This window comes from Clupea harengus, chromosome 7 (assembly GCF_900700415.2).
Source record: "Clupea harengus chromosome 7, Ch_v2.0.2, whole genome shotgun sequence".
Lineage (NCBI taxonomy): Eukaryota > Metazoa > Chordata > Actinopteri > Clupeiformes > Clupeidae > Clupea > Clupea harengus.
Genome location: NC_045158.1, coordinates 8,194,514 through 8,338,692, shown reverse-complemented (window position 1 = coordinate 8,338,692; position 144,179 = coordinate 8,194,514). Strand labels below are relative to the sequence as shown.

Genomic DNA, 144,179 nt, shown 5'->3' with positions numbered 1-144,179 from the left:
AGCTGTTAAAAATGGAGTTACTGTATTGTAAACACGACCCGGAAGAAACCTTACATTGCTGGAAGACCTGTGATCTTTGTGAAGTGCATAGAATAAAGGGGTTATGCCTTTGCTTATTTGGTTGGGCGCCACTCATCACACATTGTACGATAATTCAGTGCTCTGTCTGCAGTTTACTGCCGGACTCCACATAAACCTGCCTGAGGGCTGCAAGCAGGCAGGCTGTCTCTGGGGACCCCCAGTGAACCATAGGATGGCTCAAGGTTCAGATATTATTCTGACTTATGAAATATGGAACAACTCGGTACATTCAAAGTGTTGAAACTTTCGAGTGAGCTGCATAATTCAAAAGACTCAGACATACCCCCCACCCACGCACACACACACACACATATACGCAAGCACACGCGCATACACACACACATACACAAACACACACTCACTTACACAAACACAACTACTATAATTCTTACAAGAAGGTCATGTCTATCATCTTATTATTTGGTAATTCAGTTACCTTAAATTGGAGGATTGAAGTCATGTTTCTCAATTATGATCTGAGACATATTCAACATGTACAAGCATCCATGGAAAAACTTTTGGCTATATCAGTAGCATTTTTTGCTGACTATAAATATAATATTTGTTGGATGTGAAGTAAGTATTTAAAAACAAAATAAATCTTTGTTAAGCAACTCTATTTGTCCAACCCCCTGTCCAAACAATTGAGACAACAGCAATTCATGGCAGCTGAAGCAAACCTGTTGAGTGTTTATGGCAATCAGCCCTCACCTGAAAGAACTTGTCCAATTGGATATGTTAGACAGGCTACTGGACTTGAACTGCTACCTCCACAGTTTGGGAAATCCAGTCATAATAGACTATATTGATTTCAATATATTCAGAGAGAGAGAGAGAGAGAGAGAGAGAGAGAGAGATAGACAGACAGACAGAGCAAAATCCCATCAAGAGATGTTATATCTGCACAGCTTTTCATAAACGATATCTGAAGGGATCAATGGCAGCTACAGCATAGTGTATAGATTTACCACTGCCAGGGGATAAAGAAAGATCATCCTTTGTGCACCTGAGTGATCGTGTTAAACACATCAAGGGTGCTCACAGCACAAATGAGTACATGAGCCTCTGTGACAAATAAAGCGTATCGTTGCCATGCTACTGTGTGCATGCCCTATATCTCACGCCGCCAAGCAGCAGTCTGGGCCTTTAATGTCACAGTCATATAGAACTCCTTCTTTTCCCATGCTGATTCTGATGGCATGCAGACTCAATATTCCCCTTTGCCATCTAGTAATTAGCTGTGTGGCACTGAGGGGAAAAGCCCTGAATGACGGTATTAGACATTCAGGTCCCAATCCACAGAGATGGAGCGGAAACCACAACAGAGCGTGTTTTTCTTGCTCTGGTTGCCATGTGCGCCGATGCATGATTGGAGGGATGTGTTGACGCATCTCGTAATTGCTTGTAAGAGGCAGATTCTTCCGTTTCACACAGTATCAGCTAACTACACAGCGGTGAAGGGGATGTGCACACAAAAGCCATCCACTGACAGACAGCTTATGACAGACCTGTCACATTTTTTAACATCTCGTGGGGGCTTGACATTGTGTGTCATTATGAAAGAATGTGTGTGTGTGTGTGTGTGTGTGTGTGTGTGTGTGTGTGTGTGTGTGTGTGTGTGTGTGTGTGTGAGTGTGTGTGTGTGTGTGTGAATGTGTGCACTTGTGTTGTACATACGGCGTGAATTTACATACAGTGTTGTAGAGATGTGATCTTTGTGAATGTCAGCGATCTTTGAAAAAACGTCTGGCTATTTGGTGGGAGAGGGGGATTGTGTGAAAAGTAAAGAAAATAAACATTTCATCGGGGTGATGGTGTAGAAAGCATGTGTTTGGTTTTGCAGGTTTTGCGTGTCAGTCTGTGTCTAAAAATGTAGCACTCCCTGACTCATGCAGTCTGTTCTGAGAGCCATTATGTCCCCTACTTGGTCCCCCCCCCCCTATCTGTCTATGTGCCTCTGTCTGAGTCAAGGTCACATGAAGGTCATTCAGTGTGAGTGCTGAAGTACTGAGCATGAGGATCTGTCAGTGCTTATCGCAAACAGGACAGCTGTCAGTGGCAAATCCATGATACTCTTTACTGTCTTCACTCAGGAAGTCCTCTTTGAGTCTCTGGATCTTATAACACCCAGTCTGATACACAAAACAAAAACACTGCATGACAAACTGAAAATATTTAAACCACAGGAAATTTGAAGTTGAGTGATTTTTTGGAAGGAAAGCTCTTAAGGGCTTTCTTTTCAGTACAGCGTATAGGACTCCCAAAGGTGTCACTCATACCTTGAAGCAAATCTTGAAGCTTTGTTTAGACATTTCACAGTTGAGCACATTTATTTGATTTGCTCAGCATTGTGAATGCAATTACTGGAGAAGACAGAGAAAAAAAACCCGTAATAAATCATTGCACATATACAAAAACAGAAGCTGTCAATTGAGAGTTAAAGGCCTGTAAAATTAGTCTGCATTTAAATGGAGGGAATTAAGCAGGCGCATTATATTCTGTGTCTTATCATGGTCCCATGGCTTTCATGAGCCCTCGATTAGAAAACAGGAGCAAGGAGATAAATTGTTCCCCCAGCCAACACTGACTGTCGGATCTGCATGCCAACAAAACCAGACAATAGTGACAGAGATAGTAAACCTAATCCGGCTGACTCAACAAGTTCCACTCACTGTGCTGTGTTTCTTTTTTTTTTTAGTGGAGTGTGTCATGACATGGCTGCACTTTTTGTGTTAGAAAGTGGGGACATAGTCTTCCTTGTAGCATATGTTTTCAGGGGTCTTTGTCTTGCAGTTTTCACTCTCTCTCTCTCTCTCTCTCTCTCTCTCTCTCTCTCTCTCTCTCTCTCTCTCCATCTTGTCCCTTCTACATGCAGACACCATTGCTATCAAAATATGTCTGAGTAGCATTTTCATTGTTTTTTTTTTTTTTCAATGTCAGACGGCTTCTTAATGAAAGGGGGAAAAAAAACACATGTCAGCATCCTTGAACTTGTACCACTGCATTGTAAAATTCATTTTTGATTTCGGCTTGTCCTTTTGTCATCCCGTCAGTGAAAGTAGCCTTGTGTGCCGTTCACCTTGTCTCAGCTGTGTCACTCCGGGCCTCCCTGCCTAATAGCGTCCCTTGTGATTCACACGCACACACAGACAGGACACCGAGGTGGTCCAGGAGCGTTGCTTTCACCTTGGAGACAGGGAGGGAGATGAGATTAGTCTCCTGATCCACCTCCCCTTTTCCCTCCAACTCCCTTCCCACCCAACAGGCATTCATGTCCTGGCCTACCCAGAGGAGTAGGTTTTTTTTTTTTTTTTCCCAGACTTGCCCAAGATGACAGACTTCGACTTAAAGCGAGAGCCACATTCTTCCCCTCACTTCTTGTTCTTCTCCGGTGTACCCCACAGGCTTCTCTAAAGCTTTCAGTAAAGGGGAAAAAAAACACGCCGCTCTGTCGGATCAAACGCCTGCACTCCAGCTTGGCGGATCCTCGTGGCAGAGTGTTTGCTTTGATATTTCAGTCACACTCAGTCTTTTTTTTCTCTCTTTACATCACTCTGTACTGAATCGCTCCTTCCGATTCCTCCTCCTCTTTCCTCCTCCTCCTTCTCCCTTGCTCCCATGTCCTCATCCTCCTCCTCGTTTTTGTCCCCAGGTTTGACGTTCAGTATGAGCCCAATCTGCCGGTGCTGCCTAAAGGTGAAAAATGTATTATCCATTTTAATTATGGGCCCCAGTGGGTTGGAGTCAGATTGGTTTTCTATTGTGTCCCACTGCTCTCTCTCTCTCGCTCTCTCTCTCTCTCTCTCTCTCTCTCTCTCTCTTTCTCTCTCTCTCTCTCTCTCTCTCTCGCTCTCTCTCTCTTTCTCTTTCTGCCTCTAACTGGAGTAGCTGTGGCACATTTTATTACTTTGTGAGTCTACCCACGCAGGAGATTAACAAAAGTTCATCGGAGCTTCATCTGCACAGTCTGATCTCAATACGCTTTCCATTTATTTATTTAGCCAGGGCTTTTTATCAGACGTGACTTGCAGTACATGGAAATGTATGGGCTCCCCTGGGACACGCCACGGCCTGGGCATCTTTAGCACCACCAGTCGATGCACAGGAATGTAAGTGAGCTCTTTCCTACAGGATGTTCTTTGATGAAACAGACTGCTGCGATGCTGAGGTTGATAGGCGAGGCGAATACAGACGTATCATAGCTTACATGAAACAAATGCTTGAGCAGAAAAGGCAATTATGTACAGCATGTCTGCTTAATTAAGGCAAACCTCCCCCCCCCGCCCCCCCCCAGCTAATGCCTCCCCAGCTCATATAGATTAGTAAGAGGGAACCAGTGACTAATGACCCAGAGAACTGTGCCTTGTTTAGGCCCGGACTCTCAGCGAAACAGATTTCCTCCCCACCGCACGCCCTGTGACACACATTTCAGCCAAGGTTATCGAGCTCTCTGGCTGAAGCTTCTTTCTTTTTCCCTTTTTTTTTAAAGACGTGGCCTTCCCATCGACCTCTCTCATACCACTCGAAGTGGAGTTTATGCACTAAATTTAGTCCGGCTCTAAGGGGAACTCATTAATTACAGATCCATCAGCGAGGATGGGGTGGAGGTGGTGGAGGGAGGGGGGAGGCTCATTGATTTGGCTGCCTCATAGTGTGGGCTGGCAGTGCCAGATGAAGCCCACGCGTTCCCCTCGCTCAGCAGCTCTATTAGGGCTGTTATAGCAGGTGTTGATGGGCTTGTTCCACTGTCCTATCGCTGATGGAACTAGCCATTAACCTTTTTTCAGGCCCGAGAGTGTGGGTGATGGGTGATGGGGGAGGAACACAAAATGCCTGGGAAGGGGAAAGCCGTGAGAGGATACCATCGCTGGTGATCACAGGATAAAACAGAGTTATGAAACACCTAGGATAGAGCTTTTCAAATGGATTACACAAGCTTGTGGGGGAGAAAAAAACTCTTGGTAGGGATACAGAGGTCGAACATTTCAGTGTCAACCAGTACAATCACAGTGCAGAGGCCAGCACTGTTTTAAAGAGAGTAGCTGACATTTTTTTAGTAGCCCTTTTTTATTTGTTAGCCAGTCCTATACTGGTAATGTGCTGATCTTCTACGTGTTGCTTATTACCGTGCTTTTCCTATACAAATGTATCACATTGCGTGAACTGCATGTGACATGTCAGTAAAACAAATGTTAATGTGAATTATACTGAGCCCAACTGAATTGAAAGGAGCCGAATTTCATTCCTGCATGTCCTCTGAATGCCTCTGTGAGACTGAGGCTGCCCACAGGAAGCAGCCATAATGATAGGGCCCAGCCACCGAGAGTGCCGCACTGACTAAGGCTCATCACAAAAAAGCCGAGCTGCCGGGGAATTATGCGGACTGATCTGGCAGGCCCGCACTGCTATTTCCAGCCCACTGCTCCCTGCTTATTGCAGCAGTAAATGGGACTTGATTTTGAAGTGTGAGTCAGTCATTTCCTCAGTCATATTAAATGCCATGATGGGCGTTTGATGGTTTCTATTGTGCATCTCGCTGGGGTTGTTTTTCATTGTTTGTTTTCTTCAGTGTGTGTGTGTGAGAGAGAGAGAACAAGGATTGTGTGCAAGTGTGTGTGTGTGTTAGTCTGTGTGTTGGTGTGCCTGGGTGAAGTGTTTGTGTGCCTGTGTGTTTGTGTCTGTGTGGTGTGGTGTGTGTGAATCTCTGTGTTTGTTTGTCTCTTTGTGTGTGTGAGAGAGAGAGTGTGTGTGTGTGTGTGTGTGTGTGTGTGTGTATGTATGTTTTTGGGTGGAAGGTTTACATGTTTATGTGTATTGCGGGACTATGCCAAACAAGGTGCAAATAGGATTTTATGCAATCGCAAGAAATGAAAAAGTTGCACAATAAACTCAGAGTGCCTCTACCAAAAAAAAGAGAAAGAAAAAAAATCTGACTAAACACTATGCACAGCGGGAAAGCAGAGGTGATTATATAGCCTGAACAGTTGCTTCAGTCGAGCGGCGGCTTTGTTTTTTGTTTCATCCCCTTTCTTCCATTCGAGATAATACAACACTTGCAGTTGTGCTTCTTTAATTTACAATAATGGGCTGACTTGTCAGGATTATTAATCAAAAGCATTCCCCCGTGCTCAGCTTGCTCGGAGCTGCGCAGGGAGCCGCGCCGCTGAGAACATAATCTCCGTTTGAAATACTGCTGGCGGAACCCGAGCCCAAGCAGAATTGAGCAATTACAGCTCGTCGGCGAGCTCTCGCAGGCAAACGCGCTGTTTGCTTGGGTTGCAGTGGGGCCTGTCGGCCTCACGCCGTGAGCTGGCCATTGGTCATGTAAACCACAACCTTGCCTGGCTAACGTGCTATGTACCTGCTGTTCTGTGGCATCTGGCTCTGTCTATTATCATCAATCCTCTCCTCACTATGTGGAGATTCAAGATAAGGATACTGAGCCAGTGAGAGAGGGAGAGAGAGAGAGAGAGAGAGAGAGAGGGAGAGAATGTGTTTGTGGGGGGAGGGGTGCAGCATATTTCTATCAGCACTCCCAGTCTTGATTTAAGCTCAAGCCTGAGCTCAGGCAAGGTGTTTCAGATGGAATTTCACATTTAAACCCAAAGAGACATGGCACGTCAGTCATGGGCCTCCAATCTGCCTTACCAGTTAAAGGTGAGCCAGACAGTTTTATAGACAGCATTAGTCTTGTCGGGCTGAGTTTGGGGCATGAATCGCCCACACTGTGACAGACGGAGGACTCCGAGTGGGAGAATTTGTAGCAGCAAGGTAGGCGGCTGCTCCAGGAATGCATACGCCACTAGTCAGCGTGACTTAGAATGGTGCCATTGTAGCGATGTCTATCACTCCTACAAACAGGCCTGTCAACACAGAGCCAAACCTGCTCAGCAAAAAAACAAAGATATTGAAGGGTAAGCATACAGAGCCCATTGCCTACTGTACAATCTACGTTTTTCCAGAAGATTCTCTTGTATGCACCGGTTAAGGCACTGCCTGAAATGGATTAGCAGCCTAGGCCGCCCCCACACCCCCATAACAAAGAAATGAAAGGCATGAAGGAGTTCCCATCCACTCAGTTTTCGCTGTCGGTGTGCTGCTCTGCCCCAAGGAAAATTCTAAGCTTTCCCAGTGCCGCTGAGGTGAGTCCCCAACGCTTACAGCAGACCTGAACAGAACAGACTAGTGCCCATTAAACGCATTTAACAACAGCGATGTACAGTCCTCGACTAATTGGACTTCATTACTGATCTTCAGTATCTTTTTAGATTTTTTAGTCCGATACATTTTAACTGACAACTGACAAATTGTTGCATTTTGTATGTTACCTTAATTTTCTCTGCATAATTTATTTACTAATGTATACCTAATTTACTGTCACAATAACTATTTGGGGAAACAGACCATTTCTTTGATTGGGTGTGAACTACTCTTTAATACTCTTAACTCTTAACTCATAACATAACAGAAGGGTGCATGCCGTTGTAAAGTGTCCCTGGTCATAGCCATGATAATTGCTCAAGCAAGACCCATCAGGGAGTTCTTTTCAGTTTAGTTCAGTCAGTTCATAATGCAACTGACTGCATAAGATAAGATATATTGTCCCTACAAAGTTTATTGCACTGACTGATAAACAGAAAAAAAGCTTTGCAGATTGTTTGCATGAAGAGGAATTTAGAATATCTTTGCTGGAATGCAGGCAAACAGTTCAAGGTTGACTTTCACCATGGTAACAGCTTATCCAATTCATACATTATTGGTATGTGAATGACCTTTGAGAATATAGTGTCTACATCAGGATATTATCAGAGGCAGTATATGAGTGAAGTGATCCTGAAGTGGTTTTATGAAAACTTGGTGAGGGATCATACTTATTCCTATATATAATATTTTAGTAAATATTGAATACCCTTACATACTTTACTTTGTAAAAAATGTTTTGTCACACATTCAGATTGATCTTCAGTTGATCTTTCTAGCAGTCTTTTGCATGGATTAATTGTGCTTCATACATTTTTACGTGCTTTGAATGCCGTACATCATAAATAAGCCGGTGGCACTCTGTGGAGAGAGTGTGTGAGCTGTGTGGCATAGTGGCACCCTGCCCACTCCTCTGGTCCTCGTGGCTTGGATAGTGACAACTGGCCGCTGTCGGGGTGTCAGCCTCACTTTGACTATCAGGTTCCTTTTTTCCGTGCCACCATGTCCCTATTCCCCTTACTGTCATTCCTGCTAGGGAGTGCCCCAAAGGGGTGAAGGTAGGGACGTAGCTTTGTATTTTGGAGGGGGCGCTTTTGAAACGTATGTAATTGCATTCCTCAATTAGCTCCGCTGGTGCATCTAGAAAGTTTTCCGTGTGACCCTGAACGGAGCACAGACAGTCTGCTGCCATTCATATCGTAAATCATTTGTCTTTGGTCACACGGGACGCCCGAGGGGGGGGGGGGGCTCAAGAAATGCGTAGGTCACTGCGTCGCCAAGTCCTTAAATCCTCTCCACCTTATATGGTATCAACCTTTGGCTGCCAGAGACAGACAGGGAGAGGCATGCGACTGGTAATAAATCGGCAGATTTACAGAACCAGTGCATTTTCATTTATATTCATCCCATGGAAGAAGACACTGTGTCTTCTGCTCGGTCTAATAAATCAGAGAGTTCCTTAAGATGCTTCATAGGTCTTAAAAGAGGAAAACATAAAACACATGAGCTGTGCACTGTGAGGGTGTGTATTAAGATATGTGGTACACTGACACCATTGCTACGCGTTCAGGTGAAAAAAGAACTGCCATTTTTGTCAGTGACATGGATGAGGAAACTTGCTGTGATGTGCAGAGCCAAATGCCTATTTACACATACCTAATTGAGTTGCAAATCTGAAACGCAGTGATGACTGTGGAGTGTTTGTGTGTGACTCACTGTGTGTGTGTGTGTGTGTGTGTGTGTGTGTGTGTGTGTGTGTGTGTGTGTGTGTGTGTGTGTGTGTGTGTGTGTGTTTCTCTCACTGAAACTCACAGTGGAGCTGGACCAGTGCCCGGGAAAGCCTGCCAAAGACTGTAAATTGTGTCTTGCAGAGAGGATGGTGTGTGTGTGTGTGTGTTCTAGGTCTGTATGTGTGCCTTTGTGTGTACATACATCTGTGTGAGCATGTGTGAGTTTGTGTTTGTGTGTGTGTGTGTGTGTGTGTGTGTGTGTGTGTATGTGTGTGTGTGTGTGTGTGTGTGTGTGTGACTGCACATGCTGTGGAGCACTATTTAAATAAGACAAGTGGATATGCTTCGCAGAGCCATTTGTTGTGATTAACGGGTGTGCAGATGGTTTACAGCTGCCATTTACCCAGAGAATTAACTCCTAATATTTACAATGAACCGACTCTGAGGCCCGGCAGCTGTGTGCCACCCCATGGCCCCTGGTGCAGCCAGCAGGCCCCAGATCCCGGCGACAGGGTAGCCCAGGGCCACAAATCACAGCCTGCCCCCTCCTGCACCACTTCGCTCCACTCTGCAAAGAGTAATGGCAGCTGCGGAGGCAAATGTACACAAAGGCAGTCAAAGTCCCCTAGCGGGTGTCAGAGGACACGAGTGCTCTGGCGAAATCAACTGGCTTTCATCAGGCCTGGTGTACACAAACACTCACAGTTTGTTTTACAGACATGTTATTCTCCTGTGTTACGCCAGCAGAAGAAAGCCTACGTTTGTTTGTATGTCTGTGTGTATGTATACATGTGTATATGTACAATGTAGGGAACTGAGGCAGATAAAGATGTGTGTGTGTATGCATGCATGTACTGTATGTATGTAGTATGTATGGATGGATGGATGGATGGATGTATGTTTGGATGTATGGATGGATGGATGGATGTATGTATGTATGGATGGATGGATGTTTGCATGTATGCATGGACAGTATATACTGTATGTGCTCGTACACAAAGAGGGTGTTTCTTTTTGGATGATGGATCACAGAGGATGGATATCACAGAGCCTGTGTGCATTGCACCACTAATGTAAATGTATGCTCTTCATTTGGCCTTTTCTTCCCTTCGAGACTGAGCACGGATCTTCAATTGCTGGGTATAATCTCCATCAATCTGGACATCTCTGCCTTTCTGAACTGAGAGCAGGACATCAAAAATTGATGGTTTCAATGATTTAATTGCTGCTGTGAGAGGTTGAATTTAAAAAGAAATTACGCCAAGCAGGACCAGAATCAGCAGGGCTTACACTAGTTTGAGCAGTTAACATCTTCAGGGGGAAAAAAATAAATTACTGAAGTGTGTAATTTGGCTACAAGGGGACAAGTCTTCCGCTCTGACAGAAATGAACATATGCAAAAGGATATCCACTCCATGATTTTTTTTTTGTCCTTGTAATTGTATGGCTTTTTGCCTTCATCTACCAGATGCTAAATAGCTTTTCAGACGCCTCCACTAAGGCTTGGGCTTTTACATGCTCACTGTGGCTGATGAAAGTGTGTGCGGTTATAGTCTCTGTTATGGCCTCTCTCTCATACCAGGCCTGTTCTGCCTTCTGCACTGAGGAGAGGTCGGAGCAGCCGTGGCTGTCTCACACACAGGGGGAAAAAAAAGGGAAGAAGTCAGTCGTTCTTTTTCTTGTTCCATGCAGAGGGTGAGTGTGTGGGTGCAGGGGGATAGGAGGGCAGTGGTTGTGCAAATGGCTAGCAGAGCAGAACAAAAGCAGCTGAGCGCCGGGCAGAGGGGGGCTGTTTTATCTCTCCTGCTCGCCGCGCCGCCACACACCGCTTGTAATTAGATATGATGGGAGAGCAAGGGAGACAGCTCTCTCTCTCTCTCTCTCTCTCTCGCTCTCTCTCTCTCTCTCTCTCTCACCATTGTTCTCTCTTTCTCTCTCTCCCTCTTTCTCTCTTGGATTTTTTGCCACTCTGTCACACCTTCTTAGCTCGTTCTGTTACTCTCTCTCTCTCTCTCTTTCTCTCACTCTCTCAAGAACATGGTCTCTTGATGTGGCACTCTCTCACGCACAATAACACAATCCACAATATCCACAAGTTCACAATACTCCTCTCTTTCATTCAACTTTCATTTTCTGTCCCCCTCTCCTTTTCACAAACACACCCACTCACAGAAACACATTATTTAGTATGTCAATATTAGTATTCAAGGACATCAAACAGTTATTTTCAATACCTAATCAGCAAGGTAACATCAAAGAAGTTTTCGAACTGCCGTGGTGTAGACCAGGTTAAGTCTGTACTAGTGGCAGATAATTGGATGTAATCCTTCAGCAGCTGCTGTCGTCCAGACCAACTAAGGTCAAGGCTAAGGGGAAACACAACATCCCCCCCAGCTCATTCAGTCACCTCACTCTCATTTGCAAAGTCACTCTTAACTCACTAAGTTGAATGTGTATAGTGCAAACACTATGCAAACAGTTTGAGTATCTATAACAGTAACCCAATCCAGAACAACCAACCCCCTACAAGGTAAATCACCCATCTAAAACATCAGACATCTTAAACACTCTCTCTCACAGTAATGCTGTTCACCGGCATCTCTCAGGCCTCTCAGCGTTATCTGAGTGGAGAAGTGCTTTAGGTTACTGAGCCCTGAGCGGGTTCACTGGTTATGACTGCGGAGGTGAGCCTGTGTGATAGATAACAGAATGACAGTTGAATGCTGAGAGGCGGGAAAAGCAGGGGCGGGTGGGATCAAATGCCACCCAGTGCCGTCGTCAACGACAACGCATCCCCCCTAAAGAAAACCACACTTACCACCATGTCAGAATCAAAACAATAGCAGCACTGGGAATAACAATGACAACAACAAAAAAACAACAACAAAATCCCTGTGTTGCCATCCCCCTGAATTTTTCTCTCTCTCTATTTCTTTTTTATTCAGACCTCCCCCCCCCCCACCCCTACCCCTAATGGCAAAAACAAGAAAGATTTCCTGGCTGAGGGAACTAGGTCAGCATCGAAATCCAGCGAGATTGCAAAGAGAGGAGGGAAGGGGGCTGTTAATCTTGTCTCCTGCTCGCGCTCTCACCCAGATATTCAATTATCTGAGGAGGTCAGCATTCCCAGGGAGCACAGTCAGGAGCAATAAAGATAAACTCACACAGCGCCGCCGTTGTGTATGCACACGATTATTCAGCCTGGGCAAACAGGCAGGCCCCGCTGATGGCGCTGGCTGTATTTTTTTGCGAGCCACTGTAAAAACCAGATGACTTCATTTGATAGGCCTTCCGAGAGTCTGCGCTCTGCGTCCCGCCTTTGACTTATTGTATCCATCCGCATCCTGCATTTATATTTAGCTTATGTCATCACTTGCATATGTAGCAATGTCAGGGGCACTGATTATGCATGCCCTCCATGTCAGTCTCTCTGTGTGTGAGTGTGTGTGTGTGTGTGTGTGTGTGTGTGTGTGTGTGTGTGTGTCCTCGCACACCGCTGCGAGGTTATCGCTAATTAACATTGCTGCCACAAATGGATTGCAGGTTAGCGATTCTCAACGTGATGCCTTGGCATGGTGCAGTTTGTTTACAAAGTATCCCTGAAGGGATTCGGATGTGCTGCTGTAGTATGCTCGGAATCCCAGCAGCTTTCTCTCTCTCTCTCTCTCTCTCTCTCTCTCTCTCTTGCACAAGGCCGAGTCATCAGTCTAACGGGTCTGATGTCGGGATGAGCGGCGCAACAATGGATGCACTGCACTCCAGCGCCTGGGCCTGCTTTATAATAGCCTAAGTGGGTACTTATATCCTCTCTGCTAGAGCATGAGATGTTGATTAATTACTTTTATAGACTATTGCTGGTCGCTGGCAGTCTCATTCTGCCTCTTCCTCTTGCTGGACGTTCCAGCATATATTAGCAAGCCTTCATTTTTCCAGCATGTAGACATGCTAATGTGTAGGATTTGTTTGACAGTTTGTTGTTATGTATTTCTGTCAAGTGTGTATGCATGTAATCCGAATCAGTAGTATGTGTGCTATATATGAGAGGTGCTTACAGAATATGATTTTGAAGTACAGACTTGCAGACATACAGTTAGTGAGATGCTGTGGGTATTCCTCTACACAGTTCATATTTCACCATGGATTTGTAATGGATCTTGCTTCACGTGCGTGTCAAAATCTGACAGGGTGATTGAACAAGTAAATTGATCAATGCTCTTTTAATGGAGGTAATAGCGTGTTATTTTCTCACTGAAGGATCAATGAGCCGTCAGTATGGCTGAGTGGCCCGTCGATAGAACTACTGTCAAAACACAAGCACTATTGGCTCTGAATAGTTAAGATTGTTAACTTCTCAAAAGCCCATTAATTATATTAGTCAAGCGGTGAATTTTTCATTATGGATATCAAGGCTATGGATCCACAGCTAGCTTCTGTGCAGTGGGGTAAAAGACGGCCATTACATATCTGGCATTCATGGATTTTATTTCTGCTTTTAGGGGCTGTGAGGGGAACTAGTCCAAATTAAAAGATTGTATGGCCCCTACTGCATACAGCAGTGAGCACAGAGCCAAGATTCTTCATGGATGAATTCCCGGCTCTCCATAAAGCATGCGTCTCCAGAGACTTGTCTCTTGGTAATCCAGTGTGGAGAAGAAAAAAAAACACAATCTGGCAGTGACAATCAGTGTTGTCTCAATAACTGCAAAAAATGAATCGATGGAACCACTCAATGGGCAAAAAAATGTGTTCGGCTAACGCTTTCAACATTTTTTTTAACCCTGGAGACAGGTAAACTTGAGCACTCTCTGATCTTGGCCTCCGCTAACTTCCTTATCGTAAACAGGCCGGCGAAGCTCAAACAAATCCTCCGGGCCCAGGAGTGTGTTTGGCAAGGCGAAGGTGTGGATTTATGAAGTGTAATTAGCTCTAATGACCCTGTGGCTCGCTGGTTTCTGCCTCTCACCAGGTTATGTAAATGTTTTCCCACAGCCTCACATAAATTCAATAAGCTTATTTGTCTGTATTCTTATCACTGATTTAAATACAGGAAAGAGAATGATTTCAGTTTCAGGCAATGTATTATTTGTCTGGGGATATCTGGGGACTATCACAAACGAAGTACTCTCAGCAAGCAATATGAATATTTAAAGCTTTTTTTACACACTAAAATGTCTACTATCTTGTTGAACAAAGTCCTACTTAAGTGACTGAGGTGAAAAAACGTATTCATTGATGGTGTAATGAGGGCTTAATAACTCAATCATTTTAACTGTACCTGTAGCTGGCTGGAAGGGTGTGGCCACTGTGGTTCAGCGGTTGATATCTTCAATGACATATATTAATGAGGTAACAGGTGGGGATGTGAGTATGTGGTTCTACAGAAACAGAAACAAACAAACAACATTAGCACACTACACAAAGACTAAAAGAAAGCATTAATCAGTAGAAAACTGACAGTGGTAATAGCATACTTCATGGCTCTATGTGCCTTAACCTAGTAGGTATGCAGCTAGTTAGCGAGTGACTGAGATTTGCCAAAAACCACTGCCAGTAAAGTACTTCAATAATAGTCTTGATATCCATGTAACTCTTATTCCTAACAGTATAACATTCAGTGTTTACTTGCCCAACGGCAATTACAGTTACGATTCACAATTAGGTAGAAGATGTTAGCATGCGGATAACGGATTTTATGCTAACACAGTTTATGCCCCATTTAATGTATTTAAACCAATAATACACCCATAAAGCTAACAAATATACATAACACAATATTACTTACATGTGTTTGAACGCACACATTTATAGAAAAGTATGTGTGGTTTGAATAAAGATTAAATACAGTTGGTAGTGAGCTAGCTAATGTTTCTGTTATTGCTTTTGTAGTAGAATGATGCACACATCATAACCATATTATATTCCAAGATTATCAGCAGCTGCATGCCTTGTGTTAACAGTAAACATTTACAAACTGCTGCCAAGTTACTGGTGTGAAAAGTCTGACACATTTCAGACATTTCGCCACTGCAGGCTCATTGTTAGTGACTGGGCATTTAGCGTAGCTATGAAATCTAACCACTCAACTGAAAATATTTCTACAAATCATTTATTTCATAACTGACTTCTGATGTGAGTTAGAGTCTATATGGCTAGATATTAGCCAATGTTTCTTATTCTCAGTTTTGTTTAGTTTTGACAAAAACAAATGTACCCTTAATTAGATAGCTGTTGGCTAAATACAAGCTCTTACTGGTGTTTTCTGTGATTCAGAACAGTCGTAATCCTCCTGATTGCAAGTCTCCACTGTCACAGCTTACTATAAGGTGATAAGACAGGTGTTACAGAGTCAACAGGAAATACATATTTTTGTTTGGTTAATGTCTTGTTTCAGAGGATATTAGCCAAGGTTAGCAAAGTAACTCCCCTCACCATGGGAAGCTAACTATTATTGCCATGGTTTACAATAGGCCACATCACATACACTGCTTCAGGGCCAATGTTTTGGGGTGGGCTGTAGTTTGGGGACCACACTGTTATGTATAGTTGTCTGGATCAGTTTAAGGAGGAACTTTCACTGCCAAATATTAGCACTCAAAGTGAAGTATGCTACTGAAGCTGACTCACACACGTGTGGTTTTGACACATTTACACATTAAACGTTTTTTTTTTCTATTTTTGTATTGCAATGCCCACAATCTAGTGTTACATCAAGGCCAGTTTCTGATCATATCAGAATAGAAATATTTCCTCACTGGTTTGTTATGCACAAATTGCCATTGGGCAGGTAATGATTATTAAAATGAATCACAAGGCCGCGGCCAGAGAAGCTTATTGATTCTGATAAATCTTCCATGAGCGTTTTCCTTAAATATGCAGGGTCTGTTGCTTTTATTGACTCTTGCTGTTGGGCGATTTGGCAAACATGCAAGAATTTATAATCTCTCCCCACATGTCAGCACATGCATTTGGCTCTTAAATGTTTAACCTGACCTGGGCCCGTATTCACAAAGCATTTTATCTAACCGCACACTAAAAGTTAAACTGAAAGTTTTCTACTAGATCCTATACACAAAGCTGCTAAGACTTTACAACTTCTAAGGAAAAGCGAGAACTCCTTAGCCAAGAGAAAGACTTTGTAGCTATGGCTGATGCCAAGTCTCATGTACGAACTTGCTTTCAATGACCTCTGTGATAGGTTGATGAGTGACTAAGTACTTCTTAGTTCACCCAGATTTACGTGCTATTTTTAGTGCTAAGGGGCTCTGTGAATTGCTCTTCATAAAAATAAACAAAGTTAAGACTGACGCACCCATTATTTTCTCCTAAATCGGCAAATAAGGAGCCACTTTTAGCCTTAAGATGCTTTGTGAATATGGGTCTGACAAAAGAGTTCTCACATGCTAAAGCTGACACTGATCATTGATCCCATACATTTGGAATGACTTTGTTAAATCCTCAATCAATTCCTATTCTTCCACCTATTCTTCAGGAAGGTAATGTAGCTGATAGTTGCATGTATGTGTGAAATATTACTTTGATTAAACTGTTGAGTGTGATCTGATGGAACCACATATTGATGTTTTCCTGTTCTGATTGGTTGTTGCATGGTGGTTCTTGTGTGAGCATAGAAATGCTCATATGGGGGACTGATAGAACCGAATATTGCTATTCTACTGTTGTAAAAGTGTAGCATTATTTTGTATCTGTAACTCATAGCCCTGGATGTGTACTCTGTCTGTCTCACTGAGACCTGAACCGTCAGCATCTGAACCCCTTACCCTTAGATAGCCTTCTTCCTGCTATCACACTTTACCCTCTGTTCTCACCCCTTCCCCCCGCAGGTGAACCCCCTCATCCCACTGTCTCCCACTCCTGTCATCAACTATAGGGTGTGGTCTCACCTCCCCCCATTTGTATTCTATCTGACTGAATGGTATAAATGCCTTCTACAATCAGGTAGGCCATTCTCTGAGCAACATGCTTAGAGGGTGACTCCACGCTGAAATAAACTCCAGAAATCCTGACCATGTCTTCCGGTCCGTTCTTCAAGTTTGGCATGCTCATTAGATGTTATCTGTTTTGATCTTGTAATCTGTTCTGAGGGTGTTAACTATCATTCCCACTGACCTGTGTTTAGTTATGTGCATATTTTGAAAAAGCACACACCAAACACCCAAGGTTAGTGGCCCTGCTATTTCTCAGCCACTTCATCCATTCAGGCATTAATTGTAATGCATCAGCCTGGCTCATACGTCCTTGCTTGGAGAGCCAAGTCATGTGTCCCAGGGGTGAGACACAGCTGCTGCTGCTGCTACTGCCGCCTCTGCTGCTGCTGCTGCTGACATTCTGGCTGCTAATGATGGGAGGGCGTCAGTGAGAGGATGTCACAGCCACTAGCCTCCCCATCCAGAGCCAGCAGCATGGCCCCAGGCCTGAGCACTTCCCAGGCTGAGCTCCAACATCTAGGCAGGAAGCACTATGGACAAGGAGGAGAGAGAGTGATCCTTTAAAGGAGAGAAAGAGCCCCGGGTCCAGCAAAATTGTCCCAAGAGCGACCAAACAAAGCAGTGTAAACATTGGGGCAGGGGCGGCTTGTCCATAAGGGCGATTGGGGCGACGCAATGCCTAGGGGAAAAAAAAAAAAAACTCCTGATGTATAAACGCAATATCCTTCTAAATGACATGTAAATTTAAATGTAATATTTATTTTTTCTGTCGGATTCTACCACTAGACCGTCTGATCTGCCTCTGTATGTCATTGTCGAATCAGGTAACAGTCGTTCAGTCAGCCTAAAGTCGTGCTTTCAAATGGAGCCGCCGAAATGAAAATCGCCCCAGACCTCTCCCATTGACTCCCATGTTAAATCCATTTTTTTCACAAAACAGAGCTCTCAATGCATTCTCTATGGCTTCCGGGAGGGCTCGCCCCTCCATGTCGTGTCATAAGTAGTGGACGTAAAAGCCTATACGAACGTCATACAGCTTCGACGGAGGCATATTCTGTCAAGATGGCTGCCCTGTTCAGTGCCATAACTCCTTTTTAGTCGGCGTACTAATGAAGATAAATTGACAACAAAACAATTCGGACTTCCTAGACCAAATGTATCCATTCAACAGGTTTCTACAAAGGGAGGGAAATCCTACATCCAATAATTGGAACGAAAGAAAATCGCGGTCGTGAAGTGGCTAACGCGGTCTGTATTTCATATACCACTGTCACTTTTCATAGGTTTCACAGTGTGTTTCACAGTTCGCTTCTTGCACTAACACTGAATTATTTTTTATGCGATGACTTATTTTGCTTTTGTAAGCCAATACTTTCAAGATCAGTCAATAAATATTGTTGGTTTTTACTTATGTTACCCCTTCTTTATGATGTTACTGGACATCATGTGTCCTGTTAAGCTATGTTACATCATACAACATTTGAGACACGTGGATAATGAAAAAGTGGGATAATTTAATGTGGAGCCACATCATGTTTGCTTATGAAGGCTCCTGGATGCAACTTTCTTCCATAGCTTTCCACCTGTAACTTGCTACTCTAGCTATGTAGCAAGAGGGGACATATTACTGTTGTGTGCTGCCAATAGTGGACAAAAAGGTATTGCTGTATGAGTTAATCAGCTAACTTAATGTACCTACTGAATGGGTCGCCTTAATCATTATCAAAAAAATTTCCCCCCCTGAGAATTTTTTCAGGAGCCGCCACTGCATTGGGGAGATATTTGCTCGTGGAGTTCTGTTTTACTTTTCTCCAGGTGGATCGCAGAATGGAGACAGCCCTTTTGGAGACGGATGTGCTGAGCTTCTGACTGTAGGGGAAACATTTCTATAGGAATGCGCTTTGGCAAGACGAAAGAGAGCTTGACTTCCAAAATTCATGGATGGAGTTCATCTTCATGGCTGAGGGGTTATTCATTAGTTTGGCAATAGGTTTCCGTAAAAGAGGTGCAGATGTCAGTTAAAGGGGATTTTTATAACTGTACGCTTTGGCCCCTCAAAAGGAATGTTTGCATATGGGATACATTATACAGGTCTCCCCATGTTCTGCCCTCATCCACAGATAAGGGAAGTATTTCTATTAGAGTTTTTGGTATAATCACATAGATTCCTCAGCTCTTACACATATCACTTTATGAAATGAACATCAAATGAAAGACTACTGTTTCAATGTATTGTTAATGGTTTTTATTTCAGCACAAGTACCAGACCTCTGCATATAATATGATAGGTCAGGCCAGAGTAGGACATGATAGGATAGAAAGGATAAGCAGCCCTCCGGAATAGATAACATTCAAATCAGGCTTCAAATACTCTGCAACGTCCTCCTGATGTGTGGCAGCGTTTAATTAGTGTGTCCTTCACTGTGTGTTCCTTTGAGCCATTAAGGCCCTTAAGCCCTCTACAAATTAATTACGAGAGACCAGGCAATCACTGTGATTCAATTTGCCCCCTGGCAGCCCGTTTGCCCTTTCACCTTAACTGCGAGCATGCCGGTGCACACACAAAGGCTGCGTGTTCTCGCCCCAGTGCTGGTGTGTGTGTGTGTGTGTGTGTGTGTGTGTGTGTGTGTGTGTGTGTGTGTGTGTGTGTGTGAAGCAGAGGACATCCTGCTGCAGGGTGAAAATGAAGTATTCGTGAGGTCACGTTTCCTCGACGTAGAGCTGCTTGTTGACCCCGTTAGTGGTTGCCGTCGAAAAACAGAATCCTGCAGAGGAAATGGCGGAGATGTTTTTAAGTGGGGCAATTAGACCAGGCGAGCGATTAAGCTGACCAGAGCACCATGAGAAATTAGGCCAGTAGACGTGGAATCGTTATCCACCTCCTACCCCTTCCTGCAGCATGTGCCACAGGACCTCTCGTAGTCGCACGAAAAGTGACGTGTCCAGACGAGTCGGTTCAGCCCCCCCTGAACAGTCAGCATACTGTATTGCCTAATGCCATGAGTCAGGGTGCTCCTGTGCCCTTGACCCTCATTCTGAAAACAAACTCACAAAGGCACATTGCTGTGCTTGTTTCCCCCCCCCCCTCTAATTTAGAAACACAGGGTTTCTACAAACAACAGGGTTGTTCCACTAACTCATAAAATAGTGCTAAACTGAACACCAAAAAATTCACATCAGGACTGTCATGAACATGAGCACAAGCCGGAAAGGGATCAAAGGTTCTGCTAACAGAGCTTAAAATCCCCTCTGAAATACAGAACGAGGTCACCCTCTTGAGATTTCCTGAAGTGTGGGAGGCGAGACTAATTCATCATGTATTACGACGACGGCGTGTATTTAAAGTGAGACACCATGTCCACAATATGTAATGCATTCAGTGTCATGTTCTGAGGTTCCGTGACAGTTGTGGGCCCTCTGGACAGATCGCCTTGCACTTGGTGTGGATGTCATCAAAGGCCCCAGTGACACACAACCAATGTATTCCACAACCAGGAGGGAAACTTAATGCTTAGACTAGTACGCAGGGACGGGGTCAGACCACAGATCACAATAATGGGCAATGGTCCTCATAAGTCCTCATGTGTGTTTCTTGCGCCTGCCTCGCCTTTGATTTGTATGTTCGGAGAGAGAGGGTGGAAGAAAGGGGAGACAGTAAAGATATAAATAATTCAGCGAGGCATTAACATCAAAGCGTCTGAAACAAAGTGGCACAGAGAGCATTTCAGGTGAGGTGGTGTTTTTGCGATTAGTCAAACGCAGGGGTCATGGTATGAGATGAGAGGGTCTCTCAGCCGTTTTTTCTCTCTCTCTCTCTCTCTCTCTCTCTCTCTCTCTCTCTCTCTCTCTCTCTCTCTCTCTCTCTCTCGGTCTGCCAAAGGCCAGATGGATGCGCTCACACAAGCACCCAGCACATCACCTGCTCCATTTCACTGCCGAAGTGAAGCGTTTCACATCAAAACCTGGCTGGCTTGATTCATTCTGATTTATTTAGATGAGGTCACCAGGAGGCACTCTCCCAGGAGACGCGCACACGCCCACTCCTTTTCACTTTTTTATTTCTCCGTAACCTTCTCCTCCCTGGACACATAAAGAGCTGCTTATAATGAGAGGTTGTCTGCAGATGCCTTCGGGGGAACTGTTTTAACTCAGTTAGACTACACGCCGTGACAGCATTTCATCAGATTTATTTATTGCCTCGCGTCAACGTCTTAAACGATTACAAAATCCATTGAGCTTAATATAATCACCCACAGTGGAGACCTGTAAAAGAGTCCTGCATTTGTTATAATAAATTATATATTATTTCAGACATAACACTCATTTCAGTGCTAAATATTAAATTAGATGAATTAGTGAAAATGTATGAAAGGAATTGATTCAAGTAAAAACAACACATTTACAAGCAGACGGCTGGTTTTTAATTATTTGCCCTAGCACCTCAGATTTTGATGGATCAACGTGAAAAAATAAATCAATGGAACAGCTACATGTGGATACATCCATTTCCCCGCATGGATCAGGGAGCAGCCTATATATATGATGTGTCGGTTCATACATATGCAGTGGCAAATGAGCCAGACAAGTCCAATATTGTGAAATCCCGCTGAAATCCCTCCTCTCCTCCCCCAGCTCCCCAGGAAGGCCAGGGGATCAAATGAATGCTTAATAAGAGCGACGGCCGGCGATGGGGCAACACATTATTATCAAGCAGGATGAAACGGGGAGAGCTGTTCTTCCACTGGCAGGGCTTGATCCAGCGCTTGGCCTCGTGAAGGCAGAAGCAGCAGGTGCACTGCTCAACTGCCGTGCCATTGTCAGGGGCCCTTGCATCCTCTGCCAGACATGTTGGGATTTTCTTTTTCTCGGTTTAGTTGTTTGTGCAAAAGGGGTGAAATGTTCTATCTCTTGGATGTTGAACACGTAAATGAAGATGAGCCATTCCCAGTTGGGTAATATCAGTATTCTCGCTTGGAAAATTTTGATGTTAAAAAACGAACCATCTGTGTTTGCCTTCTGTATTATAAACCTGATCCAGTCTCTGAAAAGACTGTACTATGGAGCCATTTGATTATTTATTTCAATGAAACTCATTATTTTATTGCCTTTCAGGAGGGAACTAACAATTGAAAGAAAAGATGACTGAAAGTTATATGCAGGTGGTGGGGGGCCCCTTTATCAGTGCCAACAGTTGAGACTAGGGCCTCCATGAAACCTTCAAGGGAACTCTGTAATTGATTCAGCAGGAGATTGTTATGACATTTGTGTACAAATCAGAAATGTTCTTTGCTGACCGAGTGGACAGGAACTGCCATGCAGAGACAGAATATTCCTCGCCACTGTGCTTTTTTAATGGTGAAAATTACCACTTTGTTAAATGTTGGTCCCTTGGTCATGCATGTCTCACATTTCTACTCATGAAGAGCTACAGATTTTAACAGTCCATTAGAGCAAAGATGATCTTGTTTTAAGGCTGAATTATGCTTTCAGTTATTAATCACAAACCTCAACTTTGCTCTGCCAATGCATCAAGGGCAGTGTTGCTGCCAAAGCCGAGATTTGCTATCAAGCCACAAAGATTATGAACTTGGTGGTGATCACAAGCTGCTTTTCGGATTGCCATTGGAGACTTTAATGTGTAATAAGCAGCAGATACAAGTGATATGTGCAGACTATGTAAATGCACAGAAGAGAGTCTATCTGGGGTGACCTTTAGGGGAATGCACTGGGGATGCACTCAGATAAATCCTGCTTTCGCTTTCCCTTAAATGCCAAATCTCGTCCCATGCAGAGTAAGCATACTTTAATCCCCTTTCAATTGATCTGATAATAAAGATATTGCCATACTAGAGGAGCATGACAAAGGAGGCTGTAAAAGCCCAGAAATGACAGCCAGTGACAGGGATCTTTTCGCTTTTGCCCTCCCCCTCTCTCCATCAACCCCCCCCCCAAAATCCATCTGTGCGAGTCTGCCTCCAAACATTCCCATTTCATGCCAGCGTGCCGCGCTGAGCCGAGCCCACGAGACGCTTTGTTGGCCAGGGATCCGGCCCAGAAACAGTCCTCGCGCCCATCGCCATGACAACCTGAAAGACTGTAAGGCAAACCCAAATCCGCCCCATTCCCCCCAAAAGCTCTTTCTTCTCGTGGCCAGCCGAGCTCATCTTCCCTCAGACCACTCGCTTACAACAGGCTGAACCGTGAACAATGAGTACATTTTATCCCTCCATGAGGTCAGATGCTATTATTCCCCTCCCTTTTTCTCTCTTGCTGTTGTTTTGACCTTACTTGTTCAAGCAAAAATGGACACTTTGACAATAATAAACATGCAAATCGTGTTGAAACGAGGGTGAAATTAGGCGGCAGCATACCCTCTAGTTATTATTTTATCACTAATGCAACCAAATGATACTGTCATGCCTGCATCTGATTTGAAGGCTTTTTAGGATCTTTATCATGCATGGAGGTTTGGTAGCTGAACCAATGAAAAGGGCAATAGGAGGCCACTGAGGATCATCCCAGTCATCAGTGCATTAACAGCTGTCGGTACCCCTGTGTGTCAGCTTTAAGTATGCAGGAAAAGTACAGATAGATTATATCTGGGTCTCATGTTGTCCCACCGTGTTAATCCGGGTAGAGGAGTTGGGCCTCACGTGGAGACATGAGAAACAGATGTTTTCATCGCATTTCTTATCATATCCTCCGCAATCCTCCAAGCACATCACGGCAACACACTCTGCTTCACTGATTGTACTGCCGCTTAGGGAGAGCTGCTCTGTTTATAGACACTGCTAGAGGAGCACCTGTATTCTGGCTGAGGTGTCTTGTAAACTGTTGACACAAAGCATAGTTTTATTACATGAGACTTCATTACAGGTTAACTTGAAAGTGACTCTTCTTTTATTACCTTTTTGTAGTTAGTTATATTAGTGAGTGATGTATCTTACATATTACAGGCTGTAAGGAAACAAAGTGTAGGACTTGGCTGCCACTGTTGAGCAAAGGTTGTCCCCAAATATAAATATTACCTCTGGTGTGTTTGGGTGTGTGTGTGTACATGTGAGTGCCACTGTGGGTTGGCTTGTATGCCTGCTAGTCATATGTAAACAGTGAAGCTTTTAAAACCTTTCTAAGAATGACTTAACAGAAGGTGTATGGTGTAAGACATTTTCTCGTTTAGGAGGCCTGAAGGACAGCCATAATTAGTTGTGGTGATAAAATTGGAATGTCAACAAAAGTTTTGTTTGCTTTCATCAGATGCACAGTGGATACTTTTAACCCAGTTAAAGAGCTACTTTGAGATGTTGCTAAGGTGGAGGATGTCAGGGATATTTTCATTCGCAGCGCCTTGTCCTCTCAGCATTTCAGTTAAGTACACTTCAACTGTGTACACTTCACAGCTCTCTCACCCTCTTCTCTTTCCTCTTACAGCTCTCACTTACTTTCCCCCCTCTTGTCCTTGTCCTCTTGACCATTCAGAAGCACGCCTGTGTTTTTGTTTTTGTTGTTGTTGTGCAACTCTGAGTCTGAGGATGGACATTTTGTGTTTCTGAGGCTCATGGGAAACGCTTTTTTTTTTCCCTAGAGTGAGTCACACAGTACTTCTCAGACCTGAGAGGAGATGAATAGCAAGAAAAGACGAGACCTTTTTCTGTAGACAGACAGCATAGAGTGAGCGTCCTTCAAAGAGGTTTATTGTCCACCGATGTTTCACTCACCTGCAAGTGCTGTCAATTTGAATTTGGCACTCACGTATCCTCTGACCCTGGCTGAGTGACATTACATTGGGTGCATTTAACAGTGCATTCATAGAAAAGAGCACAGCGTCAACCTCTTAAGAGTTCTTTGAATTCCTCCTCTTAGAGCTCTTAAAGCCCTACAATAATATAATTTGTTTAAGGATTTGAGGACACAGGGTTTTTATAGCTGTGTGAAAGTTCTCTTTCTAAAGAATCTATGAAGTCCCATTTTGTCCCAAGAGAATAGGAATAGACATGGCAGATATACACCCTTTTGTATCAATTCCACGCAACCCAATTGATTGGTTTAATAATGAGGGTGGAGTGAAAGAGATAATTTATTTAGAGTCTTTGATGTCTGACCTAGCTGCTTGGGTCACGACAGATTCTTTATTGCAAGCAGAACATGATTTGACCTTTACTCAGGGGCCTTCATTCGATACCAGCAAGGCACACAACTGCAGGCCTGTGGCAGGAAATCAATTCTAATCAATTTGTGAGTCTGTTAGGTAATAACAAGCTAAGACACTGCTTGGGAAATATGGCCGCCAGACCTCTTTAATTTGTCATAATATGCGGGGGGGGAAAGGCCAAACAAGATTATGGTGGCCTCAAGGTATTAATTCCTCATCCCCAGCTGACAGCAGAGGCAGGAAGTTGTGGTAATTTAAAGAAGGAGAGCACTTCTTTGCTGGATGTCCAGTCAGGTGAAACCAATTTGGAAATTGCAGCGCTCGATGGAAGATTTGTTACTTGCCCACCTTGGATGTGTTTGTAGTCCTTCTTCACAGTGGAGGGGAGAGGGCTCCGGAAACATGAGTAGTTTGGCTAGTAGGGTTCTTTTTCTGGGTCTCTTCTCTGAAGTCAGATTTTTCCCTTTCTATTATTTTTGCTTTACTTTTAAACATTATTTGCCTTTGAAACAATTGCAAAAACCTATCCACATTTACATTTACATTTAGTCATGTGGCACACACTTTTGTCCAAAGCGACGAAGCGAATAGAGACCTAGTGTAACAATAAATACTATTTTACATACGAATTAGAAGAAAATCCCTACCTAATACCTACTCTATCTATCTCTAACTGGCTATTTTAAAATCTATTTAGTCTAAAACTTTGAGCACAGACTATCTTTTAGCAACATGGTCTCTTGGATCAATATGACAATAAGATAACTGTCAATATTACTTCTCATACACTGAAGCTGACTTTTGAACTGCATTTAAAGCAACTACAAAACACTACCAGACCTCATTATTTCACTGGGTCAATAACGCATTGTTATATTACTAGAGGTGACAATGTGTCATTAAGAGCAAATTAATGTCATTAATCAAAGTCTTTTGGCTGACATACCAAACAAACAGAATGCAAAGAAACACTATTTCTATACAAATCATGTTGCGAAGTGCCCTGCGCCCTTCATTTTTGTTCAAAGGTATTTTTTAAGCCAAGACCAACAAAAGCCTTTCAAGTATCATCAACTCCCCGGTGATTATTCATTATTCTATGGCAGAGCGAGCTCTCTGTCTGACACAGGGCAGATTCATGAAGACTCATGTTCTACCAGGGGTGGAATATGATAGCGCAGCCCACATTAATCAAAGCGCCGGCTCGGGAGCAAAATCATATTTACCAGAGTGCCCTCTCTGTCCCACCCCACGCAAAGTGAATAAATCTCTGCTGCCGCAAGCCCAAAGCTCAGGGAAGCTGAAGTCATGGAGATCTAAATAAAAATGTCAATACAGAATGCTTGTTCATTTCCAACAGATAGGCTGAGTGGATGGCTGAGGGTTTTGTCATTCGTTTGGAAGACAGTGTTGCGAGGCCGTGTTCTTGTAGCCCAGCTGGTGATGCATGGCAGTGCTGCTCATTGTGGTAGAATGTACACCTTCCCATGTGCTTTAAATTACGCAACATGAAACATTGATGAAATGGGTAAATGAGGATAAATGTTAGAAGCATTCAAATGCAGCACAAGTACTTTTGAAACCTAGCTGTGCAAGCAAATTGTTTCTGAGTCACTACACAACCCATATACACATGTGCATATGTATGTATATATGTTGTGTGTGTGTGTGTGTGTGTGTGTGTAGATAGAGATGTCTGACCTGTAGAGAGGTTTAGAGGGTACTCTACCCAAACGCGTGGTTCCTGTGGCGTGGCTGATGGACTATCAGGTAAAGGATACACTGTCACCTCCACCAGCTTCCTCTGAGTGCAACAAATCAGATCACTATCTCCTCATTTATAATTGAGAGGCTGAGGTGGGAGCCAGGAGAACTGCTATGAATTAGCTCAGGGTATTTTTGGCGCGCTAAAAATAAAGCTTTCAGTCTATTCTTAGGGGAGGAGGTGAGATGGAGAGTTCTAGAATATTGTGAGAGGTGGCTCTGTGGGCATGTTTTAAAGGACTTTATTTAATGTGAGTCATTTGGCTTCAAAATTTCAAAATTGGAAAAAAGATGCAAAATTGTCACAGCAGATTTTAAAGCAAATTGTACGTGTATTTTTTTTAAAGCATAGTGGGCCTATTGTCATTAAAATGACTGGAACTGGTAATATAACTCGGTGTTCTATTTTCTTGCCATTGACAAATGTGTCTCTCAGTTATGTGGCACTTAAAGCGATGTGAGTCAACAATGTTAATAATTGATTGTGATTCATTCCATAAAAAAAAAAGCATGTTCTGATGTTCACAGCAGGATTTTAAAAAAAAATATGGGATTACACTGATGTCTAAATTATTGAGATTCTCCCAGCTGCTGTCTGCCCAAGGACACCACACCGGGTCTTGTAGAGCCTGCAAACGTGTGCGTGCCCGTACTTTATCAATCTCGACGTAATTGCACCTTCCTAAATGAAGTTCCCTGTGAAGCGTGGCCCGAGCTCACCTACATGTCTAAAAGACAAGTAACAGCAGTAATCCAGATGACCCAGCGCCAAATGAGGAAGACACTTCTGTATTATCTTCTAAATGAGCCCATCATCCCCCCATTCAGTGTCTCTCTGCTTTTACTCGCCTGACATAATTGAGACTTTTATTAGCAATTAGGGAGAGCCTGTGAGTCTGATGGGCCACACACTGAGGTTGGAGATAAAGAGAGAAGTGGTGGGAGGCTCGCATACATTGGGCCAATTAACAGCCCTCAGGCAATGGTTTGGAATATGAATGCGTCTCCCCACGGGGTAGGAAGGTGACAGTTGAATTGAGCGGGGAGTTGAAACAAAGTCCAGGTGTTCTGGTCAAGAGAGCCGAAAGTCTATGAGTGAGCCGTTTGATGAATGGCAGTTTTCTCTCTTCTGCTACAAGGAAGGCATGCATAATTGATGTCTCTGCAGGGGTTGGTAACGTTACATTTAGGAGTCTGATCAAAGGGCAATACACACTAATACTTTTGTACTGTTCTTAGCTAATCCTTGATTTAAAAACACTCTATGGAATAAGGAGTTCCTTTCGGCATACCAAGAGCAGAAGAAAAACAATTGATATCTTATGAAGTATTACTCATCTCCTACAGAGACAGTAGTAATTGCCCATGATGCTATTTAAGGCATATCACACACATGTACATTTTCCTGTAGTTTCATGTGATCGTCTCCACAATGACATCAATTATTCGAAGGTAGCCCCAAGCTAACTTATTTGTATGATGAAAAACTGCTCAAGCGCTACTATGAAAAATAAAAGGAAACATGAAATTAGCATCTGAATTGGCCAATGAGTAATAATCTCTTAATAAAATCAATTTACAATAACACTCTTCCAAGGCTTGCCAAGGTCAGCCCAATGAATGCCAATGACCCCAGAGAAAATATGGTGATTAATATTGATTTCCTCCTGATGGGTGACTCTCAGACAACGCTACTTAGTCTCCTTTGTTTTTAATATAAGACCATTTATCTTTGGTTATGGACTTTTTTTGGGGGGCGGGGGGGGGGGGGGGTGTTGGAGCAATAAGTTACTGACGGAGGGCCAGAGTCAGAGACACTCCTCTGACCCAACAGTGACCCTCTCATCCACTGCACAGAGACCTTCTACACTGAGCTCTTAGCCCCAGGGTGGCAGCATATAGAAATATTTACAAGGACCCATTTGTTTCAAATGGGAGGTTTAACACTGTGTGTATGTGCCGCTGTGTGCATGAATCGTTAACACGGGTTCAAACTGGATACCGCACACATACCAATCTTCAAACAAGGCATATAGCTTATATCTTTCAAGTGAGCAAAATGACCTGTCTGGCCTGTTTTTGTACTCTGTTGCTTAATTTCTTGGTATTGCTATACATACAATTGCCATTACTTGTTCAGGCATTTTAACAATGGATCCGAAGACAAATGTGCACTCTGTGAACAGTAAAGATTTTTCTGCACATCTTCATTCATACCAGCCTGACACGGCCCCTCTCTGAGCCGTTGACTCATTTTAAGATTTGCTGACAGGAACCTGATTCAGTGATTTGGTTTGATTACCAATTTCCATTTGTGCTTCATATGGCACTGATATGTCCTGACTCGTTCTACATTTAAATCCACGGCCAGAGGCAGACATACATCACTGTCAGTCGTCTCTGAAAAAAAGATCAAACAGCCGACAGCTGTTGGTCGTTATGGATGAAATATGAGTTCTTTTACTTGCAAAATTAAAGGATGACGTGCTCCAAGTGACAGGCAAAGGAATGATGGAGCACTTTCCTTTAGATCCATTCATACTTTGCCTTGACAGACATTTGATTGTACGCGATGCCGGTGACAGGAAAAATGTAAATCTTGGGGGGAAAGCATGTAAGTTCACACCCTGACTGGTAAGTATGGCGGAAGAATCTCTCAGTGACTCACTTGCACCATGTATCACATTGTGAAGATTCACACGCGTGGCAAATATTTACAACTGAGTCTGAGTTTCCTGGAATGACTCTCATGACGGAAGATACTGGCCTCTTATCTCAGTGAGCTTTGTCCTAATTGACACGCTTGTTTCATTTTAAAGCCATTTGTGCCAGATCACTGACAAATTTTCTCTGATCGCCATTGTTTCCTCTTGACTGAACAATTTCAAGCATCCAAATTGAATGAGTAAACCCTCTGGGACCTAGCAAGCCCATGATGTCATTTTAAAAATGTATTTATCTAAATACAACTCATTGTGCCTCCTCACGCAATCTGGCTTAATGTCCAAAGTAATGTGCCTCACTTTACTTATTCATCTATTTACACAGCTTGAGTTTTCATTTACTTGTGTTGGGAGGATATTGATTGTATAGCGAGGAGGATGATCCAGAGGAGTACGATCTATCAGAGAGCACTGCTTTCCCCCTGGAGCTGCTTCAAGCCAGGGAGACTCTTGAGGAGAAGCTGCCTGGTTGAGGGAAAGAGGTCCTTATTTTGAAATTGGCCAAGACCCAAGGAATAGTCAATAAACTTTCAGCATGTGCTCTGCTATCTCAGATGAGCCTCCAATTCTGTCCTTTTTACAGGAGACAATTGGTGTCTATTAACTATTTGTTTTTTTTAAAGCCCTTTATTTAATCAAGAATTATTCTTCAAGAGAAGAGGAGTAGACAGAATTGTGAGTGATCTGTTAATAGACCAATTGTCGTTGTGATTTTGTTAGCTCATGATCTGCGCATCCAATAAAAAGGAACATAATGCAAACAGGTGATACCATCTCTGCCCTACCCTCCTCCATTGGTGTGGAGGTTTTTTTTCCCCCCCGGGATGACTGGAGAGGTTTGAGAGTTGTGTGATGAACACAGAAAGACACCATTTGTCACATGCATATATGTACAGAGGCTTAACAGAGATTTAAATAATTTAAAGTACTTGGCTTGCCAATGCTCCATAATCAGCCTGAAAACCCAAGGAAGCTGCTTGATAAACTGCACAGTGAAACTGATTGCATGGCCATGCATTTTAACATGAATAATTAAGGGGATGAGGGAGGATTTGGAGGGAGCACTTTTTAATGACAGATGTGCTCCGATTGAGGGGGACTTTCAATGCAGCCAGAGAGGACTGCTTAAGCACCGCATTAACAGGCGTAACAGGTGTGCTTTTGTGTGAGTTGTGTGTGTGTATGTTGTGTACGTAAGTGTGTTGTGTTTGTATTATTTTCTACATTGTAAAACATCAAAACTATGAAAAAACACATATGGAATTATGTAGTAAACAGACCAGAATATGGTTTATATTTAAGATTTTTTAAAGTAGCTTTGATGACAGCTTTGCACACTCTTGGCATTCTCTCAATCAGATTCATGAGGTAGTCACCTGGAATGGTTTTCAATTACCAGGTGTGCCTTGTCAAGAGTTAATTAATGGAATGTATTGCCTTCTTAATGTGTTTGGGACCATCAGCTGTGTTGTGCAGATGTAAGGTTGATATACAGTGAATAGCCCTATTACTACTACTGTACTAATCCATATTATGGCAAGAACCACTCAACTAAGTAAAGAGAAATGACATGAAGGTCAGTCAATCTGGAAAATTTCAAGAACTTTGAACGTATCCTCAAGTGCAGCCGTGAAAACCATCAAATGCTATGATGAAACAGGCTCTCATGAGAGCCGCCCCAGGAAAGGAAGACCAAGAGTTACCTCTGCTGCAGAGGATACGTTCATTACAGTTACCAACCTCCGAAACTGCCAATTAACAGCACCTCAGATTAGAGCCCACATAAATGCTTCACAGAGTTCAAATAGTAGACACATCTCAACTGTGCAGAGGAGACCGCGTGAATCAGGCCTTCATGGTCGAAATGCTGCAAAGAAGGCACTACTGAGGAAGAACAGCAACAAGAAGAGAATTGCTTGGGCCAAGAAATACAAGGAATGGACATTAGACCAGTGGAAATCCCACATCCCACATGTTTAATGAGTCCAAATTTGAGATTTTTGGTTCCAATGGCCGCGTCTTTGTGAGACGCAGAGAAGGTGAGCGGATGGGGGTCTGCGTGTGTGGTTCCCACCGTGAAGCATAGAGGAGAAGGTGTGATAGTGTGGGGGTGCTTTACTGGTGACACTGTTGGTGATTTATTCAAAATACAAGGCACACTTAACCAGCATGGCTACCACGGCATTCTGCAGGCCGACATGCCATCCCATCTGGTTTGCGCTTAGTGGGACCATCATTTGTTTAGACCCCAAACACACCTCCATGAATGTAATGACTATTTGACCAGACTATTTTGAGAGTGATGGAGTGCTGCGTCAGATGAACTGGCCTCCACAATCACCCAAACTAAATCCAATTGAGATGGTATGAGATGAGTTGGACTGCAGAGTGAAGCAAAAGCAGCCAACAAGTGCTCTGCACCTCTGGGAACTCCTTCAACACTGTTGGAAACTACTACCATGACTAATTACCTCATGAGGCTAATTCAGAGAATGCCAAGAGTGTGCAAAGCTGTCTTCAAAGCAAAAGGTGGCTACTTTGAAGAATGTAAAATACAAAACATATTCTGGTTTGTTTAACACTTTTTTTGTTTACTACATAAGTCCATATGTGTTCTTTCATAGTTATGATGTCTTCTTTAAAAATAAAGAAAAACCATTGAATGAGAAGGTGTGTCCAAACTTTTAATTGGTACTGCATGTGTGTGTATGTGAAAAAACATGTGTCTGTGTGTGAGAGTGTGTGTTTAAAAGTGTGTTTAAATGGTTTAGCCTTTCATATCATGAATACATCTGGGGAACACATCTCTCTTGTATTATCATTCAGGTATTTTTTCACAAAATTCTATCAAACTGGAAATTAACTATACATTTTCTAAATTACACAGTTTAGAGTATATTGAAATAAACTGTATACATAAGCTCTAAACTTAATAGCCTACATTACACTTATACATAAACTGTAACTTTACTTCAATCAAACAATGTCAGCCATGAACAATACACACAATGAAGGCCAGAAGAACTTTAAGCCTCTTTAACTTCTAGACCACTGCCTGGGTCTTAGCCTCCCCTGTGCTCTGTAGCCCTATCGAGTTGTCCAGCAATCACGCCTAATGGAGAGACAGACTTTCCCCTGGATGGAGTCACTGGGGCGTCCTGACCTCTGCTTCCCTCTTGTCTGTCTCCCTCTGAACCTCCACTCTCACTGGACTCTCACAGATGGCAGGGACCCCTTGACCAGTGGAGCCAGGGAGAGGAAGAGCTGTCAGTCAGCGGAGAGAGAGAGAGAGAGAGAGAGAAAGAGAGAGAGAGTTGGGGGGCCAGGGGCTCGGTCACAGAGGCCAGGCCAAGAGCTTGTTAGGAAAAAACAAAGGCACTGCACCGGGCCAATTTGGCTGCACCACACAGATGCGAGGAAGCGAGCTCCCGGCCCTCACACTCAGCACAGCTCAGCGGCCTTTACTCCAGCCTCCTGCTCTCCCCAGAGCTACCGTCTCATCTTAGGCTGTCTAAACCTTTACGGCGGGATCTTATGTCTCATGCTGTCCCGCTTGGCTAAACCAGACTGCTAGCGATGGTGCAATGGAAATTTGCAACATAAAAGCAACCGTAATTGCAATCTTGATCTAACTGATGAGGCTGAACAGAATATCTTTTCCTGTGTGTTGCTGTTGCTGTTGCCCCCACCCCTCCCCCACTACACAAACTCTCCCCAGTGTTGCATAACAACAGTTTACATAACTTTGTTTTCCTGCTTGTGTGCGTGGTGTAAGAGGAAATCATTCCGGCTTTTAAATGATTGCCAGGCTTCACTGATAAAAACGGAGCCTGAAGCTGCTCAATTATATCACTCTGAATTGCCACTGCTGTCTAGTCACTTTTTAATTATAACCCGCCCTGAAGTATGGGATGCGTGCAGAATTAAAATTAAGAGCGTAGTTCATCACATTATAAACCAGGCAACAGCGGATTTTACATGCTGTCGGTGTGCAGAGCAAGTTTGTTTTAAAGTATTTTAAGGAATTAGAGTATATCCTGCCTGAGCACATGGCCAACATGACAAAGCAGCTGCTGTGACTACCAAACATGTTGTCACCATAATCTTCCAAATGGTAATCTGATCATGGTAACACAGGGAAGGTCCACATCCTGGCATCACTCAGACACCTTGGGTCAGGAAGCAAACTGAGGGATGAGTGACAGCCACCAATTGTAGAATGGGATTGGTGGTAGGCCGTTGAAAACCATCTCAGGCAAAAGGTCAGAGAAACTTAATTATCATACAGAACAACAAAAGGTTGCCGGACCTGTTAATTACATTAGGAGCCCAGAAGGGACCTTAAACAGTATATATGGATAGAGTTGGAGATGCCTGTTGTACAAACCTACACTGCTGAATCAGGAGTATATTCCACGTGCTTCGTTACTGCTCTTTACTGAAATAACGACTGATTGCTGTATCAACCACATTGCTGCTTTCCCCCCCTACAGCATCATTAAACCCCCAAATCATAAATGAAGTGTCTATTTTTCAATAACACTTCTTATGGTAGATATTTAATTATTCTTGTTCTTGGTATTGGATTTTAATAAATGTAACGTGGAAATAAATCTATTCATCTATATTTAAAGTAACATGAAAATTAAGATAACGAGTAGTGACTAATGAAAATGGTAATTGATGTAACACAAAATCCTGTATACTTTGTTTCAAACCCTTTATGTTCAATAGTGGAACAAAGATGCTTCTTACAGAGCCAACAACATGTAAATTAACTGCCTTGTTGACTGGATGCCCCTGAAAGGCTCAAGCCAGATTGCCCGCCGTCTGGTGCCTATTGCACCAACTGTCCCCACCACTGAGATTACAGCGGTGACTTCCAGTTTGTACACGACCGCACAGCATCAACAGCCCCAGCCTCTGGAGTAGCTTGCAGAGCACTGTTAAATAAATAAAGTTCAAAATAACACACCCCACACACACACACACGTTTCACAGCCTCCGAGCAGCCCTCGCAGGGATACAGGGAGAGACAAGCCACAGCTGTGAGCCGGGGTCTGCAGTCGATCTGGCTCAGCATCAGAACCCCTGTTTTGATTGACAAGGCCTGAGGGCTGCCTCCTGCAGGATAACACATTACGATAATAATCATAATTGCAGTTAATAATAGCCTTCTGCTTGGGGTGGGGTTGGTGGGAGGGAGTGCAGAGAACGTCACTGAATGATAAGTGGACCAATGTATCTTCACACCTCTCTGTGAAGGCTTTGGGAGGACACTGAATGTCAAGCTGGTGGAAGAGCTGGAGGTGGGGGTGGAGAGGAGGGTTAGAGAGACGCCCCTGCTCACGGCTGCCCTCAGGCAATGAGGCCCGCCTCACCGCAACATGTTTCACATGATTTCCATCACTAAATGTCCCACTCCAATGGTAGCCTCCTGGAGCATATTCCTACATCGAAAACTCAAATCTGAGAGTAGCTGTTTCTTAAAAGAAACTGGACAAATTTGATGAATGAAACATCTGATGTGGAATGATAGTCGTGAAATAAGTGATTTGGCTACAGCGGTGGGAACTTCAGTAAAACTACAACATTTCCACAGTGTGTGAGAGAAAAAAATAAAACTTTCCATGTGCTGTATCTTAATTTGGGGCCCTGAGGGTCTCTTTTTTTCCACCAATGTGAATATGCTCCTTGTGAACACAGCTATATTCCACGCCAGGGCACTCATGTGTGCACTTCTTCTGGCAGCGCTGCCTCCATTATTCATGAATGAGAGAATTCATGGATCGCACATCGGAGTAAAAAAAAAAAAATCGAGGCAGGGGAAAGCTGGTCGGCGGGCAAGGAGCCCCTTAAGCCCTTACGTACCTCTCCGCTAAATGCTCCCCTCTTTCTCCCTCGACGTCTCTCTCTCTCTCTCTCTCTCTCTCACTCGTCTACGAACCTCCAATTCCGATTCTGAGTCAACATCAAGGCTCTCTCCTGGAACATGAAATATTCCTCCTGTCCGCATCATTAGGTTGTCCGAGGAGCTTGAAATACTGCTGTCTTCAGACCACCACTGTGCCCGACACCAAATAAGTGCCAGTGTTTGTGTTATGACTGGAGAAATTGGCATGCCGCGTCCCAGGAGGGCCTTCCCGAGGCGGTTCCTCTTCAGGCCGCCCACCCCGGGTTGCCGTTAGCGCGCGGCAGGACATATTTACACAGGGCTAGCACATGGACGCGTCCGCGCAGGGGTGGGGAGCTCTTTTAGCGTGCCGGGAAGAATGTTGTACTGATTGCTCTCCCGGTCAAATCTCTCTCTCTCTTTTTTTTCATTTGCAGAGGAAGCATACCTGGGAGTCGTACAAATAAATCGTGCCTGTGAGGTGAAGTCATAAGAGCACTTGCTCAACAAGGTACAGTGATGACAAATTTGCTCACAAATGATAAAAATGATCTAAATGCAGACAAAGACAAGCAGAAAGAAAGGAGCACAACACAATTTCTCTCTTCTCTCTCTCTGTCTTCTTCTCTGGCTTCTTCCCAAACCATGCATTTGAGAGCAAGGCAGAGAGTGAAAGAGAGAGACAGAGAGAAAGAGAGAGAGAGAGAGCGAGAGAGCGAGAGAGATATGATCTGTCTCATTTACCCTCCACTGTGAGCAGTATGCTTGAACCTTCTGGCCTTTGGAAAGATGGCTGAATGGGGTCATTGTGCAGGTGATGAGTGCGGTTGTCTGTGATGCTACAAGAGTGTAGAAGAATGCTTCCAAAATGTAATGATAAGTCACTCAATTTGAAACATAACACATACAAGTGTTAAAATGAAAAACAAGTGTGAAAAATGCGCATAACTTTGAGATGAGCACCATAATGTCAGTTCTACAGTGTTTTTACAGGTCTGTGCGCCAGATCAGTCAAAAGAGTAAACATTTGAGGATACCGAAATCAATGCACTCAAAGGCATGAGCCAAATCAATGTCTCACAATCTTGAGAAGATTACATGTGTTTGTTCATTCAACCTCTTGACCTGGTATAATACTGAACAGTCTGAAGATATCTGTGGAGGTTCACAGGAATTTTCACACATTAAATGAGACACTAGAGACATTACATAAGTTACTAAGGAAAGGGCCAATTACATGCCTTCATATACAGTACTGTACTGTGGTTCCCTGCCACAGAAGAAATGCCTCATCAAATGCCTCAAGAATGCATAATATGTATGCCAGTCCCAATCCAGGGCATTCATTATCACACTAACTGAAAACTACAGATCTGTCATCCTGACACTGACAGCATCAGAATGTTAAGAGTTTCAATGTCGTTTTTTTCTCTCAGCAGCATTTTATAACCTAGTTTAAGATAATACCTAACTGCAAATCAAATCTAGTTTCTCTCAGTGCTACATGCTCCCTGTGTGTGTAAGAGAGAAAGAAGAAGGGGAAGAGAAACAGAGAGAGAAAGAGAAAAGAGAGAACTGTAAATTTATTCCTGTTTTCCTCTGCCTCCCTGCCTGAGGTTTTGGCCTCTGGTGGAGAGGGGCCACGGAGGGGAAGTCTGGAACAACAATGGGGACATTCAGGCCCCTGACAGGGGCGGATAAAGCACGCTGGTGAGAAGTGCTTGACACATGTTGTTAGCGCGGCCCTTCCCTCCCCTCGTGGTCTCTCTCTCTCTCTCTGTCTCTCTCTCTCTATCTCTCTGGCCATTCTGCAGCCTTAACAGAGAGGTTATCTCCACAGTGTGCTCAGAAATGCAGGCGCTTGCTGACTTGTGACCTGTCGCGTCTCGCACAGACAACTCCCCATCAGCCACAGAGCTGACGCTCGCAGACACCCTGAGACCCATCAAAGCATAGTGTTGCTGGTGGAAGAAACATTTTGGTGCTGAGATTATGATGCCCCCCTGTGTGTTTAACTACGATGTTTCGTCAGAGTAAGTTTGGTCCAAACAAGTAGTGGCCATGCAAGTTCAATGCTGATATCATATACCATATCATAGCAAAGCCTTGTTAACATATTGAATGGATCTGTCTAACTCTGTGCATCTACAGAAATAGGGCTGAGCACATGGGGAGCCTCAGACCCAGCCACTATTGTTCCCCTGAGCCCAGGAAAATAACCATGAGGCTATCAGCTTGCATGTAATTAGCAAATAGGTTTAAATGACTCTATCCCACTCATAAGCTATTCTCAACCCCTCCTATTAAAAATGCCTAATTAGTCAAATATGATAAATCACCATTGAGGCATACCCAAGGCTGTCTGCTGGCCCTGAAAAGCCACCAAAGGAATTCAGGATGCTTGCTATTGATATCTGGATTATACCATGCCCCAAAATGTTTCCCCATGTACTGTTTCAACCATATTCAATACTGCCAACAATGCAGGACTGACTGTCTATAAATATTGACTTAAATACACACATATACTGAAATTAGGTATAAACACTATAAACATGGTTTACATGTTCTCTTACACAACCTACACTGCAACATGCACTGCCACACATAATAATGTTACAATAAGACCTTTAGCACAATTTCACAGTATGAGACCATCCATCATTAAATCTGTGTGGCCATTAAGTGACTGCTATGTCTTGGCTGCCCTCAAACAAACGGTGTCCCAAAATAACACTCTGCATCATTTGCTTGGAAGAACTGGCCAAAGCCCCCACAGATTGCCAGGGCAGATCTATCTAGGTCAATCTCTGCAGATCTTTTATGTAACACTACTTAGACCAGGAGGGCAGCCATTGGAGAGGGCCTGAAACATCTCTCTGAGGGAGTGCTATTCTCCCAGTTTTTAGCCAGTGTAACATTTTTTCCCCACCAAGCACTGGTGGTGAATATGCCCATGCAGTCCATGCTTGCAGTTTTAGGGCAGGTAATTTCTACTGTATGAAGCCTAACCAGTAGTTAACATAATTACCTTCATTATACATTCACTGTTGCTATGTAACCTTGGATAACGTACAGCTTCATTAGATCTGTGCTGTATTTGACACTAGTTCTGCCTCGGGGTGATAGCGTGTATAAATCAAAACAGTAGATGGTGACATTCCAAACAGCCATGCGGAGAGAGGACGTTCTGGGGCGACCAGAGGACACATCGGAAGAGCATCTTTCAAGCACATGAGCTCACGAGGAGTTCACGAGGACAGAGGATGAGCAACCGCAGGGTCCTCGCATTACGGCTGGACCCAGCTGTTGGCTGGCAGGCAGCAGTGAGGAGAGGAGAGAAAAGTGACGCGCGGGGGACGGCTGAAACGAATAAACACATCAGTGGGGCTGACAGTTTGATGAATGTGTTGGAGAGAAGGGCCGCTGCCGAGATGTCGGGTGAAAGGGAACCAAATTGCCATGGCAAATCACCGCCGCCGTGTCTGTCAGGAATTATTTACTCCTGCGCATAATGGAGAAAATGGGACAGGTTCGGCATGAGGCAGCAATGGCGGACGCTCCCAAAAGCCAACGACACAAAAATGCTGGGGCTTAATGACTTCCTCTTAAAAAGGGGCTGCTGAAATTAGTGCTCTTGTGGTTAACATGGTTTCCTCTTAACAGAAAAATAAGAGGTGGAGCCTTTGTGGTCAGGAAGTCAAACAAGGTCACTATGATTGGAATTGAAGTAGACAGTATGTCAACTCATCCCCACTAAAGCATTTTCAGATCTCTTCAAAAACACAATGTGTGATTTATGTTTTTACTCCACATTAACAAACACACACAAAAAAATGTAATCCTCCCACTGGCCATGAAGAGTGAAGCGCAGATTTGATGAGAAAAATTCTTTGAAGCCATCGAAAACCGTCCATACAGATAGCATGTTTGGTTGTTGCCTCCCTTGCCAAGCAATGCATTCACATCAGCCGACTGGGATTGGGCCAGATCGGGTCCAGAGTTAGCTTCCATCCTCCTGTCTTCAAGATATAATGAGATGGAAAACAAGAGTTGAACAACAGGGATAGGAAATTAATTTACAGTCAAGAAAATTTCAACAGGGACCCTCATTAGAGCACATTCGCGTTCCGCTTTTCTGCCAAAAAATCTGCTCGGTTACTGTTCTGCCAACCTCACTTGCCTTTGATGAGCTGTTGGAGCAGCATAGTGGATCATCATTAATAACAATGTTCTTTTATCTCTTCACAACGGAATCTCATGAACCCTTTAGGAGATACTCCTCAGGCGTTTTTAGTTTGGCAAATAGAGCAGTGCTCCACTGACAGACGATCAGACTTGCAGATGTTCACAGAAATCTGCCTGGCTGCTGTTCAATAGAAACACTGGAATCCTTTCTTTTGTCATTACTGCTGTCTCTCTCTCTCTCTTGGCCTGTAATTGTTAAGAAGGTGACAGTAAACAGAAATGGCTTTCTTTCACACAGTAAACAACGTAGCCCCCCAAAAATTCGAGTGAATTAAGTGAACGATCACACATTCATGTGTGACAGTCATCAGATAAAAGCCTCTTATATTTTACGCACACCATCATATTTGCTTATGATGTTTCATGTTGTGATAGGAAAGAAGATTTTCCTTATGAAAAAAAGCCTGTTGTTTGCCTCCTTGCATTAAATCACGCTCAAAAGCTTTATTTGAGCAGTTAAACTGCAGCTGGTTCCTCCAGAGGTGTGCATGCTACAGGCACCTGGCTCCAAGCACTGAAGCACCAGTAAAGGGTGGGCAATACTGGAGCTGGGGGTGGGCATTGTCAGGTGTTATACAAGTAACATCTTGATCATGCTGTTCAGGTGAATTAAACATTTTGGTTTTTATGAGGCCCTCTCTCCCTATGTCTCTCCTCCCTCCTCATCTCATTCACTCTCACCCCCCCCCCCCCCCCCCCCCCCCCCCTCCCCTCAATCACCTCTCCGCTCGCTCCCTCTCTCTACCTCCCTCCCTCTCCCTGTGCCTCGCTTCACCTCGCCTCACCACCCACACTCTCTCAGCTCATGTTTAATGAGCTCATTCTTAAGCTGTGTTTAAGCTCATTAACCTTTGCGGGTGGCAAACCATAGAGGGAACGCTGACTGAGAGAAGTGTCAACACGGCTCCACAGTGCTGCGCGTTTCAGAAACACGGCGATCTCCCTCTGATTGCTAGCGGAAAACAACAGCAAAACACTAGGCTGGGTTCAGAGCAAATCCATTTAGTATTCTGACAAATTACAGGATGTGGAAATCCTATTTAATATTGTGTACTGACATACTAATGATTGCAGAGAAATGGTATAGTGAAGGAATGTTACAGGGGCATGTAAATGGTACAGATTTGCTCTTACCACATACTTACCTACAGATCATATATATATATATATATATATATATATATAAAGAGAGAGAGAGATAGATAGATATAGATGTGTGTAATATACATAATACTGACATATCAACTATCAGCCCTCAGTTTAGACTATGGACTTTACTTTACATTGACATGACCTTCACTATGCCTCTGCACTATACCATATGTATTTTAACTTCATGCTTCCCAAAGGACAACACATCCATGCTCACACAAACCAGAGGTAAGCAGTGACACCCAGCAGAAAAGTCTGACCTATGACCCTCATTATGTGTGAGCTATCTGTTGCATGCCAGAGTTGTCCTTCAGACAACCCTTAAGAGACTGCATCGCGCTAGTCCCCTGCTATTGCTATTACCAATTACTGTCATTACCCCCACAATTATCTCCTTGACATGGACACATGCCCTTATAATTCTAGGTCATTCTCCTTGAACGATGACTCACTCTCACTCCTAATGATTTGCAGCAATTAAACAAGTCTCTCCAGACTACAGACTGTTCTGCTCTTCGTTTCAGAACATTTAAAGTGACTTCTCCGCGGTCTAATGCTAAATGAACGTCGTTTGTATTTGGGCGATAAGTTGCAAATTGTATACTGCAAAACATCTTATACCACATCTCCCAGGAGACCGCTGACTGTGATGGCTGTGCGTTTTTCCCTCGGTTGTGGCTTTTCCTCTTCAATTTTCTCTTCCTCGCATCTCTCCCCTGAGAGAGGTAGTCATATTGTTTCCCCTTTCAGCAGATGCTCTTCCTTCCGCGCGCCTGTCTGCTCAATATTCTCGCGCACAGGGGTGGTTTTAAAGACCTCTGTGAGTATATTATAGCACATTCACAGTCGCACAGACAGCAGCTAGATGCTCATTTATTCTGCTGTGAGGGGAGGTTAAAAAGCTACAAAGACCAAGGAGGATTAATGGCAATAGAATATCTTTTATTACTCAAAGGTCACACACATATTTATAATCCACAAGAGGCTGCTGTAAACCCCCACACAAGAGAGATAGAGAGGAAGCAATAGCTTGGTCTGCACTTCAGCACAAAAGTCTAACATATGCTACGAATTTTCATGCGTTGACGAGTGCTACATTGTATTGAATGCAAAGCCTTTCGTAATGACCTAATGAAATATATCACAGGATTTGTAAACAGAACAAATCACCAACTCGCTGTATATCAACATTAATTACACTGATTTTCAAATAATGTCTTATAGTTAGAAGTTGGCGGCTCTTAATACAGTATGCGTATACTGCCATCTGGTGGGTCACATCTAAACCTTCAATCACACGACAGGCATATAGACTGCAGTGAACCTATCATTTTGTGCATCACATCCTATGCAAATGAAACGTCTATGTAACACTACAGTCACATTATAAGACACAGGAATAAGAAATACGTTTTAAAGGAATCATAGAAGGAGACATTCCAACATAAAGAGATGTGTTAGATGAGGTAATCCAACATTTCTATACAGCCTAAATGTAATGCTACCTTCGCTACTCTCAGGGTTACCAGAACGAGAGGATGAGTTGCAGAACTGTGTCTCTGGCTGTGATTATAATGATTCTGAAGGTTATGCTGCCACCCTCCCCGAGTCTGTCATTAGCCAGGGATTAGGCCTCTTTTGAAGTCGCCCTGCTTTGAAGAGCCTGCTATTCAAATCCGCGCAAGACTGATGAAGCCTCGCCAGAAGAAAGCCGGCCGGTTGTGTTTTCAGTGTGCTGATTTGTGTTTGTTTGTTTGCCTTGTCTAAATCTCAAAGGGCCCCTTTAACAGTGCTTAGAAAGCTAATAGAAAAATGGCTTAAAAGCTCGCTGGCGCACAAGAGCAACTCATCAATCCCTGCCTGTGGGGTACAGTTTGTTATGCAGCGGGAGATTTATGCAGTAGGAACACCTTTCTTCTCTCTGCCTTAGCACTGCCTGGTTTTCCAATTTATCCAGGACATGATAAAAACTGAATCATCACGCAGACTCCAGAATGAGCACTTCCACAAAAATATCTGAGCATGATTAGAAAGGCTGTTATTGGCTGAATCCAAAGAAGCATCAATACATGAACATCGTTTGCATGAGCGAATCGTATAATAGCCCCCAGTAGGCCCAATTTCATGAATTAACAGTCTATCCACACGGATATGAAGTCATGGATTGCAGTTTTACGTGAAACAGCTGGTTTGTAATTGCTGTAGCCTACATTTAGGCTACTAATAAGCTCTTACAATGCTGTGTTAATATGAATCAGACACTGGATCATTTACTTAGCAGTTTGTATCTATTTAGAGATCCTCTATATTCATTATCCTACACTCTCTCTCCTGCTGTAATCACACATAAAGGCCTTTCAGAACACCACTGATCATGCAGTGATCCTTTATAATGTCACTAAGCCTGTACAATCACATGTGGCTTTCTGGAAATTGATCATTTGTTGCAGTGTTGTTGGTGTTTCTAAAAACGCGCAGTGCATTTATTAGAACAGCTATACACATGATGCCATTGGCATCCCAGATGCACTTTGATTAGGTTTCAGTTCCCAGCTCTTTCATGTTCCTTATAAAGTTGGCAGTCATGTAATCAGCACATAGCTCCAAATCAAAGACATTTAACATGAAGGATGAATTTAAGGACATATATATATATATATAGGGTGAATTACAATTTTAAACCAAAGGCTTCAAATGTGTTGAAAGTGACAATGATAGTGCCTGAGAGGGCTGTTTTAAAATGGATATGCACGGCATATATATGAACTGAAGCACTCCTTGTTACTGTATAGAGTCTGCATATGTAATAACTGAGCTAAAAGCTTGGTCACATTTGGATACTCATCAGTTTGATTATGTTACTGCTGACCTCACAGCGGCTGTCATGTGTCTCCATCCTAATTTCACTCCATTGTGCAAGACCAAGTGGAGTATGCTTTTTATGGATGCGAGTCTATCTGGACTTTTAAGAGTGTCTGAGGGCAGGGGTGATTTGATCAGCAGTCCATTCCCGGGGTGTTAATGTTCTCTGGATGGCCTTATAAAAGAAGGGCGCGCAGGCAGCGGCGTCTCCGTGGTTACCTGTTAAAAGTTGCCTCTCCGGGGGCAGTGATATGTCACCCAGTCCTGCGGCAGTTGCTAGTGCCAGCACGCAGAGCAACCTTTGGAAATGTCACTGTGTTAGAGCTGAATTAATTCAAAGCACCGGGCCTGCAGTGTCAAACGCCATTAGTTTTAATCCTGTTTGCCGTGGAACTCCACTTCAGTGAGGGAAAAAAAGAAATCTATATCTACCTCAGCCCTATGAGCTAGACCACTGTAAATCTTTCAGTGCGCACCTTTGCCAGGGTCAGGCGGTGGGTGACACCTATGCTGCCAGAGCTGACTGGAAATGATTTTTTACCCCCACAAGCTTTCAAGCACTGCCATTTGTTACATGAAAACCGGTAAGCATAGGGAAGCCAGTGGTCCACAGCAGAATTGGATCCTCCATTTGGCCTCAAACATTCTCACACAAGAGAATATTATAGTAGTCGGCTTGAGGAATATAGGCATAACGTTTGACTGGTTTTACAGGGTCTCTTAGCACATTTCGATCGAGAATATAAAAACCTATCCCACCTGACACTTCTGCCGCACCTGATGTCTTGTTTCTCTTCCATAATGTCTCCAGCATGTCTCTGACCTGAGGAGTGCCGATGCAACATTTTGTGAGAAAGGCACGGCTTCGCCACCCTGTTATTGACTTGTTGTTCTACATTTGTCGACGCTGGAGGAAATATTAAATATTGAATTTGTTCACTCAGTTGGTTTGATTCATGGAGGACGCTCCAACCTCGGGGAAGAGACATTGCTTGTTTCTATAGCAACCATATCCTTGGCTCTGTATGCCTGTGTCAAATAGGGAAATGGTTGGCACATGGCGAGAAGTACAAAAGGGACACAGGCTGCAGCCGAGAATGGCAGCAAAGTTTAAGTCAGTAGAACTGTCAAAGCATGTCATCACTGACAGGAGGATGTTTAAATGATGCTGTGTTCGCTGTAGTGTTGCTGGGCAAAGTACACTCACACAGCATTTCACCTGCAAGAAGAGAAGCTGCCTACACCTGTATCTGGTATTTCACATGTGCATACACACACACACACGCACGCACGCACGCACGCACGCACACACACACACACACACACACACACACACACACACACACACACACACACACACACACACACACACACACACACACACACACACACACACACACACTTTATGTGAAACAGCTAAATGCTTCTACCAAAAGCAAGAAAAGTGATAAGTGCCCTTCCTGCAAAACACATAGTGATGGCTGTTTAGCCTGGAGTCCCTAAGCAGTGATTTCCAATCTGTGGAGACTGCAGTCAGCCACTCCACACACTCTCTCTCTCTCTCTCTCTCTCCCTCCCGCTTTCTTTCTCTGCTTGGCCCTGCTCCCTTCTTTCTCTGCTCTCAGCAGGAATGTTTCTTTCCCACTCCACCCCTTTATGCAGGAGCTGTGTGTTTCATTTCCTCTGCTGCTGGTGGCGTGTGGCTTCCTCTGAAGCTTTCTGTCTGGGCTCTGGGGTCACCAGAGGCCAGGGAGGTTAAATGAATCTGCGCTGGTCTCCAGGTCGGTTTCTCTTTACCCCCCCCCCCCCCCCCCCCTCCTCCCTCTCACTTCCCCTTCACCCAAGGCATGTTCATGCACTGCTAATGGCGGCCCTACTCAGTGCAGCTTCCTGTTTCCATTAGGGCCATCTGCAGTTTGTCAACAGATGGATTTCAGGCAGGAGAGTGGGCCTGGCCATTAGCAGTTTCCACTGAGGTGACTGCATGAGACAGCCTGGCCTTCCTTTATCCAAGGCATGTTGATATAGCAGTATTCAGATACAGTATTCGTAATACTTGAGGTTCTTGGTTTGCCTTTCTGTTTCTATTGGAGGGATGTTGTAATAAGGTCAAGCGTGTGACCATATGAAGTGGTTTTAGACAGTGGACTATTTCAATATATTGAAAGGTGGTAGATTTTTACTTTCATTTCCTTGAGGACATGTGCATGTAGCTGTGGGATAGGAAATGAGTGCATTTTTTTGCTAGAATTTCAGAATGTAGAAAATGCTTATTCAACCACTGATGTCTTGGGCACTTGAGAGTATGGCTTTCAGGGAAGTTACACTTTAGTCTCGACAGTTTTGGAACCCGTTCGAACACTTTCTTCTCTGGAATTGTCCCTGCTTGTCTATTAGCACCATCAGTGTTTATGACTATGTCTAAGAACCAGTGTTTGTTGGAATCTTTTGTGTGTCAGTTAGAATATATACAGAGGTAAAAAGGTACAAATGAGTCAGAAAACACAGATTAAGCCATTATCAATCAAAATAAAATAAAAAAGTGTACAGTACACCTCCATCTACACATAAAAGACACAACTCATACAGTTTAGTCACACCATACATGATGCCCTAACCCATGGTACCTGTGCAGTTTGTTGCTGTTGGTTTCCTTGACGATCTAAATGCACAAGAGAATGTAGCAGCATGTAGGACCGCGGTGCTTCTGTTGGGTCTCTAGAATAAAGCCGTTTTCCTCAGCTGGGTGACAAAAGTAATTTCCACTTCATGGGAAACATTAGGCAGCACAAACACATTTCATCAGAAAGGTATTTGCAGTGATTGAATATAACTGGCATGCTTCCCCAGACTGCAAATCATGCATGCAATGATTCATAATAAATGCAATCTATTTGCACCTTTCTCCCTAGGTGAGAAGAAATATCATTAGCCACCACCACTTGATAAATTAAATGTGAAAATAACATATTTTCCAGTTAAATAAGCACTGATTTAAATCCAGCTCCCCTGAATGTTATGTATAACAAAGTAATCACATTTAAGTGCTTTTTTCGGGGCCAGAGGAATTCAGTTTTTTATTTCTCTGATGTGGAATTGATTGCTTGCCCTCATCCCACAACAAACTTAAATGTCTTTTACTCGGCACAGTGGTATGAAAAAGGTTAGCTGCTATTTCAAAAGAAGTATCCAGATACCAACACCATAAGGGGATGCAAATACAGTCCTGGATGGTACATCGGTATTAATTCACTTCTTTGCTACATTTTGTTATGATGTATACTGTATATGATCATAATTTGAAGACCTTTGGGAGTAGAGATATTAAGTAAGTAAATTGGACTAGTGGTGGCACAGCCTGGCACAGCTTCTTAATTGGCCTTTATATTTAGTAATAGTAGTCATATTATGGAGTTACAACAGAGACTTTAAGTTTGCCATTGGAAAAGTTGCACTTGAACACACCAGAGACTAGAGACTACTACAATATTTATTTACAGTTGGTTCTCAGTGTAAAGGCGAGTTACTCCTCTCCTTGGATACATGGGAGTCTGACAGACTTTGAGTATCTGCATTCACAAACGGGAACACCATGAACACTCTTAACTGAGAAAGCACTTTGTTTTTGAGATGTTCAGTATCAAGTTTTGTTAACCAGCCATGTTCTTGTAGAGTGTATTTTTTTACATGGAAATTATATTGAAAATCATTTAAATTATGAACCAAATGTTTACAAACAGGAGTTTTTTTCGTTTGAGGGATATAATACGACATTTCTACAATATTTATTCATCATACTCGTTAAACAGCCAATCAGAGTGATCTCTCTTTCTTCATCGTACTCGGTAAACAGTCAATAAGAGTTATCTCTCTCACCGACAGGCTCCCAGCGCTGATTCAACATGCTCAATCGGCCTAGAAGCCGCTGATAGGGGTCCGACTAGTGTCAACGGTGTGGGACACACCTCAAAAACCAAAGGGCCACAGACATCAACCAACGACCTGACATTGCTCCACAGCCAACTGTTGGCCTGTTGTGTCGCAGGCTTAAAAAAATAAATAAAAAAAACAACTTTTCAGTGCTCAGAGTGTACAACTGTTCTATTTTTCCAATGACAGACTTAAAGTCTCTGTTTTAACTCCATACTAGATGTACTACTGGTTCTCTCTAATAGCTCATGCCTCTCAGCACAACATCCTGATATAAATGCTGCTGTAATGTTAGTACATATGCTACTACGTACAGTATATAAATATCATTTTAATAATAACAAAGTTGCTTGAACAGGATTGGAGCACAGTGCCCTCTGCTGGTTGACATGAGATTATGCATTATTTTGGTCAATTACAGTTTATGGTGTATTTTTGTTTAAAATAATTGCTGTGTCATGGTTCAAATCCGCAACTTTACTCAACCACTGGCATACATCCAGGTTGATCAATCATATATACAGACCTGACCAGTGAAGAGACTTTTTCTTTACATCTTTATTTTCTTTGTCAAGTGATGGCAAGTTTAAACTTTCAAGCCTATGAATTACTGTTTAGTATGATCACAATTAGGGTTTAAGTCATAAAATATTACACAATTAATCTGTTTTTCTGGTTGTAGTTGTCTCCATGGTTGTAGTCTTCCACCAATCCATCCTCCTCTTGCATTAAGGCCAATAGCAAGAATAGTTTTTCCCTACAAATAAACTGATCACTTTTCATGTATATTTGTAATTAAAAACAGATTGTAATTCTGCTCTCTATCCTTACCAGTTTAAAATAGGTTTCATTCTGTGTTTATGCTCTCTAAACAGCAGGGGGCAGCAGACAACCATGCTGCAAATTCCGACACCTGTCTGCAGACCTCACACTGCACTTGCTGTCCACCTCACAGAGCACAGACACTTCCTGTTCGTTACAGATACAGATACTTCCTGTTCGTTACCCTCCCAGACAATCTCTCACCGGACTAATCTGATTAGGTGCGCAATTGATCAACAGAAGCCATTTCCTGCAAGTCTTCATCTGCCCTCTTGATTAAACGCACCTATAAAATCCACAAGACTCCATCCCCTTAAGCAACGGCTGTTCAAACACGAGAGCCCCCTGTCTAATGTCTAGCGCTGAAATATTTATTAGGACAAATGGATTGGAGGATTATCTGTTTTCCAGAGGCAACATAAGAATTAATTCTCCCCCCCCGGATCCAGGATTTTTTCTCCTTTACTCCCGGTAACTTGGACTTGGAGCTGCGAAGAGTGGGTGGATCATAACAGACCAGTCCATACATCAGCAAGGGATTCTGCCTGTCTCTGTCTCTGCAGGATTTCTCACCTCCAAAGGGGCTTACACTGAAGATTGCTCTGCTCATGTCCCCCATCTCTAGTGTGGGAATCAGCAGGTGTGGTCTACTGTGGCGCGTGTGCAAGGTTTTTTTTCGTGACGGAACTCTGCTCGTTTGCCCGTTGCACGTGCTGCGTGAAGGCCCCAGCTTTTGACAGCGCCCGCGCCGTATCCGTGAAAGAGCCGAGCTTTGGCAGCGGCGCGCGAGCAGACACCGAATCCACGGCGCCTCGGTGCCAGCGGATCACAGGGCTTCTCAACCACAGAATATAATGCCAAAAGTGGGCTCTCTCACCAGCTTAGGCCTCCTGCATGGAAAACAGCAAAAACAGCATTCGTCGAGTGTGTGTGCGTCAGTGTGTAAATGTGTGTGTATGAGGGGGAAGTGCTGCTATTTTATCCCCTTCCCCTCCTCTCTTTTTGACACGGTGTGACCTGGTGGGTGTGGATGCATGAAAAAAGCTGTCTGCCCAAGGCGTTTCTGTTGTTGTTGGCTCATTTTTTTAACATTATTATTTCCCTGCTTCTAGGTTTGATCCCATGAGCACCACTTCTCTACCACCACCACCACCACAGCGGTGCTTGCTGTGTGTTTTTTTCTTCCATCTGCTGAGTTCAGGGAGAGGTCGCCAGGACTGCTGATAGTGGGGAGGTGTGTGGGACCTGAGGGCCTGGCAGGGTGCGCGCTGGAGATTCTTGGGGACACGGGGCGGGAGACGGAGGTAATGAAACCCGAGCAGACAGAGAGGATGCCACCGGGAGGGCTGTGGAGGAGTGACTCAGCTATCTTTTGATGCGAGGGAAAGAGAGGTATAGAGGAGATAGAGAAAGAGAAAGAGAAGGATAGAGGGAGGGAGAGAAAAAAGACGAGGGAAATTGGAAAGAGAGATGTTTCCTTGTTGTCAGTACATTCATTGGCTCTCAGGCATCCATGTGTGTTGAGTGGTGCATTGCAGCTCATATGCAAAGACTAAGCCATGTGCCTTGACAGGGAGATGACAGCATAATGAAGCAGCATCTAGCATGTTTGGAGGTGAGTGCTAATGAACGAGTCGAGAGGAAGAGTGCTGCTAATCTCGCTGAGTGAGTAAATGCAGCTGCAAGGCGGAGGCGGCTCCGTTTTTTATTGATCTTCGGGGACACTGAGAGAGCACCCCATTAATTAGGGATTGCATGTGGGATAAGTGAAAAGAACACATTAGTGTTTTCATTACGCCGCGCTCCTATCTGCGTGCTGCAGTTTTGCGGCGACAAACAGGTTTGCGAATGGGTTGTAGGCTGCGTCTGTAAATTCACAATGCCACGGCATCCATAAAGCTCATTTTGGACGACGAAATGACGAGAGGCTTCATGGGAGCAACATTCACCAGCTAAAGGCCTCGCCGAAAGCACATAAGGCTCGGAGAATTGATTTGTATTCGTGGCTACAAACGACCAAGTTCCAGGGAAAGCACAGTGGAATCCCATTTCTGTTACTTTCTCTATCTCCCACTTTTTCCTCACAGCCCCAATCTTTCCCTCACGCTCACTTGCCATTTCTTACTCTTTTCTTTTCAAAAAGATATTTATGTTTTTTTATGCTGGGGGAGAGGCTGTTGCCATTTTTTTTATAACGCTCCGATCGAGCCAGGAGGCGTTTACTCTGTTACAAAGGTTTCTGATGCAAGAGCCAGACACTTCCAGTGAAGACTCAGCGGGCTTTGATTGAAGATGCGGGGGCTCCCGCCGTTCTGTTGCCTGTCAGCGCGCCGAAAAAATCACGGCTTCCTCCCGGGGCGGAGCGGTGACCCCTGTTCTCACACCTGGGACCCCTGCCCTTGACAGCAGCATCTGAGATCACAGCCGCCCGCATCAGATCTCCCAGAGTGCCATGCTCACTGATGCACAAACCTGTGAAGGGCAATGGATGAGTCTCCATTCCTCTTTGTCACACTCACACACACACACACACACACACACACACACAAACACACACACACACACACACACACACACACACACACACACACACACACAAACAGTCTGTCACAAACAATCACACGCACACACACACACACACGCACATTCACATACCCATCACTACTAGAAGACCCTTATTATATCGGAAGATGGAGGTTGAAGCTCCCCCCAAAACAGGCTGAATGTGCTTCTAATTTTAATGAAGCGCTGTCAGGAAGATGGCTCAACTGGAATATTTCCCCCTTCCTGACTTTGGGGAGGTGATTGAATTCCGAACGAGTCTGGATTTACAATCCCGACCTGCATCGTTACAGAACCGCTCTGATCGGGCGCACTCTCCCGGCCCCTGCCTGGGTAATGACATGCTGATGCACTCTGGGTAATGGGGAGAGCAGATGGGAAAGCTTGGTCAGATACCCTTGAGATTCAAAATCAAGCCCCTGTTTAACCCGTGCAGATATTGATTCCTTAACCCAATTCACTTCCGCCATGCGTGGCATGAATAACACGGGGACTCCCCGCGTGTCATTCCCTCCCCACTACAAATCAATAATAGTTCATAAAGGGGGATCATAATAGCAATGAGTGCAATGAAAGCTTTCCCATTAATCTTAAGGTTAAAAACAACAAAGAGAAGAAGCCAGCTGAAACAAGCGGCATCAACACATTCTCCTAAATAAAGCATCCCTAACGAATGCGCTCTGATGAAAATGTGCACAGAAAGGTTTGCTCAGCACTCCTTCGGGCTTCCTGAAGAATTTCTCGCCGTCCTTTATGTGACATAGTTTTATTAGTGGGAAAGGGAGTAGCGAAGAGGAGTTCTGATAGATGAGAGCCCGCTCAGGACTGAATGTAACAGATTACCTTGCTCAGGCGGTGTCGGCGTCGGCGGCGTCGGCGGGGTTTCGGCTGTTTCTCCCAGGCCACCTGGCCTAGTTTCAAGTCATGATTACAGGCAAATTAAAGTAAACTCACTTGTCCTAACCAATCCAAAGGGACACAATTAAATAAGAGAGTGTTACTACTTCCTGTGCAGCAACAGAGCATGCCACTACCAAAGACAACCAAAGCCATTTTTATTGTATTGTACCATCCAGCAGAGAACCACGTCTAAGAAAAAAAACATTATGAATACAATCTTACATACTTACTATACTCAATACTATACTGTACTAACACATGAATACTATCTTGTGTGTATGGTAGGATGCACTCTGGCGTTCAATATTCAGGTCAGACTGCTGAGGTGTCATTTTCCGCAAACAAGAGGGACTCCTAATTCATGTTTTTCATCAGCGGGAGCGCTGAGGTAACTGCTCCCCACTTACTCATATCCTACTCGGCCGCACCCGCAGGCCGCCTCTGGTGTGTGCCTTCTGTGCGTGTGCCTTCTGTGCGTGTGCCTTCATGGATCCCCAGAGTGGGTCATGCTGTAGGAGCCTGGCAGATTGATTTTCACACATGGACACAAATAGACATACAGACACACAGTCACAGATATTCAGGTAAACAACCACAGAAATGCAGACACACACATTCACACACATATGTTTTATATATACTGTATATCTGTCTTATCCACACACACACACACACACACAAGTGCACATATCCACACAGAGGCTTGGTCACATGTATCGAAAGCCCCCCCCCCCACACACACACAGACACACTTTTTCTAAAGATCTGAGTCCAGCATCTTTGACAGGAGATGTCTCGGCAGGGCAGAGCAGCTGTCTTAGATTTCGGGGGGGGGGGAGTCACAGCGAAAGTGTGTTTTCCCCCGGAGGAGCCTGTCGATCCCCGATCCATTTTCAGCATGAATGGATTGACGACGATGGAGTCGCAAGTGCCTGGCGTGTCACAGCAACATCAATGGCCCGTCCAAATCATTCCCACCTCAGAGGCCATCCCCAGCCACTGTCACCCGTGCGCTGCAAAGATAAAACGTGCGAATACAATTCGCATGTAAGTCACTCCCCATCACTCAGCCTGCCCGCTAAAAGAAAGGATCTCCAAATCCCTGGATGTGGCAGCAGCTTCTTATATCTGGAGAACCAGCAGCAGAGAAGAGATGCATGCTGGGGGATGTTCTCTTAAAGTGCATATTTATTTTATTGTTTTATAATTTATAATATTGTTCATTTGTATATTCTATTGTTTATTCACAAATTCATTTATTTACACATATGCCTTTATAGCACAGACTCATTTTGTATCTGTGCTCTTAATCTACAGTGCACTGTTTGGCCATATCCTTTTATTTGTAACATTCATCTCCTGTAATAGTATTATGACATTCACCAGTGCAGCTCTGAAATACAAACAAATAATTGAATCACGCATCACTTCTTGGAAACCGTCCTCTCTTAGTTGCAGTTTATATTTACAGTAAGCATCTGCACCTACAGTATATCTGCAACATGCATCCACTGACCAGCGACAGGGCTCTTTCGCCAGCCACTGCACTTTCTGTGATTGCTCCATTTGATTTGTGGTGTGATGGAGCAGGAGCGCTTGACAGAAGTCTATTACTTCAAGCCAGGGCTTCTGTCATTCCGATAAGACAGTGACATAAAACAACAAAAAGAGATGGAATGTGACAGAGAGTGGAAATATTTCCAAACCGACTTTACCTCAGTTTCTTCTTTTCATCTTATTGTCAAGGTGTGTGGTGGTTGTGCCTCTTAAGTGCTTGTGGTGTGGAGTGTATGTGTGCCTTTTGTGAGGCCATGCATGAACATGTGTGTGTTTTAGCGCCTGTGTTTGTGTGTGTGTGTGTTATGTTTGGGGTGGAGATGAGGTTGACATCAGTCTAGTGGGATTTTTTTTGGGGGGGGGGGATGTTGCTCAGAGATGAGTTCACCTCGAGGTCCGGGGGGGGGGGGGGGGGGGGGGGGGGGGGGTGGTCGCTCAGAGATGAGTTCACCTCGAGGTCCACTCTACTCCAGTGGGTAGTGAAGCGCGGTGGACGCTGACACACGCTTTCTGCACCCCTCCTCCGTCTCCTTCCTCTGTCTGCTTCTGGGCCTCTCCGCTCAATCTGACACCGGCTAATTAAGAGACAAGTGTGTGAGAAAAATTGCCTTCTCATATAGTTTCAGTTACAGTTACAGGACGGAGCAGTCTGCAGCACATTTCTTTTTGACAGTAAACACACTGGTGATGGTGAGTAATCCTGTACCCGAGTAATCAAAAGATAATACAGACCATTGTTCTTTTAGATTTCGGCTAAATACTTAAAAGGCATGTAAAACCCTTGCAAACACCAAGCACAGTTGCTAGCGATAAAAGGTTGCTAGCGTGCTAGCATCTCTTTTTGTAATACATTTGCAATGCAAGGTGAAAACTTTTTTCTTACATATTTTAATGGTCGGATGGCATGGCCTGGGCAGTGTGTTTTTCTGTCCTTCACATTACCATACATCATCAAAGGAATTTTAAAATGGTACCAAATTAGAAGAATGGTTTAAAGGAGAAAAATTAATTTCTCCAGGAGGTTGTGAGAATTTATTTTTTAACCTCTCAAACAACCCCCATTAGAAATGGAAATGTCTGACAGGTAGTCATTTTGCACAGCCCCCTTTTGCTATTTATTATGACTGGCCCGTGGAGGGCCATGCTGAGGTTCTGGCAGCCCTCTCTCTCTCTCAAGACTCTTTTCTTCAGCTCAGCGGTGAAGCAGCGGCAATCAATGGCTGCTTACCTGCAACCTGTCCTTTTCACAACTTCTCACCGGTGTTCAGCGGGGTTGAGGAGCGGGCTGTTTCAACGCCACTCAAGCGGTGGGACTTCAGCTTTGTCAGGAAAAAATTGTGCCCAACCCGGAGCAGGTGGCAGATTCTGTCAGAATCTCAAACACTGATGACTGAGTGCCTATGTGTGAGCAATTCCATGCCATTCCATCTACACAATGAAAATGGAAAAGATCGAGTAAAATCACAAATTGGAAAAAGGGTACAATGGCACCAGGAATCATATCTTAGATGGCCATTAAATAGGCCTGTAGCATAAAAAGCTTGTGGGAGATATACCTCATCTTCTGCATTAATATTTGGGGGGGGGGCAAAATCCTCAAAAGGAATACCTGATGTGAGCAAGTGAGCGGTCTCTATGGTAACGTTCTCAGCCTGGGCAGGTATCTACACATATACCTTGCTCAATATATATTCTTTTAAGAGGTGATGAATCTTTTATAGCGACGATAAATTAATGCTGTAAAGCTGTAGTTATTGTCCTGGGTAATAGAGCAATAAACTGGGGGTAGGCCTAACTGCTTTAGGAAAGCCCTGGGCTAGGTCAAGCCAAAAAAGGAGGGAATAAAAAAAGGTAAATCTCCAGGGCCTGCCCTAAGAAGCAGCTGCTGGGTAGGAATCGGTCTAATCCTGCCATTTCCATACGCATTGTAATGAAAAGCATACAGTGCCCAAGGACGCGCTCAGCGCCGAGGTGCCTTGAGGGGAAGAAGAACATGGGAGACATGCTATTGTTGTCTTGCAGTGTTGAAAATCAATGCTATGCAATTCCTTCAGACATTGTTTCCCTCGCCGAGTGGGCTCGCCGTGTTTTAGTTTCTTCCTCTAGCCCGAGCCAGCTCCTTCCTCCCAGCCCATATCCGCACATTATGGACACAGTGCGGATTCAAGCCTGTGAGGTCTACATTTTCACCTCAGTGAGGTCTACATTTTCACCTCAGTGAGGTCTACATTTTCACCTCCGCATCTCCCTCCGGGGTCATGAAGGGCTCTCAGGCTCCTATGGCGCATTCAAAAACCCAAAAGGCATCACACCGAACCTGTAACCAAGTCGAACCGAGGAATAGCGCCAATCAGTGGTCCGCTCGGACGCATACGCAAGGAGGTATCCGATGCCCCTTTGTGAACGGTATTGATCCCGGCCTCGAGGATCTTGCTCGGTCCGGGAGATCTATTCATCGTCCTCAGCTGTTGCCAGGGAGCAGGAGTTGTCCGGGGGAACCACAATGTCAGCCGTATCGATTTTAATTGAACGGCTCAGTCCGTAAGTGGTTCAAATTACAAACTGATTGGGGGGGGCCGTGTTTGTAATGATATCCGGGGCAAGCTCTTCTAAACATAGGCGGCTGGCTGGCCTTGTGAAGGTGAAACCTAGTAACTGCTGTTAAAAAAAAAAAGAGGAAGCTCTTCAACCCAGCAATGTGATCTGTGCCAGTGGGGGGGCCTGCATGACAGGCAAACAGAAGAAACCCGGAGAAGGGGAGATAAACACGAGCACAGCGTCTTCCTCATGATAACAGCAAATTGGAATTGTGGGGGAACATGTTTTTTTTTTAGCTTTTGGCACCACGGTGAATACCCATTTGCATGAAATTAATATGTGGAGAGGAATAAAATGTCTGAGCTCTGAAGTTAAACTCATTAGGCGGCTCAGCAAGGGGCAGTGCGTTCTTCACTAGCGCCGAATCCAGAGCTGGCTCTCATTATGCATTCCAATCCAAAGACTCCCTGACACTATTTGGTTGTCTAAATAATAATAAAAAAAACATACTACTGTAGGTGAGGCTCTGAGCATTGTATCTGGATGACACATTTAAGAAGATGCTGTTTGGCAGTAGGAGATGATTTTTTTCATTGAGGCTTGTGGTGAAATTTAGCTGGAAGAGCACCATGATTGTGTAATACTTCAATGTAATTGGTAATCATTATACTACTTCCTTCATAATTGCTGCATTTGTTTGGCATAATTACATGTAGCCACGTTTTTACGTTACGTAAATAAGGGACAAAACACACAAACAGGGTTGGGTTTGGAACAAAACAGTAGGTGTTGCCCTACTGTTTTTACAAACATCAACATACATACACATGACATTTGAGTATCCACAGTTTAAACCTCAAACTACTATAAAATGCTAGAGAACAAGTGTCTGGTCTGATTTTACAAAGTATAATCTATGAGGAACAGCAATCCTTCTCCACTGTAGAAGCCTTGAGAAGGCATGCACTCTTTGAGTGAAGGGGAAAGTGACTGTCTACACTGTTTGGGGAAAAAAGGTTTTTGATCATGATTACGTGGTTAATCAAATCAATTGATCAATCAAACCGCTGCCAGATGGGATATATCACTTGCCATAAAAATATTCAGTTAATCTGCTGAAGGGGGAGAGTGGTACCAAGGGTGTCGGGGATAAAGACCTGCGAAATTTCAATTGAGCAGAATGAGCGAAGACAGCTAATACGGGAGTCGGCGCATCTGTGAAATGGATTCATTGTGACAGCTTCTGATAATAAGCTTTACCCAATCAGCTCGGGAGTGCATCCAGCAGCCATCCATGGCCATTGTTACTTTGTCGATGCCCTGTGGGGAACTGCAATGTCACCGAGAGTGTGTTGCGGATGCCACACTCAAAGGGAGACTTTGTCTGTGTGAGCCCGTGAATGGGAGTTGAACAGTGAGTATGATGAAGATGTTTTATGTGCGTGCATCCATGGCTCCGTGCTGCTCCGGGTGTGGATCTATTCTGAGCTCTCTTCAGTCTTTGGTGCACAGAGACTTTCCTCACAGTACAATATGACAGACAGGAGTTGATGTAAACTGTGGGACATGTTTGCAATTAATTGATTTTTTTCCTTCCCTGAAATGGGAGTTATTGCAAAAGAGTGGTTGGAAATGTAATTATGAACTCCCTTCATACAGCCTGTTTGGTAATGATGGTTCCTTTCTAAAAGTGTAATCCAAAAGCATTTCTTCACAAAGAATAAATAAGAATGATAAGACTCACAGAGGTATTCTCGTTTTTTGAACCACAATGAAAGCCTTTTCGGAAGGTATGGATGTAATACATGTTTCATAACAGCACCACTTCCCTCGGAAGAGCAACTAGCAAAGGGACTGTGTGTTTTGTACATCAAAGCATACATAATTTAACAGCATGCTTTTAAAGTATTTTATTTGCTTCAGGCAATAGGCATTTTATTCACAATCACCTGAAATGCACTGGAAGCTACAAAGCACCTACACTAAGCTAATAGGTCTATGGGCAAAAGCTATCCGAGTTTCACACACCATGACTGATCACACAGCTCATTCAGTTCATTCAATTAGCCATGGCCACTTTTGTCTGTTCCCAACCACAGAGAACAACAGTAGGTGATACTATTCGCTTAGAAGTTGAATAATAATATTGAACAATAACAATGTGTTAAAGCTGTAAAGCTTTAAAGAAGGTTTTTACTTAAGGTGTAGATGAAAGCAAAAATAGGTAACAGTAATTCACAAGACTTTCCTAGCGCAAAACACATTGATTGACAACTTGTGTTGGATGTTTGCCAAAAGGATTTTTTATAGGAAGGTTTATGGACATGGGCTTTTGAAATGTCCCTTTAAATTTCACAGTTTGACAATCACAACCACTGCCTTTATTTTTCCTGCTCTTAATGCAATGTTCCCCATTGCAATTTAGCTACCCGAGAGTATAGATAGTATAGCGTTTATAGAAAAGCTCTGAATTATTCATTTCTGGTCATGAGATTGTGGTTAAAAATGAATTAGTTTGACAAGATTGCCCTTACTCCTATTGTGATTTGATTGCGCCAGCCAAAGAGAAGGAATGCTCCTCCAAAGTGCATAAATGAAAGAGCAATGAAAGGCTTCCCCCATGCCGAAACATCCTCTACGGTTCACGTCCAAGACCTGAGCGTGTCGAGAATGTATGACAGCTCTTTTAAAATGGATGGAGAGAAAGAAAAGAGAAAAAAGAAGAAAGGATGGCCAGAAGGAATGAAGGCTTGATGTATGTATGGCTCCTACTATGAGTAGCTCAGGGCAATCAGAAATAGTAACACTTTATCTTTGTCTTTTATTTATAATTGGACACATTACTGTGATTACTATGGCAGCACAACAAGGCAGTGTTGGGCTTCCTGAGGATGTTTGAAATTTCTAAATGTGGTGCTATTTAAAACGGGATTTAAAATCTATGAAATCCAAAGGGTAACTGTCAGGGACAAAGACGTACGAAGATGAAGTTTATCAGAAACAGCCAAAACTAGGGGCACAAGAAAAAAAACGTAAAACTGGTTACAAACTACAATGCACAGAAGGTAGAAAGTCAAAAACCACAATGCTCAGAAGTAATTGGGGAAACAAAAGGCAAACTAGGAGAAAAGCGCGAAGTTGAGAAACCCACACTGGAACAATTAGTCCTGGAGCGAGAGAGCGAATGCGAAAGGATAGCATGACCTGGAAGTCGGAGTCAGGGCAGAGATCGAAACAGAATCCGACCAGTCCGGGGCCTGTGTCGTCAGGTTTGCGTCCTTAATGATACAAGGTCAGACAAAGAAGTGAGGGGAGTGAGGAGTTTAAGTAGGGAAATGACAGGTGTCTGTGAAAAGTATTCAGGTGATTGTGAATGAGATGGAGGTGGGTGAGTTGAAGCCGGAGGGGGCGTGACAGTACCACAGTTTTACTGTTTTACCGACACCAGTAAAAGTAGTGAGATTCATCATATTAGATGACTTTTTTGCAAAAAAAATTATCTAATGTGAGTATAGTTTGCCTTAGTAATGTTATTTGTATTCTGCGCTGAATAAAAGTGGTGATTGTATGAAGATGATGTCGTAACATGTTAGTCAGTCAGTTCCAATTATCTTTGCCTTTGTTTCAGCAAGTATTTTTATAACTTTTAATTAAAATTCCAGCATCTAAGAGCACTGCTGGGCAAGTGTCATTTTAGTGTTCACGCCACACACTGTCAGGACTGTGCCCCAGTTAAGTCCCTGTGATGAAGCCCTCTTGAAACTTTAATTAGTTAACATGACAAGTTGCTATGCGAATACTATGCCAACATCACATCACATCACATACAATATCCATGTAAGGGGTTAGACAAACTAAAATAGAGTAGGTTGGTGATTATGAGCGCAATGGTATTGATACCATTTTCTCAAACTACAGGAGTAACTAAGGATATAGAAATAGAAATAGAAATTGCATGTCCTTATCCCAGCCAAAAAAACAGCAGGGTGTGCAATAAATATCACTAAAGATATGAATTGAATGTTTCATGCATGGAAGTAAAAAATAATAACCAGAAATCCTGTTTTGGCTTGCTGTAGAGACCGTGCTGGTAGAATCAGAGCAAGTATCATTTTGTTCATTCATCTTCCATCTCCAAGTTAGCATAAGGGTCACCGCTCTCAGCAGTTGCTGAGCAATAAAACACTAAGCTTACTCTGAGCCACAAGGATGTAATACACAGGCCTTATGGTTAAATTAATTGAACTTCACAAAAGCGTTGCCATACCTGTCAGGGTCAGAAGCCCACTGCGCACAGCCATAAATAAACAACAAAACCTCAGATTCACAGAAATCGATAGAAATCACACAGAGCCCTTGTCAGTATATGTGAATGTGCCCTCCTTTTACCGCTAATATGACCACAGTGGACGTATTTATGCATGTTATGCATTATTATGGATGGATATATGTATGTTTTATGAAGAGGGAGAAAAAGTCTTTCACTGACAGGGTAGGTCAGTTCTTTCCTCTCCCATAGCGTTCATCAAGTTATGGCCCTTGAAATTTCTTCGCTCACAAAGGTTAGAGCCATGGTATCTGCAGGGGGAGGTCTGCTGTATGTCGTTAAAATAAATTGTTTGTACGGCAACAAATGTTCAACGGCATGGCCTATATTTTTTCTCATCATTTTGAAGCTTTTCATCCAGTGGACTAGTCCAAGCCTTGAATGAAAATTTAGTTAGATGTAAAAACAATCACCAAGGAAGGCCTTATATATGCCGGAGCCCACCTTTTGGCACTGCCAAACAACATTTACAGCTAAGCAGCGACTTTGTTGTTACATGAGACTGTAATGAGAAGATGAGAATGGTGCCTATCTTCTCAGTCCATTGAATGCATGAATAAATACAAAGTTTACTCATCCAACCGTTAAATTAAAAAAAATGCCCAGTCCCCCTTGAAATGTGCTGATCATGGGATTCATATTATTCAGCAACCAGGTGTTCTAAAGTCTATCAAGATATTTTTTGGGGAAGTGTCATTGAAACACAAACAAAACCAAATAATTTATACTGAGAAAGTGCTTGCTTGTAATAATTACCTCTGGTTTTCAGAATGAAACCCAGGAAGATAAAGAAAAAGAAAAAAAGACCAGACCTTCACAGCCATTAATCTTACATACAGGAGTCGACCTTCTATTGACTTTATAACCATTGCACACAAAAGAAAAGACTCTCTGAAAAACTGAGCAAGCACGCAATCCACAGTTTAAACAAAAGTACTGTCATGGAGTTTCCTTCAGACCAATCCTTGCCTACTGCATTTGTTAACCAAATGAAACGTTCAAACGCCTTTTTTGAGGATTTACGGTAGTGGGGCTTAGGTACCCTCTCTGCACTCATCATGATTATGCTCGCAAGTATTTATTACACCCAGTCTGTATTGTCTTGATTTCTTCATTTAATTTTCATCAGACTAGGTACAGCAAGTACACTGCTGCCTCCCACCAGTTCAAAACAACAAAGCATTTGGCCTTTGAAAATGTAGATGATGTACGTGTTTATTTGCATATAGAGCGGGGAAGTGAGATTCGACAAGTGGTCACTCGAGACAAAGGTGGAGACGCATTCTAATGGCAGGTGTGAACTGACGAACTTAGGCTACGTCCACACGGAAACCTGGATTGCCTGAATCCGGATTTTTTTTTGGATCTTTTTTTTTATCGCGTCCGCAGGGAGCCGTGTCAAGAAAAATCTGCATCCACAAAGAAACGCTGGAGCGGAGTGGTTGAAAACACTGTAAAGACGTCATGGAGCATGCGCATAAAGTGACAGAAGACAGAAGTCGAGATCCAACTAGTAATCTTCCAATTGCTGAACGACTTCTCTACCAACTGAAATCACTGTCACCACAGCACTCAAACAGGACTAGTTAGAATCGCGCACTTCGCCATAACCCTCGTTTGTTAAAAACTGGTTTTGAACAATGGTCTGATGCAAATAGATTAAACAGTGATCGATTAAAGTGTGGCTTGTTAAAGTCATCCCTTTCCTAGACAGCTTATTAACAACATCGATTTTGTTTATGTTGTTGCTGTTATGAAGTGACACAGTGAGGTTAATAAGGGTTCAGGCTGAGGTTGCGAGGTGGGGCGTTCACGTCATCAGGTTAGAAAATTTGCGGATCGGGCATCCACACGAACACGGATCCGCTGTTGGGTTGGAATCTTTCCACTCTGGAGACCGGATTCAAAAGGTTGCGGATTCAGGGACCCAATCCGCCGGGTTCGTGTGGACGGAAGGCAGATCCGACAACATTTCTTTCCGGATTCAGGCAATCCAGGTTCCGTGTGGACGGGCCCTTGGATCTGTCCTCTTGTGATCGGTTCACCTAAGACGCATGTTAATGCCAGGTGTGAACGGGGCCATATATTTACATCCATACCATCAATGTAAAATATACAACAATGAAATTTCATTAGCATTGATGAAAGTCTATAACATCTGGAGCAACATAGTCATGTTACATTAGGATACAACAAGATGGCATTCAACAGTGCAGTATGAAAATACAACATTCTTGGATTTACACAGTTAATGAGAAAAGTGTTTAATTGACCACAAAATCACTGCATGTAATAGGCAATCATACAGTCTAATAATGATAAGTGCCCAACCAAGATTTAATGACACAGTGTTGCTACCTCAGTCTTGAAAAATCCTCTCTCTCTCTCTTTCTCTTTCTCTCTCTGTTTCTCCCTCTCTCTCTCTCTCTCTCTCTCACACACACACACACACACACACACTCACACACTCACTTTCTACTCCCACCCCTTTTCTCTCTCTTTCTCTCTAATCACTTGTAAAGGACCTCGGGGAGTGGAGGTACTCCAGAGGGGGGAGTGGTGGCAGCCTTATGTTCTCTCCTCACCCCTGGCCTGCTCCCTGGGCACCGGCGCAGTGAGTCATCATTACACTCCCAGGCAGCCTGAAGTCAGCCCCGGCACCTCCAAACGCACCCCTCCGCTCTGCAACCTCGTAATTATTTTCTCTGGGAGAGCCTTTTCCACGGCTCTATCTTTAATTACCATCACATACAGGGAGACTTTATCAGACAAAGAAGAGACACCGTGTAGCACTTTGATGTCAGGAGCTCCTGCATCTCTCGTCCGAGATTGTAATTTAAAATATGAAAAAAAAATTGGTAGCTTTAATATTCTACTCCTAACTCCCGAGGCAAAGGCCATGTTAAGTAAAGAAAAAACTTCCTATTGTAAAATGGGGATTTATTTTCTCATTACTTTATTATTATTTTGAATGCACAGAGGGCCAGGAGCTTTTCATGTGGTGGGAGATTTTGTGTCAGGACTTGGCTTGACACAGGACGTGTGTGTGTGTGTGTGTGTGTGTGTGTGTGTGTGTGTGTGTGTGTGCGGGGCTCCAGTAGTGGATTTCAGTCTGGCCATCTGTGCACCTTGATCCCCTGTGCTATGACTGAATCGCACGTGCGCAGCTGAGAAAACGCGTGGCCAGATTCAAATGACAAAATGTCCTTCCTATGTTTTTTTTCTGTGTGTGCATGTAGGTATATGTCTACCAGCACAGCATATGTGTGCAAACATCAAGTAGCACGTCTGTCTCCCTTTTCGCATGCATGCTCGTATCCATATGAGTGTGTGTGTGTGTGTGTGTGTATGTCTCTCTGCTTACATACATACATCGGTGAGTGTGTTTGCAGAAATGCACGCGCACAGAAATGTGTATCTGTCATCCTGTTATCACATGTTGGCTCCCTTTGATGGCAGTGACAAAGGCAGCTGGTCTATGGAGGGGTCCAGATGGACACAGAGCAGCACTGATTCCCTGGCCAACCCTTTCTCCTGTGAGACCTTGGCCAGGTGCAGCTTTCATTAACTCTTATCTGCAGCGCTGGGCCTGCGATGACTGTATCTGTGATCATCTGTGTACCAAGAAGCTCCACTCCTTCCTCCTTAATCAGATGTCAGAATGAGTCAGCCATTACAGTGGTATGATTTGCATAATCTACTTTCTCCCGAGCCTGCTGTGTTTGATTTGCACTCGATTCACCCCTACAATGAATAGTCAATCAAGTTCACCTGCACACGTACCCATACGCACCACGCACTGGTGTGAATCTCTGTTGCTAACTACTGCAAGGAACGTCCATAGGTGCATTCGATCCAAGTACAGATAATAACTGAGTTACATCAGATGTAGGTAATGCTGGTTGCCCCTATGAATGTATTTTTCATGCGAGTTTGGCACATCATAAACTTCACCAGTGGATGGCGAGGCTTTGAAAAAGCCTTGTGCATCCGGTTTCGCTCTCCGCCCTTAATATCCGGATATGCGGTGACTGCAAGTGGGAAAAACAATCTCAGACTAAGTGTTCACAGTCGGCTCACACAGGGATTTAAAACAACAATCTATCAGACATAATGACTGGTAATGTGGATGGCTCATTTTTTCCCCTTTGATTAGACTTTTTGATGCAGTGATTCATTCCCTCGGCTGCCTGTTTCATTATTCTTTCTAATTACCTGTGCCGATTCTCCCATATTTTTGGGGTGCACTGGTGAAGCGTAATTGCTTCTGCCATAAATCAAGAAACATTCAAGAACTCTCAGGAGTTTTCAGTCCATTACATAAACACATTGTGTGCAGGTTATGTTGGCATTAGTAAGTAGACTCATTCATTTTGATTTATTTGTGAGTCTGCACATGAGACCATCATACAAGCAGCATGAAGGATATCCGCATTCTGCCAAAATGACAACAAAAAATCCCTCTGCTAGCATGCCAAACAGTGCTTGACAAACATGATTATTCTCTGCTGGTTGTTTACTCCGAATATTTAAATGAGGTCCTGGGAAAGAGGGCTTTCTGTACAGAAAGTCACCTAAAACAAAGGGGCAGAAACATCAGGATGGACTGATTGTGCTCTGTCCACAGAGGCCAGATTCAAATCCTAGAAATAAGACTGCCGCAGCTGACCTTGGAGGCTGGGGGTTGATGGTCTTTAGCTGTACGGCTCCTGTGCTGCACATGGATACAATGACATGACATGAGCCAGGCAAGGGCAGAGGCAGGTTGGGTTTTTGTTTTTAGACGGATAAGGTATAATTTCAGCTCTGACAGAGACATATCACCAAGTTAATATCAATGCAAGTCATACTGTCCTATGGATAGAGCTGAATATAATAATTTGCCTTACAGTTCTGCCCGAGAGCCAAGAAAATAACACACATCTGAATAAATGACAAGTACAAATGACATTTCAACCGTCATGCTAATTTCCAATCCATCTGAAACCAAAGCACTTGCAGGGGAGACACTGTTGTTCTACGTGTGCTTTTTACATCCAGGGGAGGCTACAAGGATGCCTCATGATGATGGACAAAAAGAGCTATTTTTGTCCGTTTCAAAGTGACCTCAATTACACCTGGGGCACATGATTTAGCAAAACAACAGAGCAGCCATCTCTGATCATGTGCTGTGTGGCTTTTGTTTTGCTGTGTCCCAGAGACCTCTGTGTCCCAGGCAATTGATCTAGACCAGATTCATCTGGTTCTCTCTCCTTAGATTCACCTACAGTGCAGTACTGTATCATAATGACTGATGTCTTAATTCCGGCACCAGTAGGAATACAACAATTATATTTGTCAAAAAGTGCATGGTGTGAAGCAGATGCTTATATAAAATCAAATTGCTTTCTACCATTAAAGTGCATTTCATTAAATCATTTTTTTGCATTTAACTACCCCAGTTTAGGTATCATATACCTTTAGAGTCTAATGTGAGTGCTCAGGTTGACATTACTGTGGAATTGTATTTGTCCTCATCCTCTAGCCTTTTAGATTTGAGAGAGCGAGGGAGAGAGAGAAAACAAAAGAAAATGCTCCACTACTCCTTGTCAATCACACATCTCAGCAAATGACCCTGTCACAAAAGACCTATTTTTATTTGCTAAAATCCCTCTCCCTCTATCTTTTTTATCTCAGAATATCTTCCTGTGTGTCTGACTGCTCATTAGACAGCCCTACATCTTCAGAACCTTATTGACCTTGAGAAGTGCTGTGACCTTTCACGTTCCTTTGAATGAGCTGCTACTAGACCACTGCTGCAAGCCTTTGTCTCTTGCAAGGTCATGCTCTAAGAGCTGTCGGCAGCTTGGGCAGCTGATGAGGGATTCCATCTTAATCACTCTGCTCTTCCCATCCTGCCTGTCTGTCATTGTCTCTACCTTTGAACTTGACTGACCTTTACTGCTGCCAGCTGTTTTAGTGAAACAGTATGCTACACAGTCACAACTCTTGCTGCTATTACTCAGGACCATTTCTACCACTACTACTACTACTACTACTACTACTACCGCTACAGCAGTTTCTGAACTGTTAGTAGTGAGTTACTTACAACCGCTACCTCAGCCTTTTCCACTGCCCTACCGTCTTTGGGCCTACATTCTCTCCATTCTACTGAAGGTATTATCAATTCAGACTGCTACAATATCATCACCTTTGTGTCAGGCAAATGCAAACTGCTAACATTGCAGCCACATCTGTTCCCCCATAATGCAGCCTTTGAAGAAAAGGTCAGAAATAAGCCACGTTCATGTGCTGTAGGTCAAACTAGTCACTGAGGGAAAGGAGAATGTAATGACTGAATGCAAACATTCACAACCCAAGCCTTCTGCTACAGGCTGGTCTGAGCACCTTGCACAATGCACACTGACATGTTTGTGAGGGCACCACATTTTTTTAGCAGTGCTTGATCAAAAATAGATGAGCATCCATGTTCTTTTTTCAATGTCTGTGGGGGTGCAAGTTGATAAGCCCGATCTAATCTATAGTGGCGCATCTCTTACCGCAACTGCTTATGGAGATGTGCAGTGGAATCTGACTCCGGCAGGGGAAGAGCCGAAGCCCAAAGACACGGAGGGCCCCCTCATAAAACGATAACGCGTTTTGATGAATATCTCATTAATTACCTGCCATATTGAATCCACGAAGCAGAATTGAAGCCCTTATGCAGAAATGCATTGGCTCTTTTCAGCGCGTCCCCCCCCCCATTTGCACGCCTGCGAGGCCATGCGGGGAGACTATGGGGCTGCATAACTAAAGGTGTGGTTGGCTGCCTTCCAGGCAAGTACTGCTAAAAGGCACAAAAGTTAAGAATCTTGGCCTGGCTATTCCGCCCGTGTGCAATGAATGCATATACATAATGATGATGTCAAAGAGGCTTAGCTTCAGAGAGTTATTTGTCAAATCTTAGTGCATTATGGACGTAACAGGACTCCATTGTTGTCGTTACTGTTGTTGTTGTTGTTGTTGTTGTCATTGGGATTGGTCAGCAATAATGCTACAGATGAATGTTCATCTATCTATCTACGTGCCTGGGTGATAACTGCATTTATGGACACATTAGCCTTTGAGGCTTTGTCTTAGTCCCAACACGACGATTTACAAATCTCTCCTTTTTCCCCTGAGCTCAGCACCATTTTGATGTGTTTTGTTTATTGCATCGAAGAAAATGGAAGATAAAAGGCAGAAGTTGAATGTGCAATAATGTACTCAAGCCCATCTGTTCTGAGGAGGCACACTGACCAAACATATCCGCATCTTTCTGTACTGTGATTCATATTCAGTGGGATGCCTAATTAAAGCCCGCAGATAAAGCCAATTATTTCCAAGCTGCTTATCATGCAAGGCATCAGAACACTAAAAAGAGACACAACATTCAGAATTCAAACTCTAAACTGCAGGAGATACAACATGAGAGCCAAGGGGCGATGATCATTCAGCATGTTTGTTTGGGGGACAACTGGCTTAAGTGTTGTTAGAGGCACCTAAACACATATGGTGGTTATTTCAGGTTCTTATCAAAAAGGAATGAAAAAAAACTGAAACTACATTGGATGGACTGTGTGTTTATATTCAGGAACTTTTAAAAATACATTACATTACAGCAAAGTGACTGCATTGGCACTTAAGTCAGGCAGGTTGCTCTTTGTCAGAAGCTTTTGGAAACCAATGTATTTTTGAATCAGTCATTTCCATTCTTCCAGATGCCTATATTGGCACCATCTCAGACTCAGAAAAAAGCATGAAATAGCATGGCATGACATTTTGAAAATCTACATTTAAACTAAACTAGATAGTCTGGAAAGCTGAATTTGATGGCTTCATCAACATTTTTAGGGTGAAACATGAACATTTGTGTATTTGTATGTTTTTCATTTAAATGTTTGTATGGAAGTGGATGGGGTGGGGGTATTATACGCAGTGTCTGCAGCTGTGACTATAATCAGTGCTATCTCCATATAACTTACTAATGCAAAAAGGTATGCTAAGCCGAATTTTTGTTACAAAAATTAGAGAGATTTAGCATGTCATACTTTCCAGATGTCCAACCAACCACAAACCACTGTCAATTTTCTCAGATGAAGATAATAATGTATACATGCATGTAATAATAAATGATAACAATTAAAAAACCAAAGGCACCCCACAGCAAAAACACAAGTCAATAATTCTGATGGGATATGGATTTGCTGCATAAGCAACATGTGCCAGGGTCATGCATTATACTTCTGGAAGCCTTCCCATGCACCACACTGTGCATGTGTGTGCATTCACATTAGGTCGGCCTTTTTGCAAAAATATTTGGCGCAACTGGAGCAAGTCCTAGAAACAGCAGTGCGTTGTGAGTTACAGGCAGCAGAGGACCAGTGCAGAAAGTACCTTCATGATTACCAATGTTGCTTTTACCACACACACACACACACACACGTACATTCCTGCTTAAAAAGCTGACTGTCGCCGACAAAAAAGTGATGCGTAAAATACATTCATGAGAATGTCATTTTCTGTATTTCTGTGTCGTTGCTTATGAATCTCGCAGCACAAGTTGCCCGTGCCATTGAGTGTTTCATTTTCCACTTATATGTCAGTTCTGATGTACGTGGAAAGACAGCGTTATCATTTTTTTTATTCTTTTTTCAATCGGTACTTTCTGATCATCTTCCTGTACAGTAATGTTGCATTATACTGAGAATCATCAGGGATAATTTGACATCAACAAGGGATGCAGCAATTGTATGTTTGTGAGTGTGTCTGACGTATGAGCATTCATATGGAATGTTGGAATGTTAATCACCTGAATATGATTAATCTCACTAATGAGCGGAAAGCCATATATGACTGATTTTATTTACTGTGAAGCCATAATTGGATTTGTCTTCCATACATTATGCTCTATGGGTATGGCTGCACAGTTCATTATTATTATTATTATTGGTGTTATTATTTCCCCCTCACAAGGGGATTTGTTGGCTTGCTCTTGGGGAAGATTGCTTAAAACCTTCAGGTAATGGATTCTTACAGCAATCTGCAATAAATATCTCTTTTTGTTTGTGTGTGTGTGTGTGTGTGTGTGTGTGTGTGTGTGTGTGTGTGTGTGTGTGTGTGTGTGTGTGTGTGTGTGTGTGTGTGTGTGTGTGTGTGTGTGTGTGTGTGTGGAAGTGGGGGGGAGTCTGTGCATCTTTATATAGAAAAGTATGAAGAAGCCCTATGTATAAAAAGACAATAACACTGGACATGTCTCAATTCTTAAGCATTGTAATGGGCACAAGCACAATGCCACAACACTGGATAGTTGCATAGAAAGCCAATTATGCATAGTCCAGTTAGGTACAGGGAGTTACACAACCCCATAAATGTCAATTTAGCCCACTGACCTTAATCGTTTTATAACACATACATTATGCACATATCCAAATATCACCGACTTAATTTCCCCATCAGAACAAGGCAATATGTTGGGGGAAAAATAACCCTTATGTTCTTCCCTCTTACCCACAAAACAGTCATTGAATATTTATGAATGTACCTCACAACGTCAGAGCACACAGTCAGAGAGAGAAAGAAAGAGGGAGCGCGAGCGAGAGAGAGAGAGAACGAGAGAGAGAGAGAGGGGGTGGGATGAGGAAAAGCATGCGAGCTAGCCAAAGAGGAAGGTTTTCTTGTTCACCATGGAGAAAGCGCCGCGGACATGGGTACCATCTGACTGAACGTTCGTTTGTTTGTTTTCCGCTCCACTTTTGTGTAATGTCCGAGACTGGCCATACGGCATGATGTTCGACAATGCCCAGGTTCATTCTGGGCTATCGACACGAATGAGCCACATTTCGATGCATATGTGAATCCTGTTCAGTGTACGACCAAACGCCTTTGAGGGAGGAATGTCACAGCTGCACAAGAGATGTTCTGCAAGTAGACTGTATCATCTGAGAGTGGACTGACAACGAGCCTTTTGCAATCGAGCTGATGTGTGTGAAATACGGAGAGACCATCACTGTCCTAAATTTTGAGGATCTGCGAGGATTTCGGGCTGAGGTGGCAACATCGCGGGGCATTCATTTGTGTATGTTGACCGACTGTAGCTTTCTCCGATCAGAAAGGAGACAGTGCGATAAAGGCGATCATGAGGTTTCTCAAAACCATCTAGCATAAAGTCCGATGTTCGTACTGTACTATCATCAATACCACAACATTGGTCAACACAGGAGAGCTTCGCAGTATTTGGGTAAATTCGGCGCCTTTATGTCAACACAACCTCCGCCTCCGATCATCCCAAAAGTGTGGTGCTGAAAGGATAGCTCACGTTGTTTCGGGATCCGAGAAGTGATATCAGCCTTTTGCTTCTTATTCTCACAGGACAGCGGTTTCTCTGAATGGATCATTGTTTGGTTTGACTGCGTCAGCCTGGCTGCTATCGAGGGCTCATATGGCTGTGGCACGCAAAATCAAAACTTTGCTGACGGTTAACATTCTGGTGTTTGTAGGTATCATATTGTTCTCGGTGTACTGCCGGATCCAAGACCGCTCCGAAGAGCTCGTCCAAGTCGGGCGAATCTCGGATCAAAGGTTAAGGACCAGGAATGGAAAAGTTGTTACGAACTTGGTGGACAGGCAGTCAATCCTGCAAAGACTCGAGAGACTTGAAGACGTGGTGTACAATCAATTGAATGGTAAGAATCGTTCCTAATATTTAACAACAAAAGTGTTCTGTATACAGGTAGCTTTGTATGAAATGAAAATTCAATCATGTGTTTTGAGGTCTGACCAGCACTATCTACGTGCATTTCAATGTCACACATTTGTAGCATCATATAACATTTTAAATTCATGGGGAGCCACTGCTCCTCTAAGTGTGTTCTTGCATAACTTCACCAGACAAGCACATTCATGGAGAGTCTGCATGTGTTGGTGCACTACCCTTTAAAGGTTAAGTAACATTATGTCATTGACTAGACTTGTCCTGAGGGACAGCAACTATATTATGATAAGTGGCTATTGCAGACTACAGTTCAACTGTGAGATGATTGACAGATAACTGCCATACACTCCTTCAGACATAATGCATTAGTTAGTCCATGTAAGTACAATGCATGTAGCTACTGTAGAATTGCTTAGCAATAACATAGATGTAGCGGCATGATATAGGCTAGATAAAATATTTATTTTCCCTATCAAAACCAACACCATCAAAATGGTAAGTGTCAGTGCAACACTGCCTGCCAAGGACCAGATGTTGGCCTATTGGGGCAGTTAAGGTTACATCAACGTGATGTGATTTTTATGCTAATGTTACCGATGCTACAGGAGCCTAAGTAAAATTATTCAGGGTCTGACTTCACTCCGCTCCTGCTCACTCTCTCTCATCTCCAAGTGGTCAAGGGCAGGCTGCTGGAGGGCTCGCTAGTGCAGAGTATCCCGCTCTCTCAGTGTTTTCATTTGATCTTATTATTATTCCACAGGACCGGCATCATTTGTATATGAAGGAGGTCACTCTGTCAGTTTGAATTATCCCTTTCATTTGGAGGAAAGCCAGGAGGCACTGCCACACAAAAAAAGGCTCTAATGCATGCACTCACCCTGAGAGCTTTCGAGCTTTAGGAGCGCCTCTGCCCATTTTCCCCTGAAGGACTAAAGTTTTGAGAATTAATTTAGCTGTCACCAGCCAGCTCTTTGATCATTCCACATAAACACCTATTTGTACACATATTAATTTATTTATTTATGGTTGAATGGTGCACATTGTGTTAATGGCATTGTACAGCAGCTGGATTGGTCTATTTCATATAAACTATAGATAGTGACAATTACTAATGTCCCTCCCCCAAAGTATTTTGAAGAATTGCATCTTTTAACAGACTCTTTTCTATAATAGCAGTTGTATGATAACTCTGTGGTGGTTGAAATTCAGCAATATTAACTGAAGGTGATACCAAACATTTGCTATTCTGTAGATGGTGAGATGAAGTCTGTGCACACTGCTGGCATATCGAGAAACTTTCACCATGTTACATGCCTGCCACCATTTTACCTTTGTTGTCCATTCCTTTGTAGAGTCTACTACAGTGTGCAAGTTATCAAGCGTCTTTGTTCAAATATTCCCTACAAATCTTTCAGTGTTCATTACACACCTAAACCTAGCCTTTTCCAGTTGATTCCAGAACTATTTGTTTGCAGAGTTTAAGGGGCTCTCCACAGCTATAAGCTGATAGCCAAAGAAATAGAAGAATGTTATGACGAGCCCTTTACTGGAAGGTTCTAAGTTTGACTTCTATGTTTGGCCACACAAACAAACAGTAACAGAAAAGCAGGGTTTCTAGATGTATCCTGTGTCTAAAAGATGGTGCTGATTGTTCATATTTGCTGTTTTTCTAGTGGGAATGAAACTTAGAAAGCCAATCATCATGTTACGTCTAACCTTCATGCTGTATGCAGAAAGAGTAGTGTGATCTTAAATAAATAAATAATTATGTACATATATTGGTACATTTAGCTAGTTGCATGAATGCAAAACAGTTTTGTTTTCGTAGCAGTTCAGTGCATCAGCAGAGGAGGCAATGTAAGACCAGTTAGTATCAGTCTTACCAAGTGCATGGTCACTTACAAAAGCCTTGTTCTGGAAGCAGTATATAGTCACTGTGTTGACAGAGAGCCCATAGGAGAGGCAGTAGCTGAAACACCAGGTATGCTGTGTACGTACACACACTTTTCAAAACTCTGAAAAATAACAGAAAGATCAGAAAAGTTCACACAGAAGATGTGCATCATCTCTTTTTCCTTCCTGCATCAGCAAAACTGTGCTTTAGGATGTTTACAGTTCTGCAGTAGAGTCTCTATTTTTACTCTGCTTCCAAAAGTCGACTCAATTAGCCAAACCTAGCTAGATTATGTTGTTGCGAATCTTTGCAAGGCAAAGTGTAGAGTTTTGGACTGAGGGCCTCCGACATCAACTGCGTACAAGAATGGGCTTTGGGCTTGAACGTTACGTAATATGAGGCTCTGAACATTTCTTGTGTAATACTGAGCACAATTGTGTGCCATAGGCCTAGTTCCACAGTCTGTCAGTTAGGCTTTGGTAAGAACAATAGTAACATGACAGATTGGTAGAATGAATTAATGTGATGCATAACATACTTTGACAGTCTTCTGCGCTGTTTATTCAGCAAATCTGTAATACTCGGCCATACTGCTTTCACACGTCATCAGGTCTTAGTGAGTATGTGTCACACATAAAATGCAAGCTTCAAACTGGTTGAGGATAGTACTCTATAAGGAAATGTTTGTCATGTACTAGACAGCACACGTATTCACAAACAGTTTTTTTCACTTATGCACTTCTCACTACACTGTACTATTGAATTTAAGGCTATTAAACAACACTATGCAGCCATTTGCCACTTTTTGAGGTATGTTTTCATCTGCAACTACTGGTATGGTCCTGTGAAGGACAGGCAATGCACTATGTAGTCCTGTGGACTGGGACGGAACACCATCTAAAAATGAAAGAAAAGCTTTCACAGCGCAACATTGCACCAACTATATTGTCAAAACACACGAGTTCAAACACACCATTCTTAAGCTTTCATCTGTACCAACTGGGTCCAACAACCTAAATAAAACTGACCACATCTTAAGGAGCTCTTCTATATCATTTGTCTTTCACAAATGACCAGTAATCATCTTCATTCCCCAAAATGGTGGCATTTTCCTGAATGACATTTTACCATTGAAACCATTTGGTAATATTATATTCTCCCTCTCCTTAATATACTATGATATGTGTAATCGGAAACCGGTTTCTCTCAGCGTGACAAAACACCAAAGAATCGTCAACATGTTTTGGGGGAAATTATGACGATTGTGCTCTGATTCATCACGGTTAATGCTAGCCAACTCCCAACCATGATGTGTTGCACAGAAGGAACTGGCCAAGTAAATCAAGGCTTTTATAAAGTTATTTCCCTGCAATTCATGATTTATGGACATGTCACATTTTAGCGTTTAAAACATCCACAAGGATTTGTTTCTCTTCTCCATTTGAAAAATAGATCACCCAACCGCATCGCAGCATGAATATTTATAATAAAGCCCCATCAGTGTAGGCATGCATATATTTATTTTGCCTTTGAATCATTCACAGAAATGGAGTGTATTTTAGCTAAAAGCTATAAAAGTCCAAATAACAGAGAATTCGAAAGCTGGTACATAATGCATTCCCCTGGGGTAATTGAAATGCTTTTCATTGGTTGCTGTGTAAACTGGTTACACGGAAGTATTGGGCCAGACACAGATTTTTGTATACCGTGTCAAACAGAAGAAACACACAATAACAACACCTCAAGGTTGTGCTCTAGGTCAAGAATAGTTCACATGCAAAATTGTTCAATTTTCAGTTGCATATAGTAGGCCGACTCCACACATGAACTAGTATGACAGACTGGCAGTGCTGTGGTCATTTACTTGTCCAGGGACACAGGTAACAGATATATGCATAGGCTCTTTCCCATGTCCTGTTAGCTTCACTTTATATGTGTCATAGTTGATGCATGGCAATCCATTTCTGACTATGATTGATTTGTGCTCAGACATGTGGTCACACTAAGTCTAAGCCTGTCTGCCAGAGTCACCCTCTGCCCTCTTAAATTAACCTCAGTGGGCCCTGATTTCACTGACGGACAGCTGGCAACAGGCTAAGCAATGAGCAAAAAGCAAAGTCCGCCACGCACGAATGAAAGCTAATTTAATAACTTGGCCAAATTAATTTTGCTAATTTAATTCAATGAGTAAGATCCTAAGTCCAAACATGGGTGGGTCAGCTACCACATGCCACACGATAGCTTTAGTTCATGCGCACCGGACTTTACTTGTTGCTTTGCTCGTTGCCCATCAATGAAATTAAGGCCCACTATCTGTAATTAGAGCGTAAACGTGTTGAGTGACCATCAAATAAGTTCATAGTTTGTTTAGACCAGATCAGACACAGCAATTTTAGAAGGTTCCCCAAATCATTATTTACCTGGAACTGGAAATCATGTATCATTTGTGTGCCGGTGCAGGGATTGTTTGCATAGCCACCACCACGCAATATGTTCGGCTCGGAGTTGAGTAGGTTGATACAAGAGGTATTCATGCAGACAGGAGGTGACAGCTCTGCTAAGAGCAAAAGAACCTAGAGGAGCCAGGAAAGTAGCACGGATCATTTTGTGTTACATGAGCATGTATTGAAAAAAAAGTGTTAATCTTCTTTGGGAGTTACTTGGCCAGGCGTCATGCTGTGAAGATGACTCCATCAGTCTTCAATTGCCGCCATTAAATCTCAGCCGCTTCCTGCCCATTATAACAGGCTGCTCTTTTGTCCATCTAAAGAACAACAACCCTGAGTAAAAACCCAGCTGTATTCTCTAGGATGTTATCCTTACTGCACCTTTTTTTCTGTGTTAAGCATGATGGCTGCTTGGAAGTAATAACGCTAGGTAGTATTATCCTCCTCCTCATTGTCAACATTTCCACTGATAAACGACTTGCTCTAATTTTATGCTCAACCAGTTCTTATACCGAAAGTGGCAACACAGGAAAGTGGATTACATTGGGGTGTAAGGTGCTTGTTTTAGTGACTGATTCAAGAGAACATTGCTGAAATAATTGTATTACCAGTATTCATAAAGAAGATGTTGTGAAGATGTTGTGACAGACCTGCACAAAGGAATACCATGTAGCCATGTGTTGTGACTTCCACATGAAACACAAAAATAAGGCCCTCCCTCAGTAAATATGGCCACACAGAGATCTCTCCTTCACTTATTCTTTCCCAGAATTCTTCCTTAAGTGGCACACAGATGTCCAGACCCAAGATTTAGCATGGAAGGCCAGATGTTATACAGAGGAATAGGATTTGTATTTCCCAGGTGTGTTTCATCTGGTACTGATACATTACTGCTCTGTTTACTCACTGAGCTTGATGTCACTATTTTTTGGGTAAGGGTGGGCTATGAACTATTCAGAGGTTCGAGGGATTTGATCACTTTAAGCTGACATAGCGTTCAAGGTTCTTAAGTGTGAGTGTTCCTCCTAGAGTTGTTCAGTTTGTGTTTGTAATCTTGAGTCAAGGACTTCAGTAGCCATTTTTTCTCCTTATGGCTTTTGTTTGTGGGGCAGCTGAAGCCGGAATCTAAGTTTAATTAAACGGCAACCGTCTCACGTTAGCGTTTTTAGGATGATTCATTCAGCAAGAATGTGAGTCTCTTTACCCTTTTGCCCTCGAATCAAGTTCATTTAAAATCCATAATTTGAGTTTTGCTGATGCCGTCCTTGAGCTGAGCAAGATATAAATCAAGGCATGTAATGCCTCAGGAGATCAACACCAGCAAACGCACACTGTGACCACATTGCCCACCATACACAGCACTCTTTCTTGCTTGCTCTGCGGTCGTCACAATTATCCCCTAATGTTTAATTCGGTTTGTATTCTGCTTGTGTGGAAACACGGTGCTGTCAGCACAAACAATCTCACTGGCCATTGCGTGTGTTTATGCGGCCTCTTTCAAGGACAAGTATCAGAGGAGCCTATTAAAATAATGAGGGGTCTGCCTGGTATGGCTCGTTCCATTACTGCGCGGGGATGTTCCACTGCCTGCTGGCTCGGCCCAGTGGCCCAGCCCAAAGTTGACGTGAAGTAGTGCTAAGATACAGTGACATTGGAAGCAGGAATGCATCACCTTGTCAACGAGCTGCACATTTTATTTCTGGTTTGATGGAGTCACTGAGGTTTTAGTCTCTACAAATGCCTCTGAATGTGTTCCCTCTAAGCCCAATTAGATACTATTTGTTGATGGAGTGGATAATGAATGGGATCAAACATAATGATGTCTGCATCGCATACTTGTGCTCACCATAATACTGGAATGATTAGTGCTTTTAGCAACCATATTGGCTGCCGCTGAATCTAGCTGAGCATCGATAATAAGAGAAGTCTCATTTTACTGGCTTTCTTTGGCTAAAAGGCACGGTTTTTATTTGCTCATCTGTAGGACCTTACAAAAGGAACAAAGGCCCCACCGTTAATCACCACCATCAAGTATCAGGTGAAAAGTGCAGGATTAAATCACACTGTAAATCTCGCTGTGCTGAGTACAGTCTTGTTGAGCTGGAATAAAATTTGCAGAAAATGTGTGTTCAAATAAAAGTCTGATTTATTGTCTCAATGAGTCATGGGTTTTGCAGGTTTTAAGGTATGTCAGGATTTTGTGCATCTGACCTCAGTTTGGTGAGCTGTTTAAAATGGTAGATTAACAAATAAGGCTACAAACATATACAGTATACAATCATTTTCAGTGTGTAATCATCAACCCATATACTGGGACAGTCTACTGGCTTTGATTCTGTAATATTTAAATTTTTTGTTAAAAGTCATTAAGACGGTTACTGAAATTAGCTTTGTTTCATATAGATGAAAGATTGCTGTAGTATACATTTGAGACACACAAAGACTGCGGCTGTAATCAAGGTGAATTAGTATTTTTCATTGTTTTTTTTTTATTTATCTTCAGAGCACTTCACTGATGGACTGGATTTATGCCTGGTCCATCTTGCCAAGAACAGGCATACCAAACATCTGTCACCTTCTGACCCTGTGATGTGGAGGTGGTGATGTAGAGGGGGTGGGTGGAGTGTGTCTCCTTGCTTCAGCTGGAAAGAAAAGATGCTATGAGGAGGAGTAGCATACATGCACATAAACATCGCATGACGATCTCAGCGCAGTGGAGGTCTTTCAAAGGCTAGATGCCAGCAGTGATGCACTGCTGTGAAAGAGAATGGCACAAAACAAGAAGTGGCAAATAGTGCCCACACCCTGACACACAGGGTGCCACCACCATGGGCCCATTGCCTCTCTCCCCCCCGGAGGATCCAGGTGTTGAGCTCATCTTGAACACAAGAAATTAAAGATGATATCCTGACATCTGGGGTCCTCCCGCATATATACTAAACAGTCAGCAGTTAGCCGCTTGTCAAAGTCAACCTCCAAACATACATTATATGTTTGAATGGTCATGTATCTTACCATTTCTGCAGCACAACAGAATTCACGTTCATTTCTGGATGGTTGGCTCCCATGCTGTGGGACCTGCAGGAGCTCGCATGCAATTTACAGAGCTTTGTGCAACATGTCTCTGCACGACATTTTACAATTAAAAGGAGTTTCCACACTTCCTACAGTGTCTCTCATGGTTGGCGACTGCAGAGCATTTTAAGTGGACTGGGATGAATATGGCGCATTGCCTGTGTTCTGTAATTCACCCCTTGACAATGTAGCTGTAGCATCAGTGGTGAGCTTAGTATTTCTACAGCTGTGCTCCGCTATGAAAATAAAATAGCCTCTAGACACATGAACAGTTGTGAAGGTATGAGAGTATAATGTTATAACGAGGTTTCCCAGTATTCTTAACACATGCCTGATTTCTTTCCTCGTAACAGCCATTATCACTTCATCAAAAAACAAATATCACCATTGAACCTGTCCAAATATCACCATTGAGACACAATTTCTGTCCTGTGAGAAGGAACCACTGCTGTTCTTATAAGAGTTCAAAATGGAGATTGTTTCCTCACACTATCACAGAGATGTGACAACCGCAAGAGCCTGTGCGATGGCACTTGCAATCTACCATGTCTGGACAACTGGTGAAACAGTTGGGGAATGACTTCTGAGACGTCATGGTATATGAGCATAGTAGTGCCATACACTGCAGGGTCTGTGGTTTGTCATAGTCTAATTGCTGCACAGAATGTGACCACTGTCCATGTCTACTGTTGTCACCTCATTGCCCCAGTGTCACAGTACCCACACTGCCAGGATCAATCCATGTGTTAACACTTGCTGGTGAAGTGGGTGATCATCTGGGTGATGCCACTGCTTGCAGCCATCCCAGTGTGCCATGTGTCCAAGGGTCTGTGGCACAGTGTATCTTACAGCAACGGTCTGAATCTGTGTTCGTACAACAATGCGTGTAGCTGCTGTCCGTGGTGCTGATATAAGATGCCACTGACCTTGTCAATTTTGCATTGTCACAGTCCTGTCCATTGTTGGTGTGTCATGTTTGTCAACAAATGATTATGAAGCCATGTACTGTTATGTACTATTATAATAGTGCTGTTTACTTGTTGTGTGGTGAATTGGGGCCAGAATATAGTGGCACCTATACATACAATTACTAACGCCACGCTGCATCCACAGTCTATTGTTTTGTCTCATTTTCCACTGAATATGGTCCATGATGCTGATCTGACATTTGTCATTTCTTTGTTCCACAAATGTAACTCTGACATCTACCAGTGTCCATGTGTTTTTCTCCATTGGGTAAATAGTCCTTCGAATTATGGTAATTCAACCTAGTATGCAAGGTTTATATGCACTGTTTATAACATGAGCCTCTGTGCAGTGTGATTACATGTGTTGGCGTATATCCTTGTTTACAACACTATCTCAATCTCAACTGACAGTGTGTATATGTAGCAGTAACTTCCAGACCTGCATGATTCAGTTGTACGTCTAGCCATATGCTCACATGAATATACATTTATTCAGTCAAATAATAATGTGGTCACTATGGTATTTAATGCTGTAATGAATTTATGTAATGCTGTGTCACTGTGGCATTTACCCCCATGCCTGTTTCCCAGAAGCTGACATCGTATTTCTTTTTCTTCTCACTATAACGGTTCGCAGAATTGACAGGACCCTTAGGACATATTTTATATGAGCTATCAGCAGGAAGATTATCCTCTAGTTATCATCTATGACATACACACATATCTGTTCCAAGAATCCTCCATTGGAAGACATGATGTGTGCAATAGAGCCCCTCCACATCATATGGCCAAAAGTTAACAGATTGATACATCAATTGCTGGCAAAAAGGCTAAGGCACAAGTCCAGTCTATTGAAGCTATCATCAGCTTCCGAGCATTGTGATCTTAAAACATGCTTACACATCTTATTCTGTTCCAGTGCAGCTATCAGTGCTGAGTACCCCCTACTGCTTTTCTTTTTAGCTCTCATACTCACTTTTCCCGGTCATCACTGCGAATGATCACAAATGTTCACAAGAAGGTGAATCAGCACAAAAAGCGCACACCGTGAGAGTAAGAAACAATCCTCAGAGGAGTTATCAAAGCAGATTTCTCCCCGGCAGGGATGTTTATTAGCAAGCAACACCTTTAAAACACAGCAAGAAGGGCAGTCCTTCCAACACCGCAAACTGCTCCGCTGGCACTATTCTAAGTCCCAGGGCCGAGTTTGGCCTGCTGTTGGCTGCTGCAGTAAACTGTGCTGGAGATGTGAGGGGCGAGGTCAGAGCCCATAAAGCCCTGTGGTATGGGGGGGGGGGGAGAGCCTGGGCTATGTTAATATGCTACTCTGCTCAGCATCTGACAGAAACCTTTCTGGGTTTAGCGTGTATGCCTCTGCTCTTCCAGTAATGGATCCCCCCCCCCCCCCCCCCCCCGTTAAACCAACCAGAAGTGTCAGGGAAGAGGAAAAGAGGGGTGCACACAATAAAGGAGAGTAGTGGTGAGCGTGCACACAAGCAGGCATCACGCGAAAGGAAGAGACGATCTGAAATGTTTCAGTGGCCAGTGTTTTTATTTTTCAGATTGCTTTTGGTATAGAAAGAGGATTTAACATTTCGTGTGTCTGTGAAGCTGGAGAGATGCCCTGTGTAATCCTTCATCTGGGGAGGTGACGGTTTGCAGCCCTCAAGCTTGTGCAACAAATCTAAAAAAAAAAAAAGAAAGAAAGAAAAAAAAAAAGAATAGGCTTAAGATCTGCAGCTTTTCTCAAGCTAGGGCCGGTGTTGATCCTGAGCTCAGTGCTCTGTGTTCGTGTGCGTTGTTTAATTTCGCTCTTGGCCCATCTGGATAGGAGACCGAACAAGAAGACAAATGAGGCTAGGCACCAGATTGTTTGTTTTGTGAGATCCCTCTGTGCTTAAAGCATCAAATAATTTAATACTCTCATATATCGACATTTACACTATAGTTTAGGGGTATTTATTTATTGTATCAGTTTTATCGGCTTATAAAAAGTTGTTAGATTTCAGCTGGGCACTGCACTCAGCTAGACTGCAGAGTCAGGGGACATCTGGGTGAGAAGTAGTTCCATAGTTCAGCTGCCCTGGGCCGGAAGCCATGGAAATGGAGTTGGCCATGTTCTTTTAAGAGTAGAAGATGCTCGCTGTTGCTCTGTTTCAGCCCCAAGTCTCAGCAGGGATGCTGTGAAGCTGGCAGTGATGGGAGTGTGCCCTGGAAGCACTAGCAGCACTTTCTTGCTGCAGAAACACATGAGAAGGCATACGCTACTCTTTGTTCTCTGTTGTGGAATAAAGTGAGAGAGTTGTGTGAAAGTTACCCTGCTTTTAGTTCCAGCCCTGTGTCAGAACATATCAAGTTTATCTGCAGTAAGCATGTTTGGGTTGGAGGGTGAGCGTTGCATTCTCATAATCTGTTAGCATAAATTCTGCCTGTGGATGTGGTGACAGAGACTTGAAGCGATCGAAAGAGGCTCTGAAAATATCACTTTGAGGAATGTTTGAGGAAGCAAAATGGAGTGGGAGTGGGTCAGTGGAAGAAGTGACAAGGAAATTGCAAATAATGTGATGTGTGGTGTCAACCGAGACATGAGGATCCTATCTCAAATGGCTCTAAAAACACATTTACTGCTACCTCAGCTGGTTCAACCAGAAAGTAGAGGTATAAAATCAATATTTCATTTGCAAACTAGCTCTTTAGCACAATAAGTGCTGAAACGTATTGAATCTCAAATATTTTTGGCTGAACATTTCTGGTATGCAATCATAATGTAATGATTTAGCGATCCTACAGTGTCAGGTATATCTTCAGCTTTCCTACTATATATTAATACAAATGCAGGCAAGAGTATTCAGACAGTGAATTGATTCAAAATGTCAAATGGAGCAGGCTTATATGCTGACAAATTTTACAGGCTAAGGGTAGACAAAGACGCTAAAACACCAGAGAAATTGCAATAGGGCATTTATGCAACACACTAATTCTTAATCGCTAACTAAAAATACACATAGACATTAACAGAAAGGGGAAAACACTAATCACGCCAATTGAGGACATTAAAACTGTTTTCAGCAGACATGAACATTCGCGCATGGGAGACACCACATCATAAACACAACAAGGAAGTACACAGTTATTTACACATCAGTCCAACAACATGCCACAGTGTGATACGATCTTACATTGTGCTGTGCTGGTTTTTACTGACCAGCCTATACACTGGTTAGATTTTAAAAGGCACTTTGGCAAGCAGGTTGGTACTCCCTAGAATTTTAGTTTCATTATTTTTAATTCAATATAACTCCAATTAGCGCATGAGTGGCAATGTTCTGCTGAAAATAATTGTACTGCTGCTGGTGTATTCCTGCATTCATTACTTACACAGCATTTATTTTCACCCATGCTAATTTGGAAAACCCATGCGTGTTCAAGGCTCCAAAAAATCCTTTTTATATGTAAATCGGGGCTTGGACGTCAAAGGAATCATAATAAATCCCAGCTACCGGACATGTTTGTTCAACATATATTGAATACACAATATAATAAAATAGGTCTAAAGTGCTTCCTCCTCCCAATCATTCAAGCAGCTGTGGGTGTGTGTGTTTCTGCTCTGGCTCTCTTTGGCGATGACATTTTCCCCTTTGTGTCCGTCTGCTGCAGGTTTGGCCAAACCCATGGGGCTGGTGGAGGGACCAGGGGGCCTTGGACAGGGAGGGGCGGCGGCCACGCTGGGGGCGGACAGTCGAGAGATGGAGGGGAAGTACGAGGAGTACGGCTACAATGCCCAGCTCAGCGACCACATCTCCCTAGACAGAACCATCCCAGACTACAGGCCCAAAAAGTAAGCACTTTCGAGTCTAGCACTTGAACCGCCAACATTTTGCAGGGTGCTCTTTCAGCAAAGTGGCCTTGCCAGAAAACTACCGGAAAGGGCCTGGACAAAATCCCTTCAGAAATACAAACCACTGATGTCCCATGACTGTCCAGAGCACATGGGTAGTTAGAGGCTTAAATAATGCAGGGAAGGTCCAGTGAAAGTATTTTTTGTGAAAGAAGTTGGTGACTTTGCCAGAATATTAATGTCCCTTTTTAATGGATTTTAAATTTAGACTGGGGACTATAGCTCAGATACAATGAGTGAGAGGGGATAATGAGGGCTGCCAGTGGCATTTATATCACGCTGCGACGACGAACAAAAAACCTCAGTGACAAAATAGGAATGGAGGGAGAAGGGAATAAAAATCAGACAGCAATGTTTCCGTCGCTTTTGTGATGGAAACAATTTCTCGGGTCCTGACTGGCTTTTGTGCTGCTGTTGAATCTGCTGATTTGGAGGAAGGAGCCAGAAGAGTTCGGACAAAGAGCACTAATTAATTCCAAGCGCTGAAGAAAAATCACTTGAGGAAGTGGGAGGGACGCAGGGTATCAACTGTATCTACGAGGCAAGCCACTGAAAGATGAAACTCGTTTGCATGGCTGCTCACCCAACTAATTCACGCCCTTAATGGCGCAGGTATACAGACATCTGCCTCTGTAACAGGATTGGCCTTGGGCCAGGCCAGATGAGGACCTGATCAGAACCAGAGTAGATTACTGTCTGGGTCATGATCCCTATCGTGGACCTCTGTTTGGTACCTATTGTATATATCAGATAATAAGTGATGAGGGTTTTTTTTTTTTTAGGTGCTGTAGAGATTCATATTGTGAGCGTGTATGTCTTGATAGTAATGTCCCCGAATTCAGCTGAATACAATTATTCATGCTCTCATCAACAACTATGTGCCACTAAATTATTTTCCTCTGATGTAAATTTTCTCTTTCTCTTTTCATGACACAAAACAAACAACAGTGGCTTAGACATCTGGCGACAACTGCAATTCAATCAGTGGCGTGTACAGAATGTGTATGAGTATGCCCAGGCTTAGTGCTATAATTGGTTATAGAACGTTTTAGGGTTTATTTACTGGATATCAATAAAGACGCAAACATTGCTCTGGGGAGAATTATCATGATAATTATATGTTGAAAATGGCCATTTAACAAAAGACATTTTCCTTATTATATTTATAGATTTGGGGATAGAAAAAAAACGTCAACAACAACATATTAAGTCTTTAGAATTGCATTCTTTGTCCCAGTACAGGCCTCATTTTGTTCACGCCATACGGTCATTAGTTATTCATGGTGTTCCTGTTGGTCACCTCCTCAGTTGAATGTGACTGCATGTTGTTCCATTTCAAACACCAAGAGAGAGACTAATGAGGCTTCTTGTAGCACCAGGCCCATGGCCGCATCTCTTTTGATTCACGTGCACCTGTGGCAGCATCTTAAATTGGATAGCTACCCTGCCCTTCTGAAAGGGAATGCTTTGAAAGAACCAACTGTCACATAGAACAACCTCACGCTAATTAGTGGGCACCTTATGCTTGTGTATTTAGTGGTGTTTGGAAATCTGTGATATCATTTTAAACATCCACTTTGTAGTGTTTTCTCTCAGTTGATGTCTGTTAAACTCATATTTAATCATACGTACTTCCGATTATGCTGTATCTGTTTTTGGGCAATTTTCCTGTTTTCCAATAGTCATTAAAGGGGACAAATAGTCTGTTTTGCTTGGCTTAATTCAGTCGTGGATACCATGTTGATTTCTCCTAAGTACATGTGAGCCAAGCGTGAGAGCATGAGCTGTTCTTCCATACTTCCTGCCTGATGTCTTGTTAGACCCACTGAGTGGTCAGGCCAATAAACAATGAACAAGCGTGATCCTTCTACGCTGAGGAACCCTGCCAGTCGCATTTTGAGGAAAACCCAGACTGACATCTCTTCGGACATGGAATGGCAAACAGTAAAGCACAAATCATTAAACCATAGGATATGTGAACAAGCACACGGTAGTTCAGTGACTTCGGCTGCATGACCTGAATCTGTAGCAGTTCATTTTTTTCTCTGTTATATTTGTCTGCCCTACCTACTCGATCCAGAGCTATTTGTTAAATAATCTGAAAACAGCATGCAAGAATTACTATGCTGCATTCCATTCAGTGTATAAATTTAACCTCACTTAGTTCAGAGACTGCATTACAGTGAGTCAGTTTAGTATACAACTCAATTCGAAAAACTACATTTTAGCACTATTCACAGTATAAGGTTGTGATTATTTTCAGATCAAAGTTTTTCATATCCACCAAATTTTTAGCCAAGCTATTTTATATTAAACCCCCTTCTGTCACTTCATTGACCACACCTGTCTATCCTATCTCCCACTGCTTCCCCATCACCATGTCCTTTCAAGAGAATTTCTACTTGCACACAAGCAGTGTCTGGATTTTAAGAGTGCTGTTCTACTGAGATCATGTTTAGTTTCTTAAGGACAATCTGCCGTCCCACAAATTTTCCCCTATCAGCTTCCACCTGCGTGAGCGTGAAAATTTCCCTTTGTGAGCGTCCCCGTGTCTCAGGGGAGCTCAGTCCCAATGCACAGCTCCAATTCACATTCGCAACAGACAATTACATCTACATCCCTCTGACTAAAGACAGGTGTACATCTCACTGGTGCCTCAAAGTAGATGAGCCATTGATTCACCAATGTCATTGATTATTTCTAGATAAATGACCGAGGAAGTGTTACTTGCCTAGCAGTACTGTAGCAGCATTGCAATAACAATGACCCAGCAAGCTGCTAACAATCTGAATATAGCCTACTGCATCATTGTTGATGTAAATTCAATGTTCTTACATAACATTGCAGGCCATGAAAGATATATAGTACACCTGAGTCATGCAGTTGTCCTCTGCTCACGATATTTATAGATCTCCTTATGTATATGAAAATTTAAAACAGTAATGCCAGTTACACCATTGTGTCCCATTTCACTCAGACTTGGCATTCTGTTAAGGCACAATGCAAGATTTCCTGCAAGTGGCGTATGTTCTCGTCCATATTTAACAACAGAGGCCTGTTAATAGGTTGAGAGACCTCCCTCTCCCACTTATTGGGCCAACGGTGGCATCCACTATTTAAGTGACATTTACAATGATACAGGTTTCAACTCCTCTCAGGATATTATCTCCCAGGTTCCTCTTTTTTCTTTTATTTGCAGCTCCCAAGGCACATGGCATCAACCCCTACCCACTCATCCACTTTATAAATTGTTTGCCAGGCAGGAAGGGACCAGGGATACTGTGTCCACACTCTGCCAATTCTTGCTGGAGGCTGCTTATGACGATCTTTCACTACACAGAAAATGGAAATGTGATTGTCTAAATCTGGACCGATATTTTGCTGTTTGGTCCAACATAAAGGATGCTTCATGTAATCCTGTTCACCAGAAGGTTCATTTCAAATGTTTTGATAGAACCTATTTAACCCAGTGGAAACTTCATCTCATGAAAATGAGAAACAATCTCATATTTACTCTTGGCCCCAGTAAAGCCCCTGGCACCTTCCTTCACATGATATGTGACTGTCCACCCATTGCTAAGTTTTCGACTAAAGTGGCATCTAAATGATCAGTTTTGATATCTGAAACTGTGCCTGCAACCATACCAGCCTTGGTATTAAATCATCTTTCAAGTATCCCCAAACATACAAAGTGTATAGTTTTGGCTGGCCTAACAGCTGCCAAGAAAATTGTTGCCATACAATGGAAACTGCCTCGCTCTCTTAGCATAGAACGTTGGCTTCTCTCCTATCTGGATGTAATTTTCCTGGAGCTGTCTACTGCTAGAATTAATGGCACCACTGAGACCCCTCTGAAAAACTGGCGTTCTGCAGCCAATGCAGTGAGAGACCTTCTTAACACTTCCATGACTCTCTCCTTGACCAGGCGGCATTTAAAGTGAGAATCGTGAGTTTCCCTTTGTGTGTGTTTCTTTCTGTTTGTTTCTGAGTATGTCTTTGGGTCTATTAGTGGTTTGTAGGTGGATAGGGCGAGCGATTTTGCTTGCATTTTGATTTAGTTTTTAGTTTCAATTGGTATGATCATGTGCTTTTATTATTTGGTTTTATATTGTTTCATTTTCCAATAAACAATTGATCGCAAAAAGGAAAAATGAATATGCCAATTAGTTAGTTGTCCATGAAGTCAAAATGCTGACTGTCCAAGGGCACAGCTGCCATCCTGTCAGAAAGAGTACTACTGGTAAACAGCAGCGTCTTTTGTTTCTCGGCCTGTTTTATTTACATTTCGAACAAAGTTTGTTGTTGCAACTCCAGTGCCCACTGCGAAAACAGGTCACAGAAGAGACGTGTAAATCAGAGGCTGTGGCTCTAACAAATCCATCAAGTGGAATCGTCTATGCCTTTGATGTTTCCTGAAGTGTGCAAGGTGACATTTAGGACTGCAGCACTCCAGAAACACTGTTACACTCCATCTTTAATCATGAAAAAAAAAAATCTTTAGTGCTTTGAGAATAATGACAAGGCAGTCGGTTTGTGTTTGTTGGATAAGGTTCGCTATCAGATAGTTTTGATCCCATTTCCTGCTTCGCATGCTTGCGCGGCCGGGGAGGTTAATGGGAAATTTCATGATGAATCATGGAGCTGGGTACGGGAGGAGCTGACATCATACACCACCAAGAGAGCACAGTGTGATAAGAATACGTCTTAATCAGGTGGTCTGCTTCTGTCACTGCTTGTTCCAGGTCAAATTATTATAACTCTGAAGTGAGCTTAGTTCCATTACCAACAGATGAACCAATTGCTCATCCTGTTACCGCCTTACAAGGCTCTCCAGACCAGCAGACCGGTACACATTTAAGGGTGAGCGATGGCCTAAATTGGATTCAGTAACTAGGGCAATGGAGCAGCTATATCACTTTAAAATCTGGTGACTGAGTTTGACCAATGAGACAATTCCACTGAAGTGAGAGGGCACATCCCATTAGCAATGTGGCTTTGAACAAACAGTTTTCACACCACACAACCCACCCTCTTGCTTAAACAGAGTCTTGCGTGAAATTTAAGCTGAAAACGCATGATATATACAGTCAACCATCTCTGTAACTTTTAGGATTTCTGTTGTTTGAAGGTCAACGTGTGACGCCGCATTTCTTAAGCGCGTCCTCACCGCGTACTAATGGCGGATGCAAGACTTTCATCATACTTTTAACCGCCAACGGAGACTTCTATAGTCCTGTTGTGCATCCCCATTTATCTCAATGAACTGGTTTACCTTGGCTGGCATGTGTGAAGGCATAGGGGTGCTCACTGATTGATAACACCACGACAAACATTTCACTACACACTCATTCATTTACCGTTGTTCCAAATCTCCGTTTTATTGTATCACAAACGGAACGTGGTTTTGCCCTCGTGAAATCAATTAATGAAGTTATAAGGTTCACTGTTGTGAATGTGACCTTTAACTACCGTCATCATCATTTTGAAGGACTGACTGAGTTCAAATTATTATTGGTGCCATTTTAACTCTGTTTAATGTGTATTTCTTTTCACACATGATTTTACCCCTGTGTTGTGAGCCTATGGTAGTATGGGCCAATTAGGGGTAGTTCAGCTACCCGTTAAAACGGTTGACGTAGTAGTTGTTGGGAGGCTTCAGCTTCAGCTTCAGAAGCGTGAGGCTGATGTCCGTGTACTGTCTATATACAGTGCACTGTACTATTGACTGTACAGTATATATACAGTTGTTTGTTAATATCTTTTTGTATTCATTTGTATCAGTCTTTTTGTTTATATTTTTTCACTTTGGATTATGCTCTTGGTGGAGGACAAATAAATCGACAGAGCTTTGTCTCCATGCTGCCTTTTGTGCCATCCCTAAAGGGCCGTTGACACGAATACCCTTTGACACAATGCCTGAAAGAAATTGTAGGAGCATGTGAATAAATGACCAGATGTAAAATTGACCTAAATATTTCTAGAATGAGTGTACTTGTTCACTTGTGTCAATATATAGCTACTAGATTTGTGAAGTATTTCCCCCTGTATGCTGAAAACTAAAGCAAATCTATGTTCTGTTTGAAAACTGAAGTTGCCTTACACACTTTAGTATACAACAGATATCTGTGGTACATGAACCCTTTTAGATTTTGACGAATTGATTCATATTTTCATTGGTGTCACTGCTGTTTTCCCCTTTCACTACACACACAAAGAGATACTGTGCTTTCAATCATATTCTCACACCCTGTTCAGTGAACAAAGGAAACCCTAGGTTTTGATTTCCATAGCCTGCACTGCACAGCATATTTTTGTCCTCGCCTGTCATTACCCTAAAGTGAACACTAGTTGACACAGGCCAAACTCACACACCAAAGGCTGCGTGGCGAAGTCATCGGTCTTAAGTGCTGACTGCACAATGTCCACAAGCTCGAGTTGGTCACGGGGACGTCTGTCCCTGCCTGCTGGGGTCCATCTGGTGTACTTCTGTTTCCCTGGCAGAGCCATGGGGGCCTGGCAACAGTGACTCGATGAGTCTCGCCTTTTCGCATGTAACACCTGAACTCAGCTGCATGACTTCACACAGCTCGAAAGCTTGGGTGAGGGCCAGAGATGGCCATCGCACCACCAGATGAGCAAGTCAGGAGGGAGGGGGGGTGTTCTTTGATGACTGTGTTCACAATTTATGTGTGTGACAAAGCACTGAAGTAGGTGATTGTCAAGAAAATATTCTATTGTGACCTCCTGAAAATACAGATATGTATAACACGATTACATTCATTCTGGTTTTGCAGGTTGCAAAACATGAACAATCTCTAGGCCTGCAGTCTCTTAAAACATTGGGACGGTACACTAGAAAACCGATTGGCAAGAGTAAAATAAGTACATGGATTTTAGGTAACATCTTATATTTGCTTGTTCATGTTTATGTTTTCTTTAATTTCCTTTTCTTCTCATTTGTCTAAATGCATGAACTATGTTCTGCATATTCACGAAGACCAAAGTACCTTAAAGGTGTACGTCTATTTCGACAAAGGGGGAAATACTACCAATATGCTGAAACATTTGTCCACTCAGCATGCATTAACTTTACAGGAATGTCACGTTTTCAATGCGCTACGGAGTAACGATAACGTTAATGAATCTCAACCAAGCAACAGCAGCGCGGGTAACATTAGCGCTTTTTTTTTGCTGTTAATATCGAAGGTAAACTCTTCCAGACACTGTCTATTGTGTGCGATTTGTTTCATTGTGTAAAGCATCTTTCACTATATGAATAATCTCCATATCCACTTTGTTGACCAATTCTTAGGTTGTTTTTGGTTATTTAAAATATGTAAATGTATACATACATACTGTATATGCTGTGCATCATCTATTCAGAGAATATTCTAAGAAAGAAAGTGAATGTTAATATACCCGTTTGTACTCTTTTTGACATTCGATAAGAAAATCGATAAGGAATCACATCGATAAGCAGAATCAAAAATGGAATCAGAATTGCTAAAATCTTATCAATTCCCATCCCTATTCATACACAGCCCTAGCCCTGTAAATGGGAAACAAACATAGTATCTCAGACCAAGCCATAAACAATCTCAGCCAATCAACACACGTGCTTCAGGAGCACGGAAGGGTGGGGTGTAATTTGATTGGCTGTTGAGCTCACAAAACTGAATCGTGGACTGCATCTTTAAATGTCAAATGTGCTGTGCACAGGTGTAGTACAGATGCACCTGCAGCTCTGCTCAGCTGTGCTGTGACCCATATACGCCTTTCATATCTGTAGTTAGAGCAGCCTTTATGCAACCCACCTGTGACACCCTAACATTTCAGGAAATGTGGAAAATGTCTGCTGGGGACAACCTATCCGAGGAGTTTTTTTTTCCAAAATTGCAAGAACTGCAGAATGCAGAACTGCATAGATGCTGTGGGAGTCATTTTTAAACCGTGTGCATAATCTCTAATCATATCATTTCGTTAAGATTAACATTACCATAACCAAAAATGTGGGGTTGCACATGGTTTGGTTTTTATTCATTAAAAGCTTATCTTGGCTGAATATTATCTTGGCTTGAGACTAGGTTAAATAAATAAATAAATAAATAAAAACATCTTTTCAAGATAATTAGACTGATTCTATGAAAGACTGTTTATGTTGGGTTTTGTAATATGAAGGTCTCTTTCTCATTTACCTGACATGATATTTTTAACCTCAAGTGGTCTGCATTGCTGCAAAATCCTCCAATTTGAAATGCAATTGGGTTTGCCAGAACCAATTCGTTGACTGCCCTACAGGGTTATTGCATTTTATAAATATCTTTTCTATTATTTCTGCTCATTTCTCAGCCAGCTCTTCAAATATAACCAAAGCTCTGTCCTTAAAATGTCACTCTTGAATTGTATGATCACAGGATATACTGTAGAATGCTGGATTCATAGCCCCATAGGCTACATAATCCCCAAAGATTTCAGAATGAATGCATAGCAAGCCTAAGGGGACCACTGCTGGACCATTCTCTGAGTAACGGAGAGGGGGATTTCATAAGGAGATGATGATCAAGTGCTTACGGTTGCTATAGGAATCAGACAACTGTGACAGAGGCTCAACTGTGACTGCAATTTTGGGCTGGGCAGGATGGATGCTGTGGAGGCACATGATTTACCTGACCAGTGGAGACTTGGCTCAGCTGAGAGCAATATCATTCTTTTAGAAATGGAATAGAAGTTCTTTGTTGTTCACTGTTCATATCTCTATTAGCTTTCACGTTGTACGTGGTCACATAATAGTATAGTATAGTCGTGGTTACTTTGGTTGTCATTCACTGTATTAATTGGGTCACTGAAAAAAACCACACGGAATCAGATTCTAGCCATTACTCTCTCCAGCTCGAGTTGCCATGGCGCTGAATTGAGGGACCTACAGTAATGAGTGCTAACCGAGTGTTTTCCATTTTTGAGCAGATGCTGAGCTGCAGGGATGTGCTCAGTGTCATTTGATCCCCTTGCATCGTCCTTCGTCTGCAATTCACTGCATTACACGTAGTGTCTCAGTTGAGAAAGAGTGTAGGGTGTCTGAATCGAATCTGACTTTAATCCAGGGGAAAGAAGCTATCAACTGACCATCTAAAGCAGACGACTCCTTTTGTGCATGTATCTTTAATCAGTGTTTGATTTAATGTGTAGACTAGAGATATGTATTGATTTTTGTACTTCTATGCTGTTATTTCTTTCTAGATGCAAGCCACTGAGCTACCCAGATGATCTCCCTCAGATTGCGGTGGTGTTTATTTTTGTGAATGAGGCGCTATCAGTCATCCTGCGGTCCGTCCACAGTGTAGTCAACCATACACCAGCTCACCTCCTCAAAGAGATCATTTTGGTGGATGACAACAGCGACAGTGGTAAGGACATTGAACAAACATTTAATTTCATCTGTAACTTCAGTCTGCATTTTTTTCCACAGGTATGAGCTCCTTGAAATGATGCTCCCTTTTATGAGTTTCTGATTTGTAGAATAACAGGGCCTTATAGGAACCAGGGATGTGACACTTCCTCACACTGATTTCATCAGACCAAGTATTTATAACATGGTGTTTATTAAACATGCAACCACTAACTACTCGGTGCCATGGTTAGGCATCATGATTACTATTTTGTCGGTATTTCGGTTTCCTTTATCGATTTACATAATTAATTTAGGTTTGATGTTGAAGTACATTTAGTGTATTACACTGAACTTTCAATTGAAAGCAAATACAAATGTGGTTTGGAAATGTAGGCTATAGCTTACATTAAGCTCGGAACTTGTTGTATAAATGTCAAATAGTTGTTTTGTTGTAGCAGTTGAACAGGTTCAGTTTAAATACCTTATGAGTCAGACATTTAGGTGGAATACCTAAATTAATTAATTGTCCTTCATAAAATAAGCATAGAGGAAAGCTTGCTGTGGTCTTTAGGCACACAACACAACCCATACCATTCCCATTGCCCTATATGCAATATCTAGCTACGGTTTTAGCATCTTAAAATCTAAATTAAAACGGTTTCATGAAAAGGCTGCATACACACATTAAAGCAATGAACCCACCTGCTGTACTGATTAAAAGCACATTGTGCATGTTTTTACCGGTGTCTGGAGGATGTTTTTGTAGTCCAACCACAGTAGTTTGTAGTGTTTACATCATCCTCAAATTAATTTCCATGGTAGGCTACAGTGATTCGAAAGACAGATAAGCACATCTGTATCTCTATTAGCTGAACAGGCTATTCAAGTTCACTAAGCAACGTAGAGTAGTAGCGTGTGTGAGAAGGTATGGGACAAATTTTGATAGTGTATGCCATTTAAATGAGTTAGTTGCTTGATTGTTTGTTTGGTGGGGGTAACACATCAACTTGGTTGGCAAGCACAATATTGTAAAATATGTGTAAAGCACAATCATTAGCCTGTCCAGGTTACAGGTTACATTGGTGCCCCATTCATAGCCAGCCTACTTATGTACTACAGCGTCCATAATCACATTTTTAATCACAGTAAATGCATACAACCAGGGCAATGGAATCTCGTCCTTTTTGTTAGTTGTTAGGCTAGTTTCCCATCCGTGGGAGCTAGGGGGTAATTCCAGATGGGTTTGTGTCAGAGATAATTAGGTAAAAATATTTTAGGTTTAAGAGAATAGGAAGTTGCTCGTTGATTATAAATAAATTGTTTATTTCATTTCTGGCTGCTTTTGTTTTCTTAATTGATAAATGTCACAATGAGAGGTTCCAAGGGGAGTAAGCCTAGCCTATATAATAGAGTCAAGTCATTGTGCCAAGTATGTACCGTATTTATATTTATTTGTACAAAAAGAGTCTTTGAGAACCTGCCTCACTGACCAACGCCCTGGGCCATTCTGCAACAGGCTACATTAGACTTGTTTGAGCTCTCGCTTATATCTCTGTGAAAGAGATCCTATCCTTGTCTAGTAAGATATACACATTAGCAAACTACTTATACTTTCATGATATTGGTCAACAGCATGTGAACAGCCCTGAGTAAAATGTGCAAAATCTCCAGAGTTCTGATATGATCTTAACACACTAATAGGCACACGAATGGGACGCTCTAATAGACGGTGTCCTCGTCCCTGCTCTTCCCACTCTCTAGCCAGCGTGTTTGGCCGACTCTCCCAGGACCCTCCATTCAACTAACTTTTTAGTCTTATGATACCAATGTCCACTTGTTACAGGAAGGTGAAGGACTCCACCATACATCTTCTTTTTAACTACATTTCTTTACTTTGCATCCAATCAAAGCCTTTTTTCAAAAGCACGGGTCACTTTGGAGAAACGTGTAAATCCTAATTACCCTCTGGTGACATAAATGGGAAATGGGTTTCTGGATTCAAAGCACCATAGAACAAGTTACATGCTACTACATGTAACTGTTGCTGTGTGAACTGCTGTACAATTAGCAGTTTATCTCAAACTGTTTCTGCCATTACTGATTGGCCAAGCAGTGATTTGCTTCGAGGATCTGTGTGTTAATGTTATGTACACATGTTGTATTTCTTATATCTGACAAACAAGTTTTGATGTCAACAAGAGCATTGCTGAATAACTAGGTAATTGATTTATGAAAGCAAAATTTCTAATGACATTCTGGTACAGTGTTAATTTCGTTGACGAAAACTATGACGAAAAATATTCGTTAACGACCTTTTTCCCGTGACTAAGACGTGACGAAAACGGATCTTTATAAATAAAAACTATGACTAAATCTATTTTAACTTTCGTTGACGAGACGAGACGAGACTAAAATGTTGGTGGTTGACTAAGTCACAATTGTTTTTTTTTTCTAAACTTGTATGCACATCATTGGTTGAATGTTGCCCGGTCCTGTATCTATCCCTCCTCCACTCCCTGAGATGGCCAGACATGCAAGTGACGCCCTATGGCTTAACGTTATGATGGCTGAAGTTCAAGCACTCGGTACTGGAAGACAAATAAGAATAGATATCCGGACAGTCTTAAATTATAACTTGACAGAAAATAAAACACAATGCACCGCAATAACCGGAGAGAAACCGTGTGGCTTCAAAATAGATGGGAAGAACACAACAAGAGGCACCTGAAAGCGCACAAGACAACCCTGCCATTTATGCCAAGGTAAATTAGCTAGTAACTGTCAATGATAATTAGCTAATGTTAACTAGTTATTCGAATATATTAGCCAACGTTAAGTTAACTTCAAAGGGGCAGTCGAGTGTATAGGTTGTGTCAGCTTGGATAACTAGCTAGTCATTTTCGATTAAAACCTCCCGTTTGGCTTGGCAAATGAGTTCCAAAACTTTTAGCTAGCTAACGTTGGCTAACTATGAGGTAGCATAGCTAAGTTATACTAGCTATCGATAACTAGCTAGTAAACACATTGCAGAATGGACTATAGGACAGGCCACGCATGACATTAATCAAGAAAAAATAAATGAATATGTGATTGGTTTACATATCCTTGTCTATTTATGCAATTGTTATTAGCACTACTTTCAACTCTCAAACTATCCGTCTAGCTAAATACTGTATGTTGGTTATCAGATTGCACAGCAATTCATATGGAGGATATGTGGTTGATTTAACTAAGGCCATTTAGGCATAGTAGTTGTATTGTGTTATCAGATCATTTGAATCTTCAAAATCTAGACTTGATATTCTCTTATATTTTAATGATAATACTGTTAATTAAGTATTGCCTTAAAATTATTATTTACATTGAATTCATTGGAATTCAGCTGTAGGCATAGGAGATCTGTATCTTAGAGACTAATTGCATCCACAGTTTATGTACTGCAAGCTTGACTATTATGCAGTTGTAGACACAACACAAGGGGTCCCCGGGCCTGAGAAGGGATGGAAAGGAGTTTAATGTGACTATGAGATGGACTTAATTTTTAGTTTAATGTAACTAAAACTAGACTAAAATGTAATGAGACTTCGTCGACTAAAACTAGACTAAAATGTTCTGAGTTTTCGTCGACGAAAACTAGACTAAAACTAAGCAGGATAAATATGACTAAAAGTGACTAAAACTAATATGCATTTTCGTCTAAAGACTAAGACTAAATCTAAAATAGCTGCCAAAATTAACACTGTTCTGGTAATTAAATCCTTTTCCATTGCTATGCTAAATGCAATCTTCAGTCGTTAACTAGTTAGCCAGAACAACCCAAAAGGTATTATATAGATGCACTACCAAGATTTTTTTTCACCTCAGAAAATCGATGTGGTTCATGTCCGCCATGATTGTCAGTCCTCACAATCACTGTAAGGCATTTCAGGACCCTGGAAGGATCTGGGAAAATATGCTTTTCCTGCAAAAGCTTATACTGGGACCTCTGCTTGTGACCCTATTCATATTTCATTAATTAACTTGTCTTTTTTGGCTAATGCACATTCAATTAAAAGAACACATTTGAAATTGCTGGTTTTACTTTCCCATTTTTAACAAACAAAGGTTAAAGTATTTAAGTAATGCAGTGTTTGTGTTCTTGCCAGAGCATTTGGTAGTCAAAAGATTAATGTATTTTTTTTTGTCCATATGTCTCTGTAATGTTTTTGTCAGACCACTAATTTACCTACAACAGAGAGGTAACTCATGTTTAGTGACGCACATTTTTCATTGGAATGAGCTTGTTAAGAGAACTAAGTTGAAATGCACCAATTTTATGCTACGACACAAAACTGGGCACCTTGCAGCAGATTGTGCTCCTGTGCAACCCAGGGCTAAGCCAGGCAAGTTCATGGATGATTCATAAGCAACCTTAATTTAATGAGTAGAATGCCCAGGCATCAACATTAATTAAAATACACAAGAGTCCCTTGATTCAATTGTGTGTGTGTGCCTGTCTGTGTGCATGTGTGCCAGTGTGTTTTTGAGAGTGGAGAGAATATGAAACACCAGAGAGAAAAAAAAAGAGAGGAAGAGATGGCAAACCAAAATGAGCACCCTTGGGGATGTACTCTTGAACACAGTTATGAGTTCAAAAATAGCAACAACACCAGAGATCCTCATTGCTGCCGTGTCCTCTGGTGAACCACTGTGTACAGTCTTCACGCCGATAAGGCAGAAGGCTGTTTCTTTTGTGTTTTTCGCTGTGTTTGTTCTGCCCGCTGCACACCTGCTTTTTCTTGTGTCAGCCAGTTTGGAGCCCAAAGCCTGCCTTTTTCACGGGCGCCACAATGTACAAGATTCCAACTGACATTTGGCCCTGAATCCCTTGGCAGGGACTAAGGTCCCATCTTCCCCCAGGCTGGCCTGCACAGGAGCTGCATAAATGACATCTTGAAAAGGGACCAAGCCAAAGTCAACAGTGGCAGCAGTCTCATCCCAACTGCATCTCAGTGGAAGACTCGCTGTGGGAAGCATATTTAACAATTTAATAATGGAGAGGCAGAATTCTAACACTGGCGGTGGTGTCTCCAGTGGTAGTGCTAACCATTTTTTTTTGTTCTGTTTGCTGATTTCAGTGTGTCAGATGTTTTGCTGGCTTGGATGCCGTGCTCAGGCAACATTAAACCATTAACATGCAAGGCTGGCGACTTGACCTTTCCTCGCTGATTCTGCTTGTCCTTTCTTATTTAACATGTGGTGTGTGAAGCGCCTGGAGGTACACTGAGGATTACTTGTGAATAATGAATCATACTTAGCAACTGCGCTCACTCCTTCGTCTCTCTTGTCATTTAGACTGGGACCACTATACACAGCAGTTCTGCTTGAATCTTGTTTTTTATTTATTTATTTATCATGGTTGATCCTGTTTCAATATGCAAACAGACATTGTTTGATTTTCACGGAGAGAAAAGACAAGTAGCATTATCCAATCTTTCTTACATGAGGAGAGCATTGGACCTTGACAGATCCTTCATTCCTTGGACGTTCATATTAAACCGAACAGTGAACAGCTATTGTCTTGGCTTGCATTATTTTCCATCTATTATCATACCCTTGGGGGCTTCATGGTATAGGAATGTCATCCATCCGGATAAATTGCCTTATGAGCCGCACATCAAACAGTGGCACCAGATCTACACATTTGTGGATGAAAAAGCTGAAAGTGTCCAGTCCATCTCAATGAAAAAAGGCAACACATTTACTTTCGACTGAACTTCTCAATCTGAGGCAGCGTGCATGTGATATATCTCCATAATCCACAATGTAATATGCACAGATGCTTCGCTCGTAAATTACCACAATTACGTCTGAAAGACGATAGTTTTTCTTTGCTCGGAATCATTGTTCAGCACTCTTTTTTCGGTACGTTGTGATTAAAAAAGGTGTTTACAGAAACAGATGGTGTTCAATAACGTTTGATTCCAGTGCATTTATTGCAGTCACCAGGTCTCATTTTTACCCTGCTAGATAAATGAGGCTACAATTTGTGGACAGTAAGGGTTTATTTGTTGAAAGAAAATACACAGACATGCTCAGAAACCCTCACAGTCCCACTGTCACACTCGCAGTCCAAATTCCCCTCTACTGTGACATCTTCATCAAAGTTATAAATTATGTTGTGTATTTCTCCTGAACTGATTTATGTGAGGAGTGCGAGTCAGATTTGCGCATCGGAGCGTTTAGGAAGCTGTGCACGGCGAGTGTCCTTATTACTCTCCTCTGCCCGAAACTAGAGCACTCAGCAACCTGCAGCGAGAAGCTCAAACACTCATCAATCTCCCCCAAGCATGTGTCCTTGCCTGCCATTTGTTTACTTCCCCCCAGCTCATCCCCCCACCCGAGCACAGGAGGCCTCACCTGACTGCTGAGAGAGGGGAGTGTGCTCAGGAGCCCAAATCAGCACAGTCCCACACAGCTTATGGAGTACCCATTCTGTGTGAAGTGATACAATTCTGAACTTCAGTGTGTAGCCAGGCAATAGTGACCTTTAGGAGGTCATTGGAAAAAATGAATTGATCACAGTAATGACTTTCATCAATTCAATGACAAGTCTCCAAAAAAAGGAAGGACTTTGCTGGGTAGGATAATGACTTAGGAAGACAATGTCACCCATTCATAATAACCATTCATTACAACCCTTCAATCACTCATGTGTATTTTTTTTATATATATATATCTATATCTATCTATCTATCTATCTATCTATCTGTCCTGCAGTGGAGTTGAAGTTCAATCTGGACCAGTACGTTAACAAGCGCTACCCAGGCTTGGTGAAGATCGTGAGGAACACAAAGCGGGAGGGCCTGATCCGCGCCAGGATACAGGGATGGAACGCCGCCACCGCGCCAGTCGTGGGCTTCTTCGACGCGCATGTGGAGTTCAACAGCGCTTGGTGAGTAAAAGGGGGTCGTACTCATTTAACCTGGTATTGACTGTGATTGCGAGGAGAGCGCGGAGCGATGGGATGACCTTGTTCTGACTGTGTTAAACAAAAATGAAGCTACTCCCCTGACTAAACAGAGCTGCAGCAGCCGTTTCATTCCCTGCCAACTGTAAATATATATGGATTGAGCTGAGGGGTTTAACACATTCATCACATGTGAGAATCAGAGCGTGCTCTTGCAAGGCTGTGTGTGCTGATTCATCCTGCCCCTTCGTGTTGCCTTATTTGTGTTATAGAACACCTTCCTTTCTTTTTAGACAAGTGTTTCTGTAATTTATGTCATGGTGAATGTAAGAGGAACATGACTTTTTAAACTGAATGTCATGATACATTCTCGAAAAAATGAATGAAATCACTTGTATGATGGATTAAGAAGGTAGTTGAATCCCATCCAAAAGAGGATAGTACAAACCAAAAATAACAATTTGAGATGTTGAGCTTAAAATCCTGACTTATTTAAGGTGTGATGTATTTCAGTTCATAAACAGTATTCAAATAAGGATATTTCACAACAAGAACTTCTTAGCATTCAGTACACATTATTTTCCATCATTTAGCTTCTAACCAAAAATGTTGGCTTTGGCTAGCCTTAAACACCAACTATTTGCATCTTAATTTCTTTTCTGGATTCCAATTGACAGAAGAAAACATTGCCTATTAAAGCACTAAGTCGAGGGGCAATCTAACATTTTGTGAGGATGTTAATTGAATAGCTGTGGGATATTTCAGTGATGGAATTGTAATGTGCTGATACGTTAATTGAAGACTGGGCTAAGAGTTTGGAGGAGTGTCAGGAAACTCAGTGGAGAAATTCTCCATGTCTTCAACCGCACTCTCTGAGTCTTATTAAATCAAATCACTTTTTCACTTTAGCCCACTTATATTTGTTTACCAATAGTAGATCAATGTCAGTGTCAATTACATATGAATATGTCCTACATCAAGACATTGCTGTTACTGAGCATGGCAGAGGTACTGACACATCCAGTGTGGCTGGGGGAGAATGGCCTAGTTTGTAAAAAAAAGGTCTGATGTAATTAATAATACATGAATTTGATCTATCTTCGTTTGCTGGTGGGAATTCAGACGCCCCTGATTCCTCACTTCTCTCTGGCTCTCTGTGCCACCCTGGACTCACGACAAGACTCAGCCAACTTGCATAAATCAGCTGAGCCCACCTGTTTATGCACAGCGATGGAGAGGGTTTGCCGTTACCTGTAGTGTCTAGTCTCGGTGAGGATGACTGATGTCCCAGCGTCTCTCTCATCTGTTTCGCAATCTGCTTGTCTTCAAATATGGATGTCGTCTCCTCCCTCTCGTGACCCAGTCCCCTTACACGTGTTCTAGGCTCCTTGATCGAGAGGCTGTTGTTTTACATTCTTCGGTCTCTTTGAATTTCCCTTTCAGACGTTATACTCGCTACATCACGTTGCGGTTTCTTTTGTGCAGCTGATGTTTTCATGAGTGTTTCCTTCAGCCTCTGGATGATACCTTTTACACAAGTTAGCTTTTACGTGCCTCCAGAAGAACAGATGTGTGCTTTGACTGCATCAACCACATGTACAGACCCGCAGGGTGCCTTGGTCGAGAATTCCTTGGATTATATAATATTCATGCAACTCTTTGCATCAAATATTTGTGTGTGTGTGTGTGTGTGTGTTTACATTTGTGTATGTTAATGTGTGTGTGTGTGTGTCTGTGTATACGTGTTTATTTCTTTGCAACCATACTCCCTTACAGACAAATACAATGCATGTTTAATTTACCACTTGCTGTGAATATCATAATCGAAACCATTTGTCTATGTGCATACATCCAGGTAAACTTCCGTCTCTCTCTACAGTATAGTAAATATTGAATTAATACACAGCGAAGGAAAACGGAGCCTTAACAGATATAGATTCAACCCCTAGCAGAGATACATGTGCATGCCTTAAAAAATGCCTTAGAAATACATCCCATTTATCATATAATGGTAATATATCTGGCACTTCCGGTGATAAGTGAGATGGATAGTGTCTCATGCTTTGACCTTGTTACGGCTACTGGAGCAGAGAGACCATACCTGCTGTACAGCACAATAGCAGCACTCCCGGTCCACAAACACCAGCAGAATGTGCTTCCACTGTAGCAGCTCAGTGCAATCACAAATAAGCATTCGATTCCAACTCGTGATGTAGCGGCGCGTTTACAAGTTTGTAGCCCATTTCACATTAATGCAACTGCTTTACCCAGTGTTACGACTGGTGTACTATTGATCAGTCCCCTCCACCATTTATAAGCAGGTAATCCATTCGACTAAAAGGGTTGCCTTGAAACACCTGAAGATTTTTTCCCCCCAGCTTAATCCTTGTTTAATCTTTACTTTATTGACTTGATTGACCAGGAAGCTGAACAGCTCTAGTTAATAGTTCTTTTTTTTGTATACATCAGTAACCTTGTAGATTAGTTTTCTCTGTGACAGTCCCATTACAAGCCAGGAAACAAAACCATCCATCGCTTCGCAAACTATTCCACATTATCAGTCACAGCCATGGCCTATTCTCAGCCTAATGCATACAGTTAATGAACGAACATATAATGAGGTTCTAATTACAGTAAAGCATCCCTACACCTCAAACTGAGGCTTCGCAAGGCAGCTCCAGGCATTGATATTTATTTGTTTATTTGTCTTTTTGTTTTTTTGTTAATGCTGCTCCGTTGCAAACTCAGGTTAGTCGTGATTAATGAAACCTCTGTGATGGCGTGCACACTGGAGAGACACTGGAGAGATAAGGCAGCCCCCGTGGTGTGTAATGAAATGCACATCTCCAGAAACAGAGAGGGTTGCCTTATAATAACCTCCCAACCCTATATCATCCAGTGTTCAGGGTAAGAACCAGAGGACCAGCAACAAATATGTTTTATACATTACAGTGCACTGAATCCTCAAAATATACACTTCACATATATATGTAATATTCACATTCATACATACTTCCTATATTACAGTAAAACATATGTATATCATATATATTAATGGTTTATTTACAAAGAGAGACACATGCAGACACTAATGGAGACGGATGTATACATATACACACAGCACTCAAAAAGTGATATGATATATTTTGCAAATTTTTGTGGGTTGCATCTATCTTTCCTTCTTTATATTTGCTGCAGTAACTGGTCAGAGTCCTTATGGACTGTCCTGCACTGATACACGTATCCCATAATGTTGATTTTCCTCATTGTCAGCATTTGTAGTGAAAAGCATACTTCAGAAGAACCAGCTAATTTTGCTATGTAAAATCACCTGCTTACTGAAATAGAGGTATGGTAAAGGTCTATGCACAGAGAAATACTATATCTCTTTAGGAGAGCCACAAGCCTTTTAAATTCGAGACATTGGACATTACAGTGCTAGGATAATGGGAAAAGGCTTCTGGAACAAAGCACTCTTGATCCTGCGTACACAGATAATTTTCCAAAGCTCACATAATGGCACTTGTTTGAGACCCCTCTTGAAAGCTTTGTCAGGTGTGTTTTATGGCCATAATTTGGTCAGGTATATTTCTAATTTCATTCAGGAGGTCATCATAGAAATGAGTGGAAATGCGAAACATAATCATCTGATAATCTTATATATAGAATATTCTGGAATTTCACTGGCCTTTTAGATCTGTAATCTTACAGAGCTGTTTTTCGGGCAGAGTGGCCCAGCCTTCAAAGAGGACATGTAAAGTCAAGCACATGAAGATGAAGATCTCAGTTTATTACATACGCTATATGATGAATAGTGCTTTTATGGTAGTCCTTTGCTTTTACAAGTCCATACAGGCATGTGGAAGCCCTCATGATTTAAGTATTAGCCTAGCTTTCAACTGAACCTGAACATCTTGGCCCGCTCACAGTAGGCAGAGAGTCCTCATAAAAATACAGTATGACACAATCAAGGATGTAGGGTGTTCATTTCAAAGGTCTTTGGAAGGAACACTTTAAGCGGTGTAGCTGCATTTCATTTAGATTCAAGAGAAGCTTCTTAGGAAACCATAGCCCTTTTCTGGCTAAAGGCTGGGCAGTACCTGGTTACTTTCAGCTCATCTGAAACACAAATTCATATGGTACTTTCTGTTCCTCTTGTGTGTGATAGTGTCTGTTAGTCCTTTGTATAACCACTACCTGTGGCTACCATGTATCCAGAGACAAACATCAGCTGTATATCATTTCATTGCCTAGAAAATAACTGTCTGTTAAAAGGCTTGACAGCAGCTAGGGTTGTGAATGGTCAATGGGTGGAAAAAAGCAGTGACACACCTGTAATATATGGTTCTCATCCTCCCAGTTACTACACTGTGACATGTTGGGGACTCAATATTGTTCAGGTAGTTTTCCTCTTGGATTGGAAGGAAATAAGGAACCCTTGTTGGAAATGTTATTGCTATGATAATGTAGGCTACTGTTGGTTGGGGTTTCGATTAGTTGCTTTATGCCAGGATTAGCTAATGGCCTGTTGGCAGGTAGTTGAGAGGCAGGACTAATTTATTGTAATTTTGTAGACTGTACAGTCATAAGATACTTGGTATGAAATATAGGCTAAGATTTTTAAAAGACTGCTGACTCAGGAGTTTCCGACCAATTTCCTGCCAAATACAGCATCTTTGCTCTTGTCTCAATTACGGTTTAATTTCACGGTGAAAGCTGTATCAATAACAGCTCAGCTGTATCAATAGCAGTTCAGTTTCCCACTGATGTGACTGGAGACTAAAAATGGAAGAACTAATGAGTCTAACATTAGTGTCCCTATGACCCAAAAGTAGCTTTTCGTTTCAAAACAATAAAGAAATAGCAATATTAAAAATAATCATTGTATGAAACATAGTTCATAACCCACCAGTTCATGTATTGTATTGTAGCTGCTGGTTTCCATTTTGTTGTAAATTATTTGTTTGCATGAAGAGACATAAGAGAAGTGGCATCGTTACTTTGTTCTGACGCAGAGTTTGATCGTACTGTGGTTCACTTGTGTCTTCGTACTCTCCTCCTGTTTGATCATGACTTGATTCCCAGAGGAGCCAAGTGTTTCAGTGTTTCATGCGGCTAGCGCTCGCTACAGAGCTACTCTCAAGGACGGAATCAGACAGTAGAGTCCTTTGAAGGTCAGAAACCAGAGAGAGAAGAGAGAGAGATCGCCTTGTGTGCTTTAATCACAGTTTCATCATTAAAGCAAAAACAAATTTGAAAAAATATTATGAATTGTCATGTCTATAGTGACTAATTATCTTGTGGTTCAAGCTCTAAGCCAAATTAATCACAGATCATCCCAAATATCTTTCTGGCAGCGATTCAATTTTGTTATTATTACTCTATTATTGGGCTAATTAAGAAAATGAAAGAAAGGAAATGCATTTGAGTCTGGATACCACGCGCAACATTGAAAAACATAAAAACACTGTTATGTTCCTAAAGTCTTACTACTGGACCTACAGGAGTGGCTTCTATTTATCTTATATATGCTTTTTTTTCTGTTGTGCAGTATAAATAAACTTATCATGGGAGATGGAGTCAGACCTGCTGTATTACTGCGCGGGTCGAGAGCATACACGCTACTTGTGATGGCAAAGTGCTCTTAAGAAGCTTATGCACTCAGAGCTGTAGCACCTCCTCAGTATGTGGAGTGGGTGTGGGGTGGGCTTGCATTGAACTGCCCTATGAATCCTCAGGTCCAAACCCCAGGGGAGTAGTGCAGCGGCCTTGCAGACTCATATATAATGGTGATTAATCAGGGAAATACGCAGAGAGAAGTGTATCCAATCGTGGTTATAACTGCCGTGGCCATGGATCAAACATTTATATCGTGTGAAAGGCGATTCTGAAAAGAACAGTTTTTGCCTCCTGTCACAATGTGTGACATGCAATAATTTGACATGGCTTCGGGTTGTCAAGTGCACTGGGTCGAGTGAGGCAGAGCTTTACTTATCAATCGCCTCTAGATCCACGTAAGCACTATTTTTATAATTTGGCATTACGCTTGCCTTATTGACATGATGAATGTGTCTGATCATTTGGCATCCCCAGGTGTATAAATTTGATAAATGAAATACTGATGGGCTAGCAAAGCCTTTAGCTGGCTTTGGAAGTAGTCTTTCAATTTGTATGTCTTTCCAAATGACCTTCACAATCAGATAGAAATATGGGGCCAATGCTGTATTGATTGAATTCTGCTGTTAGTGCAGAGGCATGGGCTGCGTTAATCATTATTACCTGCTGAAGCGTGGTCTTGTGGTCTCTTGAACTTAGTGATTTCCCCCAGTGAGGTGTTCATGCACGGCCTCATCCTCTCTGGGGAGACGGAGAGGGCTCATAAAACCACACTCCACACTCTAATCCACACAGAGGATTGCTAATGGAAATAGCCTGGCTAGTATAATACATACGTTATCACGCAATTGTCAAATCTGCAGTGTATACATCAACCTAATGGAAAACAAAATTGTATGATGTGCATCTAAGGTGGAAAAATCTTCCCCAGCCCATTTTGAGTAAAAAAAAAATTACGTACGTGACGTAATATACGAAAAGATATATAACATGGGGTCACCTTTAAACATTAACAGCACCTTTCTGTGAACAAATTATCACCTTCTCTAACTGCTGGCTCTGTCTGTTATTTTTCCCCTTCCTGACAAATCCACTTATGGTTCCATTTAAATCTTTTTCCCCTTAGTTTTGTATTGTCGGGTGAGGAAACTGCACAATGAAGGATAGCCTTGATTTTCACAGTAATGTGAACAAAAAATGACATAGACAAAAGGGAAAAACAGCGAGTTCCGGGACATAGAAGAACCAGTTATTGGCATTATTCATTTGTGTGTGTGTGTGTGTGTGTGCCTGCCTCCACAGCACAGCTCCAAAGTGAATCAGCTACACTGCCTAGCCGCATTTTCCTCCCCCCGATAGAAATCTGTTTACATTTCACAAAGATCACATCTTATTTCCAAGTGTGATGGAGTGAAAATCAGTGCTGGAAATGCAATCATCAGAAATCCCCCATGATCCCGCTGTTTGTCGTCTGGAAGAACTGTTCATTATAGGAAAATGAAAAATAGATGAATAATCAGAGCCGTACATTTTTCCTGTTGTTAGTTTAGTTCTATACACCTGCCAGAATCTATCATTACTTCACAGACTGGCTGTGTGTGTGAGTGTGTGTGTTTGTGTGTGGGTTGGTGTGTGTGTGTGTGTGTGTGTGTGTGAGTGTGGGTTGGTGTGTGTGTGTGTGTGTGTGTGTGTGTGTGTGTGTGTGTGTGTGTGTGTGTGTGTGTGTGTGTGCACATGTGTCTGTTGTGGAGGTAGTGGTTGGAAGGGGAGTGTAGGTGGGTGGGTGTTTGCCCCATTACTACAACAAAGGCAAATACATACAGTACAGCGATAAGTCCTTTTTTCACCTTGCAGCCTGTTCCAAGATTCATTGCACCAGTATGTGTGTGGAGACTGTGAAATACTATTCCTTGTCATCCTCTCTTTTCTATCTCTGTATTTTTTTCTCTGCCTTTGAAGATAAATCACAGAACTGTATCTATTGTGTGTAATTACAGTAGACATATGCATTTGCAGTAGATTTGAGCCTATATAGCCTATGTATAGGATGTATGTGTTTTGCCTGCTTTGATGGCTGATGGTGTGTGTGTGCGTGTGCGTGTGTGTGTGTGCGTGTGTGTTTGTTGGTGCTTTTGTGTGTGCATGTCAGCTGCTGAATCTGAGAAAGCCAATAGACAAAATGGTGACGCCTCAGGGGAGTTGTGAGAATGTGATCAAGACTACCTTATTCATGCTGCCGTAACATGGTAAAGCATGTCACTAACGACACCAAGGACAAGGTCTCGAGTTCCAGGAAAGATGTGAAAATGTGTGCCTCCGCTGTGTTCTCAGTTATTTTGAATACAATGTTCTCTTCAATGTAAATTTCATCAGTCTGTAAAGGTGATGCTGTTGGTTAAGAAAGGTCAGACAACAGGGAAGAGTCAGGGGCTGACCAGCAGAGACAGTCCTTAATGCCTTAACGCTCACCGCTAGTCTGTTCAGTGACAGCTAATATAGCGAGAAAAAACATCCCAGGGCAGAAATGTCAGAGAATTTTTGCTTTCAGACAGGAGTGATGTTTATGTGCACTGTGTGTGTGTGTGTGTGTGTGTGTGTGTGTGTGTGTCTGTGTGTGTGTGTGTGTGTGGAGACTGTGAAATACTATTCCTTGTCATCCTCTCTTTTCTATCTCTTTTTTTTCTCTGCCTTAGAAGATAAATCACACAACTGTAAAACTAGTGTGTGTAATTACAGTAGACATATGCATTTGCAGTAGATTTGAGCCTATATAGCCTATGTATAGGATGTATGTGTTTTGCCTGCTTTGATGGCGCTCTGGGCAAAATGCACTCACCGCCATCACATACTTCACCACTCCATTACTGGTAATGGTTGAAAGGTCAGCTGGTCATTTTCACCTCCACTGCAGATCTGACCTTTTTTTTTGTTGTTGTTCCCTTTTTCTTCTCTCCAGGGCCGAGCCCATCCTTACTAGGGTGAGGGAAGATCATACGCGGATTATCCTCCCCGCCATTGATAACATCAAGTACAACACGTTTGAGGTGCAGCAGTACGCCAACGCGGCACACGGCTACAACTGGGGCCTGTGGTGCATGTACATCATCCCGCCGCAGGAGTGGCTCGACAAGGGCGATGAAACTGCCCCCATCAGGTGAGGGCTGCCACCCGGGCCACTCCATTATACATGAGGAACTTGCGTAAAATATGGATGAGCGGGAGATATGACGGATTAATATTTCAAACTGGTCTAGAGAGCCCCCTTTTGTCACCAGCACAGGATCAGCACATCAATCTGGGGATAGGTTTTAAAATCATTAGGTTTTTTTCCATTCCCTTTTATTTGATAAGTGGAGAATCAACAGTGTGTTGATGTATGGTGGAGGTATCTAGGACTTCTGCTGACCAAAAAAAGCCTATTGGAATGATGATTCCTCTATTTAGGGAAACCAAATGTTAATCAATGTGATCAGGCATTCCTAGTTGATGCTTAGAAAGAGCAGAAATGACATTGTAAACAAGGGGAAAGAACTGTGCGTTTCATCTTTTCAGATCAGGTCACGGAATCAATGGTCTGTGGGGTCATAAAAAACCCAATTCATTATTCATGCCAGCCCTACAGCCAGAGGCAGGGACTACGCACATGTGAAGAGCAGTTTAAGTAGAGGCCCAGGGTCTCTATGCTGAGGTTTAGCTGGCCAGAGAGGGCCAAATCATATAGTTCATACTTCATACACTTATTCTTCAAATCAGATTTATACGGAGGACTGCAAAGTGCAAAGCCCTCTTGTTACATTCATTGCCCACTGCGAGAACTCGCATTAGCTAAATATGAAGTAAATGGGATACATCATTAGGGGGTAGATATTCAGTGAGAGGCAGAACCGATTGCAATAAGGAGAGCAATGTGTCAGAAATTACATGTACTTTATATGAAGACATGGATTTACACATTCATTTCATTGATGGCTAATTGATTGATTTATTGATTGATTGATTGATTGTAGTTGACACTTTGTTTTTGTAGTTATTTCTGGGGAAAGGTAGCCATTGGATTGAATAGGAAGAGGAACTTGTTGTGGTCTTGCTTGTGTGGAGTGCTGTTATTGACAGATATGGGCACAGGTCTTGGTGACAGGAACAGATCAAATACTGATAGCGGTGATGTGTCAGTAATGCAAAAGCTACTTTTTCCTCTATCCACTCCCTCATCCCCAGCTACCTGCTAGCATTCAGCGCTTTGCCTCTGGTGATACAGGACAACCCACAGACACTTTCTATTCACTTTAACCTATATTTGTCCACTGTGTGGAAAGTCAAGATAAAAAGGCAATTTCAGGTTTACGTAATGACTTGGTAAGCAGAATGAGGTGCATCACAGAGGTTGACTGTGATATTATTTGACAAGCACTGGCAGATGGAGAGAGTCCCTACCAATGAGAGCTGACTCTCTGTACATACTGTACCCCTAAATAGAGGACAAACTGTTATTTTCTGTTTTGTGTGTGTGTGTGTGTGTGCACATGTGTCTGTTGTGGAGGTAGTGGTTGGAAGGGGAGTGTAGGTGGGTGGGTGTTTGCCCCATTACTACAACAAAGGCAAATACATACAGTACAGCGATAAGTCCTTTTTTCACCTTGCAGCCCGTTCCAAGATTCATTGCACCAGCTTTGTGTTTTGTTGTCCATGTAGAAATAGCTGTAGGATTGGAAGGAAAATCATGTATGATTATTGTCATTTCTGTCAAACTTAGTCAAGAAAAGAAGAGGGTGTTATCGATCTTTTTGGGTACTAAGGACTGCACTGAGCCATGTTCTGAAGCATGTATTAAATAATATAGATTAAAGGATTTTCTCTATCTATTACGTTTTAATAGGTTGAATGCAGATCTCATTTCTATTGCAGTAAGAGGGTTATGTTATCTTAGATTTGTTCTGAGAGCATTTCACAATTTGAGAGAGCAAGTCTTTATAAAACACTGTGCAGACATGATAATATAGTACTAGTGCAGTATGTTCCCAGATATATTTGGTGCTGTAATATCACACATACATAAAGTACACATACTCTTCTAATTATAAACAATAATCTACCTTCATTCTGTGAATTTTAAAGGGTTCACATCATAAGAATCCATCAGATGTCGATAGGATGGCCACCAGTGTTGTAAAGGCGAAGGTGCTGGTTCTGTCATTTTTACCAGCTCTCTTCAAGAACTGAGCAGTGTTATTTTTAGTGGTGGTCCTTCATGCAGGCTGTCGAGTGTGGATACGCTCTCGCTTGCTTGCATAAGCCTTCCGAGAGCAAGCGAACAGCTGCTTGGCATGGTTACTCACACTCGAGCCGCGCCACTTACCTCCGTAGCACCCCCTGGCCCCCCCACCCCCATCTCAGACCAAGAGCGTAATTCTTCCTCCCTCCACGTGTTGGCTCATGGAGAAAGCAGAAGCACCATGCTGCTTCTGAATCATCCTCCGTAGTTTCCAGATAAATTCTTCTCCCCCGGAGTGGTGCTACCCCCCATCTGCACATCTGCCTTGCCCAGGACCCTGCTGTTGGCCTCCCAAGGGATTTGGCACTTAGGCTGCTCTCTAGCCAGACATAAATGGGGGGAAAAGAGGAGTTCCATTTCAATAGAGGCAAAAGAATGAGCCTGTCCTTTGGGAGAAATGTGAGATAGCGTACTCTTCGCCAGTAAATGCTAATGCCAAAATGGAGCAATATTCAACACATCATGATCTCCCTCGTAAATGTAGCCTTTAGGATAACGTTGATGTCATCAGTGATGGTGTATAATGACTATTTAAGATAATATATATTAATAATTGTGTTTATGATTTAGTGCTAATGGTATATTACATTTATCATTAGTACATTATGTTATGTTCAAACTGTTTAAATTATAACAAAATAATAATCAAATATATTACAAAACTACTATACATGACAAGGTTTTCTATGTGTCTACCACCTATGACCAATTATGCATTTCAGGAAAAAGAGGGAAAAAATGGTATATTATGGCATGTCTACTCAAACATATTCCCCAGAATTGGCCTGTGGGCAAGCCCATGGCCATTTTAATCTTTTACTGGATACACAGTTGAGATTATTAATGGCTCGCAAATGGCTTGTTTTATATATAGAAAAGCCAAAGGATTATGCTTAGACTATTTAAAAAGGCTGTACATTTCATTTTATTTTATTTTCAGTCAAGCCAACACTGCAGTCACAATTGACAGTTTTTCTGTGTGTGTGTGTGTGAACACATGTCTTTAAAACTAGGACACCAGCAATGATTGGCTGCTCCTTCGTGGTGGACAGAGAATACTTTGGGGAAATCGGCCTGCTCGATCCAGGCATGGAGGTCTACGGGGGTGAGAATATTGAGCTCGGGATGAGGGTAAGTTGTCCTGTGATTAATCTTTCTCTGCAAACATTAGTTCCTCTGGAGGTTTGTCTGTGAAGGTTTACTGTGAAAAAAAAAAAAAAGGCGTGGGATAAAGGGGGATTTAAGGAACTACTGTATAGCCGACTGCTGTAGGCTCTAGAGGGTTAATGCTTTAGAGTGCTCGGAGGGTCAACAAACAGCTGTTTAACTGTGACAAGTCAGAAATATGTGGCTGGGAGGGAGGTGAATAAAAAAAAAAAATCTAAATTACAATGTGCACTTGGCTCAAAGGCTTCAAGGCTGGAATTGTAAATCCGCATTGAGGCTGCCATAAGTTGAATTTAACGCTTTGCATGTGTCAGTGCAGGGGGAGGAATCTGGGCCTGTTTAAATTTGAGAAATGTTTCACTTAATCAAGTGGAATGCCTGAGCACCACCACACACTTGTTACAGAGTGTTTTTTGTTATCATTTAGATTGGTTTCCATTTGATGGTGTCACAGGCCAATGAACCTTTAAGGCTGAAGGAACAGTATTTGTTGATGGGCATCACTAAAGGAGGCTTCCAGTTTTGACTGCGACATGCAACCATCCAGGAGTTTTGAGCCTGTAACACATAAGCATGAAATACAAACCAAAAATAAAAGCACAGAAGACAATATTCTTGTGAATTTAAGCAGGGACCGAATTCTTTTTTTCTTTCTCCTCTTTTACAAAAGCTGTTGAATACCTTTTATTTCTTTACATTGCACAGAACAATTATTCCTTTGAAGCCGTTCAGGCTGCGGCTGCACATGAGAGGGCTCGCGAGGCATTGTCAGTTGGGATAGGCGTGATTGACATGAACATGTTTAACAATTAGCCCAGACTGCGCTCAACTGCCAGGCAGGCCTCAGAACACCTCACGGGCTGCCTATGAAAGCCCTGGTCCAGTGTGCAAGGTTATTGAGTATTTATAATTTATTGTGTTCTTCAGCCTTCTCAACTGCTTCCGTAAATGGATTCCTGGCAGCGTTCCTTCAAGCACTGCAGCAAAAGTCTTTTCTTAAAGCCTGGGCTTCAAAACGATGTGAAATATTGCATTGATCAGGCAAAAAGCCACGTTTTTTGCAGCTTACGTTGGTTTAGTTTCATGGTGTTCATTCATTGAGCGCTTTTTTAGTGTTTATATCTGAATGCATGAAAAAAACAATGAAGAATTGGGACGGTCTTCCGATGAAAGGCTTGTTAAATCAGCCTGTCAGCAATGTGGTGTAATAAAACCAGCCAGCAAAACATCATTAGCAAGCTGATTGTTAAGTTTCCTGTAATGACGCCAATGATTCTTTTAGATTTTTGAGAACAAGGGTGTCACTAAATTTCACGACTCCTCCGATACGACAACTGAAATGTATGCGCCCTGTCATGCTCTCCTCCAGTTAACAGGCAGTCACCTTCAGAGAATAGAGAGGACAGTCCTGCCATTACAAACATTATTAAGGCTGCTACCATCTGTGGTAGCAAGCAATTTCAACCCCCAGTAAATTACAACCATATCCAGTGCAAGGCTAATGACGAATTCTGCTAACTGTGTGCTGCACAGCTCCGGTGAAACACAACGGCTAAATCAAAAACAAATGAATCCAATTTGGAGAGACTGAAGAAAATTGACCTTTAGTTGCTGTCCTGGCGACAAGCATAATGCATGAATGGCAAGATTGATTATTATAGAGTGAGTGCATTTACACAAGGACTTAGTTACTATTCTCAGTGAATAGTGTAGGTATCAAAAAGTCATCTCACTTTTTTGTAATTTGTTTGACTTTGACTTCATGTTTTCGCAAGTTAACATTTTCATAATACATTTGTACTGTAGATCATAAAAGGACATGCGTTGTGTTGCATTCCACTGGCTTGCAATCACTCCAGGGAGTGAAGGTAACAATAGGTTAAGTCATTCAGTATTGATCATGCACTTGTTTTTTCCCAATACATCCATACATTATTTACCGACCTAGAATCAATTTGCTTGGCTTAATGTAGTCAATGTTATTTACAGCTTAGTTCATTCCCATATTTTTTACTTCATCATGAAGGACAAATGGTGATCTTTCCCAAGATTCAAAAGCATTGCTGAGTGGTGATTAACTAACTTACCAACAGCCCAAATGTATTATTCATCACCACATGAGTGCATTTATACTGGATGACAAAACATAATTGCTGCAAAGTGTACTGAATAAAGGGAAGACATGCCAAGAGAGGTTTTGAAATCGCCATCACTCTTTTAGATACACTGCGATTATTTTGATAGTTTTGACATGAATGAAAATGATGAGGTACAATTCCCCTTCCCTATTGAATTAAACATGAATGTATATATACCTCTTTGAAAAATGACGTGTCCAACTATATTCTGTGCCTCGTTGGAGGTGGCATTTCCGTTTTTCTGCATTATATGGCAGAAGCAGCAGGACTAAAACTGTGGGTTGAATATACCTCTGGAATTGCCAGGGTTGCTGGAATAGTTGATAAAACCGTGATGTGTTTACAGCTCTCGTCCACTCTGTTTCAGGAGTGGTAGCCTTCTCTAGGGGGTAGCAGACATAGGGAAGTGTTTACTAAAAGCCTCTCCCCCTGTAAGCTACAATCTACCGGCACACAGAGAAAGAAAGCTCCAAAACCATTTTGTTAGCAAGGCTTTCCACATTTCAGAGAATGAATAAAGATAGTTCAGGTGATTTTATGATTTTACAGTCAAATATGGGGGTAGGGTCTCCTTTGTGTCAAGTTCAACTCAATATAAACATGATGAAACGTGACAGGAACTAATTATTTTGTTATGGCACATGGGAAGTTATAGTATGCATAATAACTATACTAACAATAATGAGGATAATTAATCGCTGGTACATTGCCATCCAACTTTGCATTCAATCTCAGTGGATAGTACTGGCAGTATCGGGCTTCAAACCCTGATGGGAGAATATGTGCATACTAATTGGAAAACCTGAATGGATTTTCAAATGTCTGAGGTGCTACAATAGAAAAGTCAATTATGTTATTTCTGAGGTTTGCACTGGGAGGAGGGCTAATGGCCCTAACTATATACGAGCTGAAAATTAATAATCCAATCACCAATGGCTGTACAGTCAATAACGCTTAAGAATGGCCGTGACTGATGAGCATGTTAAAAAATAAGCTCAGTTTCCCTAGAGTCACTCAGGAGATTTTATGCAGCATTTCTGATGTTATATGTTGACATGTTGTTTTGCTATGCATACAGTATGTGCAGTTGCTATGACATTTTGTGACATAATTAGTGATTCTATGTGTTTTTTAAAAGGGAGTGCTGATGGCAGAGTAAGGATGCTAAAATGAATCACCATGCAGTTGGTAGTAACATATAAAGGCTGTTCACTAGGAATGTGCTTGTATCCAAATATCCAATTCAGAAATGTGCAAATACTGACTTCAAATGAAATACCAAAGTATTAAAAAAAAAATCTAAATTATATTTGTTGGACTTATCTCATCTACAAGCAAGTTCAGTGACAATGTAGACCAGTAACATACATCCAAAGTTACTTTTATCTAAATCTAATTGAATTGAATTTAATGTCAGCGAGACAGTCTGGGTGTGACTCCACAGGGTCGGTGCTGGCGCAAATTCGCCCCGAACTGCTAACCACACACGGACACTAAAACTAAAATGCCAACGCATTGCCACGTACACACACAGACATACGGGAAAGACAACAAGACTATTTGTTTTATGCTAGTCTTGTCTTACTCTGATAGAGAAGGTGTAAGTGTGATTTAAATTGCTGAAAATTGTCCTCTGGCTTTGAGAGGCTAGCAGATTTGTCAAGCCATGAATGAATGGGTATTTTGCTTGATTTTAATTTTTATCAAGCCTTATTAAAATGCAAAATCTTTTTGTAAACTACTCTGCACCTGAGTTTTGGTCAGACCCACCCGCACTCGGTGACAACGCTCGGTCCTGTTACAGTCAGTGGTGTTTTTATTTTGATCTGTAAAAAAATGACAGCACAAAGCCATCTACACCAAAATTACTTGATGTCTGTCCTTCAGTGAGATCTCTCACTATGTTCCAATGTAGAGGCCTAGCCCATGTAATCAAGAGCAATATAAGTGCAGACACAGTATCTTGCAAAAAATGTAGTTTCCATTATTTAACGTCTCAGAGTTAACAGTAGTTTAAATTCTTTCTGGTTGTATGCATTGTCAGTGATAGGCCTACAAATTGGTGTGCAGGTATGTGGATTAGAGGGGGAGCTGACCTCTTGACCGTGTGCTGAAGAAGGTTCTTTTTCAGTTTTCTTCACTCTTGCACTTTCATAAGACTGAGTATTTCGAATATGGTGGGAAGAATGTGGCTCAGTATGAGCAATACTGAACATGAGGCGTATTGACAAACTTCAGTTTATGAAGCAGCCAATTTTGTGTCTACACTGCCTTCCACATGAACTCTTAACCCTGGCACAGATATGAGGATTTACATTCAAGCTTACTACCCACCACATAGAATGACACTGAAATATCGGTGTGCTGATATCTTTAAATCTTTAAATGCACTATAATAAGGTGATCTAGATGCTATGGTGCTGACAATGAGTTCACTGTACTCCAGTGGCCTCCACAATCACCAGATCTCAATCCAATAGAACACCTTTGGGATGTGGTGGAATGGGAGATTCCCATCATGGATGTGCAGCCGACAAATCTGCAGCAACTGCGTGCTCTCATGGCAATATGGAAAAATATGGCAAATCTCTCAGGAATGTTTCCAGTGCCTTGTTGAATCTATGCCACAAATAATTAAGGCAGTTTTGAAGGCAAAAGGAGGTCCAACCTGGTACTAGCAAGGTGTACCTAATGAAGTGGCCGGTGAGTGTATAAACTGATTTACATATGGCATGTGCCAGTATGGAGAAGAGTACAGTACTTCAACTGATCACTAATTCAAATCACCAACTCCCGCAGTTGCAGATCAATTATTTGCCATTTGGAGGAATTATCATCACGACAATTTTCGCACGGCTTGATGCAAATGTGTTTTCCAGTTGGCACTGGTGCAATCATCGGTTCGTCATTATCTCTTTTGTGTCCAAGGAAAGCAAGTCATTTGGCCTAATTTGTTTTGCAAATGCTCTGGCGGGGACCTCAAAAGACAGAGGAAAGACAACGGGATAAGACATCCAGGAACATGATGTACGTGAGGTGGCAGCCGGCTGCTGTGCACCACCTGTTTTCCTTCGGAAGCACCAGGGCTATTTCTTGCTCGAGTAGCAAAGGTCAAATTATTACCGCTCGGGGGAGGGGAGGGGGTGAACAGCACACAGAAATGTTCCAATTTTAATTTTCCATTGCAGGAGGTTTTATACCAATTTAAAGTTGTATAATTAAAATGGAATACATTCCTTCATAAGATTATCATCACAATAATTATGACCAATATTGACAAGAAAAGCAGGACTGTGTATCATGGGAAACAAAAGCTCTAAAGCATCCAAGTGCCATGTGGTAATTTTGGAAAAGAAAATCACTGAGCACTTGTTCAGGGGGAACTTGCTAGACGAGACCATTCAACTATGTGTTATTAGCATACCCAATTAAGTTACTGGAATACATGGGGGAGACTAGGAATGTGATTTATCATGGGAAATATTGTCTCTGTTACCCTGGACCCATACAACATGCTTTTATAAAACATGTCATTGTCTCCATGTATTTGGTGGAGAGACCAATGACAACACTAATTGGTATTTTATCAAATGGATATTATTGTGTTGGAGTTATAAAGAGGCTGAAGATTCAGCAAAAGGGTAAAATCAGTTAAAATTAGAAAGGGAAGAGTTGGTCAGAGCAGACACTTTTATAATGGATTTTTGTCAAATGTGTTTTGAGAATAAACTAGAAAAGGTTACAATATGTTAATCATGACCCTTACCACTGAGGAGGGTGGGGGCACTTGAAGTATTGTATTGTGTAGAAAATACACCTGTTCCAATCAATTAATCTGGTTTGACCTTTTAAATAGCCGTCGACTCTTTTCACCAAACAGCAAATACAAGCTGCTTCTTGGCTAAATTGTGTTTCTTTGTTCTGTTGTCAGGAAAAGTCACAATGTGAATTAAGACTTATCATGTGCAGTGTTTGATCAAATCGAATGCAATCAGAATGGAAATAGGCAATGACTTGGCAGTTTGCATCATAAACTGTACGTCCAAATGTCAGACGACCCAAAACTATCCTGCAGTGACTTTTTTTTCTTCTGTGCTTGAGGTTTTATTAGCACTCTTCAAGATGACAAGCATGTGGGCAGTCAGGTGTTGTCAATTAATGTATAGTTCAATTACATAAAAAGTCCTGTTTAAAAATTCATCACAGAAATGATTGCCATAAAGAGGAAATGCTTAACAGCCTCTTGAGCAATCCAATTAAACCAACATGCAACACGTTGCTGCTACGTTGGGTTTATGTAGCTGGTGATAATGAGGCTCCCCTAATGTGAGTTTTGTGAGAATGCACATGGAGCACATATTGCCAATACATCTTGAAGATTAGGAATCCATGTCCAATTTAATTACTTTCTTCCACGGCCTTCCATCCCCGCAGCACTCATTTCCCTTATCTAAATATTTTGTTTGACTTTTTCATTCAAGTTCACGCTATAATTTTTACAACTCATTGGCTCACAGATGACCTAACCCCTTAGATAAATGAAATGGTTGCTGCAGTCCTCTGGCCAGGTGAAATTGATTTGCATGAACAAGTTGCTTAAAAATTCATGTTTGCTTCTTCAAATATGTAGTATCATAAGATAACTAATATATATATATATATAATATAATATATATACAAGACTGACAATGCACACTCCAGGTACTCCATTTGGCACACTGAAGGTGTGTTAGGCTTCTGAGGTGAGAAGGTGACAAAAGTAGCATACTCTGTTTTCCACGGCTGCAGATTGCAACACTTACATAAATGGTGAGCTTGTTGACCACATGCTTCAAATTAACATCATTTGAGGAACTGATTCCCCCTGCTTGCTACTCTGTGGTTGTAAAACTAAGTTACCACTCTGTGGTTGTAAAACGAGTTTCTTTTCTTTTTTTCTCAAAAATAATCTTTTTTTAGGATGACATGCATTTGCTTCCTATTTTTATGTGAATCCCTGACGCACCAGCAAGCACAACAGTTTCTGTGTCAGGGTAATTCTGTGCCACCAGTCTCTGCAGGGATTCACATATTTATGGCCTCATTCACAACAACCTCATTCATCACTCTGTGCTACAGCCATTTCAGCAAATACATACACAACCATAACTCTTAATTGCCTCAACAGCAAAACAGTCTCCCCATCAGACCATAGGCCCTAATAGTATTTCAATTACATTTTTCTGTATTCAAATGAATAATGTTTCTGTGGTTATTGATGTGTTGGTGGTCCTCCTTGCAGGTGTGGCAGTGCGGAGGGAGTATGGAGGTTCTGCCATGTGCTCGTGTGGCCCATATTGAACGCACCAAGAAGCCATATAATAATGACATTGACTACTATGCCAAAAGGAATGCCTTGCGGGCCGCGGAGGTTTGGATGGATGAGTACAAGTCACACGTCTACATGGCCTGGAACATACCGATGAATGTGAGTCTGCACGGGCGAGGAATCCATCTGTCACTAATTTATGGATGTTTTGTTAGAGAGGGATTCAATTGTACTTAAATTGTACTTTTAAGAACTCAAAAGGAATACTTATGTTAGCCCAGCAGCAAAGGAGTGTTTAGACAAAACTAGACATAAACACCACCCCACACCACCCCACCCTATCCTTCCGCTCAATCACACCATCGTCTCACCACTCTAAACACTCTAAATGACAGTAGCACACTCTGTGCCTGACAGAGGAACTTGATGTAGTAATCACCTAACCACTCCCGAAATCACTTTTGACAGAAATGTTTTGAAGTGTCTGTGGAAGTGCAACATTAGTCAAACCCACTGTTTCTGACATCACTAAAGGTTTTAACTTATAAAAAATAAATTATACGCTTCACATGCATTTCAGTTCCTCCTAGCTGGAGAATTCAGAGCGAATTGGGTTGGGCTCTACTGAGAAATACCTTTACATTATACCTCTTTAAATGAGACAGTTAACCTCTTAATGACATTGATGAATTGTGGGAGTGGGTGCATGTTGACTTGCCATATGTGCCCAGATCCGAGGTACCCCAGTCTATGCTCTGAGAAAGGACTCCAGCCAACCCCTAATATAGTCAGTGAGCACAATGTGAATACATTTCACATGCAGTTCATTCCAGTCTATCTCCTCTTTATGATCACTAGTGGATTACTATAATGAACGTGTGCGCTAATTCCTATCTGTGTAACTTACATATTGTTGATATTCAGCTGTTGGATTGTGAATGTTTGCAGAGGGTGTTGAAGTAGAGTGTCTCCAAATGAGGCGTCTCGTGTCAGGGGAGTCTGGCTCACTGAAGCATCGCGGTTATTACGTATTCCCCACATCAATCTGAGGAGCCTCTCTCTCTCTCTCTGAGCCAACAGGGCCGTGAACACTCATAATTAAACAGCTGATTAGAATTTGCTGAGCGTTGTATTACACCTAATGAAAGAACAATAAGGGCCCCCGATGACTGACACAATGGTTTCCTGGAGGGAAAAAATGAATACCTTTCTCCCTCCGTATTTCCTCCCCTTGTTTGTTCTTCTCATCCTATGGGCCCTGTCCTGTCGGTCCACAAAAGACTTTGCCCCTTCCCGTTTCATGAGTGCCGATGTGGCTGATAAATGTGGGTTTTCTCATCTGTGCCACACAGAACCCAGGGGTGGATTTTGGGGACGTGTCGGAGCGGATAGCCTTGAGGAAGAAGCTCAAATGCCGGAGCTTCCGCTGGTACTTGGAGCATGTGTACCCTGAGATGAGAATCTACAACAACACTATTACCTATGGGGAGGTGAGTCCACTTTGGCATTTTAAGTATGGATGATGTGCTTTAATATCATCTCTGTGATGACACTTATAGTAAGGCAAGCATATTCTAATAATTCATAGAGTGAGTTTTAAAAAGTTTTGAAATGATTCATGATTTTCCTCTAATAAAAAGTTGCTTTTGGATGTACATGTTTTAAATGAATTCAGTATTGACAAATAAATAAAGTATTTAATAGCAATAGAGGGCTATTTGGACAATTCTAGAGGCCTACTTATAAATAATGTGCTAGTTTTGAATACTGCAAAGCAGAAGTTATGAGAGAAAAATCGACTGAAGAGGCCCAATTGCATGTGGAATCATTGCAGAGAAAAATAGTTTCCTTATCGATTTCCACAAGAGAGGAGAAAAAATCAATAACCTTTCCAAAAATATTGTGTGGATAAATCAAAATTAAAGTATGGATTGAACAAGCATTACAATCTTTTACAGACAGTTTTGTATGGATGTTCTGCTTGGGCATCTTGCAAATGGATTCCTTGAAGCATAGCACATTTAGATGGCACTATTTCAAACCGGCAGACTGGCCACAAGACAGTCAGCGAATCGCACACTGCCATATTGAAACTGCCAGAGAAAATGGCTCTCTTCTCCTCTCATCATCTGTCATGGCAGAATCAACTGCACTATAACACTGAGTGTTGGCTGTACCATCATAGAGGGAGCCATCTGAAATGATAGGCAGCATATCTCCATCTGGTTATATAGGAAGCACCACAACACCATTGTGAAATACAGGATCAACAGAGAATGAAATACAAAAGAAATGAACTCATAAGAATCTACTTAGCAAAACAGCAATGCTAGTCTAAACATGCAGTTTGCTTGAACTTCATTTTCAGTGTTTGGGTTTGAAGTAGAAGCATTATGTTAAAAAGAGGGTGAGGTCTATCAGGATTGCCTTTAGAAACTGTGTGTATCCTGAAAGCTGTATGTATTCTATAATTCATGTCGCATACCAGATTGAAATGCTGTGAATCTCTCTGTCTTTGTCCTTCTGTGTGTGTGTATGTGTATACATGTGTGTGTGTGTGTGTGTGCGTGTGTGTGTGTGTGTGTGTGTGTGCGTGCGTGCATACGTGCGTGCATGCGTGCGTGTGTGCGTGCGTGCGTGCGTGTCCATGTCCTATCTGTGTGTGTCCAGGTCAGAAACAGTAAAGCAAGTGGATATTGCTTGGACCAGGGAGCTGAAGATGACGACAAGGCTATACTCTACCCTTGCCATGGCATGTCCTCTCAGGTCAGATGTCCTTTCTGCTTTCTTGAGTGATCTCCGTTGTAACACTCTCATTCCAAAGGAGCCCTGTACAGTGCTTTTAGTTCTGGCCATACAATTCGCTTTTCAAAGACATCTCAACAGACTGGGAATATCCACACATTCAGTTTGCCATGCCAGCTACAGTTGAAGTGTTGTCAGTTGCAGAGACAGGTTGGTATGTTTAGATTGCCTCGAGGAGCTTGAGGCAGACATAGAAAAGGTTTGAATTAATTACTCAAACGTCATATATTGTTCTCCCCAGGACAGCAGAGTTCCTCTAAATGAGATGCTGGAATTGTTTACGAGGTCTTTTCTTACTCTTCACTGCTGTATGTAGCAATTCCTCACTCAGCCTTCAATCTTAGCCCCCCTGGCAAATAAAGGAATTCAAATGAATTCTGTCATTATGTTGCTGCACCAGAGTAATGACCGAAATTGCATTGCGGCAAAAAAAAAAAGAAAAGATTTTGTTCAGGGGCATACATTCTTGTCATGTTACAATACTCAAAATAGACTAAATCAGACAAAATTATAGCTGACAACACGGGTTTTGTGAAATAACTTTTTTTATTTTTTTACACAGAGTATGAATGTGTATCAATCTGGGGGTTTTTGAATCCTGTCCTTTCAGTACATGCATTCTCTCACAAGTATTCTAAGGGTCAAGAGCACCAGTTACTTAGACACTTTTTCCACTAGCCCTCTCACACCACAAGGAATCTGAGAAATGCAGTAAGCGTGCTCCCCTGTGTCTGGAGCCCCTGTGAACTGCTCGTGCCGCCCATGCTAAAACAGGGGCCCCTCTCAAATCTCAGCAGATCGCCTGCTTTAAATTGTTCACACTCTGGCGCATTCTACTGGTGGTCTGCTCTCCAGGGACGTGTGTTTCGCTCATGCTCATTCTCTGGACCAGGCTGGGAGGGGGTCTGTAATCTTAGAGAGCAGCTCTGTGCTGGGATGTCGCTGAGTGGTAAAACATAGGACGATTACTACTTATGGGTTCTCTTAAAACAAGCTGTACTATTGCCTTCACACCATCACACCACTGTACGGTCATTATGAAACAAAAGGGCCGGAAGGCTAGACATTTTGAAGGACCCGAAACAGAGAGAAGGATCAGTGAAATACCTTATAATTACAGTATACATCTTAAAATATACAACAGAATTTTGTATTGAAGTTGAATTTTTTTTTTTTAATAATGACGTAAATTGTTTTGGAACTACAAGTTATAGTTTGTACACAAAATACTGATATATTTCCATTGTGATATTTGGCACCATTTTATAGTTATGAGTTCCCTGGCTGGTTGACTGACTGCAAGCAGAAGAAACACTGAGCAGAGGAAAGCAACCAGCCGTGCACAATCCCTTGTTTTTGTCTCTGGCATCAGCCATTTAGCCCCACAAGTAGGACAATTAAGTCCAATTAAGAGTGACTAACAAACAATGAGCGAGAGATGAGAATTTCACCATTCACGTCCTCAAGGCCTGTGCGAGAGTCTCTATCTTGCATCTCTTATTTCACTGGGAGTACTGTTCTCCTGAATAATTTATCACGTCACAGCTCTATCGTTATGTAATGGATACTCATAGATTTCATCACTTTCATTCAGTAGATTAAATATTGAAGATTGTGTCTGCTGAGATGCAAAGGTCCTTTTTTTATTCAAATACAAACCTCAGAACATATTCTCACAGAAAAATTAGGAATGTTCATCCTTCCCTCGCCGCCGCTCTCATCAACGTTAACTTATTTTCAAACTTGTTTCCGCCTTGTAAATGAGAGTGTCATGATTGTGCAGTGCAACACACTAAAAACTTACTTAGAAGCTACTTCACTGTATCGCAAATCATGAAAGCAGTAAGTGAAACATCACACAAAGAGAATTACCACTCCCCTCTGAGCCAGATTGTGATTCGGAGCCCAATCTAATGTTAAATGCCCTTTTGTTTGTTTCCGTAGCTGGCCCGCTACTCTACTGAAGGCTTGCTGCAGCTGGGGCCCCTGGGTTCCACCACCTTCCTGCCCGACACCAAGTGTCTGGTGGACGACGGGAGGAACCGCGCTCCAAGCCTGAAAAAATGTGATGCTGTGTCTCGAACGTCCCAACGACTGTGGGATTTCACACAGGTACTTAGTACTATGACTACTAACTAACTACCCTCTAACTAGTACTTAACTTACACTTACAGTAGTTACATTCCTGCACTTTTTTATTTCTTATGTGAAGTAGTATTTATTGTTACACTAGGTCTCTATTGCTCGTAGCTTGATTATTCTCTCCTTTGTACGTCTGCTAAATGACTAAATCTAAATCTAAATCTACTAACACTACTAAAACTACTACTACTGCAGTGACATAACATGATAAAACCCTCCTGGAGTGGATTTCTAGGTAGCACATACACTCATATATATCCTCTCCATGCTGTAATGTGCTTTGATTATAAGGCTGTAATGGAAAAAAATACCAAATAGTGGGTACACAATACAAAACATCTTCAAAGGGAGTTAATTGAAAGCACATAATGCTGTCATAGACTTCACATAGTCACATGAACCACAATGCATTTGGTTATTAATAACTATGTTCTCGGTGTGTACATCATGATATGCCATATCTGAGGCAGATTGAAAGGCTTTTCTCCATCTTCAGTGGTTCCTCTCTTTGTGTGCGATTGTGGGCTCTCAGCGTGCACCATCTATATTGATTATAATGACACGACTTTTAGCAGATCTGTCCCAAACCATATATTCTTAGGTTTTTATTAATAACTAAGACGTCTTTCTCAGTAACAGTGGTAACAACTAAGAAATGCCTGTGGCGGGATATGGATGCTAATTATGTTGACTGAGCTTTGCAGGGCAAACCTTTAGGTTCATTCGACCATGAAATAAGAATTTGGTGTAAAATTACAGTGGGATGAACATGACAGGATTTTTAAGTATTAGCCTTGGAGGCATTTACATTCAGAAGTGTTGTTTTTTTATCTTTATCATTTGAATGAGCTTGTTTCCCCTCTCTTTCATCAGAATGGCCCTATCATAAGCAGAGATACTGGACGATGTCTGGAAGTTGAAATGGCCAAAGATGCCAACTTTGGCTTACGGCTTGTGGTCCAGCGATGCTCTGGACAAAAGTGGATGATACGCAACTGGATTAAGCATCCAAGACACTGAATAGTAATACCAAGGAGAACATTGTTGATGACATTATCACAAACAGGCAATGAACCTCTGATTTAAAAAAAAAAAAAAGATACACTATGAATGATGGACTCAGATGAAGAATGTGTGTGGTTCTCCACAGACTACAAAGACCCTTTGCCGGAGACAAAGTGCTTTTGAAAGATCGAGTCTAAAGATAAAATATGATCAATAAATACATTTTCGACAGCGCTAAGGGACCCACAGAGGATGACCACGGTGCAAACGGCAGGTTTTGCCATGCCCAACCTTTCTTACACCCACCTGCAATACATGCAAAGAGCAAAAGAGCAAACAGATGAAATGTTGTACTCGTGTGTAACAGGCTTATAAAATGGATTGTGTAAGGGGAGTGTTTGTGCTATGATCACAAGGGCCATGTCAAGGTTGGTTTAAAAAAAAAAAAGTCACCATGTCAGCTATAAATAAAAATCATCCGGAGGTTCGACTACTGTATATCCAAAGTGCTAACATGAAGATAATCCTATCAAGATCCAGCTCCCTCAAGATTACAACTAGCCTTTTCTGGGGTTTTTTTCACCTTTTTTTCCATTTGTTTTTTCTTTTCTTGACTTTATCGCTTATGCACAGATGAGAATCATGTGTTCACAGGAGGAATCATGTGCCTTTTTCAGTCATTATGCTACATTTGACTGGGGAATGTGAACCCCTTAAGCATGTACAATACTTTTAAATGAATTACATCTGAATATAAATATAAACAAATGTAAAGATGTCTTATAATAGTATGTTGTAAAATTTAAGCGGTTATCAGTACCTCAGTAATAATTATGACAATAAAAAAGAAAGTTTTTATCCTTTAGGTGACGTTGGTTTTGGTCTGTCATTGATTTTTGTCAAATATGTTACATTTTTCCTGTTCATGCACATTTTTTCTCTGAAAAGAAAACATTTTAAAATTTCAAGTGATTTAGACAAAACAGAGTCCTTTTTATTGGAGAATTTTCATCTATCTGGTTATGTATTTCTGTAGCACTGAACCTTGTGGCTTCCATAAACGATGTTCCATTTTTATATCCATGGGCAAGGACGCCTTTGGTTGTTGACACAGAAAGTGAGAGCAAATTAAATGTCTTTGTTGTGCTTCCACTTACCAACTCTTAACTCCTACAGGATTCAAGCCTAATGCTGTAATCGTTAAAGCCCACCCACAGGATAGCAGGTCTTCAGCGACCACTGAAAGCTTTCCAATTTATCAAGCTCAGCAAGAAACTCTTCGCTGCTGTGTGCTTTTCTGAAGTCAAGCCAAGGGTTCATAACTCTAAAAATAAATCATGCTTTTATTTTTGCCTGTTGTTGCCTGCAATGGTACATTTACTTTTGAAAATTTCTATCTGTACTTTTACCTGTTTGTGGCTATAGATTTCTGCTAATGCACTTTGGACCTGAGTTTTCTCAGCTTGTGTTGTACTTCTGATCCCATCCTGGCTTGCCCAGCAGGTATTCATAAAGTAATGATTTTTCCAATACACACATGTACAAAATACATGAGACCCTTGGTCGTGGGGGGGGGGGAGGGCAGAAGGGAAGAGAGGAGAAGAGAGAATCAGAAGCAAGCAGATTCATTCATACATGCATCAGGAAACAACATATGGCATATATGCAGGATACATACAAGATTGATAGCGGGTAGAACATGGAGAGAGCCAGCATTCAAAGTATTGCTTGTAGAACAAATCTTATGGTTACACAACATATTGAGGGTCGTAATGCACTCATTGGGTTCCTATTCATAGAATGAGCGGACTATTGTGTTCATATCAGCAGAGAAATGGCTATTTAGGCTGGCAATACGAATGTGCGTGTGATGCATTGTAGGCAAGGAGTAGTAGAACTTTGGATGCGATTGTTAGGTGTGAATGAGCAGCAGGAAGCAGGAGTCAGCAACACCTCGCAGTGGAGAGTCTAAAGTGAGAGAAGAAGGGAGAAGACATAATGACAGAACAGGATTAGGTATTCTAATAGATTGTTTTATATTTGTATACATACATACACGGTGGAGAATAATGGTCACGGCCATCAGTGTTGCAGGCAACGGTCCTACTGTAGGGAGAGAGAAGAGAGACACGTTAGTCCACAAAATAAAAACAATGTTACACTACCCAGACATCATAGAGATGGAAGAGGAAGGAGAAGTTGTACAGCATGAGACACATGAGAGGTCCTTGGCAGCCTAAACCTATGGCAGCATAGCTAAGGGATGGTGCATGCTGGTCCAACACCACCTCAAGTAACAGCAAAGGCAGTCCTTTCCACCAGAAGCTCTGTAATAAGTGCTCAACATCTGAACACCATTCCTAGTTCTAGTCTAGACTTATAAGTAGAGAGGGTGTCCGCTTCTCAGATGCAGGAAGGATAATTATTCTTAGGAAAGGGGGCTCGATAGCAAAAGGCTCTTCCAGACTCTTCAAGACTTCTTGATAGGCAATATGGGACTAGTAAATCCCTATGGTAGTCCGAAGCTAGGCCATTCAGGGCTTTGTATGTTAGTATGAGTATTTTAAAATAAATTCAACTTTTGACAGAACCAGCGAAGAGAAGTAAGCACATGATAAATGTGTTCATATTTTGTAGTTCTAGTCCGCAGGTGGCTGCATTTTGTATCAGCTGGAGGAGTGAGTCGTTACTGCATCCTGATAGTAAAGCATTTCAGTTGTCAAATATTGAAGTGACAAATGCATGGATTAACTTTTCTGCATCATGGAAGGATTGGCAGTATTATGTTTGTGAAAGAAGGATGCATTCAAGATGTACATGGTACATGGATGTGTTGAGTGAGGTCCTGATTGATGATTACAACATGATCCTTAACACTTGGGTTGGATGTCAGTGAGAGGCCATCAAGAGTGATTTGGTGGCTAGATAGTGTGCCTTTCGACCGTTTAGGGCCTACAACCATAACTTGTCTGAGTTCAGAAGCAAGAAGTTGTTTGTTCAGACTTTAACATCTTTAAGGCAGGCTTCAAGTTTAGCTAGCGGTGTGGCTAGCTATGTGGAGAGATAAAATAGGTAAGCTCCACCAACCCCTAATGTTCATTTTAAAATCCTGAAATCTCATCAGACAAGCTGTTCTTTCTCTAAAAGAAACAATAGCAAAATTCTTTACAGCAATGTTGAACAGGCAAATATAGACTATTTACAGCAGTTATGCGCATGTGGGAAGTGTTTTTTAAGTTTAAGGTTCATTAATTTTGGGCAATCATAGAGTAACTCCGATTTTTAATGAGCTGCTCTTTTCTGTGGGAACATTATAGTCTGAGTGGCACGCAAGGACACAAGGGCATTATATATGCATTCTGAAGGCATTTTTTAATTCGGTTTCCAGCTGGTTTACCACAAGGGATTGCAAGGGCCCTCCATCACGCCACAGCTACTTGGCTCTAATCATTTCATAAAGGCCATGCATCATTTCTGTCTTGTCATCTTCAAAAGCAATATCTTGTTTAAAGCGGGCCGCACTGTTGCTGTATAGCACACACACCACACACCGATGCAATTTCATAAATCGGCAGGAAGTGAAAGGAACATTTTGCTCTTCTATTCTTCCTTTTGTCTTCCTCAAGCGCAGACATATCATAAATGTTCCGCTATGGCGCGGCAAAGGTAAATAGCAAGCATCCACCATGAAATAGTCGTTATGCTTTGCTCTTTTACAATCGCTCCTCATCCCTCAAGTTAGGAGAGGCGCATGGGCGTCCGACAGCAAACAGTAATCAACACAAAGAGAGGCTCGTGACCAAGCTCACTCACTGAGCAACAACCTATTTACTTACTCTCGCCAACTGTGCTGCATAGAAAAATATCAGCACCGTGATTTCTCTGCAATCACTCGGAAAAAAAAGCTCACAATCGCATTGGCTCTCACTGAATGCACACAGCCCAAACACAGTATGATGATTCATGGTGTGCTCCACTCTCTATGGTGCGCCCAGGATGGAAAGTGCGACTGGGTGATAGAGATGTGTGGGCTTGGGGTCGGGGGGTGGGGCACTGGTGCAGTTTAAAGTAACATTGGCACAAGGACACGGGCCTTGCATGAGTAAGTGTCCTGACACCTGGTTGGATTGCTGACGACAATTTTCTTCTTCATAACAATTCTCCTTGGCTCCAGGCCAAGGTGCAAAGGTAACTTCAGCAACAAAATTATTTGTAGATAGTACCTTGTGTGATTTGAGCTCTCACCATTTCCCCTGTCATTTTATCAGATACAAAGGCAGTAAAACCATTAACTCAAACAGTATTTCTTGGAGACCTCTAAGAGATAGATGACAGAGGGAGGATCGTATATGGCCTTTGGAGGCAAGGAAAGAAGACTGACGGCAAGAATGGCGGTTTGCAGTTAGTTATACTTAGCATTTGGAATGCACCGTTTAGACATAAAGATTAACTGGGTAGAAGTCTTGAGCTAACACAGATTCTTCTTTTATGATTAAACCCAAATGCAAACAGGAAGCATTCTGATTTGCCACTTGTCTAACATGCCACTATCATTAAATGACTTGTCCTTTAGCATACAAGGGTAGCATTTGGTGAGATAAGTCCTTTGGTAATGAACACATTTTAAGTCTGATAGCCTTTTGTTATCCACAACACTGCAATCTCACAGGGTTTGAATATTGATAACAAGCCCAATTTTCCACTTGAATCAAACTTGCCAGCACTATCTCGTCGAAAAACATAATTTAGAAATAATTCCCCTACCATATGATTTGTAAACTGAATTATACGAAAACAGTTATTACTATATTTAGATTTTTATCACTGTGCACAAAAACATGTATTTGACAGAAATGTTAGTGATGGCCAATGTTGTAGGTATTTGTTAAATAACTAGTCTACCAGCCTCAGTGTGCCAGATGGATATACCAGTGGATTATCCAAGTCTTTTTCTTTCTGCTTTCTGATATATTCATAATTTGATCATGCTGTTCAGGATGTGAAATTTCAGACATGTCCAACTAAGCACATCTGTGACATGCATAAATATTGATTTGCTCATTTGTAGCGTTCAGTCCTCGTGGCCAGTGAGGCTATCGAGGTCATAGTTCAGTGTGCCATTAATGAAGGGGTGATAATGGTAAGATAGGACTATGTGGGTGTTTTTGGGCGTGCATGTGTGTGTGCTAGTATGTGTGTGTCTGTGTGTGTGTGTGTGTGTGTGTGTGTGTGTGTGTGTGTGTGTGTGTGTGTGTTTGTGTGTGTGTGTGTGTGTGTGTGCTATACATGTGTGTGTGTGTGTGTTTGACTGAACAGCTTGTGGACACTGTAATGAGATCTCCAGAGGAGAGCAGTAGCTCTAAGACACAATTAAGTGCAGGATATGTATTCACCCGAAAAGCTGGGTGTGTGGGCTTGCATGTGTGTGTGCAGGGCCGGCGATTGCTATAGGCGAACTAGGCGACTGCCTAGGGCGACAAATGGGTTGGGGGCGCCCTCTAGCGTCGCCCTTGGACCTACTTCCCATTAATCATAGTTAGAATAACAAGCAAATAAAAACATGTTTATTAATCATGATCATCCGAGGGCGCCCCTTCAGCCCTACGTTTACTTCAACCTGATTTTTAGATTGAATTGATGGTTATTGTCGATAGGGGGGGCGGTTGCGTTAAGTTACGTTACGTTAGTTATGTGAGGGCTCCTGCACATTGCCAGGGTGGGGTGAGCCGTGAGCGTGTCAGCTACGTGACATTCGCAAAAATGAAGCAGTCAATACCATCTGGAGCACAGGGACGAAAACGAAGAAAGGAAGAAGAGGAAAAGAAAGCCAAGTATAGAGGTAAGTCTTCTCATCTCAGCCATTAAGGTGTCAAACGAAATACATGTAGTATTGTGCATCACCTAATATTGGACGTTTCATTGCTGTCACTTAGGCTAGCTATAGCTAGCTAGCGACTGTTACTTTGCTAATTTGCTACGTAGGCTATTACTAGCAAACGTAACTTCACTGATAACCTACATGGATGTAAATGTCAAAAGACCAGTATCTGGATAACGTATGCTAGTTATGAAAAGTACAGTTGCTGTCTACATTAATTATAAATGGCATAAGTTCTGTTTAGTGACTGTTCACAACTAGCATGTGCACACACAGTAACCATTTTGGGGATAGTGGTGGTGTTCACCCTTCTGTACAGTTCCTCCCCAGGAATATACTAAACATTTTGTTTATTTTTGTTTTAAATTGGCCAGATGCACTCAGGCAATTTTTGCAGAGGCCGCTGTAGAAAGGACGCCTGATTCGCCTCCCTCTGAACTTTGTAAGTAGCCCACACAACTAGTACTACTGTTGCTGTTTTTGTTATTGTTATTATTATTAGCAATTATTACTTTAATAATCACATCACATTAATACTACTAATTGTAATCAGTAGCCTAGTATTATTTAGCCTTGTGGCAGTAATTGTAATATATCTACTACAAGTTACATGGTCAGATAAAATGTATTTGTACAATGCAACTATGTGGTAGGATGATAGAAATGACCAAATGCAACTGTGTAACGAACAGCATGGATGAACTCTGTGTTTAAATACAGCTGCAGGAGAAGGGACATCCAGTAGTACTCAAGGGGCCAGTAACACACAGGCCAGGAACACACAGCCTGCATCAGGTGAGTCTATTTAATAGTATTTATTCAAGCCACATCCATACTTTAAAGTACAATAGAAACATGTTAGCATGTATTAAATACAATAGTTTGTTTTCTTAAAGAAGTTTCTACCACATTCATGATCATTTCACTTATTATATTAAACACTGCTTGTCTGGCTATACAATATGCTTGAATACAGGTGAAGGTGAAGGGACATCCAGGACCACATCAAGCACTCTGGGCACCAGTGAAACTACACTGCCGCCTGCAGACACCTCACCCTCCACAATTCCTGCTATCCAGGGAGAACCTATAGATCCTGCTGACTGGCCAGCTGTGATCCGGTAAGGACAGAGTTAGTTTGCAGAGGACCATACCAGACCAGTCCAGACTTTACATTTCCAAAAAGAGATGATGGAGAAGCTGCCACCACAACCACTTCTACAGGAAATTAGTAAATGGGGAGAAAATCAAGAGAAGCTGGCTTGTATATTCAAGGAAAAACAATACTCTGTATTGCTTCTGCTGCAAGCTCTTTTCACAGAAAAATGACCACCTCATTAGGAGTGGCCTAAATGACTGGAAGAATTGTAGTGAGGTATTTGAGATATTTTGTAGAGGTATGTACCGTATCCATAAAAGCACTTTTGTTTGTAGAGGGTATAGTTAGGGTATAGAGGGTCATAATTTGCTTAAATGTCCTTACAGGTGCTTAAGAGTGTTTTGCACAGTTTATGGAGTTAACTTAATCCTAACTTTGAGTGTGTAATACATTATTTAAACTAATAAAAAAGAAAATGTTCTGAAACTATTCTGGTGTTTGTTGTCCATGCAACATTTATTGTTGAACTGCAATGTAGAATAGTATAATTATAAGTGGGTGAAAAAAATGCTATGCAAAGTTAAGTGATGTTAAGTATTGTGTGTGTGTGTGTGTGTGTGTGTGTGGGGGGGGGGGGGGGGGCGCAAAACTCAATCTCGCCTAGGGCAACCAAAGGGCTAGAGCCGGCCCTGTGTGTGTGTGTGTGTGTGTGTGTGTGTGTGTGCGTGTGTGTGTGTGTCTGTGTGTGTCTGTGTGTGTGTGTGTGTGTGTGTGTGTGTGTGTGTGTGTGTGTGTGTGTGTGTGTCTGTGTGTGTGTGGGCATGCAAGTGTGTGTGTATGTACGTGTTTGTGTGTTTGTGTGTGTGTGTCTGTACTGCTAAAACTGCCCTGTTGTAAATACTTCTCTCATAGATTGTGTGTGTGTTGGGGAATGGGTGTTGTTCTACCTGTCTGTCTGTGCATGTAATCATATCCATGTGATATATTGGTGGTAAGAGCTGCAAGTGTCTGTGCTGGAGGGATCCTGGAGGACAGGATGCTAAGAAACTTCCCTACGACTGAGAAAAATGCTGTTCGGTCAAGGCATGTCCCAAATGACAACCTGTTAATCGTATTCTTTCCCAGCTGTGTGGTGTATGTGTGTGTGTGTGTGTGTGTGTGTGTGTGTGTGTGTTTATGCCTCTGTGTGTGTGTGTGTGTGTGTGTGTGTGTGTGTGTGTGTGTGTGTTTATGCCTCTGTGTGTGTGTGTGTGTGTGTGTGTGTGTGCGTGACTAACATAGCATTTGCATAGTTGTGTAGGTTTTCTGAAAACAATCCTGTGGTTTACTAATGCCCTCTTCTGGCTGGTCCCTCGTGGACTCTGATGGAATATTTCCCCACCTGTGAGCCAGTGACTAATGGCATGCATGCTCCTCCCGTCCTACCACTTCAAACACACTAAAAGATGGTGCTGTCGGTGTTCATTTTGTGTTGAATTCCTGTGTCGTGGCTAACTTCAAACGACTACAGTAGCCCAAGACTGGCCACATATTAAATACCATTAAAATATTGTATGAAATGATGACCACCATTTCAACAACATAAATCAGTTTAGGGATGGCAAAGCTTGTATGAAAGCAAATTCTAAAAACCATTCCAATAAAAGCATCACCATGAAAATGCCACATTTAAAATAAGCTTTGCAAAGAGCTATTTATGAGGGCACAGCCTTTGAAAGTATACAGAATATGCTGTTTATGAGTTCTCTATGTTAACAGCTGTATTAATGACTCATCATTAATGGCTATCCGGGCCATTTAACGATCTGGGTGTCCTATTTCCTGTTTCCAGCGGTGAATTTATGAGCAGTGTAAAACTATTGCAAACTTTCTTTTCATTCTCAAAGATATTGACTAAAATAAATTGACCACAACAGGTAGACAACATGGGTGTCATCCACCAGGGATGAAGTACATTTGGAGGGTGAGAGGTGGAGGACCCATTTACTCACTGTCATCGTCAATTAGCCGATCAATGTATTTAAACGAAACAAGTTTTAAAGGAACACGAGAAGCATGATTGGGTTTTTAAACTGCAGCCATCACTATTAATCCCAAATGTTTAGTTTGGAAAGGTCCATCGTTAGTGGTATGAACCGATTCCCTCTGACATTTGTTCAGTGACTGATTCACGAGCAACAATGCACTCAATAATAATTGCGTCCACCGTAAATCTTATGAGCTACATTTTGAAGTACCACGTCCGGTCACATCACGCTTATAAGCCTCTTCAGCTGAAATAATACTCAAGTGGTGTATGCTGACTCTTAAATAGCCGCGGCTTAGGAGAATGATCAATGATGGGGGTTCATTTTTAGGGCCCTTTGGTGAATTTATCAGCAGTACTGTCAAGTAATTGCTGTTAAATTCAGCTGGTAGAACACCTAATAAAAAATGTCACAGCACACAATAATAATCAGTCATCTCAGGCTCACGCTGCAGTAAACAAAGGCATTAATTAGCCAATACATAGAGCACAGAGCATAGCCAGAACATTATTCACCTCAATGGGTCATTATGTAGGCATGATCTTTTACACTTCAGTGGTGACATGAAAATGACCTGTATAGAATTCCAATGGGCCAATGAGTCAGAGCAGTGCTCTGTGGGGTATGTCAACCCCTCCCCCCCCCCCCCCCCCCCCCCCCCCCCCCCCCTTCACAGCTAATGATCACAGCTGAATTAGGATTCTATAGCGTGTCTACAGTGCATTTAAACTGTGATAGCCTCACTGTACTGTGGGCTTCTTTATTAATCAACTGCGCCAAGGTGACCTCTGGCTCCATGCATCATGCCTGCTGACAGATATAATGAGGAGAAAACAGCTGTGATCTTGGGCAAATTATAGCTGCCGAGTGTGTTGTAGCCGAGGCCGCTGCCACTCCCTACGTACTCCCCATTCGTCTGCACATGTTCACTACAGTATTCATTACAATTCCCAACATACATTTTGTATTCTTCTGTTTTGAAATAATTTTGGTCACCCCTTAGAAGATCTACCAGGGATTTTTCTTGAGACTATATAATACAAACCTCTTCCCATTTTAAATATTCATTTTGTTATGTTCATTTTGAGAATTGTACTGCTTCAGTGCATTAGGGAAGTATGAACTAGCCAGCACGCAACTAAAGAATGTATTATTTCTTTGAATGACTGAGCTGGGGGGCTAGAACCACTTCTGGAACTAAGTACCGGAACCATCTGGACTTGTGTGTGTTAGAGGGGATCTGAAGTACTGACATACACCAAGCCTTCAAGGTTTAGTGCTGGACAACCAAGTTACGCAGAGTATGCTGGGCTTTCGTGTATAGCCCTCAAGTACTAAACCAAGGAAATGGTCTCTGATTATGTGCTTGAATTTTGCTTGTTTTTTCGTATTGCTGGATTTGTTTGTATTCCGGGATTTTTTTGTTTGTTTCGCAACTAGTTCATTTCTATTCTGTCTCTATCTGTTCACTGAACTACAAGAGAAAAACAAGGTAGTTTGTAGCCTCAGATAATCTTTGATGTTTCAAAGAGCTCTCTTGAAAAGAGAACACAGCACGGCATCAGACTCAGAGAGAACGTGTTTCTTTTGATTCAAACAACATTGTTGCTGAGGAGCCACCTTGTCTCAAGGTCATACCAGGAATTACATGCAACACAGGTACACTGAAATACCTACCTTAGTTTTTCTATTTCCCATGTTCCATTACTGCCCAGTGGAAATACCTTCCTTCCTATAAAGCCATTTATTTCTATTTGCTGTAGATTTTATTTGGATAATAATGATAGAGGAAATCTGAGCCTTCCGGCTAACTTGATTAATAGCTCCACTTGCGGCTTAAATGGATTCCAAATTTGAAAGATGAAGGCAAATGATGCTATCAGTTGGTTGGACCTTCAGTGTGAAGCTGCAGGTCAGCTGGCCAAGGCACAGACACTGAGTAATTTAATTGAATTGTCACGGCACCATCTCTTCCCTGGCTGCCCTCCAAGTCTGCAATAATATGGCAGAGCGAGAGCCGTCCTCCTGGCACAGTTCTGTTGACTTGAAACACCCGGGCAGCACATTCACTTCTCTGAAGCGGAGGCCTTCCTTGATCAATTACTCTTTGCCTGTATCCTGTGTCATTCAACACATTTTGACCATTTATAAGCAAACATTTGACTGTCCTACTGCCAGCCCTTCCGGGCCATCATAGAGTGATAGTCCACTCCAACCCCCCGCTCTCTGTGAGTTCAAGTCTGCTTACCCCCGGCAGTTCTGCAAGCTCCTAATTTGGCACGTCAGTCATCAGGGGTAATAATTGGCTTGTTCTTGCCTTGTCTCCTCTGATTGCCCCAACAGCATTCAAAGTCTCTACACCATCCTCTGCTATATATCTAGCTCATCCCCAAAGCTTGTATACATGCTACATTGAGAGAGAGGGTTTGTTCACACATGCACACATTCACACGTAAACACGTACACACACACACACACAGACACGCACACACGCACACATACACACACACACATTCACATATGTGCGCTCTCACAACCATCTGCACAATCAATGCCCAAACTGGCATAAAACCCAGTATATACTTACAGTTACTTTTTTACATGGGTCTGTGTGCAGACATGTACAGTGAAAAGAGGAGGATAGAGAGGGAGAGAAAGCCCTGATATAGAGGTTATGGATGTCTGTCCTTTTCTTGTGTAGATTATTATGAAAAAGTGAGATGCAAATAGCTGCTGAAGGCTTTGCCCTTTGCTATAAGCATGCAGGAGAAATGGATTTTGTCCAGAGGAAACTAATATTCCTTATCTGCACACTGTAATGTGAGTTTGCACTGCTGTCCTTATCTGTTGTGTAGTCGGCATATTTAAATCCAAGAACACCTTGATGATATGAGAGAGGCCATAGCTGGTAGCACATTTTTAAACCAACTTTAAAATCCGCAGCTTCACCCAAGATGAATGCAAAAACTGTCTGCATCATTTAGGTCTCTAGCACTAGAGATGTCAGAGAGAGTTAGTAGTGTATGTTCATCCTATTGTAAATAAATAGGACCGTTTTTACTGTGCCAGTGAACTGGCACCATTTGTTTAGCATATGAGTAGGTAGGATTGCATAGCATATGTGCCTAGTAACCTAGCAGATTGTGAGTATTCCATGAACATTTATTTTGCTTTAAATGAAGAAACTCTGCATAAGGCTTGTATAGTTGTGTGATGGATTTTGGGTCATGGTACACAGACAGAGACTCTAATTTGGGCCATGCATAAATTATGCTTAGCTTTGTTAGATGTTTGTTTTAAAGCTAGTAATTAAAGCAAGGCCATTCTTTTACTGTCATGAAATCTCATTTGTAGTTCCAGTATAATTACACCTTTTAAGTGCGCGGCAGGGGTGTCATAATCATAGCAATGGCAATCTCCTATACTTTTTAAATCGCTGCACTTTAGGGCACCTGTGTGTAATTTTCATAACCTTGAAATCAGTAAGGTTCCTACATATCACAGTAAAAGTCACTGGAGTGAATACAGGAGGGCTGATGCCTTTTATGTCTGTCCTTTGAATTGGGGGCCCGCTCTCTGATAAGGTGCATAATCAGTCCTTGAGTAGTTTCAGGGACATTGTGATAAAATGTATCCCCCCACTGCTTGGCTGATGGAAAATCAACATTTAATCACCATTTCTTTGCTCCAAGAAGATGATTATCATCAGGGAAAGGCAGGCCCATCATTTACGGAGGGACAATGAGGTAGTGCAAACCACGTCACCGCTCAAAAGCTGTGGCATTACTCAGGTTTAATCACCTCTGTGCAATATCATACATGGCCCATTTAATCATTTGAAAAAAAGAGTGCAAATGTTCAACATTTTCATATTTGATTTGAAAAACATATTAATTGCATTTTTATGAGCAATCTAATTGTCTGAATGGATGTGTTCCCCACCTGTTCCCGTTTGGTTCTGCATCTCTCTTTCCCTTTCTTATTCTGTGCCCCAAGGGAAGTTGCCTCATTTCAACAGACATTTACTTATGAGGCATCCTTAAAAACAACCTCCATCAATCTTCCATATCAAGCATTGTATCTAACCACCTTCACCCATCATCCAGTCATCCTCTCCCCTCTCCTTCCATCTATTTATCTTTCCACCTCTCCACCCATCCATTCATACATCCTTCTCTCAACCGCCTGCCCCTGCATCTATTCATCAATCACCCCTTTTATCTGCACAACCATCCTTTCAAATCTTCAACCCGGCATCCATCTTCCTCTCATCTCACTTTTCTATCAATACATCTATACAACTGGTTTATCACACCAAAGATGGCTGTGTGGCTTTGAAGCCCTATCAGTGTTATTAATCATTATCTAATGTGGCCAGTTCTCTCATACCACACTTCACAGTAGATCTGACTACATATATGATCAGGTCTGCTGTAGCACATTTTTAGATACTCAGGCTCACTGTGCTGTACTGTATCTTACTGTAAAGAAAGTAGGGTACGCTTTTTTCATTTTATCATATAACACTAGGAGAATACATTTTGGGAAATGTACAAGTACATGTGTACAAGTACATGTGCTAGCAAAACTGGCGAAAATTTTAATTGTAGGCCTGTCTTTGAAAAACAAAAGTGTTGTGTTAAAGCACACCATCTTCCACTGCAAACCAAGAAAGGCAGAGTTGAAAAAAGAAAGTTTCACTTGTGTCCCCCAGTGGTTTGCGCAGGATGGGGATCACTTTGAGTGCTTTGAAGGCTAAGGTGATCCCAATGCAATGCAAAGCTGTTGACTTGCAGGTTTCCTTGTTCATTTCACTGATTCCCATTTCGCAGGTCATTTGCTGGGTGTCTACCCACCCACTCTGGCAGGTAGCATTTCCCAGCTCTCCCCTCACAGAATACCGTTTGACACTTCTTATTGACAGAAATTAAATTATTTTTTTAACTTGATTGATGATCACATGAAGGAGCCCAACCACCATGTTAGTGGTGAGTGTGGAATGCACCACACAGAACACTGCATCCTTCTGACTGTGCTTCTTAAGTAGTTTTTATATACAGCATGTTCTGGGGAAAAGATGATTGTTATTTTTATTGTAAACAAGACATGAATGTTCAGTGGTAATTATGTATAAGGGTTTATCCACTATTCATTTGACTCAGTCTGGTTTGTTTTGATTCCACTGTGTATGTGGCCTCCATTGGTATGGGACTCCATTTGTGGTTGATGTGAAGCCATCCAATTAAAATCTGGGAGGCGTTCAAAGTATACAGCTAGCAAGGTACAGGGATAATTAATCAAAACCTTGAAATAGATTTGCATACGAAAATAAACATATTACTCTGAGACCTTGTCTAGTAGCTTGTAATTTATAATGGTTCGTCAAATGGTTTTGCACTATATTTAACCATTACATGCGTATGTGTTTCGCCAAATGATCGTGCATCTTTTCCTCAAATTATCATTAATGTTTCTTGTTCTTGCCATCTTAAAGCCTCCAGCTAACCTATCCAGCTGTCTTAGTTCAGTGGACTTGTTCTTGAAGGTGTCATGTTCATTATATCTTTCATATATATATATAACACATGGCAGACTGATTACTGTTGCCTATAACAGAACACGGAATGACTGGAAATGCATGATGTACCAGAGGTGCACTGAAAACAACCAAGCACTATGTTGCAGAGCCAGCCTGCCAAACACTGGATTAAAACTATCCAGATCTGAGTTGTGGCCTCAAGCCTCAGTGCTGGATCCACCCCATTATCACAAGTGAAACCAAAACTGGGTAGTTGGAGGAAAGTAGTAAATGTAGTAAAGTATTAAAATATTTAAATTACCAAAAATGATTACCAATCATGATTGTATTTATTATCATTATTTAATGAAGTGTTGCATTTAAATTGCGTTTGACATAAGCAATCCTGTTGGGCACTGTGGTCAAGAGAGTTTTTTTTATGCCCTAGTAGTTCTGTTCTACATTCTGAAAGCACTGAAGGAGAGTGCGTGTGGATGTCATTTTCAGGCCTTAAGATATCTGAGTTGGAGGACACAGCAAAAATCATTCAAGTCAAGTCAAATGCATGTGCATTGTTCATTCTTTGTTCAAGTCTTCCACCTTCCACCTATCTGTGTCTGTTCCTGATGTTCTTCCTGTATGTTTTCTCTTGTGCATGCTATGTGGTTTTGTGTGGTTTGTTCTTTGCCATGTGCTTTTGTTTACTTTCATTTTCCCTGTTCTTGTGTACCTACCCCTCACTTGATCACAATTCTTACCTGCATTGTTACCTCGTGTTGTTTTCCCCCCACCATCTGTGTCTTGCTAATTGGTCGGTGTATTTAGACCCTGTGTGTTCTTTTGTTCTTTGCGAGACTGCAATTCGTTTTTTTTGTTCTTGGTCATGTTTTTCCGCCCTGCGTGCATTCTGTCTCCGGCTCTATGTCTCCCTATGTGCCATGTTTCGTGCCTAGTGTCTTCGTTTTTTCTGTTTAGTTTTATTCTGGTTTTGTCTTGTTTTATACCTGCCGTTTTTTGTGTACCGGTAAGTAAAACTCACTTTAACTGTCCCTCCGCTCTCTCGTGTTGTGCATTTGAGTCCTCTCCCCACAGAAACTTGACAGGGAAACTGTTGAAAGATTAAGGAAACACTGAGAGGGCTTTCAGCATTTCACTATCTTAACATTCTCCCAGTTCTGTGTAAATGAAAAGATAAATTATTTGTCTGCTTTGCGCTTTTTCCACCAGGGCATCTACAACAGAGCCGACAGAAACAGCACGTTTGGACAACATTGCATGCAGTGTGGTGTTTGATCAGAAGCTTTTTTCCCCATTAATGATCAACCCATGGGACAGAGAGAGAGAGAGGACTGTGCAATAGCAGACAGAGGAAAGAACAGCTCCTTAAAAAATAAACTGAAGGATGCTTTCAGCCAATAGAAAATTGGTCCCCAGACCTCCAAAAACACAAAGAGCTTTGAACTGGTTCTTTCTATTGTCCACTTCCTGTAAAGAGACCTCCTTCCTAACTCGGGTTGACAAGGGAAGAGAGGTCTGTCACAAGTACATAACTATTTAGACTTGATGCTTACAGCACAGGATTGGTCTCTCAACAGAAATATAGGGAATTTTTAAGGGTGTTTTTTAGAACGGGTACATCCATATTATAGCTGTGTCTTCATTTTAGGGTGAGTTTAGGAAAACACTTTTCATTTTCAAGACTTGTTTATACTGGCTCTGATTAAACGAAATCATAAAAATTACTCTCCTCATGTAAGTGACTCTTTATCGTTCATTTTCCTTAATCAAAATAGCCCAGTTGCTTTGCATGTGATTACATACGTTTTTCTCAATTTAAATTCTCTGTTGAATAGCGGCGCTGATCTTCTTGCCAGGCTTCATCCTCAATTTCCTTCCACCTCTTAGAAAAGGGGGGCAGAGGATACATTCAATATGAGTGCAAAAAAAGAGGGGGAGAGCAGTGGAAGAGAAGAGGAAGAGAAGAGGAGACAGGCTACTGCTTCAGGGGCTGTATCCTTGTCAGTCCTCATCACAGCAGTCTCTGAGTAAGGCTTTGCCCAAGAGGTCAAAACCCACCCAACACAGCAGTTTAATCCCCTTCACAGGCTGTTCTAGGATGCCAACAAAATACTGTACATGCAGTCATCCTGTGCACGTGATCAGATGTGTTGCAAAGAAGTGGTAGCTAATTAACTGTAGCTAAACAATTTTACTAAGGAGATTTTACTTTTATCATACTGCATGTAATGCTCCTCTGTTCGTCATGGATTGATTGTAATATCTGTAGTCGGGGCTAAAAACTGTAATTGAACATATACTATTTTTTCCAATCTCTATCCAGTGCCAATATAAACCATTGCCATTGTAATTCCATATCAATATGAATGCCCATCATGAGATATTGGTCTATACAAGAAAGATCAAACCGAGGCTTTTCAGTGGTGTTCAATGATAGGGGACACATAGAATCACTATTTCCATTCAACAGCCTTTGACGAAAGGAGCAGAACTAGGCTTATACAGAATGGGCGAGTTATGATACGAATAGGAGAGGGTCCTCTTAACATTGTATCATGAACATATACCCAATGACAAGCGAGATAAAATGCAAAGCACACCCTTTTCCTGATCATTTCAGCATTATTATATTTTGTGGGTGGATGTGGCAATAGCCAGGCTATTCACACACACACACACACACACACACACACACATTGTATATCTTGTCTGGAATAAGCCCATGCAGTGCTGATGCAAGTTGCCTGTAATGTGTGCCTTGGCGCTGTCAGGGAGTATTCAGTGGACAACCTCCCTTCAAACAGCCCCCTTCATCTCACAGTAATTGATACAGGTTGACATGTTGTCATGATTGGTGTCATGGGCTGTTGCAAAACTTTTCAGGGGGCATTAGGTGTGTTATGACTTGCACTTCACACACCTTTAATGTTCTCCAGCTACGTTTTTCTCAAGCTGCGATCATTTGCCCACAGTGTACACATGGCAACCCCCTCCCCACATAAGTCTGTCACATTAATGGAACGTTCCGGACCGTCTCTAACATGTATGCTTCCTGCCATATCATTTCTTTCCACTCTCTGTGCTTTACGAGTGCCTCAGGTGAGGTCATGGATGGAGGTCTTCTCTGTCTCTTTCAATTCATTGCGCTTTCTCTCTCTCTAAGTGGAAATAGAAGAACAATGGATGCTTGATGGACTGAGGCAGAGATTACATTTCCAGCTTTTGAAGACAACTATTTTTTGGGACGGCTTTACCTTCAGGTTCCCTTAATTAACATTAATTGAATGCAGTAGTTAAAATCAATAAAGCATTAACTACAGCTATTAATATTGAGTTAAGTTCATTAATGCATAAGATTACAGCCTGTTCATGCTAAATAATTAAATGAATGATGTTAAATAAGAGATCCTGAGTGTAAAGTATAATTCATTAGTTAACATAAACAAATAATGGTCCATTGTGTGTAAAATTAGGTACGGTTTAATTCTGAAGTTCAAGTAATGTTCATTTCACTATTTTGAAATGCTTAATATTAAATGTACTGGTAGCATGAATTAGCAGGGAGAATCTTTGAAGCTGGAATTACCTCTGCCAAGGAGGACATGTCTGTCTGTCTGTTTGTCAGCAGAATTATGGAAAAGCTACCGTTTCAATTTTCATGAAACATAGTGAAAAGGTGTAGCATGGGCCAAGGAAGAACCCATACATTTTTTATATTGGATCCAAATCATGGGGTGAATCCACAAATTTAGTTTCACTTTCTTTAACAATGCGAAAGAGGGCATTTGGCCTTGGCGGAGGTCTGCGCTCTCCGAGTGCCCTTCTAGTTTAACTTGTATAATCAGTGTTAAAGTCACCTAGTCATCAGGGTTTTGTCATCCTATTTTGCTTTCAATATCATAGCAAGTTTTCCCATCTGTTTTCCCATCATACTTTGATACGTGCAACACAGAGTTTTACAATTACATGTCATTTACAAAAAATATCTGAACATTCCTGTACATAAGCTATAGATAATTAGCAGTTTGCCCAGTATTAATATAGAGGCTGATGTGCTTTACTGATTCACGAGGACTTTGAAATGCAGGTACAAGTGTGGAACTTGGGCAGCAAATAAAATCGAGAAGGTAAATATCTTTATAATTAGAGACATCAGACAAGTCCTGATGGAATTGGTTGCGTCCTCAGAAAAAAGGCCACGCAATTGAAGTGAATATAGAACTTTACTATGCAAAACTTATGGAGATAAAAGGAATGTAAGATATTATGCTATTAGCTGATTTTATGTGTGACAAATGAAGTCCAAAGCCTTCCACTCATTTGACACACAATTCTAAATGGCCTTTTCAGCCGGAAATGGCCCACTTCAGGCCTAAGGTGTCTTTCAGAACTCCTGCCATGACGAATCAGAGTGTGTTTAGAATTGAGCAATGGTATTTGGCGACAAC

General features: G+C 42.1%; 1 protein-coding gene across 1 annotated transcript; it reads left to right on the top strand.

The window, feature by feature from the left end:
- Nucleotides 1–70,036: 70,036 nt before the first annotated feature.
- Nucleotides 70,037–126,056, top strand: galnt9 (polypeptide N-acetylgalactosaminyltransferase 9). Its single transcript, XM_012815901.2, has 11 exons — nucleotides 70,037–71,090; nucleotides 83,161–83,341; nucleotides 92,639–92,805; nucleotides 99,549–99,723; nucleotides 108,311–108,508; nucleotides 111,640–111,757; nucleotides 119,213–119,398; nucleotides 120,592–120,729; nucleotides 121,910–122,005; nucleotides 123,989–124,156; nucleotides 125,060–126,056. Exons 1-11 carry the CDS (start codon nucleotides 70,847–70,849, stop codon nucleotides 125,204–125,206), a joined length of 1,818 nt encoding a protein of 605 aa, XP_012671355.1. The 5' UTR covers nucleotides 70,037–70,846; the 3' UTR covers nucleotides 125,207–126,056.
- The last annotated feature ends 18,123 nt before the right edge of the window (nucleotides 126,057–144,179 follow it).

Bases quoted from the DNA above. Each gene is read 5' to 3' on its own strand.
- galnt9 (XM_012815901.2), top strand. From the start codon at position 70,847: ATGGCTGTGGCACGCAAAATCAAAACTTTGCTGACGGTTAACATTCTG. The intron at 92,806-99,548 runs GTAAGGACATTG...TCTGTCCTGCAG, and splicing joins GGATGACAACAGCGACAGTG to TGGAGTTGAAGTTCAATCTG. The intron at 108,509-111,639 runs GTGAGGGCTGCC...CTTTAAAACTAG, and splicing joins GATGAAACTGCCCCCATCAG to GACACCAGCAATGATTGGCT.